The 144,179-nt window shown below is 42.8% G+C and overlaps 1 protein-coding gene and 6 long non-coding RNA genes across 11 annotated transcripts; 4 read left to right on the forward strand and 3 right to left on the reverse strand.

Annotated features, from left to right (window-relative positions):
- Positions 1-9,089: 9,089 nt before the first annotated feature.
- Positions 9,090-10,632, reverse strand: LOC129160438 (SCAN domain-containing protein 3-like). Its single transcript, XM_070552869.1, has 2 exons — positions 9,457-10,632; positions 9,090-9,353 (listed from the first exon to the last, which is right to left on the reverse strand). Exons 1-2 carry the CDS (start codon positions 10,630-10,632, stop codon positions 9,090-9,092), a joined length of 1,440 nt encoding a protein of 479 aa, XP_070408970.1.
- An 11,670-nt stretch (positions 10,633-22,302) lies between these two features.
- Positions 22,303-25,107, forward strand: LOC129162931 (uncharacterized). Of its 2 annotated transcripts, XR_011521115.1 has the most exons (4): positions 22,303-23,023; positions 23,265-23,367; positions 23,544-23,591; positions 23,830-25,107. It is a non-coding gene; the product is annotated as an uncharacterized lncRNA (long non-coding RNA). The 2 variants fall into 2 exon arrangements; XR_011521114.1 differs by lacking the exon at positions 23,830-25,107 and having other exon boundaries at positions 22,307-23,023; positions 23,544-23,794.
- An 11,430-nt stretch (positions 25,108-36,537) lies between these two features.
- Positions 36,538-38,177, forward strand: LOC139070724 (uncharacterized). Of its 2 annotated transcripts, XR_011521183.1 has the most exons (4): positions 36,538-36,564; positions 37,106-37,303; positions 37,406-37,506; positions 37,733-38,177. It is a non-coding gene; the product is annotated as an uncharacterized lncRNA (long non-coding RNA). The 2 variants fall into 2 exon arrangements; XR_011521182.1 differs by lacking the exon at positions 36,538-36,564 and having other exon boundaries at positions 36,585-37,303.
- A 349-nt stretch (positions 38,178-38,526) lies between these two features.
- Positions 38,527-40,677, reverse strand: LOC139070723 (uncharacterized). Its single transcript, XR_011521181.1, has 4 exons — positions 39,823-40,677; positions 39,475-39,581; positions 38,880-38,988; positions 38,527-38,803 (listed from the first exon to the last, which is right to left on the reverse strand). It is a non-coding gene; the product is annotated as an uncharacterized lncRNA (long non-coding RNA).
- A 19,529-nt stretch (positions 40,678-60,206) lies between these two features.
- On the forward strand, positions 60,207-64,046 carry LOC139070725 (uncharacterized). Of its 2 annotated transcripts, XR_011521185.1 has the most exons (4): positions 60,207-60,927; positions 61,169-61,271; positions 61,448-61,495; positions 61,734-64,046. It is a non-coding gene; the product is annotated as an uncharacterized lncRNA (long non-coding RNA). The 2 variants fall into 2 exon arrangements; XR_011521184.1 differs by lacking the exon at positions 61,734-64,046 and having other exon boundaries at positions 61,448-61,698.
- A 10,393-nt stretch (positions 64,047-74,439) lies between these two features.
- LOC139070727 (uncharacterized) lies at positions 74,440-76,079 on the forward strand. 2 transcript variants are annotated; one of them, XR_011521188.1, is made up of 4 exons: positions 74,440-74,466; positions 75,008-75,205; positions 75,308-75,408; positions 75,635-76,079. It is a non-coding gene; the product is annotated as an uncharacterized lncRNA (long non-coding RNA). The 2 variants fall into 2 exon arrangements; XR_011521187.1 differs by lacking the exon at positions 74,440-74,466 and having other exon boundaries at positions 74,486-75,205.
- A 349-nt stretch (positions 76,080-76,428) lies between these two features.
- Positions 76,429-78,580, reverse strand: LOC139070726 (uncharacterized). The gene is made up of 4 exons (XR_011521186.1): positions 77,725-78,580; positions 77,377-77,483; positions 76,782-76,890; positions 76,429-76,705 (listed from the first exon to the last, which is right to left on the reverse strand). It is a non-coding gene; the product is annotated as an uncharacterized lncRNA (long non-coding RNA).
- Between the last annotated feature and the right edge of the window lie 65,599 nt (positions 78,581-144,179).

A 144,179-nucleotide genomic window follows, 5' to 3' on the forward strand; every position in this document is an offset into this window, starting at 1 on the left:
CTTGGCTTCTGAATGTCCTAGAGAGGTCAGGTTTGTTTTAGTGTACTCCAATCAACAGCCCCTACAACCACAAAAAGGAATGGAGTCATTAGCACTCATGGTTTGTAAATGGCACCCAGAATTATGTTGCACGAAGCACAATTTCACATCATTCTGGGTTCATTTGTGTGAAAACAAGGTCCAATCAGGCTGAAACATTACAGGAAGGTAGAATCTATTGAGTTGTAAGTGATCTGAACGTTTCATGATGATAGCACTTTCCTAAGGGGGTCAAACCATGTCCCAAAGGTCACCGGATCTGGTGTCAATTTAAAGAAGTGGTCCAGTTACACATTTGTCGGCTTATAACTTGGCTTCTGAATGTCCTAGAGATATTAGGTTTGTTTTAGTGTACTCCAATCAACAGCCCCTACAACCACAAAAAGGAATGGAGTCATTAGCACTTATGGTTTTTAAATGGCACCCAGAATTATGTTGCACGAAGCACAATTTCACATCATTCTGGGTCCATTTGTGTGAAAACAAGGTCCAATCAGGCTGAAACGTTACAAGAAGGTAGAATCTATTGAGTTGTAAGTGATCTGAACGTTTCATGATGATCGCACATTCCTATAGGGGGTCAAACCATGTCCCAAAGGTTACCGGGCCTGGTGTCACTTTAAAGAAGTAGTGCAGTTACACCTTTGTGGGCTTAAAACTTGGCTTCTGAATGTCCTAGAGAGGTCAGGTTTGTTTTAGTGTACTCCAATCAACAGCCCCTACAACCACAAAAAGGAATGGAGTCATTAGCACTCATGGTTTGTAAATGGCACCCAGAATCATGTTGCACGAAGCACAATTTCAATCCTTTCTAGATCCATTTGTGTGAAAACAAGCTCCAATCAGGCTGAAACGTTACAAGAAGGTAGAATCTATTGAGTTGTAAGTGATCTGAACGTTTCATGATGATCGCACATTCCTATAGGGGGTCAAACCATGTCCCAAAGGTCACCGGGCCTGGTGTCACTTTCAAGAAGTAGTCCAGTTACATATTTGTGGGCTTAAAACTTGGCTTCTGAATGTCCTAGAGAGGTCAGGTTTGTTTCAGAGTACTCCAATTAACAGCCCCCATTACCCCAAAAAGGAATGGAGTCATTAGCACTTATGGTTTTTAAATGGCACCCAGAATTATGTTGCACTAAGCACAATTTCACATCATTCTGGGTCCATTTGTGTGAAAACAAGGTCCAATCAGGCTGAAACGTTACAAGAAGGTAGAATCTATTGAGTTGTAAGTGATCTGAACGTTTCATGATGATCGCACATTCCTATAGGGGGTCAAACCATGTCCCAAAGGTCACCGGATCTGGTGTCAATTTAAAGAAGTAGTCCAGTTACACATTTGTGGGCTTATAACTTGGCTTCTGAATGTCCTAGAGAGATCAGGTTTGTTTTAGTGTACTCCAATCAACAGCCCCTACAACCACAAAAAGGGATGGAGTCATTAGCACTTATGGTTTGTAAATGGCACCCAGAATCATGTTGCACGAAGCACAATTTCACATCATTCTCGGTCCATTTGTGTGAAAACAAGCTCCAATCAGGCTGAAACGTTACAAGAAGGTAGAATCTATTGAGTTGTAAGTGATCTGAACGTTTCATGATGATCGCACATTCCTATAGGGGGTCAAAACATGTCCCAAAGGTCACCGGGCCTGGTGTCACTTTAAAGAAGTAGTCCAGTTACATATTTGTGGGCTTATAACTTGGCTTCTGAATGTCCTAGAGAGGTCAGGTTTGTTTCAGAGTACTCCAATTAACAGCCCCCATTACCCCAAAAAGGAATGGAGTCATTAACACTTATGGTTTTTAAATGGCACCCAGAATTATGTTGCATGAAGCACAATTTCACATCATTCTGGGTTCATTTGTGTGAAAACAAGGTCCAATCAGGCTGAAACGTTACAGGAAGGTAGAATCTATTGAGTTGTAAGTGATCTGAATGTTTCATGATGATCGCACATTCCTATAGGGGGTCAAACCATGTCCCAAAGGTCACCGGGCCTGGTGTCACTTTAAAGAATTAGTCCAGTTACACATTTGTGGGCTTATAACTTGACTTCTGAATATCCTAGAGAGATCAGGTTTGTTTTAGTGTACTCCAATAAACAGCCCCTACAACCACAAAAAGGAATAGAGTCATTAGCACTTATGGTTTTTAAATGGCACCCAGAATTATGTTGCACGAAGCACAATTTCACATCATTCTGGGTCCATTTGTGTGTAAACAAGGTCCAATCAGGCTGAAACGTTACAAGAAGGTAGAATCTATTGAGTTGTAAGTGATCTGAACGTTTCATGATGATCGCACATTCCTATAGGGGGTCAAACCATGTCCCAAAGGTCACCGGATCTGGTGTCAATTTAAAGAAGTAGTCCAGTTACACATTTGTGGGCTTATAACTTGGCTTCTAAATGTCCTAGAGAGATCAGGTTTGTTTTAGTATACTCCAATCAACAGCCCCTACAACCACAAAAAGGGATGGAGTCATTAGCACTTATGTTTGTAAATGGCACCCAGAATCATGTTGCACGAAGCACAATTTCACATCATTCTGGGTTCATTTGTGTGAAAACAAGGTCCAATCAGGCTGAAATGTTACAGGAAGGTAGAATCTATTGAGTTGTAAGTGATCTGAACGTTTCATGATGATCGCACATTCCTATAGGGGGTCAAAACATGTCCCAAAGGTCACCGGATCTGGTGTCAATTTAAAGAAGTAGTCCAGTTACACATTTGTGGGCTTATAACTTGGCTTCTGAATGTCCTAGAGAGATCAGGTTTGTTTTAGTGTACTCCAATCAACAGCCCCTACAACCACAAAAAGGGATGGAGTCATTAGCACTTATGGTTTGTAAATGGCACCCAGAATTATGTTGCATGAAGCACAATTTCACATCATTCTGGGTTCATTTGTGTGAAAACAAGGTCCAATCAGGCTGAAACGTTACAGGAAGGTAGAATCTATTGAGTTGTAAGTGATCTGAATGTTTCATGATGATCGCACATTCCTGTAGGGGGTCAAACCATGTCCCAAAGGTCACCGGGCCTGGTGTCACTTTAAAGAAGTAGTCCAGTTACACATTTGTGGGCTTATAACTTGGCTTCTGAATATCCTAGAGAGATCAGGTTTGTTTTAGTGTACTCCAATAAACAGCCCCTACAACCACAAAAAGGAATAGAGTCATTAGCACTTATGGTTTTTAAATGGCACCCAGAATTATGTTGCACGAAGCACAATTTCACATCATTCTGGGTCCATTTGTGTGTAAACAAGGTCCAATCAGGCTGAAACGTTACAAGAAGGTAGAATCTATTGAGTTGTAAGTGATCTGAACGTTTCATGATGATCGCACATTCCTATAGGGGGTAAAACCATGTCCCAAAGGTCACCGGATCTGGTGTCAATTTAAAGAAGTAGTTCAGTTACACATTTGTGGGCTTATAACTTGGCTTCTAAATGTCCTAGAGAGATCAGGTTTGTTTTAGTATACTCCAATCAACAGCCCCTACAACCACAAAAAGGAATGGAGTCATTAGCACTTATGGTTTGTAAATGGCACCCAGAATCATGTTGCACGAAGCACAATTTCACATCATTCTGGGTTCATTTGTGTGAAAACAAGGTCCAATCAGGCTGAAATGTTACAGGAAGGTAGAATCTATTGAGTTGTAAGTGATCTGAACGTTTCATGATGATCGCACATTCCTATAGGGGGTCAAACCATGTCCCAAAGGTCACCAGGCCTGGTGTCACTTTAAAGAAGTAGTCCAGTTACACATTTGTGGGCTTATAACTTGGCTTCTGAATATCCTAGAGAGATCAGGTTTGTTTTAGTGTACTCCAATAAACAGCCCCTACAACCACAAAAAGGAATAGAGTCATTAGCACTTATGGTTTGTAAATAGCACCCAGAATTATGTTGCACGAAGCACAATTTCACATCATTCTGGGTTCATTTGTGTGAAAACAAGGTCCAATCAGGCTGAAACGTTACAGGAAGGTAGAATCTATTGAGTTGTAAGTGATCTGAATGTTTCATGATGATCGCACATTCCTATAGGGGGTCAAACCATGTCCCAAAGGTCACCGGGCCTGGTGTCACTTTCAAGAAGTAGTCCAGTTACATATTTGTGGGCTTATAACTTGGCTTCTGAATGTCCTAGAGAGGTCAGATTTGTTTCAGAGTACTCCAATTAACAGCCCCCATTACCCCAAAACGAATGGAGTCATTAGCACTTATGGTTTTTAAATGGCACCCAGAATTATGTTGCACGAAGCACAATTTCACATCATTCTGGGTTCATTTGTGTGAAAACAAGGTGCAATCAGGCTGAAACGTTACAGGAAGGTAGAATCTATTGAGTTGTAAGTGATCTGAACGTTTCATGATGATCGCACATTCCTATAGGGGGTCAAACCATGTCCCAAAGGTCACCGGATCTGGTGTCAATTTAAAGAAGTAGTCCAGTTACACATTTGTGGGCTGATAACTTGGCTTCTGAATGTCCTAGAGAGATCAGGTTTGTTTTAGTGTACTCCAATCAACAGCACCTACAACCACAAAAAGGAATAGAGTCATTAGCACTTATGGTTTTTAAATGGCACCCAGAATTATGTTGCACGAAGCACAATTTCACATCATTCTGGGTCCATTTGTGTGAAAACAAGGTCCAATCAGGCTGAAACGTTACAAGAAGGTAGAATCTATTGACTTGTAAGTGATCTGAACGTTTCATGATGATCGCACATTCCTATAGGGGGTCAAACCATGTCCCAAAGGTCACCGGATCTGGTGTCAATTTAAATAAGTAGTCCAGTTACACATTTGTGGGCTTATAACTTGGCTTCTGAATGTCCTAGAGAGATCAGGTTTGTTTTAGTGTACTCCAATCAACAGCCCCTACAACCACAAAAAGGAATGGAGTCATTAGCACTTATGGTTTGTAAATGGCACCCAGAATCATGTTGCACGAAGCACAATTTCAGATCATTCTCGGTCCATTTGTGTGAAAACAAGCTCCAATCCTGCTGAAACGTTACAAGAAGGTAGAATCTACTGAGTTGTAAGTGATCTGAACGTTTCATGATGATCGCACATTCCTATAGGGGGTCAAAACATGTCCCAAAGGTCACCGGGCCTGGTGTCACTTTAAAGAAGTAGTCCAGTTACATATTTGTGGGCTTATAACTTGGCTTCTGAATATCCTAGAGAGGTCAGGTTTGTTTCAGAGTACTCCAATTAACAGCCCCCATTACCCCAAAAAGGAATGGAGTCATTAGCACTTATGGTTTTTAAATGGCACCCAGAATTATGTTGCATGAAGCACAATTTCACATCATTCTGGGTTCATTTGTGTGAAAACAAGGTCCAATCAGGCTGAAACGTTACAGGAAGGTAGAATCTATTGAGTTGTAAGTGATATGAACGTTTCATGATGATCGCACATTCCTATAGGGGGTCAAACCATGTCCCAAAGGTCACCGGGCCTGGTGTCACTTTAAAGAAGTAGTCCAGTTACACATTTGTGGGCTTATAACTTGGCTTCTGAATATCCTAGAGAGATAAGGTTTGTTTTAGTGTACTCCAATAAACAGCCCCTACAACCACAAAAAGGAATAGAGTCATTAGCACTTATGGTTTTTAAATGGCACCCAGAATTATGTTGCACGAAGCACAATTTCACATCATTCTGGGTCCATTTGTGTGTAAACAAGGTCCAATCAGGCTGAGACGTTACAAGAAGGTAGAATCTATTGAGTTGTAAGTGATCTGAACGTTTCATGATGATCGCACATTCCTATAGGGGGTCAAACCATGTCCCAAAGGTCACCGGATCTGGTGTCAATTTAAAGAAGTAGTCCAGTTACACATTTGTGGGCTTATAACTTGGCTTCTAAATGTCCTAGAGAGATCAGGTTTGTTTTAGTATACTCCAATCAACAGCCCCTACAACCACAAAAAGGAATGGAGTCATTAGCACTTATGGTTTGTAAATGGCACCCAGAATCATGTTGCACGAAGCACAATTTCACATCATTCTGGGTTCATTTGTGTGAAAACAAGGTCCAATCAGGCTGAAACGTTACAGGAAGGTAGAATCTAATGAGTTGTAAGTGATCTGAACGTTTCATGATGATAGCACTTTCCTAAGGGGGTCAAACCATGTCCCAAAGGTCACCGGATCTGGTGTCAATTTAAAGAAGTAGTCAAGTTACACATTTGTGGGCTTATAACTTGGCTTCTGAATGTCCTAGAGAGATCAGGTTTGTTTCAGTGTACTCCAACCAACAGCCCCTACAACCACAAAAAGGAATGGAGTCATTAGCACTTATGGTTTGTAAATCGCACCCAGAATTATGTTGCACAAAGCACAATTTCACATCATTCTGGGTCCATTTGTGTGAAAACAAGGTCCAATCAGGCTGAAACATTACAGGAAGGTAGAATCTATTGAGTTGTAAGTAATCTGAACGTTTCATGATGATCGCACATTCCTATAGGGGGTCAAACCATGTCCCAAAGGTCACCGGATCTGGTGTCAATTTAAAGAAGTAGTCCAGTTACACATTTGTGGGCTTATAACTTGGCTTCTGAATGTCCTAGAGAGGTCAGGTTTGTTTTGGTGTACTCCAATCAACAGCCCCTACAACCACAAAATGGAATGGAGTCATTAGCACTCATGGTTTGTAAATGGCACCCAGAATTATGTTGCACGAAGCACAATTTCACATCATTCTGGGTTCATTTGTGTGAAAACAAGGTCCAATCAGGCTGAAACATTACAGGAAGGTAGAATCTATTGAGTTGTAAGTGATCTGAACGTTTCATGATGATCGCACATTCCTATAGGGGGTCAAACCATGTCCCAAAGGTCACCGGGCCTGGTGTCACTTTCAAGAAGTAGTCCAGTTACATATTTGTGGGCTTATAACTTGGCTTCTGAATGTCCTAGAGAGGTCAGGTTTGTTTCAGAGTACTCCAATTAACAGCCCCCATTACCCCAAAAAGGAATGGAGTCATTAGCACTTATGGTTTGTAAATGGCACCCAGAATTATGTTGCATGAAGCACAATTTCACATCATTCTGGGTTCATTTGTGTGAAAACAAGGTCCAATCAGGCTGAAACGTTACAGGAAGGTAGAATCTATTGAGTTGTAAGTGATCTGAACGTTTCATGATGATCGCACATTCCTATAGGGGGTCAAACCATGTCCCAAAGGTAACCGGATCTGGTGTCAATTTAAAGAAGTAGTCCAGTTACACATTTGTGGGCTTATAACTTGGCTTCTGAATGTCCTAGAGAGGTCAGATTTGTTTCAGAGTACTCCAATTAACAGCCCCCATTTCCCCAAAACGAATGGAGTCATTAGCACTTATGGTTTTTAAATGGCACCCAGAATTATGTTGCATGAAGCACAATTTCACATCATTCTGGGTTCATTTGTGTGAAAACAAGGTCCAATCAGGCTGAAACGTTACAGGAAGGTAGAATCTATTGAGTTGTAAGTGATCTGAACGTTTCATGATGATCGCACATTCCTATAGGGGGTCAAACCATGTCCCAAAGGTCACCGGATCTGGTGTCAATTTAAAGAAGTAGTCCAGTTACACATTTGTGGGCTGATAACTTGGCTTCTGAATGTCCTAGAGAGATCAGGTTTGTTTTAGTGTACTCCAATCAACAGCCCCTACAACCACAAAAAGGAATAGAGTCATTAGCACTTATGGTTTTTAAATGGCACCCAGAATTATGTTGCACGAAGCACAATTTCACATCATTCTGGGTCCATTTGTGTGAAAACAAGGTCCAATCAGGCTGAAACGTTACAAGAAGGTAGAATCTATTGAGTTGTAAGTGATCTGAACGTTTCATGATGATCGCACATTCCTATAGGGGGTCAAACCATGTCCCAAAGGTCACCGGATCTGGTGTCAATTTAAATAAGTAGTCCAGTTACACATTTGTGGGCTTACAACTTGGCTTCTGAATGTCCTAGAGAGATCAGGTTTGTTTTAGTGTACTCCAATCAACAGCCCCTACAACCACAAAAAGGAATGGAGTCATTAGCACTTATGGTTTGTAATTGGCACCCAGAATTATGTTGCACGAAGCACAATTTCACATCATTCTGGGTTCATTTGTGTGAAAACAAGGTCCAATCAGGCTGAAACCTTACAGGAAGGTAGAATCTATTGAGTTGTAAGTGATCTGAACATTTCATGATGATCGCACATTCCTATAGGGGGTCAAACCATGTCCCAAAGGTCACTGGGCCTGGTGTCACTTTAAAGAAGTAGTCCAGTTACACATTTGTAGGCTTATAACTTGGCTTCTGAATGTCCTAGAGAGATCAGGTTTGTTTTAGTGTACTCCAATCAACAGCCCCTACAACCACAAAAAGGAATGGAGTCATTAGCACTTATGGTTTGTAAATGGCACCCAGAATCATGTTGCACGAAGCACAATTTCAGATCATTCTCGGTCCATTTGTGTGAAAACAAGCTCCAATCAGGCTGAAACGTTACAAGAAGGTAGAATCTATTGAGTTGTAAGTGATCTGAACGTTTCATGATGATCGCACATTCCTATAGGGGGTCAAAACATGTCCCAAAGGTTAGATTACCCATTGAACAATCCATTAATGTGCAAAACACTGCAAATTTTGAGTAGTCTCTCTTGAACTATTTGAAAAAAAAAATATATATATATATATATATATATATATATATATATATATATATATATATATATATATATATATATATATAACTAGAAATATTAAAAAAAAAAATCAAATACAGGCCAAAGAAATGATTAAGCTAATTATAATTAAAGATTTGTGCACATAAAAAAACATCAACATAAAGTGTCCTCTTTTGGGATCATAGTATATCTGTTCTCTAAAAAAAATCATTAACTTAATTTTAAATAAAAACAATAATTGCTAAAAACACATTTAAATCTCAAAATATATTTTTTAAAATCAAAATAATACTGAAATCTTAACATTACTGCACTGAACGGAGTGTTATTACAGACCTTTTAGTGAGACACTTGGGCTTGTGCTTCACTGATGATCTTTTTCATCCTTGGTGGCAGGGAGGCAACTGCTGTGATCAAGCACTTTTCTAGACACAGTCTGCTTCTCTGCTTTGTCTTGATCAGTGTCATTGCAGAGAAGGAGGCCTCACATAAATAAGTGGAGGCAAAGGGTAGTAGCTGCTCCAAAGCTTTCTGTCCCATGTCATGGTGCTCCTGCTTCACATACACCCAAAACTGTGAAAGAGTGCACATGGAAAATTTCATCTGGAGGCCACGGTCAGATGACACTTCCAAGAGTTTTTCCTGATAGGTGACAGCTAGGGAGCTTTCTTCGGTTCGCTTCAGACAAGAGAAATGGGTTTCTCACCCAATCCAGCTGTGCAGATTTCTCCTCCATGTCAGGAAAATAGGAATGAAAATCCTGAATCAACTTGGTCAAATGTTCCACGATGATCAACTTGACCTGTGCTCTGTCCACATCCTCACTAGAGAGAAAATCATCCAGCTGAGGAAAGCAGGTGAAATCCTCCTGTGCACAGGCCCTCCTCCACAGTTCTGCTTTCTTCAGGAAGCCACCCACCTTGTCATACAGGTTTAAAATGCTGGAGTTCTTGCCCTGCAGAGATGTATTCAGTTCGTTCAGTTTGCTGAATATATCTGCCAGATAACACAGCTTTGCAAGCCAATCTGTGTCCTGGAACAAGGTGGCATGGGGAGATCTGTGCTCAGTCAGAAAGGCGTGCACTTCGGATCTTAATTCCAACAGCCGGTTGAGTATTTTCCCTCGAGAGAGCCAGCGCACTTCTGTGTGCAGCAGCAGTTGTGTGTGTTCAGCTCCCATATTTTCACAGAGGCGGGAAAACAGGCGCGCATTAAGTGGCCTTGACTTAATGAAGTTGATCACTTTGATGCTGCTGTTCAAAACGTCATGTAACACAGGGCTCATTTTCTTGGATGCCAATGCTTCCCTGTGTATGACACAGTGAGTCCACATCACGTCGGGGTTTTCTTTTTTAATGCGCGCTATCAGCCCTTTCGCGCGGCCCGTCATTGATGCTGCCGCGTCTGTACAGATGCTGCTGCAGGACTTCCAGCTCAAACCATATTCACAGAAAGCGCCATTGACAACATTAAATATGTCCTCTCCTGTTGTTTTCCCTTCCAAGCTTTTGCAGAATAGTATGTGCTCATAAATGTCATCAGTATCAACGTACCTCACAAAAGCAACAAGTTGTGCATTTCCACTGACATCTGTGGACTCATCCAGCTGGAGTGAAAAGGAGTCGCTAAGTTTTCCCACAACTTGCTCGACAATGTCTGTCCCCATTTTCTCGATTCTGCGGCAAATAGTGTCGTTTGACAAAGGCACGGTCTTTAATGTCTCTGCTGCGCGTTTGTCCAGCATCGTCTCAGCCAGCACTACAGCCGCGGGAAGGAGGAGGTCTTCAGCGATGGTGAATGGCTTCTTGGCTTTAGCTACGAGCAAAGCCACTGCATAAGACGCCTCCAGGGCTTTGGCTGATGTTGTGGAGGCCTTCCGCATCGTGTCTTGAGATGATCTGAATTCAGACAGTTTCCTCTTAAAAAAATCCGGTGGCTTACCAACATGACATCCATGTTTTGTCGTAAGATGGCGCTGCAGATGTGCTGGCTTAATGCTACTGTTAGCTAATTTCTCCCCACAGAAAAAACACAGTGCCTTGGGTGGGTTGCAACTCGTCGTCGTCGTCGTCGTCGTCTTCCTCCGCTTATCCGGGTCCGGGTCGCGGGGGCAGCATCCCAACTAGGGAGCTCCAGGCCGTCCTCTCCCCGGCCTTGTCCACCAGCTCCTCCGGCAGGACCCCAAGGCGTTCCCGGACCAGATTGGAGATGTAACTTCTCCAACGTGTCCTGGGTCGACCCGGGGGCCTTCTGCCGGCAGGACATGCCCGAAACACCTCCCCGGGGAGGCGTCCAGGAGGCATCCTGACCAGATGCCCAAACCACCTCAACTGGCTCCTTTCGATCCGGAGGAGCAGCGGTTCTACTCCGAGTCCCTCCCGAATGTCCGAGCTCCTCACCCTATCTCTAAGGCTGAGCCCGGCCACCCTACGGAGGAAACTCATTTCGGCCGCTTGTATCCGCGATCTCGTTCTTTCGGTCATTACCCAAAGCTCATGACCATAGGTGAGGATTGGGACGTAGATCGACCGGTAAATCGAGAGCCTGGCTTTCTGGCTCAGCTCCCTCTTCCCCACGACAGATCGGCTCAGCGTCCGCATCACTGCAGACGCCGAACCAATCCGCCTGTCGATCTCCCGATCCCTCCTACCCTCACTCGTGAACAAGACCCCGAGATACTTAAACTCCTCCACTTGAGGTAGGACCTCTCCCCCGACCCGGAGGTGGCAAGCCACCCTTTTCCGGTCGAGAACCATGGTCTCAGATTTGGAGGTGCTGATCCTCATCCCAGCCGCTTCACATTCGGCTGCGAACCTACCCAGCAAGAGCTGAAGGTCAGAGCTGGATGAAGCTAGGAGGACCACATCATCCGCAAAAAGCAGAGACGAGATTCTCCTGCCACCAAACTCGACACACTCCACACCACGGCTGCGTCTAGAAATTCTGTCCATAAAAGTGATGAACAGAACCGGTGACAAAGGGCAGCCCTGGCGGAGTCCAACCCTCACTGGGAACAGGTCCGACTTACTACCGGCTATGCGGACCAAACTCACGCTCCTCTGGTAAAGGGACTGAATGGCCCTTAACAGAAAGCCACCCACCCCATACTCCTGGAGCGTCCCCCACAGGGTGCCCCTGGGGACACGGTCATAAGCCTTCTCCAAATCCACAAAGCACATGTGGATTGGTTGGGCAAACTCCCATGCCCCCTCCATCACCCTTGCAAGGGTATAGAGCTGGTCCACAGTTCCACGGCCAGGACGAAAACCACATTGCTCCTCCTCTATCTGAGATTCAACTATCGATCGGACCCTCCTCTCCAGTACCTTGGCGTAGACCTTTCCAGGGAGGCTGAGGAGTGTGATCCCCCTATAGTTGGAACACACCCTCAGGTCACCCTTCTTAAAGATGGGGACCACCACCCCGGTCTGCCACTCCCTAGGAACTGCCCCCGATGACCACGCAATGTTGTAGAGACGTGTCAACCATGACAGCCCTACAACATCCATAGCCTTGAGATACCCAGGACGAACCTCATCCGCCCCCGGGGCTCCGCCGCTGTGTAGTTGTTTGACTACCTCAGCAACTTCTGCCCCCGAGATCGGACAGTCCATCCCCAGGCCTCCCAGCTCTGGTTCCTCCTCGGAATGCGCATTGGTGGGATTGAGGAGCTCCTCAAAGTATTCCTTCCACCGTCCGACTATAGCCTCAGTTGACGTCAGCAGCTCCCCATCCCCACTGTAAACAGTGTGAGCGAGTTGCTGCCTTCCTCTCCTGAGGCGCCGGACAGTTTGCCAGAACCTCTTTGGAGCCGATCGATAGTCTTTCTCCATGGCCTCACCAAACTCCTCCCACGCCCGAGATTTTGCCTCGGCAACTGCCACTGCTGCACCCCGCTTGGCTATCCGGTACCTGTCTGCTGCCTCCGGAGACCCACAGACCAGCCACGCCCTGTAGGCCTCCTTCTTCAGCCTGACGGCTCCCCGAACCTCTGGTGTCCACCAGCGGGTACGGGGGTTGCCACCACGACTGGCACCGGCCACCTTACGACCACAGCTAGCAACAGCCGCCTCGACAATCGCAGAGTGGAACAAGGCCCACTCGGACTCAATGTCCCCCACTGCTCTCGGGACGTGGTCAAAGCTCTGCCGGAGGTGGGAGTTGAAGACCGTCTTGACAGGTTCTTCTGCCAGGCGTTCCCAGCAGACCCTCACTATGCGTTTGGGTCTGCCAGGTCTACGCGGCATGTTCCCTTGCCATCTGATCCAACTCACCACCAGGTGGTGATCAGTTGACAGCTCCGCCCCTCTCTTCACTCGGGTGTCCAAAACATACGGCCGCAGGTCAGATGATACGACTACAAAATCTATCATCGACCTGTGACCTAGGCTGCCCTGGTACCAAGTGTACCGGTGGGCATCCTTATGTTCGAACATGGTGTTCGTTATGGCCAAACTGCGGCTTGCACAGAAGTCCAATAACAAAACACCGCTCGAGTTCTGATCAGGTGGGCCGTTCCTCCCAATCACACCCCTCCAGGTCAAGCTGTCATTGCCCACGTGAGCATTGAAGTTTTTGGGTTGCAACTCGTGGAAGTAAATCCAAATAAAACATAATCTTCAAGATACAGCCGGAATTTTGCCGGCTCTGGTTTGGCCTTCTTGGCCACTTGTCCCTCCATGTTTTCCAAAGAATTGCTGCTGCGCTTCAGCCACGCGTCCATCGCTGATCCAAGTGAGTGACTGATGATGCCAGGCGTTATATGACAGGTTGGAGTAAACCATCTTAAAATGGGGGGGGGGGGGGGGGACTCTGGGATTTTGGGTAATGAATTTAGCCTATTTCTACTGAATATAAAACACGTTTTATGAACTTTTACTCAATTAATAAACATTTTAGGAAAGTATTTGTTAAATAAATATTTTTTAAAGATTTTCCATGGATACTATTTTTTTAAATGAATGTGCATTTTCTCACGTACCCCCTGGAGTTTCTTTACGTACCCCCAGGGGTACGCGTACCCCGATTTGAGAAAGGCTGCTATAGGGGGTCAAACCATGTCCCAAAGGTCACCGGGCCTGGTGTCACTTTAAAGAAGTAGTCCAGTTACACATTTGTGGGCTTATAACTTGGCTTCTGAATATCCTAGAGAGATCAGGTTTGTTTTAGTGTACTCCAATAAACAGCCCCTACAACCACAAAAAGGAATAGAGTCATTAGCACTTATGGTTTTTAAATGGCACCCAGAATTATGTTGCACGAAGCACAATTTCACATCATTCTGGGTCCATTTGTGTGTAAACAAGGTCCAATCATGCTGAGATGTTACAAGAAGGTAGAATCTATTGAGTTGTAAGTGATCTGAACGTTTCATGATGATCGCACATTCCTATAGGGGGTCAAACCATGTCCCAAAGGTCACCGGATCTGGTGTCAATTTAAAGAAGTAGTCCAGTTACACATTTGTGGGCTTATAACTTGGCTTCTAAATGTCCTAGAGAGATCAGGTTTGTTTTAGTATACTCCAATCAACAGCCCCTACAACCACAAAAAGGAATGGAGTCATTAGCACTTATGGTTTGTAAATGGCACCCAGAATCATGTTGCACGAAGCACAATTTCACATCATTCTGGGTTCATTTGTGTGAAAACAAGGTCCAATCAGGCTGAAACGTTACAGGAAGGTAGAATCTAATGAGTTGTAAGTGATCTGAACGTTTCATGATGATAGCACTTTCCTAAGGGGGTCAAACCATGTCCCAAAGGTCACCGGATCTGGTGTCAATTTAAAGAAGTAGTCAAGTTACACATTTGTGGGCTTATAACTTGGCTTCTGAATGTCCTAGAGAGATCAGGTTTGTTTCAGTGTACTCCAACCAACAGCCCCTACAACCACAAAAAGGAATGGAGTCATTAGCACTTATGGTTTGTAAATCGCACCCAGAATTATGTGGCACAAAGCACAATTTCACATCATTCTGGGTCCATTTGTGTGAAAACAAGGTCCAATCAGGCTGAAACATTACAGGAAGGTAGAATCTATTGAGTTGTAAGTAATCTGAACGTTTCATGATGATCGCACATTCCTATAGGGGGTCAAACCATGTCCCAAAGGTCACCGGATCTGGTGTCAATTTAAAGAAGTAGTCCAGTTACACATTTGTGGGCTTATAACTTGGCTTCTGAATGTCCTAGAGAGGTCAGGTTTGTTTTAGTGTACTCCAATCAACAGCCCCTACAACCACAAAATGGAATGGAGTCATTAGCACTCATGGTTTGTAAATGGCACCCAGAATTATGTTGCACGAAGCACAATTTCACATCATTCTGGGTTCATTTGTGTGAAAACAAGGTCCAATCAGGCTGAAACATTACAGGAAGGTAGAATCTATTGAGTTGTAAGTGATCTGAACGTTTCATGATGATCGCACATTCCTATAGGGGGTCAAACCATGTCCCAAAGGTCACCGGGCCTGGTGTCACTTTCAAGAAGTAGTCCAGTTACATATTTGTGGGCTTATAACTTGGCTTCTGAATGTCCTAGAGAGGTCAGGTTTGTTTCAGAGTACTCCAATTAACAGCCCCCATTACCCCAAAAAGGAATGGAGTCATTAGCACTTATGGTTTGTAAATGGCACCCAGAATTATGTTGCATGAAGCACAATTTCACATCATTCTGGGTTCATTTGTGTGAAAACAAGGTCCAATCAGGCTGAAACGTTACAGGAAGGTAGAATCTATTGAGTTGTAAGTGACCTGAACGTTTCATGATGATCGCACATTCCTATAGGGGGTCAAACCATGTCCCAAAGGTAACCGGATCTGGTGTCAATATAAAGTAGTCCAGTTACACATTTGTGGGCTTATAACTTGGCTTCTGAATGTCCTAGAGAGATCAGGTTTGTTTCAGTGTACTCCAACCAACAGCCCCTACAACCACAAAAAGGAATGGAGTCATTAGCACTTATGGTTTGTAAATCGCACCCAGAATTATGTGGCACAAAGCACAATTTCACATCATTCTGGGTCCATTTGTGTGAAAACAAGGTCCAATCAGGCTGAAACATTACAGGAAGGTAGAATCTATTGAGTTGTAAGTAATCTGAACGTTTCATGATGATCGCACATTCCTATAGGGGGTCAAACCATGTCCCAAAGGTCACCGGATCTGGTGTCAATTTAAAGAAGTAGTCCAGTTACACATTTGTGGGCTTATAACTTGGCTTCTGAATGTCCTAGAGAGGTCAGGTTTGTTTTAGTGTACTCCAATCAACAGCCCCTACAACCACAAAATGGAATGGAGTCATTAGCACTCATGGTTTGTAAATGGCACCCAGAATTATGTTGCACGAAGCACAATTTCACATCATTCTGGGTTCATTTGTGTGAAAACAAGGTCCAATCAGGCTGAAACATTACAGGAAGGTAGAAGCTATTGAGTTGTAAGTGATCTGAACGTTTCATGATGATCGCACATTCCTATAGGGGGTCAAACCATGTCCCAAAGGTCACCGGGCCTGGTGTCACTTTCAAGAAGTAGTCCAGTTACATATTTGTGGGCTTATAACTTGGCTTCTGAATGTCCTAGAGAGGTCAGGTTTGTTTCAGAGTACTCCAATTAACAGCCCCCATTACCCCAAAAAGGAATGGAGTCATTAGCACTTATGGTTTGTAAATGGCACCCAGAATTATGTTGCATGAAGCACAATTTCACATCATTCTGGGTTCATTTGTGTGAAAACAAGGTCCAATCAGGCTGAAACGTTACAGGAAGGTAGAATCTATTGAGTTGTAAGTGACCTGAACGTTTCATGATGATCGCACATTCCTATAGGGGGTCAAACCATGTCCCAAAGGTAACCGGATCTGGTGTCAATATAAAGTAGTCCAGTTACACATTTGTGGGCTTATAACTTGGCTTCTGACTGTCCTAGAGAGATCAGGTTTGTTTTAGTGTACTCCAATCAACAGCCCCTACAACCACAAAAAGGAATGGAGTCATTAGCACTTATGGTTTGTAAATGGCACCCAGAATTATGTTGCACGAAGCACAATTTCACATCATTCTGGGTTCATTTGTGTGAAAACAAGGTCCAATCAGGCTGAAACGTTACAGGAAGGTAGAATCTATTGAGTTGTAAGTGATCTGAACGTTTCATGATGATAGCACTTTCCTAAGGGGGTCATACCATGTCCCAAAGGTCACCGGATCTGGTGTCAATTTAAAGAAGTAGTCCAGTTACACATTTGTGGGCTTATAACTTGGCTTCTGAATGTCCTAGAGAGATCAGGTTTGTTTTAGTGTACTCCAATCAACAGCCCCTACAACCACAAAAAGGAATGGAGTCATTAGCACTTATGGTTTGTAAATGGCAATCAGAATCATGTTGCACGAAGCACAATTTCACATCATTCTAGGTCCATTTGTGTGAAAACAAGCTCCAATCAGGCTGAAACGATACAAGAAGGTAGAATCTATTGAGTTGTAAGTCATCTGAACGTTTCATGATGATCGCATATTCCTATAGGGGGTCAAACCATGTCCCAAAGGTCACCGGGCCTGGTGTCACTTTCAAGAAGTAATCCAGTTACATATTTGTGGGCTTATAACTTGGCTTCTGAATGTCCTAGAGAGGTCAGGTTTGTTTCAGAGTACTCCAATTAACAGCCCCCATTACCCCAAAAAGGAATGGAGTCATTAGCACTTATGGTTTGTAAATGGCACCCAGAATTATGTTGCATGAAGCACAATTTCACATCATTCTGGGTTCATTTGTGTGAAAACAAGGTCCAATCAGGCTGAAACGTTACAGGAAGGTAGAATCTATTGAGTTGTAAGTGATCTGAATGTTTCATGATGATCGCACATTCCTATAGGGGGTCAAACCATATCCCAAAGGTCACCGGGCCTTGTGTCACTTTAAAGAAGTAGTCCAGTTACACATTTGTGGGCTTATAACTTGGCTTCTGAATATCCTAGAGAGATCAGGTTTGTTTTAGTGTACTCCAATAAACAGCCCCTACAACCACAAAAAGGAATAGAGTCATTAGCACTTATGGTTTTTAAATGGTACCCAGAATTATGTTGCACGAAGCACAATTTCACATCATTCTGGGTCCATTTGTGTGTAAACAAGGTCCAATCAGGCTGAAACGTTACAAGAAGGTAGAATCTATTGAGTTGTAAGTGATCTGAACGTTTCATGATGATCGCACATTCCTATAGGGGGTCAAACCATGTCCCAAAGGTCACCGGATCTGGTGTCAATTTAAAGAAGTAGTCCAGTTACACATTTGTGGGCTTATAACTTGGCTTCTAAATGTCCTAGAGAGATCAGGTTTGTTTTAGTATACTCCAATCAACAGCCCCTACAACCACAAAAAGGAATGGAGTCATTAGCACTTATGGTTTGTAAATGGCACCCAGAATCATGTTGCACGAAGCACAATTTCACATCATTCTGGGTTCATTTGTGTGAAAACAAGGTCCAATCAGGCTGAAATGTTACAGGAAGGTAGAATCTATTGAGTTGTAAGTGATCTGAACGTTTCATGATGATCGCACATTCCTATAGGGGGTCAAAACATGTCCCAAAGGTCACCGGGCCTGGTGTCACTTTAAAGAAGTAGTCCAGTTACATATTTGTGGGCTTATAACTTGGCTTCTGAATGTCCTAGAGAGGTCAGGTTTGTATCAGAGTACTCCAATTAACAGCCCCCATTACCCCAAAAAGGAATGTAGTCATTAGCACTTATGGTTTTTAAATGGCACCCAGAATTATGTTGCATGAAGCACAATTTCACATCATTCTGGGTTCATTTGTGTGAAAACAAGGTCCAATCAGGCTGAAACGTTACAGGAAGGTAGAATCTATTGAGTTGTAAGTGATCTGAATGTTTCATGATGATCGCACATTCCTATAGGGGGTCAAACCATGTCCCAAAGGTCACCGGGCCTGGTGTCACTTTAAAGAAGTAGTCCAGTTACACATTTGTGGGCTTATAACTTGGCTTCTGAATATCCTAGAGAGATCAGGTTTGTTTTAGTGTACTCCAATAAACAGCCCCTACAACCACAAAAAGGAATAGAGTCATTAGCACTTATGGTTTGTAAATGGCACCCAGAATTATGTTGCACGAAGCACAATTTCACATCATTCTGGGTTCATTTGTGTGAAAACAAGGTCCAATCAGGCTGAAATGTTACAGGAAGGTAGAATCTAATGAGTTGTAAGTGATCTGAACGTTTCATGATGATCGCACATTCCTATAAGGGGTCAAACCATGTCCCAAAGGTCACCGGGCCTGGTGTCACTTTAAAGAAGAAGTCCAGTTACACATTTGTGGGCTTAAAACTTGGCTTCTGAATGTCCTAGAGAGGTCAGGTTTGTTTTAGTGTACTCCAATCAACAGCCCCTACAACCACAAAAAGGAATGGAGTCATTAGCACTCATGGTTTGTAAATGGCACCAAGAATTATGTTGCACGAAGCACAATTTCACATCATTCTGGGCCCATTTGTGTGAAAACAAGGTCCAATCAGGCTGAAACGTTACAAGAAGGTAGAATCTATTGAGTTGTAAGTGATCTGAACGTTTCATGATGATCGCATATTCCTATAGGGGGTCAAACCATGTCCCAAAGGTCACCGGGCCTGGTGTCACTTTAAAGAAGTAGTGCAGTTACACCTTTGTGGGCTTAAAACTTGGCTTCTGAATGTCCTAGAGAGGTCAGGTTTGTTTTAGTGTACTCCAATCAACAGCCCCTACAACCACAAAAAGGAATGGCGTCATTAGCACTCATGGTTTGTAAATGGCACCCAGAATCATGTTGCACGAAGCACAATTTCACATCATTCTAGGTCCATTTGTGTGAAAACAAGCTCCAATCAGGCTGAAACGTTACAAGAAGGTAGAATCTATTGAGTTGTAAGTGATCTGAACGTTTCATGATGATCGCACATTCCTATAGGGGGTCAAACCATGTCCCAAAGGTCACCGGCCCTGGTGTCACTTTCAAGAAGTAGTCCAGTTACATATTTGTGGGCTTATAACTTGGCTTCTGAATGTCCTAGAGAGGTCAGATTTGTTTCAGAGTACTCCAATTAACAGCCCCCATTACCCCAAAATGAATGGAGTCATTAGCACTTATGGTTTTTAAATGGCACCCAGAATTATGTTGCATGAAGCACAATTTCACATCATTCTGGGTTCATTTGTGTGAAAACAAGGTCCAATCAGGCTGAAACGTTACAGGAAGGTAGAATCTATTGAGTTGTAAGTGATCTGAACGTTTCATGATGATCGCACATTCCTATAGGGGGTCAAACCATGTCCCAAAGGTCACCGGATCTGGTGTCAATTTAAAGAAGTAGTCCAGTTACACATTTGTGGGCTGATAACTTGGCTTCTGAATGTCCTAGAGAGATCAGGTTTGTTTTAGTGTACTCCAATCAACAGCCCCTACAACCACAAAAAGGAATAGCGTCATTAGCACTTATGGTTTTTAAATGGCACCCAGAATTATGTTGCACGAAGCACAATTTCACATCATTCTGGGTTCATTTGTGTGAAAACAAGGTCCAATCAGGCTGAAACCTTACAGGAAGGTAGAATCTATTGAGTTGTAAGTGATCTGAACGTTTCATGATGATCGCACATTCCTATAAGGGGTCAAACCATGTCCCAAAGGTCACCGGGCCTGGTGTCACTTTAAAGAAGTAGTCCAGTTACACATTTGTGGGCTTATAACTTGGCTTCTGAATGTCCTAGAGAGATCAGGTTTGTTTTAGTGTACTCCAATCAACAGCCCCTACAACCACAAAAAGGAATGGAGTCATTAGCACTTATGGTTTGTAAATGGCACCCAGAATCATGTTGCACGAAGCACAATTTCACATCATTCTGGGTTCATTTGTGTGAAAACAAGGTCCAATCAGGCTGAAACGTTACAGGAAGGTAGAATCTATTGAGTTGTAAGTGATCTGAACGTTTCATGATGATCGCACATTCCTATAGGGGGTCAAACCATGTCCCAAAGGTCACCGGATCTGGTGTCAATTTAAAGAAGTAGTCCAGTTACACATTTGTGGGCTGATAACTTGGCTTCTGAATGTCCTAGAGAGATCAGGTTTGTTTTAGTGTACTCCAATCAACAGCCCCTACAACCACAAAAAGGAATAGAGTCATTAGCACTTATGGTTTTTAAATGGCACCCAGAATTATGTTGCACGAAGCACAATTTCACATCATTCTGGGTCCATTTGTGTGAAAACAAGGTCCAATCAGGCTGAAACGTTACAAGAAGGTAGAATCTATTGAGTTGTAAGTGATCTGAACGTTTCATGATGATCGCACATTCCTATAGGGGGTCAAACCATGTCCCAAAGGTCACCGGATCTGGTGTCAATTTAAAGAAGTAGTCCAGTTACACATTTGTGGGCTGATAACTTGGCTTCTGAATGTCCTAGAGAGATCAGGTTTGTTTTAGTGTACTCCAATCAACAGCCCCTACAACCACAAAAAGGAATGGAGTCATTAGCACTTATGGTTTGTAATTGGCACCCAGAATTATGTTGCACGAAGCACAATTTCACATCATTCTGGGTTCATTTGTGTGAAAACAAGGTCCAATCAGGCTGAAACCTTACAGGAAGGTAGAATCTATTGAGTTGTAAGTGATCTGAACGTTTCATGATGATCGCACATTCCTATAAGGGGTCAAACCATGTCCCAAAGGTCACCGGGCCTGGTGTCACTTTAAAGAAGTAGTCCAGTTACACATTTGTGGGCTTATAACTTGGCTTCTGAATGTCCTAGAGAGATCAGGTTTGTTTTAGTGTACTCCAATCAACAGCCCCTACAACCACAAAAAGGAATGGAGTCATTAGCACTTATGGTTTGTAAATGGCACCCAGAATCATGTTGCACGAAGCACAATTTCACATCATTCTCGGTCCATTTGTGTGAAAACAAGCTCCAATCAGGCTGAAACGTTACAAGAAGGTAGAATCTATTGAGTTGTAAGTGATCTGAACGTTTCATGATGATCGCACATTCCTATAGGGGGTCAAAACATGTCCCAAAGGTCACCGGGCCTGGTGTCACTTTAAAGAAGTAGTCCAGTTACATATTTGTGGGCTTATAACTTGGCTTCTGAATGTCCTAGAGAGGTCAGGTTTGTTTCAGAGTACTCCAATTAACAGCCCCCATTACCCCAAAAAGGAATGGAGTCATTAGCACTTATGGTTTTTAAATGGCACCCAGAATTATGTTGCACGAAGCACAATTTCACATCATTCTGGGTTCATTTGTGTGAAAACATGGTCCAATCAGGCTGAAACGTTACAGGAAGGTAGAATCTATTGAGTTGTAAGTGATCTGAACGTTTCATGATGATCGCACATTCCCATAGGGGGTCAAACCATGTCCCAAAGGTCACCGGGCCTGGTGTCACTTTAAAGAAGTAGTCCAGTTACACATTTGTGGGCTTATAACTTGGCTTCTGAATATCCTAGAGAGATCAGGTTTGTTTTAGTGTACTCCAATAAACAGCCCCTACAACCACAAAAAGGAATAGAGTCATTAGCACTTATGGTTTTTAAATGGCACCCAGAATTATGTTGCACGAAGCACAATTTCACATCATTCTGGGTCCAATTGTATGGGATTAGATTTGTGCCAATAGGATCAAGAAAAACACTTTGGAGAGCAAACAAATTTTAAGACACTGAGAGAAAAAACCTTGGTTTCAAAAGAAAAACTTACGATCTGAATCAGATTCTTAAAATGATCAAGAAAATCACTGTGACGGTCAAACAAAAATTAAGAAATTGACAGAACAAAAATATTGACTAAAGGAAAAAAACATGTTTCAAAAGTAAAACTTACTATCTGAATCAACTTCTTAAAATGAGTAACAAAGTATGTTTCCTTTTTCTGTTTGCCTCTATGTGTTTTTGTTATCAATTTCCTTAGTTTTGTTCTCTCTGCTCAGAGCTTTGCTCTCACTTCCAGATTTGCACTTACACTGTCTGGCTTTCTCCTTTGCAATCCCTGAGTTTTTGGTTGCAATTCTGACACAACCCTTTCGGGTGGGCGGGACTTCTGAGAAGTCCTCTACCATAGGACAGTGGTTTCTCTTGAGTGATAGTTCAGTGACCTGGAAGTGATGTAGCCTCCAAGACATTTTTTTTCCCCACCTGGTCAACACCATGAATTTTGAGCCCCAAACAGGTTATTTCTGCTGTCTGTGGTGTCTACTGAGGATCTAAAGTGAGTATTGATAATATATTTTATCTTTTCTTAGTTCATCTGTAAGTTAAGCCACTTTTTAAGTTGGTTTTAACCAGATGCTAGCTCACTAGCTAGCTGCTAAGCAAGCCATTGTGCTAGCCTCAGGACAATGGACTATTGTTCCAGAGAGACGTATTAAAAACTCATCTTAACATATTCATTACTGGTTTCATGGAATTAATTATTGCAGTTTATGTTAATAAGTTTGCTAATTTTTCAGGAACCTGTGGAACATCAGAGACTTTGCAGCTACTGGAGCTAACCTGTGTACTGCTATTGCTAGAGGAAGCAGCAGAAAGCTGAGCTAACAGGCTGTTTTGCAGGTAAATACTCTTTTAGTGGAACTGCAGGATTTTTATGGTATAACTCAGACAGAATCTACATGAGCTATTGTGGGAAGACATTTAAACTACATTTACATACAGATACATGTATTTTATTATTCCATGTTACTTGGACGGGCTAAACAAGTTCATAGTTCTGCCTGCTCCTTTTTCAGTGAAACGAATGGATTTTATGATGTAACTCTGACTGAATAATTATCTAAGTGAGTATGTTTGATAATACATTTCTTTCCAGTATACAGATCTGACATTTGTTTGTCAGAACAAGACAAATCAGATTCAATGTGCTTTCTGTCACGTGCTCTGTATTCTCCATGAAAAGAATGTTATCCAGGACAGATAATCAATAATGAGTTAAATACATGCTTTTAATTAATTTTTACATAAAATCTATATTTTTGTCTAAAAGCTATTTTTTATTTATTTATTCTTTCTTTTCAGATTGAAAACTGCTGCATTGCATTACAATGGAAGTGCTACACAGTGTTGGGGTTATTAGGAGCGAACAATTAGTAAGCTTCAACTTACTTTTGGATTCTTCAATAAATTCTGTAAATATGGGAATATTTACTGATTTATTAATTAATTAAGATATTCTTAGATATACGGGGCACCATTCCCCTTTTTCCGGGGAAAAATTGAATCCAAAACTCTTATCAGTCTTTCTTGAAGTTCGTAGAATCCTTGGAGCAGAGACTTCTCTTCGACACAACAAAGCTACTGGACACAAAAATCTGAATTTTATAACATTTAATTAACAATTTGTCAAATGAATAAACAGTGGAGTAGATGAATAATAACCGTGTGATATGATTGAAGATGGATGTGTTTGCATGTGATGGAGGATGTATGAATGGGGTCCTTTGTTCTCACAAAGGAGTAGTGTGTGTGTGTGTGTGTGTGTGTGTGTGTGTGTGTGTGTGTGTGTGTGCGTGTGTATGGATTCAAAATGGAGTCTTGAATACAAGATGGCTGACCCCTTTGTCTGGCTAAAGTGTGGGTGGCAACTTGCACTTTAACTTCCAAAGCACTTAGAATCAGTAGTAACTTAACCTTAAATCACTCAAAACATTTCAAAAGATCATGAAACAACACAAAAGATTAATCACAAATTAATATCTTTTAGTTTCAGCCTGGCCATGACAGAAACCATTTTAAGATACCAAACAATGATCAATAAGCAGTTTATTCTTCAAAATGACCCGACGGACGTGTTTGGGACGAAAGAGGAAAACACGAAGCTACTTTTTAAGCAATAGACGCGGTTTATTGCTTATTTGAGACTATAGAGGAAACGGGAGAAGGAAAGAATGAGAGAAAGAGATGAGTTTCTGATCACCAGAACAGTGAAGCGTCCCTCACTGTTTTGATTTGACGGTTCTCCGTGTTTCTCCGCAGTTTGGCGTCGTCCGTTGGTTTGATGCTTTCTCCGTTGTTTGGCTCCACGAGTGTTTCTCCACGGCTGGACACAAAGAAAACGAAGTTCCTTTTGGGCTGAGTTTGACAACTTACAGCGTTTCTGAGAGCTGGATGGAGTTGTTGTTTCCCTCCGCGGGTTCTGTGTCCTCAAACATCAGCTGGAGGGGAGCAGAAACGAGCAGATCAGCGGTCCCGTGGGCTCAACTTGGCTCTTAGAGCTTCCGCGTGCTCAAAGAAGTCGGAGCGTTCGACAAGCGTGTCCTCACCGCCAGGTATCCTGGGCAAAAGAACGAGGTTTCTTTGTCTCTGCTGAAGATGTATGGTCTTAGTTTGCGGGAAAAGCTCCACGGCTTCCCGCACATGCGCAGAACGTGTTTCTGGTACTAGGCGGTGACGTCATCACAATGCTTCCGTGTGCAAAGCATCATGGGAAATGAAGTTTCTTGGCGCTGATGTGATTATTTGCTTTTCAGAGCAATTTAAGCACAGTCATTTTGGAGAAAATCACTGCATAGTAATTTCCTCATGAGGTCAGACCCTCAACATTCCCCCTTTTGGTTTCGGGGATCGCGCCCAAAGCTCGATCGTCGGAAGCACAGATGGGTTTGTTCCTCATGAACGTAGGTCGACTTGATTGTCGGAAGCACAGGTGGGTTTGTCCCTTAGGACGTTGGTCTCCTTGGACGCCTTTGTCTTTGGTCTTTGTCTTGGATCCTGGCGCCTTTGGTCTTTGATCCTGGTCAGGCACAAAGAGGATAGGAAACGGGATAGTCCCCAACGCGCATAACGAGAAGAAGCCACTCACGCAGGTGGTACGCAATGATGATGTCGTCCATGCGAGAGGTAGTAGTGTAGAAGGAGGAAGGTCGGTGGGCGGTTAACTCCACGAGGGAACACAAAGGCATCTCACCGCCGGCCATACAGTTCAGTTTTATGGAGCACGCGGTGATGTACGAGGTCCATAGTTCGCAAACGCGCATTGACCTATGTGGTCCCAAGATTCCCCCCTTTTTGGTCCAAAGGGTGGATCAGGACAGTCTTTGGGCTAAAACAAGGACCATAAAACTAAGAGGTACTACAATGTGCTGGTGCGTCAGACAGAGTCATTGACAGACTGAGCTGGGCCGGCACATAACCACTAGTTAATATGTGACCAAGTAAGAAACAAAAATACAGAAAACCCAAAAAAAAAAACATATAACATCCAAGAAAATTCATAGCAACCTTGAGGTCTCATAAAATACATTCTTAGGTCATACATTCAGTGTGTAGCTTATAAAGAATGTGACATAATGCAACACTCAGATAAAAATGTGAGGTAGACTAAAGTGAGAACTACTCTTAGGGTTACAAAATAATAAAGAAAATGTTGCTCATCCCCTTTAGACAGGTGTGGTACATTCACGCTTGGAGTCTCCCCGAACGCGGTCACGAGGCACACCGTAGGTGAGCAAGTGCATCTTATCTTGGAGTTTCTTAACACGCCTGTAGGCGGAATAAGCAATCACGGCCGTGATGAGCCATCCCATCCCCAGGGCGACCAATGTGCAGATTAAAGTCGTATAATCTGTGTCAATGTAGCGTCTTGGGTATCTATTCATGGGCGTCAAAGTAAGTTCACGCGGGGTTTGTGTGAACTTAACAAGTTTGGTTCCTTCAATCAGTAATTGTTGGTCAATTTCTAAATCGATGGTAAAGTTATAACCCTGGAAAGCGTCCATGATCTCAATCTCTGAGTCATGCTGTTCGAGGTTGAGGTGATGGAGTGCCAGGTTTCTAGTTCAAAGTGGAAATGCCTACCGTCCTTTCAAATACCAAAGTTCAGCATCGACTTAAACCTATAGATGTGAGGTGTCACAATTATGGGAACGTTTAACAGGAAAACGAGTTCTAATTTTTTTCCAACGTGAATGGGCATTGCACTACTTAGGCTGTACGCTAGGTGGATTTGTGAAAGGTGCACAGTAGAGGGGTAGCAGCTGTCAAGCTATCTTTGAGCAGGTCCAGTGGTACCAAGTACGGGGAAATACGACTTTCAATCAAGCTGTCCAGCGTGGAACTTACTTCCCTGAGCAGGTCCTGCATCAAATCTCCCACCACTCATGTGTACACAATATCCTGATGTATGGTTTCAGACAAAGTCTTGATTGCACGTAGAGATTCATTAATCAGAGCAGAATGTAGGTTGACAGTTACATGTGTACCCTGTAAGGTTTTAGTGAGTACATCCTGTTAGAGGTCTAGGAGAAGTTTCTCTTGGTTAGTGAAAGTGACGGCGGGGGGGGGGGGGGGGGGGGGGGCTGGTTCTTTGTCGGTTAGTACATGTTAGTGGGTTAAACGTGCACTTTCCCCCCTTTTCCATTTCCATGCATAGAACTATGTAGCGACTACGTCTACCTCCTGCGGGGAGTCTGGTCTCTGTACCCGCGGGGATGGTTTGACGTAGGGTTTGATTTGGTTTGCATGCACCCATTTGTAGACAGGCTCCTGTCTCGCTTTGGTGATGCGTAACCTGTATGCAACTGGAGAGAGTTTTGCCACGATCTCAAATGGTCCTGACCAGCAGGGCAGGAACTTCTTAGCTTTGCGTGCCGGTTGGGCGAACCGAAAGTAGAATACTTTGTCACCCACCTCGTATTCGCGGCTGGTTGTCTTTTGGTCGTAGTAGGCTTTAGCGCCTTCTACGTTGGTCTCCAGTTTCTTCTGAGCGTGCGCGAACGTAGCTCTGAGGTGTGTTTTCAAGTCTGCCACATACTGATGGGCGGTATAGGCAGTGGCAACACTGACATCCTCTGGGTGATACAGGAGGTGCAGTGGTAGAGTCATCAGTCTGCCGGTCATCATCTCAAAGGGCGTAACCCCAGTGGATCGCTGTGGAGTGGACCGTATGGCCATCAGGACCAGAGGGAGCTTGACGTCCCAGTCCTTCCCAGTGGAGCAGACGTACTTTTTGAGCATAGAGACGACCGTGCGGTTCATCCGTTCGACCTGTCCGGATGACTGTGGGTGATAGGGGAGGTGGAATCTCACTTCCACCCCCAGAAGTTCAAACAGGGATGTCATTACACTGGATGTGAAATGAGTTCCCCGGTCAGAGTCAATGCAGAGTGGAAGTCCCCATCGACTAAAAACGTGGTTAATCAGCAGTACAGCGGTTGTGACGGCTGTATCGTTTGGCGCTGGAAGGCACTCCACCCACTTCGTGAAACTGCAAGTTACAGTTAGCATATATTTGTTTCCTCTTGCCGATTTGGGAACCGGTCCAACCCAGTCGATCTGCAGGTGGGACCAAGGGAAGGTTATTCCCCTGCGTTGCAGTGGTGCTCTAGCAAGCGGCTGGGAGGGTTGAAACTGGGCACAGACGAGGCAGCCTTGGACATAGCTGTGTACATCCTTGGACATCGATGGCCAATATGCTACTTCTGTCAGTGACGCGAGGGTAGCTTTTGTTCCGCGGTGACCTCCAACCGGAGTGTCGTGGGCGTAGGCAAGCATCACTCCTCTGTGGTCGAGTGGAACAACCCAGCGCGGCGGGCTGTGATCGTCACGTATGTAAACTAACAAATCGTTTTGTAGTTTCAGATGCGCGAGTTGACGATGCAGGGTTACCAAATCTCGGCTTGCGCCAGTAGGTGGTGATGGTTGTTTAGACATCGGGCCCTTTTGGAGAAGCTCGCGGATGAGCTTCAGGTCAGGATCTTGTTCCTGCATGGTGACTAGGTCCGCGTCATGTGGTTTTCTGCCTAGAAACACGGGTACCTCAACGGTCCGAGGTTCGTCTGCCTGGCTAGCATGGCGACGAGTAATCGCACAGACCTCGTGAACGGCCTTGGGAGGAAGCCACTCGTCTTTGAATTCCCAACAGGTTCCCTGGTCAGCACCGAGCTTAGCAAGGCGGTCTGCTTCGTCATTACCATCTTTCTCCGGACCTAGGGTCCTGGAGTGACCTTTGACCTTTTTCCAGTAGACCATTATGCCTTTCTCAGTGGTGAGCAGATCACACGCTAGGAATAACTCCGAGTGTTTCACGTCTCTGTTCCTGGCGTTTTTCATGTGGTTCTCCTTCCACATGGGGAAGTGAGAGATGAAGCTGTGTCTAGCGTAGTTTGAATCAGAGCAAAGGACGATTTGAGTGATGTCCAAGGCTGCCGCCTGCTGGAGGGTTATCAACACTGCAGCAATTTCGGCGTACTGACTAGACTTTTGGCCCAACCGGTAGTGATTTGGTTGCTTAGTGTCACAGTCCACCCAAACGACTCCAACCCCGGCACGGAGCTGGCCTTCGTGAAGGTAGGCGCATCCGTCAGTGTAAACTTTCGGAAGCCCTTGGCAAACATTCTCATCAAAGTAGCGATGATTGGATGCGGTTGGGTAGACTGCGGCAGGTGTGTCCAGGGGGCCCATGACGGAGTCAGAGTCACAGTGCTGGCAGCCTGCTAGCCCTTGTCCTAGCGCTAGCTTGGTGTTCTGACCATACTTGACCTCAATGTTGTATCCTTGGAGCACCATCATCCACGTCGCAATGCGGCTGTTTGACACTCTTCCTTCGCGCAGACGCTGGCTGTTTAGGAAGGTGACAGGCTGATGACACGTTTCAATGATCACCTTCTGTCCACCGATGTAACTACGAAAGTGTTCGACAGCCCAGACTGTAGAGAGGAGAGCTCTCTCGCAGTCTGAGAACTGGAGTTCCACCTTGCTCAGAGGCTTGCTGGCGTATGCCACAACTCTCATGTCCTGATCGTGTTTCTGCTTCAAAGCAGCGCTCAGGCAGTGAGAGGAGAAAGTAGCCTCTATGTAGAACTCTTTATCCTTGTCTGGGTAAGCCAGACAGGGTGCGGACGCCAACTTCTGTTTTAGGAACTGGAAGGAGAGTTCTTGGGGTCTGTCCCACACGAAAGGTGTGTCGTTCCGAAGCAGCTCAGTGAGGGGCCTCGCTGTTTCAGCGTACTCCTCAATGAACTGTCTGGAGTAGTTGCAGACTCCGAGGAAGCTCCTGAGTTCAGTCAGATTAGCTGGGGCTTTGATGTCCTGAATGGCTCTAATGCGTCCCGCTTGGGGCTCGACTCCATTAGGGCCAACCAGCAGTCCAACATACTCCACTTTGGTTCGACACCACTGTCCCTTGAGAATCGCCAATTTAGCTCCGGCATCAGCGAGCTGTTGCAGCACGTGACGGAGTTCGGCCAGGTGCTCCTCGAAGGTTCGACTCCTCATCAAGATGTCATCGACATATATGAGGTTCCCTCTGGAAGCAGCATCTGACATGGCTTTGTGGAGGAAGATGTTGAACTCGGCAGGTGAGTTAGAGTAGCCAAAGGGGCAGCGGTTCCAAGTATATTGGCGATTTCCAAAGGAGAAAGCCAGTTTATACTGGTCCGCCGGCTCAACCTTCATGGTCCAGAAGCCGTTGGCTACGTCAACCGTAGAGAAGAAACGAGCATCTCTGACTCTGGCTAGCTCCTGATCTAAATGGATCATAGGCCACCTGGAGAGAGGTACCTGTTTGTTCAGTGCACGATAGTCTATGGTGAGACGCCATTTCCCAGTCGGTTTCAGAACCGGCCAGATGGGAGAGTTGTAAGTGGAGTTACACTCTCTGATGATGTTTTTCTCCTTCAGCTGATTGAGGATCTCCTGGATCGACTCATAAGCAGCGAGGGGAATCTTGTACTGACGTACATAAGTAGGAGGGGCATTCGGGTTCGTCGGAATGCGAACCGTGTGCAGGTTTGTGAGTCCACAGTCCAGGGAGTCCCTGGATAAGACGGACTGAAACTCATAGAACAGGCTTCTAAGCGCTGCTCTCTGCTCCTCTGACTCCAGCGCATCCGCTTTGTCAAGCTGCTGGCTGACTTCGGCCTCGAAGCCGTCATAAGGTTCAGAGGAGGAGGGTCTCTGGTGTTCCGGGCTTTCAACCGGTGACTCAGAGGGTTGAGTATTTATTGCAAAAACCGTTAGACACTGACCGCCGTCAGTATCTAAGGTTGCACTGCAAATGGGTTCCTCAGGAAGGGCTTCATGCCGCTTGATGGTAATCATTTGTGAAGGGAAAGTACTGAATGTGTCTGCACCAACCTGTCTGTCGTTCAAGAACAACGGAAGTTGTCCGATCACGGGGACTGAAAGTTCGAAGTCATGGAATGAGCTATCTATCAGCATGCCCAAGGGCTTTCCTGCCGGCAGGTGGATAGGACTCTGGGTCGGATTTTCGACCAACAAGTACGCAGAACGAGTGTTCAGCTCCAAGAGTGGCGTGCCACAGACGGCTAAGTTGAGCTCCAAGAAGTGTGGTGATGGCTGGAAGAAGGCCTGTGTGCCTGGCAGCTTCTGATGCTTCATCAGAGTTAGACGAACAGGCACTCCTTTGACCAGTGGGGGCAGAACCGTGCTGGCCTCAACCACTGCACGGCAGGCCTGTGGAATGGTCTGTCCGGACAGCAAGTGTTCACGGCCTTCTGAGCGAGGCTCAGAGGAAGGTGTGGCCCGGGCCCAAAGGATTTGATTGCAAGTGTCCAGCTGGGCACCTAGTCGAACCAGCAGATCTGCTCCAATGAGTGCAGGTGGATCAAGCTGTGGTATGATGCTGAATGTATGTGTGAGCTGTCTTGCTCCAAGTTGGATAGTCAGAGAGCAGACCTCTGGCGCTTTCAGGAGCCTCTGCGGCCAAGTAGGTGACAAGAGCCGATGGCTACGTGTCACACTGACCAGAAGGGGGTCCTTCTGACGCAGGTGTTCAAACGTCTGCTGGCTGATGGCTGACTTTTCAGACCAAAGAGCAAGGCGAGCATCTGAGATGTGGGTGCAGTTGATGGTAAGACCACCAACTATGTGTGGTGCATATGGCTGCAGGCTGACGTTCTTCAGCGAGCAGAGAAAAGATGAATGTGTGCGGAACGGAGTTCCAGGAGCGGTTTCATGCCTTTGCAGGCGGTCATCGTCTGTGGGAGCCGTAGGGAGGGGCATGACCTTGGAACAAGGGTTTTGCTGCTCACTTATGCTGACTTCAAGAATGGAGGATGGTCGGCTGCTATCCGGGTTCCAGGGCTTAGGTGTGTCCACCTGGGCCCACAGTTGACCCTTCTGGCAGTCGATGAGGGGAGCTAGACGTTCAAGCAGGTCCTGACCAATGAGAAGTGGTTCAGTGTCTAGCTGGCAGACATAAAACGGGTGAACCAGAGTCATGTCTTGGAAGGTGATATCCAGCCACGCCCGGTGAGTGATACACTCCCGGGTCTGGGTGTAGCTGGTGATTTTCAGGTCACAAGGTTCAACCTGGACTGGTTTCCCGAGCGACCGCATGGTGTCAGACACGCGATGGAACAATGTGGAGCACATCAGGGTGATTTCTGAGCCGGTATCCAGCAGAGCATCAACCTGTATGCACCCACCTACGTTGGTGCTACAGTACAAACGGCGAGCATGATCATGGTTTGTTAAGTCACCAAGGAACTTCAGAAATTTAGTATCTGGTTTCTCTGGGGGGTAGATTTCAGGAGACTCCTGTGGTCTACCAGTAGTGTTTCCCCAACTGATCAGGTAAGTCCTGGCCACGCTGGGGGGTTGAGCCACGCCTAGTCATGCGGACGTTGGCTCTGAGTCTGGCTTCTTAGAAGCAGACTTTGGTGCAGGGGTCTCATCTGCAGATCTCAGCTGTTCCTTCTGTTTAGCTAGGAACTGCTGAAACATCTCCTGGAGGTCGGCTTTGGTCAAGTACTCACCTGCGGACTTGTGTTCGGGACCTACCTGTGGGCGGCGCTCCTTAAACCTTCCACTGTTCCGACCTGCCTGCCGTTGGTTTTGGTTGGGCCACTTCCTGTCTGATTGTCCAGACCTAGGTGGCCAATCAGCACCCCCCTTCCCCTGTTGAGGAGATTGGGACTGCTCTCGCGGTTTAGCAGGTCTAGGTTTAGCAGATTTTGGCTTAGTGGGTGGAGCTTCTGTGCCTTCAAGCTCCAAACGCGGCTCGGTGTCGGGAGTTAGGTGCATGACGCGGTGATGTGCGTCAGGCTTTTGGGGCTTTCCGCCGGCTTCCCAAGCCTGTTGAGCATATCTCCTAATCTCCTGAGTTGTCAGTTTTTTCATCCGACAATACATTGAGACTTCGGAGCGAACACACTCGTGCAGGTTGTGAATGAACAGGGATCTGAAGGCAGGGTCTTCCTCGAGCCCAGGGCCGTTTCGACCTTGGAAATAAGCACTTTTGAGTCGGCGATAATATTCTCTGGGGGGTTCGTTCCTCCCGTGTTTGATGGAGAAGGCCCCCATTGTAGCTGACGCAGAGTCTGCATACGTGGCGTATTCATCTCTCAACGCTCGGCAGAGCGAGGAGTACCGATCTCGAATGTCAGATGGTAGAGTTTCCATGAAACCGTGCACCGTTCTAGATGTGGTTTTCCAAATTAGCTTGAGCGTTTCCCTTGAAGAGGGTGCTGGAAGATCAAGCAGACAACGTTCTATCTCCCTGAGATAATCGTCGACGTTGGATTCATTGGTGTTAGGATCAAAGCGTTCTATGTCTTTAGCTAGCGATTCAATTTGACGTACACGGAGCCCTGACTCACGGTACGGCGCGTCATCCTCTGACTCTGACCCACGGTCTGTCTCAGAAGGCGCTGGATATCGCTGGTGTGCTCTGGGCTCCCAATGTTGACTCCTGGGGCCCAAATCGGGGTTCGGCATGCTGTGGCGGGCTGCTGGCACGTCACGTGGGTGTCTTGGGAGGTCCTCCTCCCGGGGCACGTCTGCGTAGTATGCTCTGTCATGCAGCTGGTTGCCGGCATGCCGAATACCGGAATAGCTAGGATGGGTGGATGGTTGAGGTGCAGGATGGGCTTGTGCATAACCCCAGCCGGCACCTTGCACCCTTCGTGGACTGGGGGAGCGGTCTAAATAGAGGTGCCGCTCAGCTGGTCGACTTCTCACAGATTGAGAAGGCCGTGAAGATGAGGGTGGTGGTCCAACCTGGGGTTCGAGGGCGAACTGCCCTCGGCCCCTAGATGGTCCTGAATGCCCTATAGTGTGTGTAGGGAACGGGGCCGAAGGTTGGGACAGATAAGCTTCGTCTCTCCCCTGCGGCATGCGTCCGTCCAGAGAGTCAAGGTGTTTCCCCCCTTCCCACTGTCTGTTGTCATCAGCAGAAGGGGGCGGGGTCTTCTCCCCATCTTCCCCAGAATCGGTGCGGGTGTCGTCGTCCTCCTCATCCTTCAGACTTCCATTTCGCTGTTTTTCAGCTAGAATACTCTGGAGGTTCAAGATCTCTCGATCATGTTGGAGTCCTCTCTGATAGAGGATCAGGGCTAACTTAGCTAAGTGAACCTGGATTGGTTTTGTACCATCCGGGTTTTCTATTTGATCGATTACAGCGTCTAGCTCGTCGCTACGCTGTTCTTCAGTGAAATCCCTAGAAGGGTAGTCGGGTTCTCGAGCAACCGCGACCAGTTTGGACAATATTTGTCCAGAAAGTAGGCCAGGTTCATAGTCGTGGGCCGCAGCGCCACCTGGTTGCTGGGAGTTGGTCAGTTCACTACTCTGTCCCTCCATTTTAACAACCGAACCAAAAATAGCCTAGTAGAGCTTCTGCAGATAGCTCAAGGCTGCACCTTTGGCAGCAACTGCTAGCTTTGTAGCAGAAAAACACTAAATTAACCTTTGTGCGCACAGGTTTTAGCGTTTTAAGATTGCACGGAATGCCGTGACTGACGCTTAAAATACTATTCCTTTCAGTATTTTAGCAAAAGCTGGTGCGTTGCCGTAGCAACGTCTTACAACACTTGGGTGTTAAATATGCTAGTTATTCCTTCAGAATATTAGCAAACAGGGTGTTATCAGTCTTTGAGTGAAGGTTTCAGTTAGTTATAATAGCCACTGTGAGTTAAAGTCGCTAAATTAGCAGTTAATTTTAGCCTAAAAGGGTTAGTCAGAATCACTTACATACTGCACCTTTAATGAGGAACTGAATTTTAACCTAAAATGTTAGCCAGAATTAATTACACGTTGCACCTTTAAGGAAAAACTGAATTTTAACCTAAAAGTCAACCAGAATTAATTAACACGTTGCACCTTTAAAGAAGCACTGAGTTACTGGTGAGAGTTCGATGCAGCTTCCTGCTCAGCGAAATCAGCACCACTCTGTTGCTGGTTCAAGGATGAACAACTGATTATTTTTAATTCAAGCTCTTTGGATTTATTTGTTTGTTTGTGCCGGATAGAAATCTCTGTGTATCCAAGCCTCACACGGGGCACCAATAAAATGTTGGGGTTATTAGGAGCGAACAATTAGTAAGCTTCAACTTACTTTTGGATTCTTCAATAAATTCTGTAAATATGGGAATATTTACTGATTTATTAATTAATTAAGATATTCTTAGATATACGGGGCACCATTCCCCTTTTTCCGGGGAAAAATTGAATCCAAAACTCTTATCAGTCTTTCTTGAAGTTCGTAGAATCCTTGGAGCAGAGACTTCTCTTCGACACAACAAAGCTACTGGACACAAAAATCTGAATTTTATAACATTTAATTAACAATTTGTCAAATGAATAAACAGTGGAGTAGATGAATAATAACCGTGTGATATGATTGAAGATGGATGTGTTTGCATGTGATGGAGGATGTATGAATGGGGTCCTTTGTTCTCACAAAGGAGTAGTGTGTGTGTGTGTGTGTGTGTGTGTGTGTGTGTGTGTGTGTGTGTGCGTGTGTATGGATTCAAAATGGAGTCTTGAATACAAGATGGCTGACCCCTTTGTCTGGCTAAAGTGTGGGTGGCAACTTGCACTTTAACTTCCAAAGCACTTAGAATCAGTAGTAACTTAACCTTAAATCACTCAAAACATTTCAAAAGATCATGAAACAACACAAAAGATTAATCACAAATTAATATCTTTTAGTTTCAGCCTGGCCATGACAGAAACCATTTTAAGATACCAAACAATGATCAATAAGCAGTTTATTCTTCAAAATGACCCGACGGACGTGTTTGGGACGAAAGAGGAAAACACGAAGCTACTTTTTAAGCAATAGACGCGGTTTATTGCTTATTTGAGACTATAGAGGAAACGGGAGAAGGAAAGAATGAGAGAAAGAGATGAGTTTCTGATCACCAGAACAGTGAAGCGTCCCTCACTGTTTTGATTTGACGGTTCTCCGTGTTTCTCCGCAGTTTGGCGTCGTCCGTTGGTTTGATGCTTTCTCCGTTGTTTGGCTCCACGAGTGTTTCTCCACGGCTGGACACAAAGAAAACGAAGTTCCTTTTGGGCTGAGTTTGACAACTTACAGCGTTTCTGAGAGCTGGATGGAGTTGTTGTTTCCCTCCGCGGGTTCTGTGTCCTCAAACATCAGCTGGAGGGGAGCAGAAACGAGCAGATCAGCGGTCCCGTGGGCTCAACTTGGCTCTTAGAGCTTCCGCGTGCTCAAAGAAGTCGGAGCGTTCGACAAGCGTGTCCTCACCGCCAGGTATCCTGGGCAAAAGAACGAGGTTTCTTTGTCTCTGCTGAAGATTTATGGTCTTAGTTTGCGGGAAAAGCTCCACGGCTTCCCGCACATGCACAGAACGTGTTTCTGGTACTAGGCGGTGACGTCATCACAATGCTTCCGTGTGCAAAGCATCATGGGAAATGAAGTTTCTTGGCGCTGATGTGATTATTTGCTTTTCAGAGCAATTTAAGCACAGTCATTTTGGAGAAAATCACTGCATAGTAATTTCCTCATGAGGTCAGACCCTCAACAACAGCCACATGCATCAACTGCAGCTGGTGAGCTAAGACACACCATAGTGTACACAAAGTACACTGCAGACAAGGGATGTAAGAAAATATCAATATGACAATATATCGCGATGTATTTTCCCAGTAATATTGTATCGATATTCTCGAACTCTGTCTCTAAAATATCGATATGGCAATATATCGTGATATTTTTTCCTGAGATATTACATCCATTTTCAAAAGCAGTGTATCTAATTTTTGGAAGAATTTACATGCAAACATTTGTGTATTTTCTTTGTTTTTGGTGCATTTTAAATGTGGCCCGCTAGTTGGCAGCAGTGTGCATTGGGTTTTGTTTCCACCATTGAAATTTAAATCTCGCTATTATGGTTCAGAAACTCATGTTATATATGTTAAGTATCAGTTTGGACTGTTTATTGAATATTCCAACAATAAATTCTGTCAAAAATACACATCCCTACTGCAGACCAATCCCACCTCATGTAGTTCATATGCTGTATAATAAACCCACAGTGATGGTTATGGATAAATATCTGTACTAATGGTAATCTTTTTCCATTGTTTCCAGTTGACAAGCATATGGACCTATTGTTCGAGTCCGTGGTGGTGGATGCTCTATCATATCAGGAGTCGGTGGTGGTGGATGCTCTACCATATCAGGAGTCTGACTAAGTACCTGTGCCTGAACCTCTCTGTGTCTAGTTCAAAAGACCTGAAAGACCTGCTGTAAGCAGGCACAGGATAATATTTTAAAAGAACCTGTAAGGTGAGCAACACAACACAATATAAATCTTTATTATTATTGTACGCTGTACAGTTAGAATAAACTTGCATGCTCAGAAGCCACGTATGATTACATCGCCTACAGGTTGCCTGATGCTGAACTTCGGGCAGCTGCGTGCTCAGTGGAACAACCGCCTGTGGGAGGAGTCGTTGTGTTGCTGTTAGGAGTTTGGGTCGGAGTCCTGGGTTTGTGTTCCCTTTAATCTCTTCATTAGCCTTGCTAGTCACCATTGCAGAGCACCATGGAGAGGCTTACCTGAAAACTCTTCTCATGGGGCAGGCACATCCTCACACACCTGTAACCCCATCCTTGAATAAAAGCTGGTAGCTGGTCACTCATCAGAGTGTTTTAACCCATATCTAGCCCATGACTCTGCCGTTTTTCAAACTTACGTTCTCATGTTCTATGCAGATCTATGGGAATTCTTTCCTTGAAGCTCCTGATCACACAACCATACTGGTAGTCGGCTTACCCACTACCTTCTGCTCACCCGCTTGCTACTCATGCTGTCATTCTCCCAGACTTCTGGTTGTTTCGCCACCATTCTGCTGTCTCCCGTCTGCGCTACAATTTTAGACCGTAAGTACCTAAACTTTTCCTTTTGTAAGTCATTCTTTAGTCATTACTAACACTCAATTTTACCTCAGGGCCTTCTGATCTTTAAACACTAAAACCTGTGGCTCCATCTCTGTGGCGTTTCTCAGACTCTGTAAGCTACCTGCACAGTCTAAGAAAACCCTGACCTGTTGCCTCTTACTAACCTCTGCTCTTCCTCGCAGAAGCTTCTGGTTCCTGATCTCCAGCTGTTACCTCTTCAGTCATCCGTCAAACATTTTAATAAACTGTTTTTAGCTCATTTGTCTCCTGAGTTTCTCTGCATGAAGGTCAGGTTGTTGCAAAAATCATGACATCAGCAATTACTTTGCACCACTCTGTTAAACAGCTGATATTAATTTCAAGTGTATCTTTAAAAATACATTGAATGTCAAAGTGAATGAAAGGCATCCATTCAGCTTTCGGTGTCTAATGCAGGATTTTATGGACAGGCACCAAAACAGGAAATTTATAAATTGAGATTTATTTACTAAATCAGGTAAACCGTAATAAAACACTAATGTTTAAAGTCCGGAGGAGGGAGGAAGGCTTTATAGCAGGGGTATTCAATTCTAGTCCTGGATGGCTGGTATCCAGCATGTTTTAGTTGTTTCCCTGCTCCAACACACTTGAATCAGTGGTTGAATTACCTGTGCAGCAGCTCTGCAGAAGCCTGTTAATTATCTGCTGACTGAAATCAGGTGTATTGAAACAGAGTTAAAACTAAAACGTGCTGGATACCGGCCCTCCAGGCCCAGAAGTAAATACTCCTGCTTTATAGGCACAGAGAACTCCCATCAGGATCCTGGAGACAGCACAAAGAGATGATGACATGAGTGTGCCCTCCCAGATCACACCAACACCACCTGACCACATGGAGAAATGTGTCTGTAAGAAAGAAAAACTGGTGATGTAAGAGATTAAACAAAAACTACGAACAAAATCAATTTTACAGTTGTTTAACCTGCTGAGCATCGTCTCCCCAAAGAGCTGCACAAAGGTGCAACTGGCTCAGAACCAGGGTGCTCCGTTATGCAGGTGGTCACCTCCTCCTGCTGACACCCGAGGATTACCTACAACAAAGGGAAAACTGATATCAATAAGGAAATAATTAAATCAGAGCTAAAAGTTTAATTTTAGTGTGACGTTTGAGATTGTGGGAAATAAATGTGGACATTATGATTTTCTATTGTGGGATCAGTACCTTGGGCGTTTCTCTGTAGCAACATTTTGTCTGGCTGACAATGAAGTAAAAAAGTCACCAGTTGAGGCAGAGTTAGACTACATTACTCCAGCTAAGCTAAATGTAGCTAAAATAGACACTAGTCACCAGACTATGGTTACTATAGATTTACTAGAGAGTTACATCATATAATCCATTCGTTTCACTGAAAAAGGAGCAGGCAGAACTATGAACTTGTTTAGCCCGTCCAAGTAACATGGAATAAAAAATACATGTATCTGTATGTAAATGTAGTTTAAAAGTCTTCCCACAATAGCTCATGTAAATTCTGAGTTATACCATAAAAGTCCTGCAGTTCCACTAAAAGAGTATTTACCTGCAAAACAGCCTGTTAGCTCAGCTTTCTGCTGCTTCCTCTGTAGCAAGTTAGCAGTACACAGGTTAGCTCTAATAGCTGCAAAGTCTCTGATGTTCCACAGGTTCCTGAAAAATTAGCAAACTTATTAACATAAACCGCAATAATTTATTCCATGAAACCAGTAATGAATATGTTAAGATGAGTTTTTAATACGTCTCTCTGGAACAATAGTCCATTGTCCTGAGGCTAGCACAATGGCTTGCTTAGCAGCTAGCTAGTGAGATAGCGTCTGGTTAAAACCAACTTAAAAAGTGGCTTAACTTACAGATGAACTAAGAAAAGATAAAATATATTATCAATACTCACTTTAGATCCTCAGTAGACACCACAGACAGCAGAAATAACCTGTTTGGGGCTCAAAATTCATGTTGTTGACCAGGTGGAAAAAAATGTCTTGGAGGCTACATCACTTCCAGGTCACTGAACTGTCACTCAAGAGAAACCACTGTCCTATGGGAGAGGACTTCTCAGAAGTCCCGCCCACCCGAAAGGGTTGTGTCAGAATTGCAACCAAAAACTCAGGGATTGCAAAGGAGAAAGCCAGACAGTGTAAGTGCAAATCTGGTAGTGAGAGCAAAGCTCTGAGCAGCGAGAACAAAACTAAGGAAATTGATAACAAAAACACATAGAGGCAAACAGAAAAAGGAAACATACTTTGTTACTCATTTTAAGAAGTTGATTCAGATAGTAAGTTTTACTTTTGAAACATGTTTTTTTTCCTTTAGTCAATATTTTTGTTCTGTCAATTTCTTAATTTTTGTTTGACCGTCAAAGTGTTTTTCTTGATCATTTTAAGAATCTGATTCAGATCGTAAGTTTTTCTTTTGAAACCAAGGTTTTTTCTCTCAATGTCTTAAAATTAGTTTGCTCTCCAAAGTGTTTTTCTTGATCCTATTGGCACAAATCTAATCCCATACATTTGTGTGTAAACAAGGTCCAATCAGGCTGAGACGTTACAAGAAGGTAGAATCTATTGAGTTGTAAGTGATCTGAACGTTTCATGATGATCGCACATTCCTATAGGGGGTCAAACCATGTCCCAAAGGTCACCGGATCTGGTGTCAATTTAAAGAAGTAGTCCAGTTACACATTTGTGGGCTTATAAATTGGCTTCTAAATGTCCTAGAGAGATCAGGTTTGTTTTAGTATACTCCAATCAACAGCCCCTACAACCACAAAAAGGAATGGAGTCATTAGCACTTATGGTTTGTAAATGGCACCCAGAATCATGTTGCACGAAGCACAATTTCACATCATTCTGGGTTCATTTGTGTGAAAACAAGGTCCAATCAGGCTGAAACGTTACAAGAAGGTAGAATCTATTGAGTTGTAAGTGATCTGAACGTTTCATGATGATCGCACATTCCTATAGGGGGTCAAACCATGTCCCAAAGGTCACCGGATCTGGTGTCAATTTAAAGAAGTAGTCCAGTTACACATTTGTGGGCTTATAACTTGGCTTCTGAATGTCCTAGAGAGGTCAGGTTTGTTTTAGTGTACTCCAATCAACAGCCCCTACAACCACAAAATGGAATGGAGTCATTAGCACTCATGGTTTGTAAATGGCACCCAGAATTATGTTGCACGAAGCACAATTTCACATCATTCTGGGTTCATTTGTGTGAAAACAAGGTCCAATCAGGCTTAAACATTACAGGAAGGTAGAATCTATTGAGTTGTAAGTGATCTGAATGTTTCATGATGATCGCACATTCCTATAGGGGGTCAAACCATGTCCCAAAGGTCACCGGGCCTGGTGTCAATGTAAAGAAGTAGTCCAGTTACATATTTGTGGGCTTATAACTTGGCTTCTGAATGTCCTAGAGAGGTCAGGTTTGTTTCAGAGTACTCCATTTAACAGCCCCCATTACCCCAAAAAGGAATGGAGTCATTAGCACTTATGGTTTGTAAATGGCACCCAGAATTATGTTGCATGAAGCACAATTTCACATCATTCTGGGTTCATTTGTGTGAAAACAAGGTCCAATCAGGCTGAAACGTTACAGGAAGGTAGAATCTATTGAGTTGTAAGTGACCTGAACGTTTCATGATGATCGCACATTCCTATAGGGGGTCAAACCATGTCCCAAAGGTAACCGGATCTGGTGTCAATATAAAGTAGTCCAGTTACACATTTGTGGGCTTATAACTTGGCTTCTGAATGTCCTAGAGAGGTCAGGTTTGTTTCAGAGTACTCCAATTAACAGCCCCCATTACCCCAAAAAGGAATGGAGTCATTAGCACTTATGGTTTGTAAATGGCACCCAGAATTATGTTGCATGAAGCACAATTTCACATCATTCTGGGTTCATTTGTGTGAAAACAAGGTCCAATCAGGCTGAAACGTTACAGGAAGGTAGAATCTATTGAGTTGTAAGTGATCTGAACATTTCATGATGATCGCACATTCCTATAGGGGGTTAAACCATGTCCCAAAGGTAACCGGATCTGGTGTCAATTTAAAGAAGTAGTCCAGTTACACATTTGTGGGCTTATAACTTGGCTTCTGAATGTCCTAGAGAGATCAGGTTTGTTTTAGTGTACTCCAATCAACAGCCCCTACAACCACAAAAAGGAATGGAGTCATTAGCACTTATGGTTTGTAAATGGCAATCAGAATCATGTTGCACGAAGCACAATTTCACATCATTCTAGGTCCATTTGTGTGAAAACAAGCTCCAATCAGGCTGAAACGTTACAAGAAGGTAGAATCTATTGAGTTGTAAGTCATCTGAACGTTTCATGATGATCGCACATTCCTATAGGGGGTCAAACCATGTCCCAAAGGTCACCGGGCCTGGTGTCACTTTCAAGAAGTAATCCAGTTACATATTTGTGGGCTTATAACTTGGCTTCTGAATGTCCTAGAGAGGTCAGGTTTGTTTCAGAGTACTCCAGTTAACAGCCCCCATTACCCCAAAAAGGAATGGAGTCATTAGCACTTATGGTTTTTAAATGGCACCCAGAATTATGTTGCATGAAGCACATTTTCACATCATTCTGGGTTCATTTGTGTGAAAACAAGGTCCAATCAGGCTGAAACGTTACAGGAAGGTAGAATCTATTGAGTTGTAAGTGATCTGAACGTTTCATGATGATCGCACATTCCTATAGGGGGTCAAACCATGTCCCAAAGGTAACCGGATCTGGTGTCAATTTAAAGAAGTAGTCCAGTTACACATTTGTGGGCTGATAACTTGGCTTCTGAATGTCCTAGAGAGATCAGGTTTGTTTTAGTGTACTCCAATCAACAGCCCCTACAACCACAAAAAGGAATAGAGTCATTAGCACTTATGGTTTTTAAATGGCACCCAGAATTATGTTGCACGAAGCACAATTTCACATCATTCTGGGTCCATTTGTGTGAAAACAAGGTCCAATCAGGCTGAGACGTTACAAGAAGGTAGAATCTATTGAGTTGTAAGTGATCTGAACGTTTCATGATGATCGCACATTCCTATAGGGGGTCAAACCATGTCCCAAAGGTCACCGGATCTGGTGTGAATTTAAAGAAGTAGTCCAGTTACACATTTGTGGGCTTATAACTTGGCTTCTGAATGTCCTAGAGAGATCAGGTTTGTTTTAGTGTACTCCAGTCAACAGCCCCTACAACCACAAAAAGGAATGGAGTCATTAGCACTTATGGTTTGTAAATGGAACCCAGAATTATGTTGCACGAAGCACAATTTCACATCATTCTGGGTTCATTTGTGTGAAAACAAGGTCCAATCAGGCTGAAACCTTACAGGAAGGTAGAATCTATTGAGTTGTAAGTGATCTGAACGTTTCATGATGATCGCACATTCCTATAGGGGGTCAAACCATGTCCCAAAGGTCACCGGATCTGGTGTCAATTTAAAGAAGTAGTCCAGTTACACATTTGTGGGCTTATAACTTGGCTTCTGAATGTCCTAGAGAGATCAGGTTTGTTTTAGTGTACTCCAGTCAACAGCCCCTACAACCACAAAAAGGAATGGAGTCATTAGCACTTATGGTTTGTAAATGGCACCCAGAATCATGTTGCACGAAGCACAATTTCACATCATTCTCGGTCCATTTGTGTGAAAACAAGGTCCAATCAGGCTGAAACGTTACAAGAAGGTAGAATCTATTGAGTTGTAAGTGATCTGAACGTTTCATGATGATCGCACATTCCTATAGGGGGTCAAAACATGTCCCAAAGGTCACCGGGCCTGGTGTCACTTTAAAGAAGTAGTCCAGTTACATATTTGTGGGCTTATAACTTGGCTTCTGAATGTCCTAGAGAGGTCAGGTTTGTTTCAGCATACTCCAATTAACAGCCCCCATTACCCCAAAAAGGAATGGAGTCATTAGCACTTATGGTTTTTAAATGGCACCCAGAATTATGTTGCATGAAGCACAATTTCACATCATTCTGGGTTCATTTGTGTGAAAACAAGGTCCAATCATGCTGAAACGTTACAGGAAGGTAGAATCTATTGAGTTGTAAGTGATCTGAACGTTTCATGATGATCGCACATTCCTATAGGGGTTCAAACCATGTCCCAAAGGTCACCGGGCCTGGTGTCACTTTAAAGAAGTAGTCCAGTTACACATTAGTGGGCTTATAACTTGGCTTCTGAATATCCTAGAGAGATCAGGTTTGTTTTAGTGTACTCCAATAAACAGCCCCTACAACCACAAAAAGGAATAGAGTCATTAGCACTTATGGTTTTTAAATGGCACCCAGAATTATGTTGCATGAAGCACAATTTCACATCATTCTGGGTTCATTTGTGTGAAAACAAGGTCCAATCATGCTGAAACGTTACAGGAAGGTAGAATCTATTGAGTTGTAAGTGATCTGAACGTTTCATGATGATCGCACATTCCTATAGGGGGTCAAACCATGTCCCAAAGGTCACCGGATCTGGTGTCAATTTAAAGAAGTAGTCCAGTTACACATTTGTGGGCTTATAAATTGGCTTCTAAATGTCCTAGAGAGATCAGGTTTGTTTTAGTATACTCCAATCAACAGCCCCTACAACCACAAAAAGGAATGGAGTCATTAGCACTTATGGTTTGTAAATGGCACCCAGAATCATGTTGCACGAAGCACAATTTCACATCATTCTGGGTTCATTTGTGTGAAAACAAGGTCCAATCAGGCTGAAACGTTACAAGAAGGTAGAATCTATTGAGTTGTAAGTGATCTGAACGTTTCATGATGATCGCACATTCCTATAGGGGGTCAAACCATGTCCCAAAGGTCACCGGATCTGGTGTCAATTTAAAGAAGTAGTCCAGTTACACATTTGTGGGCTTATAACTTGGCTTCTGAATGTCCTAGAGAGGTCAGGTTTGTTTTAGTGTACTCCAATCAACAGCCCCTACAACCACAAAATGGAATGGAGTCATTAGCACTCATGGTTTGTAAATGGCACCCAGAATTATGTTGCACGAAGCACAATTTCACATCATTCTGGGTTCATTTGTGTGAAAACAAGGTCCAATCAGGCTTAAACATTACAGGAAGGTAGAATCTATTGAGTTGTAAGTGATCTGAATGTTTCATGATGATCGCACATTCCTATAGGGGGTCAAACCATGTCCCAAAGGTCACCGGGCCTGGTGTCAATGTAAAGAAGTAGTCCAGTTACATATTTGTGGGCTTATAACTTGGCTTCTGAATGTCCTAGAGAGGTCAGGTTTGTTTCAGAGTACTCCATTTAACAGCCCCCATTACCCCAAAAAGGAATGGAGTCATTAGCACTTATGGTTTGTAAATGGCACCCAGAATTATGTTGCATGAAGCACAATTTCACATCATTCTGGGTTCATTTGTGTGAAAACAAGGTCCAATCAGGCTGAAACGTTACAGGAAGGTAGAATCTATTGAGTTGTAAGTGACCTGAACGTTTCATGATGATCGCACATTCCTATAGGGGGTCAAACCATGTCCCAAAGGTAACCGGATCTGGTGTCAATATAAAGTAGTCCAGTTACACATTTGTGGGCTTATAACTTGGCTTCTGAATGTCCTAGAGAGGTCAGGTTTGTTTCAGAGTACTCCAATTAACAGCCCCCATTACCCCAAAAAGGAATGGAGTCATTAGCACTTATGGTTTGTAAATGGCACCCAGAATTATGTTGCATGAAGCACAATTTCACATCATTCTGGGTTCATTTGTGTGAAAACAAGGTCCAATCAGGCTGAAACGTTACAGGAAGGTAGAATCTATTGAGTTGTAAGTGATCTGAACATTTCATGATGATCGCACATTCCTATAGGGGGTTAAACCATGTCCCAAAGGTAACCGGATCTGGTGTCAATTTAAAGAAGTAGTCCAGTTACACATTTGTGGGCTTATAACTTGGCTTCTGAATGTCCTAGAGAGATCAGGTTTGTTTTAGTGTACTCCAATCAACAGCCCCTACAACCACAAAAAGGAATGGAGTCATTAGCACTTATGGTTTGTAAATGGCAATCAGAATCATGTTGCACGAAGCACAATTTCACATCATTCTAGGTCCATTTGTGTGAAAACAAGCTCCAATCAGGCTGAAACGTTACAAGAAGGTAGAATCTATTGAGTTGTAAGTCATCTGAACGTTTCATGATGATCGCACATTCCTATAGGGGGTCAAACCATGTCCCAAAGGTCACCGGGCCTGGTGTCACTTTCAAGAAGTAATCCAGTTACATATTTGTGGGCTTATAACTTGGCTTCTGAATGTCCTAGAGAGGTCAGGTTTGTTTCAGAGTACTCCAGTTAACAGCCCCCATTACCCCAAAAAGGAATGGAGTCATTAGCACTTATGGTTTTTAAATGGCACCCAGAATTATGTTGCATGAAGCACATTTTCACATCATTCTGGGTTCATTTGTGTGAAAACAAGGTCCAATCAGGCTGAAACGTTACAGGAAGGTAGAATCTATTGAGTTGTAAGTGATCTGAACGTTTCATGATGATCGCACATTCCTATAGGGGGTCAAACCATGTCCCAAAGGTAACCGGATCTGGTGTCAATTTAAAGAAGTAGTCCAGTTACACATTTGTGGGCTGATAACTTGGCTTCTGAATGTCCTAGAGAGATCAGGTTTGTTTTAGTGTACTCCAATCAACAGCCCCTACAACCACAAAAAGGAATAGAGTCATTAGCACTTATGGTTTTTAAATGGCACCCAGAATTATGTTGCACGAAGCACAATTTCACATCATTCTGGGTCCATTTGTGTGAAAACAAGGTCCAATCAGGCTGAGACGTTACAAGAAGGTAGAATCTATTGAGTTGTAAGTGATCTGAACGTTTCATGATGATCGCACATTCCTATAGGGGGTCAAACCATGTCCCAAAGGTCACCGGATCTGGTGTGAATTTAAAGAAGTAGTCCAGTTACACATTTGTGGGCTTATAACTTGGCTTCTGAATGTCCTAGAGAGATCAGGTTTGTTTTAGTGTACTCCAGTCAACAGCCCCTACAACCACAAAAAGGAATGGAGTCATTAGCACTTATGGTTTGTAAATGGAAGCCAGAATTATGTTGCACGAAGCACAATTTCACATCATTCTGGGTTCATTTGTGTGAAAACAAGGTCCAATCAGGCTGAAACCTTACAGGAAGGTAGAATCTATTGAGTTGTAAGTGATCTGAACGTTTCATGATGATCGCACATTCCTATAGGGGGTCAAACCATGTCCCAAAGGTCACCGGATCTGGTGTCAATTTAAAGAAGTAGTCCAGTTACACATTTGTGGGCTTATAACTTGGCTTCTGAATGTCCTAGAGAGATCAGGTTTGTTTTAGTGTACTCCAGTCAACAGCCCCTACAACCACAAAAAGGAATGGAGTCATTAGCACTTATGGTTTGTAAATGGCACCCAGAATCATGTTGCACGAAGCACAATTTCACATCATTCTCGGTCCATTTGTGTGAAAACAAGGTCCAATCAGGCTGAAACGTTACAAGAAGGTAGAATCTATTGAGTTGTAAGTGATCTGAACGTTTCATGATGATCGCACATTCCTATAGGGGGTCAAAACATGTCCCAAAGGTCACCGGGCCTGGTGTCACTTTAAAGAAGTAGTCCAGTTACATATTTGTGGGCTTATAACTTGGCTTCTGAATGTCCTAGAGAGGTCAGGTTTGTTTCAGCATACTCCAATTAACAGCCCCCATTACCCCAAAAAGGAATGGAGTCATTAGCACTTATGGTTTTTAAATGGCACCCAGAATTATGTTGCATGAAGCACAATTTCACATCATTCTGGGTTCATTTGTGTGAAAACAAGGTCCAATCATGCTGAAACGTTACAGGAAGGTAGAATCTATTGAGTTGTAAGTGATCTGAACGTTTCATGATGATCGCACATTCCTATAGGGGTTCAAACCATGTCCCAAAGGTCACCGGGCCTGGTGTCACTTTAAAGAAGTAGTCCAGTTACACATTAGTGGGCTTATAACTTGGCTTCTGAATATCCTAGAGAGATCAGGTTTGTTTTAGTGTACTCCAATAAACAGCCCCTACAACCACAAAAAGGAATAGAGTCATTAGCACTTATGGTTTTTAAATGGCACCCAGAATTATGTTGCACGAAGCACAATTTCACATCATTCTGGTACATTTGTGTGTAAACAAGGTCCAATCAGGCTGAAACGTTACAAGAAGGTAGAATCTATTGAGTTGTAAGTGATCTGAACGTTTCATGATGATCGCACATTCCTATAGGGGGTCAAACCATGTCCCAAAGGTCACCGGATCTGGTGTCAATTTAAAGAAGTAGTCCAGTTACACATTTGTGGGCTTATAACTTGGCTTCTAAATGTCCTAGAGAGATCAGGTTTGTTTTAGTGTACTCCAATCAACAGCCCCTACAACCACAAAAAGGAATGGAGTCATTAGCACTCATGGTTTGTAAATGGCACCCAGAATCATGTTGCACGAAGCACAACTTCACATCATTCTGGGTTCATTTGTGTGAAAACAAGGTCCAATCAGGCTGAAACGTTACAGGAAGGTAGAATTTATTGAGTTGTAAGTGATCTGAACGTTTCATGATGATAGCACTTTTCTAAGGGGGTCAAACCATGTCCCAAAGGTCACCGGATCTGGTGTCAATATAAAGAAGTAGTCAAGTTACACATTTGTGGGCTTATAACTTGGCTTCTGAATGTCCTAGAGAGATCAGGTTTGTTTCAGAGTACTCCAATCAACAGCCCCTACAACCACAAAAAGGAATGGAGTCATTAGCACTCATGGTTTGTAAATGGCACCCAGAATTATGTTGCACGAAGCACAATTTCACATCATTCTGGGTTCATTTGTGTGAAATCAAGGTCCAATCGGGCTGAAACGTTACAGGAAGGTAGAATCTATTGAGTTGTAATTGATCTGAACGTTTCATGATGATCGCACATTCCTATAGGGGGTCAAACCATGTCCCAAAGGTCACCAGGCCTGGTGTCACTTTAAAGAAGTAGTCCAGTTACACATTTGTGGGCTTATAACTTGGCTTCTGAATGTCCTAGAGAGGTCAGGTTTGTTTTAGTGTACTCCAATCAACAGCCCCTACAACCACAAAATGGAATGGAGTCATTAGCACTCATGGTTTTTAAATGGCACCCAGAATTACGTTGCACGAAGCACAATTTCACATAATTCTGGGTTCATTTGTGTGAAAACAAGGTCCAATCAGGCTGAAACATTACAGGAAGGTAGAATCTATTGAGTTGTGAGTGATCTGAACGTTTCATGATGATCGCACTTTCCTATAGGGGGTCAAACCATGTCCCAAAGGTCACCGGGCCTGGTGTCACTTTAAAGAAGTAGTCCAGTTACACCTTTGTGGGCTTATAACTTGGCTTCTGAATATCCTAGAGAGATCAGGTTTATTTTAGTGTACTCCAATCAACAGCCCCTACAACCAAAAAAAAGGAATAGAGTCATTAGCACTTATGGTTTTTGAAATGGCACCCAGAATTATGTTGCACGAAGCACAATTTCACATCATTCTGGGTCCATTTGTGTGAAAACAAGGTCCAATCAGGCTGAAACGTTTCAAGAAGGTAGAATCTATTGAGTTGTAAGTGATCTGAACGTTTCATGATGATCGCACATTCCTATAGGGGGTCAAACCATGTCCCAAAGGTCACCGGGCCTGGTTTCACTTTCAAGAAGTAGTCCAGTTACATATTTGTGGGCTTAAAACTTGGCTTCTGAATGTCCTAGAGAGGTCAGATTTGTTTCAGAGTACTCCAATTAACAGCCCCCATTACCCCAAAAAGGAAAGGAGTCATTAGCACTCATGGTTTTTAAATGGCACCCAGAATTATGTTGCATGAAGCACAATTTCACATCATTCTGGGTTCATTTGTGTGAAAACAAGGTCCAATCAGGCTGAAACGTTACAGGAAGGTAGAATCTATTGAGTTGTAAGTGATCTGAACATTTCATGATGATCGCACATTCCTATAGGGGGTCAAACCATGTCCCAAAGGTAACCGGATCTGGTGTCAATTTAAAGAAGTAGTCCAGTTACACATTTGTGGGCTTATAACTTGGCTTCTGAATGTCCTAGAGAGATCAGGTTTGTTTTAGTGTACTCCAATCAACAGCCCCTACAACCACAAAAAGGAATGGAGTCATTAGCACTTATGGTTTGTAAATGGCACCCAGAATTATGTTGCACAAAGCACAATTTCACATCATTCTGGGTTCATTTGTGTGAAAACAAGGTCCAATCAGGCTGAAACGTTACAGGAAGGTAGAATCTATTGAGTTGTAAGTGATCTGAACGTTTCATGATGATCGCACATTCCTATAGGGGGTCAAACTATGTCCCAAAGGTCACCGGGCCTGGTGTCACTTTAATGAAGAAGTCCAGTTACACATTTGTGGGCTTATAACTTGGCTTCTGAATATCCTAGAGAGATCAGGTTTGTTTTAGTGTACTCCAATCAACAGCCCCTACAACCACAAAAAGGAATAGAGTCATTAGCACTTATGGTTTTTAAATGGCACCCAGAATTATGTTGCACGAAGCACAATTTCACATCATACTGGGTCCATTTGTGTGAAAACAAGGTCCAATCAGGCTGAAACGTTACAAGAAGGTAGAATCTATTGAGTTGTAAGTGATCTGAACGTTTCATGATGATCGCACATTCCTATATGGGGTCAAACCATGTCCCAAAGGTCACCGGATCTGGTGTCAATTTAAAGAAGTAGTCCAGTTACACATTTGTGGGCTTATAACTTGGCTTCTGAATGTCCTAGAGAGATCAGGTTTGTTTTAGTGTACTCCAATCAACAGCCCCTACAACCACAAAAAGGAATGGAGTCATTAGCACTTATGGTTTGTAAATGGCACCCAGACTTATGTTGCACGAAGCACAATTTCACATCATTCTGGGTCCATTTGTGTGAAAACAAGGTCCAATCAGGCTGAAACGTTACAAGAAGGTAGAATCTATTGAGTTGTAAGTGATCTGAACGTTTCATGATGATCGCACATTCCTATAGGGGGTCAAACCATGTCCCAAAGGTCACCGGATCTGGTGTCAATTTAAAGAAGTAGTCCAGTTACACATTTGTGGGCTCATAACTTCGCTTCTGAATGTCCTAGAGAGATCAGGTTTGTTTTAGTGTACTCCAATCAACAGCCCCTACAACCACAAAAAGGAATGGAGTCATTAGCACTTATGGTTTGTAAATGGCACCCAGACTTATGTTGCACGAAGCACAATTTCACATCATTCTGGGTTCATTTGTGTGAAAACAAGGTCCAATCAGGCTGAAACGTTACAGGAAGGTAGAATCTATTGAGTTGTAAGTGATCTGAACGTTTCATGATGATTGCACATTCCTATAGGGGGTCAAACCATGTCCCAAAGGTCACCGGGCCTGGTGTCACTTTAAAGAAGTAGTCCAGTTACATATTTGTGGGCTTATAACTTGGCTTCTGAATGTCCTAGAGAGGTCAGGTTTGTTTCAGAGTACTCCAATCAACAGCCCCTACAATCACAAAAAGGAATAGAGTCATTAGCACTTATGGTTTTTAAATGGCACCCAGAATTATGTTGCACGAAGCACAATTTCACATCATTCTGGGTCCATTTGTGTGTAAACAAGGTCCAATCAGGCTGAAACGTTACAAGAAGGTAGAATCTATTGAGTTGTAAGTGATCTGAACGTTTCATGATGATCGCACTTTCCTATAGGGGGTCAAACCATGTCCCAAAGGTCACCGGGCCTGGTGTCACTTTAAAGAAGTAGTCCAGTTACATATTTGTGGGCTTATAACTTGGCTTCTGAATGTCCTAGAGAGGTCAGGTTTGTTTCACAGTACTCCAATCAACAGCCCCCATTACCCCAAAAAGGAATGGAGTCATTAGCACTTATGGTTTTTAAATGGCACCCAGAATTATGTTGCATGAAGCACAATTTCACATCATTCTGGGTTCATTTGTGTGAAAACAAGGTCCAGTCATGCTGAAACGTTACAGGAAGGTAGAATCTATTGAGTTGTAAGTGATCTGAACGTTTCATGATGATCGCACATTCCTATAGGGGTTCAAACCAGGTCCCAAAGGTCACCGGGCCTGGTGTCACTTTAAAGAAGTAGTCCAGTTACACATTTGTGGGCTTATAACTTGGCTTCTGAATATCCTAGAGAGATCAGGTTTGTTTTAGTGTACTCCAATAAACAGCCCCTACAACCACAAAAAGGAATAGAGTCATTAGCACTTATGGTTTTTAAATGGCACCCAGAATTATGTTGCACGAAGCACAATTTCACATCATTCTGGGTCCATTTGTGTGTAAACAAGGTCCAATTAGGCTGAAACGTTACAAGAAGGTAGAATCTATTGAGTTGTAAGTGATCTGAACGTTTCATGATGATCGCACATTCCTATAGGGGGTCAAACAATGTCCCAAAGGTCACCGGATCTGGTGTCAATTTAAAGAAGTAGTCCAGTTACACATTTGTGGGCTTATAACTTGGCTTCTAAATGTCCTAGAGAGATCAGGTTTGTTTTAGTATACTCCAAGCAACAGCCCCTACAACCACAAAAAGGAATGGAGTCATTAGCACTTATGGTTTGTAAATGGCACCCAGAATCATGTTGCACAAAGCACAATTTCACATCATTCTGGGTTCATTTGTGTGAAAACAAGTTCCAATCAGGCTGAAACGTTACAGGAAGGTAGAATCTATTGAGTTGTAAGTGATCTGAACGTTTCATGATGATAGCACTTTCCTAAGGGAGTCAAACCCTGTCCCAAAGGTCACCGGATCTGTGTCAATTTAAAGAAGTAGTCCAGTTACACGTTTGTGGGCTTATAACTTGGCTTCTGAATGTCCTAGAGAGATCAGGTTTGTTTTAGTGTACTCCAATCAACAGCCCCTACAACCACAAAAAGGAATGGAGTCATTAGCACTTATGGTTTGTAAATGGCACCCAGAATTATGTGGCACAAAGCACAATTTCACATCATTCTGGGTTCATTTGTGTGAAAACAAGGTCCAATCAGGCTGAAACATTACAGGAAGGTAGAATCTATTGAGTTGTAAGTGATCTGAACGTTTCATGATGATCGCACATTCCTATAGGGGGTCAAACCATGTCCCAAAGGTCACCGGATCTGGTGTCAATTTAAAGAAGTAGTCCAGTTACACATTTGTGGGCTTATAACTTGGCTTCTGAATGTCCTAGAGAGGTCATGTTTGTTTTAGTGTACTCCAATCAACAGCCCCTACAACCACAAAAAGGAATGGAGTCATTAGCACTTATGGTTTGTAAATGGCACCCAGAATTATGTTGCATGAAGCACAATTTCACATCATTCTGGGTTCATTTGTGTGAAAACAAGGTCCAATCAGGCTGAAACATTACAGGAAGGTAGAATCTATTGAGTTGTAAGTGATCTGAACGTTTCATGATGATCGCACATTCCTATAGGGGGTCAAACCATGTCCCAAAGGTCACCGGGCCTGGTGTCACTTTCAAGAAGTAGTCCAGTTACATATTTGTGGGCTTATAACTTGGCTTCTGAATGTCCTAGAGAGGTCAGGTTTGTTTCAGAGTACTCCAATTAACAGCCCCCATTACCCCAAAAAGGAATGGAGTCATTAGCACTTATGGTTTGTAAATGGCACCCAGAATTATGTTGCATGAAGCACAATTTCACATCATTCTGGGTTCATTTGTGTGAAAACAAGGTCCAATCAGGCTGAAACGTTACAGGAAGGTAGAATCTATTGAGTTGTAAGTGACCTGAACGTTTCATGATGATCGCACATTCCTATAGGGGGTCAAACCATGTCCCAAAGGTAACCGGATCTGGTGTCAATATAAAGTAGTCCAGTTACACATTTGTGGGCTTATAACTTGGCTTCTGAATGTCCTAGAGAGATCAGGTTTGTTTCAGTGTACTCCAACCAACAGCCCCTACAACCACAAAAAGGAATGGAGTCATTAGCACTTATGGTTTGTAAATCGCACCCAGAATTATGTGGCACAAAGCACAATTTCACATCATTCTGGGTCCATTTGTGTGAAAACAAGGTCCAATCAGGCTGAAACATTACAGGAAGGTAGAATCTATTGAGTTGTAAGTAATCTGAACGTTTCATGATGATCGCACATTCCTATAGGGGGTCAAACCATGTCCCAAAGGTCACCGGATCTGGTGTCAATTTAAAGAAGTAGTCCAGTTACACATTTGTGGGCTTATAACTTGGCTTCTGAATGTCCTAGAGAGGTCAGGTTTGTTTTAGTGTACTCCAATCAACAGCCCCTACAACCACAAAATGGAATGGAGTCATTAGCACTCATGGTTTGTAAATGGCACCCAGAATTATGTTGCACGAAGCACAATTTCACATCATTCTGGGTTCATTTGTGTGAAAACAAGGTCCAATCAGGCTGAAACATTACAGGAAGGTAGAAGCTATTGAGTTGTAAGTGATCTGAACGTTTCATGATGATCGCACATTCCTATAGGGGGTCAAACCATGTCCCAAAGGTCACCGGGCCTGGTGTCACTTTCAAGAAGTAGTCCAGTTACATATTTGTGGGCTTATAACTTGGCTTCTGAATGTCCTAGAGAGGTCAGGTTTGTTTCAGAGTACTCCAATTAACAGCCCCCATTACCCCAAAAAGGAATGGAGTCATTAGCACTTATGGTTTGTAAATGGCACCCAGAATTATGTTGCATGAAGCACAATTTCACATCATTCTGGGTTCATTTGTGTGAAAACAAGGTCCAATCAGGCTGAAACGTTACAGGAAGGTAGAATCTATTGAGTTGTAAGTGACCTGAACGTTTCATGATGATCGCACATTCCTATAGGGGGTCAAACCATGTCCCAAAGGTAACCGGATCTGGTGTCAATATAAAGTAGTCCAGTTACACATTTGTGGGCTTATAACTTGGCTTCTGAATGTCCTAGAGAGATCAGGTTTGTTTTAGTGTACTCCAATCAACAGCCCCTACAACCACAAAAAGGAATGGAGTCATTAGCACTTATGGTTTGTAAATGGCACCCAGAATTATGTTGCACGAAGCACAATTTCACATCATTCTGGGTTCATTTGTGTGAAAACAAGGTCCAATCAGGCTGAAACGTTACAGGAAGGTAGAATCTATTGAGTTGTAAGTGATCTGAACGTTTCATGATGATAGCACTTTCCTAAGGGGGTCATACCATGTCCCAAAGGTCACCGGATCTGGTGTCAATTTAAAGAAGTAGTCCAGTTACACATTTGTGGGCTTATAACTTGGCTTCTGAATGTCCTAGAGAGATCAGGTTTGTTTTAGTGTACTCCAATCAACAGCCCCTACAACCACAAAAAGGAATGGAGTCATTAGCACTTATGGTTTGTAAATGGCAATCAGAATCATGTTGCACGAAGCACAATTTCACATCATTCTAGGTCCATTTGTGTGAAAACAAGCTCCAATCAGGCTGAAACGATACAAGAAGGTAGAATCTATTGAGTTGTAAGTCATCTGAACGTTTCATGATGATCGCATATTCCTATAGGGGGTCAAACCATGTCCCAAAGGTCACCGGGCCTGGTGTCACTTTCAAGAAGTAATCCAGTTACATATTTGTGGGCTTATAACTTGGCTTCTGAATGTCCTAGAGAGGTCAGGTTTGTTTCAGAGTACTCCAATTAACAGCCCCCATTACCCCAAAAAGGAATGGAGTCATTAGCACTTATGGTTTGTAAATGGCACCCAGAATTATGTTGCATGAAGCACAATTTCACATCATTCTGGGTTCATTTGTGTGAAAACAAGGTCCAATCAGGCTGAAACGTTACAGGAAGGTAGAATCTATTGAGTTGTAAGTGATCTGAATGTTTCATGATGATCGCACATTCCTATAGGGGGTCAAACCATATCCCAAAGGTCACCGGGCCTTGTGTCACTTTAAAGAAGTAGTCCAGTTACACATTTGTGGGCTTATAACTTGGCTTCTGAATATCCTAGAGAGATCAGGTTTGTTTTAGTGTACTCCAATAAACAGCCCCTACAACCACAAAAAGGAATAGAGTCATTAGCACTTATGGTTTTTAAATGGTACCCAGAATTATGTTGCACGAAGCACAATTTCACATCATTCTGGGTCCATTTGTGTGTAAACAAGGTCCAATCAGGCTGAAACGTTACAAGAAGGTAGAATCTATTGAGTTGTAAGTGATCTGAACGTTTCATGATGATCGCACATTCCTATAGGGGGTCAAACCATGTCCCAAAGGTCACCGGATCTGGTGTCAATTTAAAGAAGTAGTCCAGTTACACATTTGTGGGCTTATAACTTGGCTTCTAAATGTCCTAGAGAGATCAGGTTTGTTTTAGTATACTCCAATCAACAGCCCCTACAACCACAAAAAGGAATGGAGTCATTAGCACTTATGGTTTGTAAATGGCACCCAGAATTATGTTGCACGAAGCACAATTTCACATCATTCTGGGTTCATTTGTGTGAAAACAAGGTCCAATCAGGCTGAAATGTTACAGGAAGGTAGAATCTATTGAGTTGTAAGTGATCTGAACGTTTCATGATGATCGCACATTCCTATAGGGGGTCAAAACATGTCCCAAAGGTCACCGGGCCTGGTGTCACTTTAAAGAAGTAGTCCAGTTACATATTTGTGGGCTTATAACTTGGCTTCTGAATGTCCTAGAGAGGTCAGGTTTGTATCAGAGTACTCCAATTAACAGCCCCCATTACCCCAAAAAGGAATGTAGTCATTAGCACTTATGGTTTTTAAATGGCACCCAGAATTATGTTGCACGAAGCACAATTTCACATCATTCTGGGTTCATTTGTGTGAAAACAAGGTCCAATCAGGCTGAAATGTTACAGGAAGGTAGAATCTAATGAGTTGTAAGTGATCTGAACGTTTCATGATGATCGCACATTCCTATAAGGGGTCAAACCATGTCCCAAAGGTCACCGGGCCTGGTGTCACTTTAAAGAAGAAGTCCAGTTACACATTTGTGGGCTTAAAACTTGGCTTCTGAATGTCCTAGAGAGGTCAGGTTTGTTTTAGTGTACTCCAATCAACAGCCCCTACAACCACAAAAAGGAATGGAGTCATTAGCACTCATGGTTTGTAAATGGCACCAAGAATTATGTTGCACGAAGCACAATTTCACATCATTCTGGGCCCATTTGTGTGAAAACAAGGTCCAATCAGGCTGAAACGTTACAAGAAGGTAGAATCTATTGAGTTGTAAGTGATCTGAACGTTTCATGATGATCGCATATTCCTATAGGGGGTCAAACCATGTCCCAAAGGTCACCGGGCCTGGTGTCACTTTAAAGAAGTAGTGCAGTTACACCTTTGTGGGCTTAAAACTTGGCTTCTGAATGTCCTAGAGAGGTCAGGTTTGTTTTAGTGTACTCCAATCAACAGCCCCTACAACCACAAAAAGGAATGGCGTCATTAGCACTCATGGTTTGTAAATGGCACCCAGAATCATGTTGCACGAAGCACAATTTCACATCATTCTAGGTCCATTTGTGTGAAAACAAGCTCCAATCAGGCTGAAACGTTACAAGAAGGTAGAATCTATTGAGTTGTAAGTGATCTGAACGTTTCATGATGATCGCACATTCCTATAGGGGGTCAAACCATGTCCCAAAGGTCACCGGCCCTGGTGTCACTTTCAAGAAGTAGTCCAGTTACATATTTGTGGGCTTATAACTTGGCTTCTGAATGTCCTAGAGAGGTCAGATTTGTTTCAGAGTACTCCAATTAACAGCCCCCATTACCCCAAAATGAATGGAGTCATTAGCACTTATGGTTTTTAAATGGCACCCAGAATTATGTTGCATGAAGCACAATTTCACATCATTCTGGGTTCATTTGTGTGAAAACAAGGTCCAATCAGGCTGAAACGTTACAGGAAGGTAGAATCTATTGAGTTGTAAGTGATCTGAACGTTTCATGATGATCGCACATTCCTATAGGGGGTCAAACCATGTCCCAAAGGTCACCGGATCTGGTGTCAATTTAAAGAAGTAGTCCAGTTACACATTTGTGGGCTGATAACTTGGCTTCTGAATGTCCTAGAGAGATCAGGTTTGTTTTAGTGTACTCCAATCAACAGCCCCTACAACCACAAAAAGGAATAGCGTCATTAGCACTTATGGTTTTTAAATGGCACCCAGAATTATGTTGCACGAAGCACAATTTCACATCATTCTGGGTTCATTTGTGTGAAAACAAGGTCCAATCAGGCTGAAACCTTACAGGAAGGTAGAATCTATTGAGTTGTAAGTGATCTGAACGTTTCATGATGATCGCACATTCCTATAAGGGGTCAAACCATGTCCCAAAGGTCACCGGGCCTGGTGTCACTTTAAAGAAGTAGTCCAGTTACACATTTGTGGGCTTATAACTTGGCTTCTGAATGTCCTAGAGAGATCAGGTTTGTTTTAGTGTACTCCAATCAACAGCCCCTACAACCACAAAAAGGAATGGAGTCATTAGCACTTATGGTTTGTAAATGGCACCCAGAATCATGTTGCACGAAGCACAATTTCACATCATTCTGGGTTCATTTGTGTGAAAACAAGGTCCAATCAGGCTGAAACGTTACAGGAAGGTAGAATCTATTGAGTTGTAAGTGATCTGAACGTTTCATGATGATCGCACATTCCTATAGGGGGTCAAACCATGTCCCAAAGGTCACCGGATCTGGTGTCAATTTAAAGAAGTAGTCCAGTTACACATTTGTGGGCTGATAACTTGGCTTCTGAATGTCCTAGAGAGATCAGGTTTGTTTTAGTGTACTCCAATCAACAGCCCCTACAACCACAAAAAGGAATAGAGTCATTAGCACTTATGGTTTTTAAATGGCACCCAGAATTATGTTGCACGAAGCACAATTTCACATCATTCTGGGTCCATTTGTGTGAAAACAAGGTCCAATCAGGCTGAAACGTTACAAGAAGGTAGAATCTATTGAGTTGTAAGTGATCTGAACGTTTCATGATGATCGCACATTCCTATAGGGGGTCAAACCATGTCCCAAAGGTCACCGGATCTGGTGTCAATTTAAAGAAGTAGTCCAGTTACACATTTGTGGGCTGATAACTTGGCTTCTGAATGTCCTAGAGAGATCAGGTTTGTTTTAGTGTACTCCAATCAACAGCCCCTACAACCACAAAAAGGAATGGAGTCATTAGCACTTATGGTTTGTAATTGGCACCCAGAATTATGTTGCACGAAGCACAATTTCACATCATTCTGGGTTCATTTGTGTGAAAACAAGGTCCAATCAGGCTGAAACCTTACAGGAAGGTAGAATCTATTGAGTTGTAAGTGATCTGAACGTTTCATGATGATCGCACATTCCTATAAGGGGTCAAACCATGTCCCAAAGGTCACCGGGCCTGGTGTCACTTTAAAGAAGTAGTCCAGTTACACATTTGTGGGCTTATAACTTGGCTTCTGAATGTCCTAGAGAGATCAGGTTTGTTTTAGTGTACTCCAATCAACAGCCCCTACAACCACAAAAAGGAATGGAGTCATTAGCACTTATGGTTTGTAAATGGCACCCAGAATCATGTTGCACGAAGCACAATTTCACATCATTCTCGGTCCATTTGTGTGAAAACAAGCTCCAATCAGGCTGAAACGTTACAAGAAGGTAGAATCTATTGAGTTGTAAGTGATCTGAACGTTTCATGATGATCGCACATTCCTATAGGGGGTCAAAACATGTCCCAAAGGTCACCGGGCCTGGTGTCACTTTAAAGAAGTAGTCCAGTTACATATTTGTGGGCTTATAACTTGGCTTCTGAATGTCCTAGAGAGGTCAGGTTTGTTTCAGAGTACTCCAATTAACAGCCCCCATTACCCCAAAAAGGAATGGAGTCATTAGCACTTATGGTTTTTAAATGGCACCCAGAATTATGTTGCACGAAGCACAATTTCACATCATTCTGGGTTCATTTGTGTGAAAACATGGTCCAATCAGGCTGAAACGTTACAGGAAGGTAGAATCTATTGAGTTGTAAGTGATCTGAACGTTTCATGATGATCGCACATTCCCATAGGGGGTCAAACCATGTCCCAAAGGTCACCGGGCCTGGTGTCACTTTAAAGAAGTAGTCCAGTTACACATTTGTGGGCTTATAACTTGGCTTCTGAATATCCTAGAGAGATCAGGTTTGTTTTAGTGTACTCCAATAAACAGCCCCTACAACCACAAAAAGGAATAGAGTCATTAGCACTTATGGTTTTTAAATGGCACCCAGAATTATGTTGCACGAAGCACAATTTCACATCATTCTGGGTCCAATTGTATGGGATTAGATTTGTGCCAATAGGATCAAGAAAAACACTTTGGAGAGCAAACAAATTTTAAGACACTGAGAGAAAAAACCTTGGTTTCAAAAGAAAAACTTACGATCTGAATCAGATTCTTAAAATGATCAAGAAAATCACTGTGACGGTCAAACAAAAATTAAGAAATTGACAGAACAAAAATATTGACTAAAGGAAAAAAACATGTTTCAAAAGTAAAACTTACTATCTGAATCAACTTCTTAAAATGAGTAACAAAGTATGTTTCCTTTTTCTGTTTGCCTCTATGTGTTTTTGTTATCAATTTCCTTAGTTTTGTTCTCTCTGCTCAGAGCTTTGCTCTCACTTCCAGATTTGCACTTACACTGTCTGGCTTTCTCCTTTGCAATCCCTGAGTTTTTGGTTGCAATTCTGACACAACCCTTTCGGGTGGGCGGGACTTCTGAGAAGTCCTCTACCATAGGACAGTGGTTTCTCTTGAGTGATAGTTCAGTGACCTGGAAGTGATGTAGCCTCCAAGACATTTTTTTTCCCCACCTGGTCAACACCATGAATTTTGAGCCCCAAACAGGTTATTTCTGCTGTCTGTGGTGTCTACTGAGGATCTAAAGTGAGTATTGATAATATATTTTATCTTTTCTTAGTTCATCTGTAAGTTAAGCCACTTTTTAAGTTGGTTTTAACCAGATGCTAGCTCACTAGCTAGCTGCTAAGCAAGCCATTGTGCTAGCCTCAGGACAATGGACTATTGTTCCAGAGAGACGTATTAAAAACTCATCTTAACATATTCATTACTGGTTTCATGGAATTAATTATTGCAGTTTATGTTAATAAGTTTGCTAATTTTTCAGGAACCTGTGGAACATCAGAGACTTTGCAGCTACTGGAGCTAACCTGTGTACTGCTATTGCTAGAGGAAGCAGCAGAAAGCTGAGCTAACAGGCTGTTTTGCAGGTAAATACTCTTTTAGTGGAACTGCAGGATTTTTATGGTATAACTCAGACAGAATCTACATGAGCTATTGTGGGAAGACATTTAAACTACATTTACATACAGATACATGTATTTTATTATTCCATGTTACTTGGACGGGCTAAACAAGTTCATAGTTCTGCCTGCTCCTTTTTCAGTGAAACGAATGGATTTTATGATGTAACTCTGACTGAATAATTATCTAAGTGAGTATGTTTGATAATACATTTCTTTCCAGTATACAGATCTGACATTTGTTTGTCAGAACAAGACAAATCAGATTCAATGTGCTTTCTGTCACGTGCTCTGTATTCTCCATGAAAAGAATGTTATCCAGGACAGATAATCAATAATGAGTTAAATACATGCTTTTAATTAATTTTTACATAAAATCTATATTTTTGTCTAAAAGCTATTTTTTATTTATTTATTCTTTCTTTTCAGATTGAAAACTGCTGCATTGCATTACAATGGAAGTGCTACACAGTGTTGGGGTTATTAGGAGCGAACAATTAGTAAGCTTCAACTTACTTTTGGATTCTTCAATAAATTCTGTAAATATGGGAATATTTACTGATTTATTAATTAATTAAGATATTCTTAGATATACGGGGCACCATTCCCCTTTTTCCGGGGAAAAATTGAATCCAAAACTCTTATCAGTCTTTCTTGAAGTTCGTAGAATCCTTGGAGCAGAGACTTCTCTTCGACACAACAAAGCTACTGGACACAAAAATCTGAATTTTATAACATTTAATTAACAATTTGTCAAATGAATAAACAGTGGAGTAGATGAATAATAACCGTGTGATATGATTGAAGATGGATGTGTTTGCATGTGATGGAGGATGTATGAATGGGGTCCTTTGTTCTCACAAAGGAGTAGTGTGTGTGTGTGTGTGTGTGTGTGTGTGTGTGTGTGTGTGTGTGTGTGTGCGTGTGTATGGATTCAAAATGGAGTCTTGAATACAAGATGGCTGACCCCTTTGTCTGGCTAAAGTGTGGGTGGCAACTTGCACTTTAACTTCCAAAGCACTTAGAATCAGTAGTAACTTAACCTTAAATCACTCAAAACATTTCAAAAGATCATGAAACAACACAAAAGATTAATCACAAATTAATATCTTTTAGTTTCAGCCTGGCCATGACAGAAACCATTTTAAGATACCAAACAATGATCAATAAGCAGTTTATTCTTCAAAATGACCCGACGGACGTGTTTGGGACGAAAGAGGAAAACACGAAGCTACTTTTTAAGCAATAGACGCGGTTTATTGCTTATTTGAGACTATAGAGGAAACGGGAGAAGGAAAGAATGAGAGAAAGAGATGAGTTTCTGATCACCAGAACAGTGAAGCGTCCCTCACTGTTTTGATTTGACGGTTCTCCGTGTTTCTCCGCAGTTTGGCGTCGTCCGTTGGTTTGATGCTTTCTCCGTTGTTTGGCTCCACGAGTGTTTCTCCACGGCTGGACACAAAGAAAACGAAGTTCCTTTTGGGCTGAGTTTGACAACTTACAGCGTTTCTGAGAGCTGGATGGAGTTGTTGTTTCCCTCCGCGGGTTCTGTGTCCTCAAACATCAGCTGGAGGGGAGCAGAAACGAGCAGATCAGCGGTCCCGTGGGCTCAACTTGGCTCTTAGAGCTTCCGCGTGCTCAAAGAAGTCGGAGCGTTCGACAAGCGTGTCCTCACCGCCAGGTATCCTGGGCAAAAGAACGAGGTTTCTTTGTCTCTGCTGAAGATTTATGGTCTTAGTTTGCGGGAAAAGCTCCACGGCTTCCCGCACATGCGCAGAACGTGTTTCTGGTACTAGGCGGTGACGTCATCACAATGCTTCCGTGTGCAAAGCATCATGGGAAATGAAGTTTCTTGGCGCTGATGTGATTATTTGCTTTTCAGAGCAATTTAAGCACAGTCATTTTGGAGAAAATCACTGCATAGTAATTTCCTCATGAGGTCAGACCCTCAACATTCCCCCTTTTGGTTTCGGGGATCGCGCCCAAAGCTCGATCGTCGGAAGCACAGATGGGTTTGTTCCTCATGAACGTAGGTCGACTTGATTGTCGGAAGCACAGGTGGGTTTGTCCCTTAGGACGTTGGTCTCCTTGGACGCCTTTGTCTTTGGTCTTTGTCTTGGATCCTGGCGCCTTTGGTCTTTGATCCTGGTCAGGCACAAAGAGGATAGGAAACGGGATAGTCCCCAACGCGCATAACGAGAAGAAGCCACTCACGCAGGTGGTACGCAATGATGATGTCGTCCATGCGAGAGGTAGTAGTGTAGAAGGAGGAAGGTCGGTGGGCGGTTAACTCCACGAGGGAACACAAAGGCATCTCACCGCCGGCCATACAGTTCAGTTTTATGGAGCACGCGGTGATGTACGAGGTCCATAGTTCGCAAACGCGCATTGACCTATGTGGTCCCAAGATTCCCCCCTTTTTGGTCCAAAGGGTGGATCAGGACAGTCTTTGGGCTAAAACAAGGACCATAAAACTAAGAGGTACTACAATGTGCTGGTGCGTCAGACAGAGTCATTGACAGACTGAGCTGGGCCGGCACATAACCACTAGTTAATATGTGACCAAGTAAGAAACAAAAATACAGAAAACCCAAAAAAAAAAACATATAACATCCAAGAAAATTCATAGCAACCTTGAGGTCTCATAAAATACATTCTTAGGTCATACATTCAGTGTGTAGCTTATAAAGAATGTGACATAATGCAACACTCAGATAAAAATGTGAGGTAGACTAAAGTGAGAACTACTCTTAGGGTTACAAAATAATAAAGAAAATGTTGCTCATCCCCTTTAGACAGGTGTGGTACATTCACGCTTGGAGTCTCCCCGAACGCGGTCACGAGGCACACCGTAGGTGAGCAAGTGCATCTTATCTTGGAGTTTCTTAACACGCCTGTAGGCGGAATAAGCAATCACGGCCGTGATGAGCCATCCCATCCCCAGGGCGACCAATGTGCAGATTAAAGTCGTATAATCTGTGTCAATGTAGCGTCTTGGGTATCTATTCATGGGCGTCAAAGTAAGTTCACGCGGGGTTTGTGTGAACTTAACAAGTTTGGTTCCTTCAATCAGTAATTGTTGGTCAATTTCTAAATCGATGGTAAAGTTATAACCCTGGAAAGCGTCCATGATCTCAATCTCTGAGTCATGCTGTTCGAGGTTGAGGTGATGGAGTGCCAGGTTTCTAGTTCAAAGTGGAAATGCCTACCGTCCTTTCAAATACCAAAGTTCAGCATCGACTTAAACCTATAGATGTGAGGTGTCACAATTATGGGAACGTTTAACAGGAAAACGAGTTCTAATTTTTTTCCAACGTGAATGGGCATTGCACTACTTAGGCTGTACGCTAGGTGGATTTGTGAAAGGTGCACAGTAGAGGGGTAGCAGCTGTCAAGCTATCTTTGAGCAGGTCCAGTGGTACCAAGTACGGGGAAATACGACTTTCAATCAAGCTGTCCAGCGTGGAACTTACTTCCCTGAGCAGGTCCTGCATCAAATCTCCCACCACTCATGTGTACACAATATCCTGATGTATGGTTTCAGACAAAGTCTTGATTGCACGTAGAGATTCATTAATCAGAGCAGAATGTAGGTTGACAGTTACATGTGTACCCTGTAAGGTTTTAGTGAGTACATCCTGTTAGAGGTCTAGGAGAAGTTTCTCTTGGTTAGTGAAAGTGACGGCGGGGGGGGGGGGGGGGGGGGGGGGGGGCTGGTTCTTTGTCGGTTAGTACATGTTAGTGGGTTAAACGTGCACTTTCCCCCCTTTTCCATTTCCATGCATAGAACTATGTAGCGACTACGTCTACCTCCTGCGGGGAGTCTGGTCTCTGTACCCGCGGGGATGGTTTGACGTAGGGTTTGATTTGGTTTGCATGCACCCATTTGTAGACAGGCTGCTGTCTCGCTTTGGTGATGCGTAACCTGTATGCAACTGGAGAGAGTTTTGCCACGATCTCAAATGGTCCTGACCAGCAGGGCAGGAACTTCTTAGCTTTGCGTGCCGGTTGGGCGAACCGAAAGTAGAATACTTTGTCACCCACCTCGTATTCGCGGCTGGTTGTCTTTTGGTCGTAGTAGGCTTTAGCGCCTTCTACGTTGGTCTCCAGTTTCTTCTGAGCGTGCGCGAACGTAGCTCTGAGGTGTGTTTTCAAGTCTGCCACATACTGATGGGCGGTATAGGCAGTGGCAACACTGACATCCTCTGGGTGATACAGGAGGTGCAGTGGTAGAGTCATCAGTCTGCCGGTCATCATCTCAAAGGGCGTAACCCCAGTGGATCGCTGTGGAGTGGACCGTATGGCCATCAGGACCAGAGGGAGCTTGACGTCCCAGTCCTTCCCAGTGGAGCAGACGTACTTTTTGAGCATAGAGACGACCGTGCGGTTCATCCGTTCGACCTGTCCGGATGACTGTGGGTGATAGGGGAGGTGGAATCTCACTTCCACCCCCAGAAGTTCAAACAGGGATGTCATTACACTGGATGTGAAATGAGTTCCCCGGTCAGAGTCAATGCAGAGTGGAAGTCCCCATCGACTAAAAACGTGGTTAATCAGCAGTACAGCGGTTGTGACGGCTGTATCGTTTGGCGCTGGAAGGCACTCCACCCACTTCGTGAAACTGCAAGTTACAGTTAGCATATATTTGTTTCCTCTTGCCGATTTGGGAACCGGTCCAACCCAGTCGATCTGCAGGTGGGACCAAGGGAAGGTTATTCCCCTGCGTTGCAGTGGTGCTCTAGCAAGCGGCTGGGAGGGTTGAAACTGGGCACAGACGAGGCAGCCTTGGACATAGCTGTGTACATCCTTGGACATCGATGGCCAATATGCTACTTCTGTCAGTGACGCGAGGGTAGCTTTTGTTCCGCGGTGACCTCCAACCGGAGTGTCGTGGGCGTAGGCAAGCATCACTCCTCTGTGGTCGAGTGGAACAACCCAGCGCGGCGGGCTGTGATCGTCACGTATGTAAACTAACAAATCGTTTTGTAGTTTCAGATGCGCGAGTTGACGATGCAGGGTTACCAAATCTCGGCTTGCGCCAGTAGGTGGTGATGGTTGTTTAGACATCGGGCCCTTTTGGAGAAGCTCGCGGATGAGCTTCAGGTCAGGATCTTGTTCCTGCATGGTGACTAGGTCCGCGTCATGTGGTTTTCTGCCTAGAAACACGGGTACCTCAACGGTCCGAGGTTCGTCTGCCTGGCTAGCATGGCGACGAGTAATCGCACAGACCTCGTGAACGGCCTTGGGAGGAAGCCACTCGTCTTTGAATTCCCAACAGGTTCCCTGGTCAGCACCGAGCTTAGCAAGGCGGTCTGCTTCGTCATTACCATCTTTCTCCGGACCTAGGGTCCTGGAGTGACCTTTGACCTTTTTCCAGTAGACCATTATGCCTTTCTCAGTGGTGAGCAGATCACACGCTAGGAATAACTCCGAGTGTTTCACGTCTCTGTTCCTGGCGTTTTTCATGTGGTTCTCCTTCCACATGGGGAAGTGAGAGATGAAGCTGTGTCTAGCGTAGTTTGAATCAGAGCAAAGGACGATTTGAGTGATGTCCAAGGCTGCCGCCTGCTGGAGGGTTATCAACACTGCAGCAATTTCGGCGTACTGACTAGACTTTTGGCCCAACCGGTAGTGATTTGGTTGCTTAGTGTCACAGTCCACCCAAACGACTCCAACCCCGGCACGGAGCTGGCCTTCGTGAAGGTAGGCGCATCCGTCAGTGTAAACTTTCGGAAGCCCTTGGCAAACATTCTCATCAAAGTAGCGATGATTGGATGCGGTTGGGTAGACTGCGGCAGGTGTGTCCAGGGGGCCCATGACGGAGTCAGAGTCACAGTGCTGGCAGCCTGCTAGCCCTTGTCCTAGCGCTAGCTTGGTGTTCTGACCATACTTGACCTCAATGTTGTATCCTTGGAGCACCATCATCCACGTCGCAATGCGGCTGTTTGACACTCTTCCTTCGCGCAGACGCTGGCTGTTTAGGAAGGTGACAGGCTGATGACACGTTTCAATGATCACCTTCTGTCCACCGATGTAACTACGAAAGTGTTCGACAGCCCAGACTGTAGAGAGGAGAGCTCTCTCGCAGTCTGAGAACTGGAGTTCCACCTTGCTCAGAGGCTTGCTGGCGTATGCCACAACTCTCATGTCCTGATCGTGTTTCTGCTTCAAAGCAGCGCTCAGGCAGTGAGAGGAGAAAGTAGCCTCTATGTAGAACTCTTTATCCTTGTCTGGGTAAGCCAGACAGGGTGCGGACGCCAACTTCTGTTTTAGGAACTGGAAGGAGAGTTCTTGGGGTCTGTCCCACACGAAAGGTGTGTCGTTCCGAAGCAGCTCAGTGAGGGGCCTCGCTGTTTCAGCGTACTCCTCAATGAACTGTCTGGAGTAGTTGCAGACTCCGAGGAAGCTCCTGAGTTCAGTCAGATTAGCTGGGGCTTTGATGTCCTGAATGGCTCTAATGCGTCCCGCTTGGGGCTCGACTCCATTAGGGCCAACCAGCAGTCCAACATACTCCACTTTGGTTCGACACCACTGTCCCTTGAGAATCGCCAATTTAGCTCCGGCATCAGCGAGCTGTTGCAGCACGTGACGGAGTTCGGCCAGGTGCTCCTCGAAGGTTCGACTCCTCATCAAGATGTCATCGACATATATGAGGTTCCCTCTGGAAGCAGCATCTGACATGGCTTTGTGGAGGAAGATGTTGAACTCGGCAGGTGAGTTAGAGTAGCCAAAGGGGCAGCGGTTCCAAGTATATTGGCGATTTCCAAAGGAGAAAGCCAGTTTATACTGGTCCGCCGGCTCAACCTTCATGGTCCAGAAGCCGTTGGCTACGTCAACCGTAGAGAAGAAACGAGCATCTCTGACTCTGGCTAGCTCCTGATCTAAATGGATCATAGGCCACCTGGAGAGAGGTACCTGTTTGTTCAGTGCACGATAGTCTATGGTGAGACGCCATTTCCCAGTCGGTTTCAGAACCGGCCAGATGGGAGAGTTGTAAGTGGAGTTACACTCTCTGATGATGTTTTTCTCCTTCAGCTGATTGAGGATCTCCTGGATCGACTCATAAGCAGCGAGGGGAATCTTGTACTGACGTACATAAGTAGGAGGGGCATTCGGGTTCGTCGGAATGCGAACCGTGTGCAGGTTTGTGAGTCCACAGTCCAGGGAGTCCCTGGATAAGACGGACTGAAACTCATAGAACAGGCTTCTAAGCGCTGCTCTCTGCTCCTCTGACTCCAGCGCATCCGCTTTGTCAAGCTGCTGGCTGACTTCGGCCTCGAAGCCGTCATAAGGTTCAGAGGAGGAGGGTCTCTGGTGTTCCGGGCTTTCAACCGGTGACTCAGAGGGTTGAGTATTTATTGCAAAAACCGTTAGACACTGACCGCCGTCAGTATCTAAGGTTGCACTGCAAATGGGTTCCTCAGGAAGGGCTTCATGCCGCTTGATGGTAATCATTTGTGAAGGGAAAGTACTGAATGTGTCTGCACCAACCTGTCTGTCGTTCAAGAACAACGGAAGTTGTCCGATCACGGGGACTGAAAGTTCGAAGTCATGGAATGAGCTATCTATCAGCATGCCCAAGGGCTTTCCTGCCGGCAGGTGGATAGGACTCTGGGTCGGATTTTCGACCAACAAGTACGCAGAACGAGTGTTCAGCTCCAAGAGTGGCGTGCCACAGACGGCTAAGTTGAGCTCCAAGAAGTGTGGTGATGGCTGGAAGAAGGCCTGTGTGCCTGGCAGCTTCTGATGCTTCATCAGAGTTAGACGAACAGGCACTCCTTTGACCAGTGGGGGCAGAACCGTGCTGGCCTCAACCACTGCACGGCAGGCCTGTGGAATGGTCTGTCCGGACAGCAAGTGTTCACGGCCTTCTGAGCGAGGCTCAGAGGAAGGTGTGGCCCGGGCCCAAAGGACTTGATTGCAAGTGTCCAGCTGGGCACCTAGTCGAACCAGCAGATCTGCTCCAATGAGTGCAGGTGGATCAAGCTGTGGTATGATGCTGAATGTATGTGTGAGCTGTCTTGCTCCAAGTTGGATAGTCAGAGAGCAGACCTCTGGCGCTTTCAGGAGCCTCTGCGGCCAAGTAGGTGACAAGAGCCGATGGCTACGTGTCACACTGACCAGAAGGGGGTCCTTCTGACGCAGGTGTTCAAACGTCTGCTGGCTGATGGCTGACTTTTCAGACCAAAGAGCAAGGCGAGCATCTGAGATGTGGGTGCAGTTGATGGTAAGACCACCAACTATGTGTGGTGCATATGGCTGCAGGCTGACGTTCTTCAGCGAGCAGAGAAAAGATGAATGTGTGCGGAACGGAGTTCCAGGAGCGGTTTCATGCCTTTGCAGGCGGTCATCGTCTGTGGGAGCCGTAGGGAGGGGCATGACCTTGGAACAAGGGTTTTGCTGCTCACTTATGCTGACTTCAAGAATGGAGGATGGTCGGCTGCTATCCGGGTTCCAGGGCTTAGGTGTGTCCACCTGGGCCCACAGTTGACCCTTCTGGCAGTCGATGAGGGGAGCTAGACGTTCAAGCAGGTCCTGACCAATGAGAAGTGGTTCAGTGTCTAGCTGGCAGACATAAAACGGGTGAACCAGAGTCATGTCTTGGAAGGTGATATCCAGCCACGCCCGGTGAGTGATACACTCCCGGGTCTGGGTGTAGCTGGTGATTTTCAGGTCACAAGGTTCAACCTGGACTGGTTTCCCGAGCGACCGCATGGTGTCAGACACGCGATGGAACAATGTGGAGCACATCAGGGTGATTTCTGAGCCGGTATCCAGCAGAGCATCAACCTGTATGCACCCACCTACGTTGGTGCTACAGTACAAACGGCGAGCATGATCATGGTTTGTTAAGTCACCAAGGAACTTCAGAAATTTAGTATCTGGTTTCTCTGGGGGGTAGATTTCAGGAGACTCCTGTGGTCTACCAGTAGTGTTTCCCCAACTGATCAGGTAAGTCCTGGCCACGCTGGGGGGTTGAGCCACGCCTAGTCATGCGGACGTTGGCTCTGAGTCTGGCTTCTTAGAAGCAGACTTTGGTGCAGGGGTCTCATCTGCAGATCTCAGCTGTTCCTTCTGTTTAGCTAGGAACTGCTGAAACATCTCCTGGAGGTCGGCTTTGGTCAAGTACTCACCTGCGGACTTGTGTTCGGGACCTACCTGTGGGCGGCGCTCCTTAAACCTTCCACTGTTCCGACCTGCCTGCCGTTGGTTTTGGTTGGGCCACTTCCTGTCTGATTGTCCAGACCTAGGTGGCCAATCAGCACCCCCCTTCCCCTGTTGAGGAGATTGGGACTGCTCTCGCGGTTTAGCAGGTCTAGGTTTAGCAGATTTTGGCTTAGTGGGTGGAGCTTCTGTGCCTTCAAGCTCCAAACGCGGCTCGGTGTCGGGAGTTAGGTGCATGACGCGGTGATGTGCGTCAGGCTTTTGGGGCTTTCCGCCGGCTTCCCAAGCCTGTTGAGCATATCTCCTAATCTCCTGAGTTGTCAGTTTTTTCATCCGACAATACATTGAGACTTCGGAGCGAACACACTCGTGCAGGTTGTGAATGAACAGGGATCTGAAGGCAGGGTCTTCCTCGAGCCCAGGGCCGTTTCGACCTTGGAAATAAGCACTTTTGAGTCGGCGATAATATTCTCTGGGGGGTTCGTTCCTCCCGTGTTTGATGGAGAAGGCCCCCATTGTAGCTGACGCAGAGTCTGCATACGTGGCGTATTCATCTCTCAACGCTCGGCAGAGCGAGGAGTACCGATCTCGAATGTCAGATGGTAGAGTTTCCATGAAACCGTGCACCGTTCTAGATGTGGTTTTCCAAATTAGCTTGAGCGTTTCCCTTGAAGAGGGTGCTGGAAGATCAAGCAGACAACGTTCTATCTCCCTGAGATAATCGTCGACGTTGGATTCATTGGTGTTAGGATCAAAGCGTTCTATGTCTTTAGCTAGCGATTCAATTTGACGTACACGGAGCCCTGACTCACGGTACGGCGCGTCATCCTCTGACTCTGACCCACGGTCTGTCTCAGAAGGCGCTGGATATCGCTGGTGTGCTCTGGGCTCCCAATGTTGACTCCTGGGGCCCAAATCGGGGTTCGGCATGCTGTGGCGGGCTGCTGGCACGTCACGTGGGTGTCTTGGGAGGTCCTCCTCCCGGGGCACGTCTGCGTAGTATGCTCTGTCATGCAGCTGGTTGCCGGCATGCCGAATACCGGAATAGCTAGGATGGGTGGATGGTTGAGGTGCAGGATGGGCTTGTGCATAACCCCAGCCGGCACCTTGCACCCTTCGTGGACTGGGGGAGCGGTCTAAATAGAGGTGCCGCTCAGCTGGTCGACTTCTCACAGATTGAGAAGGCCGTGAAGATGAGGGTGGTGGTCCAACCTGGGGTTCGAGGGCGAACTGCCCTCGGCCCCTAGATGGTCCTGAATGCCCTATAGTGTGTGTAGGGAACGGGGCCGAAGGTTGGGACAGATAAGCTTCGTCTCTCCCCTGCGGCATGCGTCCGTCCAGAGAGTCAAGGTGTTTCCCCCCTTCCCACTGTCTGTTGTCATCAGCAGAAGGGGGCGGGGTCTTCTCCCCATCTTCCCCAGAATCGGTGCGGGTGTCGTCGTCCTCCTCATCCTTCAGACTTCCATTTCGCTGTTTTTCAGCTAGAATACTCTGGAGGTTCAAGATCTCTCGATCATGTTGGAGTCCTCTCTGATAGAGGATCAGGGCTAACTTAGCTAAGTGAACCTGGATTGGTTTTGTACCATCCGGGTTTTCTATTTGATCGATTACAGCGTCTAGCTCGTCGCTACGCTGTTCTTCAGTGAAATCCCTAGAAGGGTAGTCGGGTTCTCGAGCAACCGCGACCAGTTTGGACAATATTTGTCCAGAAAGTAGGCCAGGTTCATAGTCGTGGGCCGCAGCGCCACCTGGTTGCTGGGAGTTGGTCAGTTCACTACTCTGTCCCTCCATTTTAACAACCGAACCAAAAATAGCCTAGTAGAGCTTCTGCAGATAGCTCAAGGCTGCACCTTTGGCAGCAACTGCTAGCTTTGTAGCAGAAAAACACTAAATTAACCTTTGTGCGCACAGGTTTTAGCGTTTTAAGATTGCACGGAATGCCGTGACTGACGCTTAAAATACTATTCCTTTCAGTATTTTAGCAAAAGCTGGTGCGTTGCCGTAGCAACGTCTTACAACACTTGGGTGTTAAATATGCTAGTTATTCCTTCAGAATATTAGCAAACAGGGTGTTATCAGTCTTTGAGTGAAGGTTTCAGTTAGTTATAATAGCCACTGTGAGTTAAAGTCGCTAAATTAGCAGTTAATTTTAGCCTAAAAGGGTTAGTCAGAATCACTTACATACTGCACCTTTAATGAGGAACTGAATTTTAACCTAAAATGTTAGCCAGAATTAATTACACGTTGCACCTTTAAGGAAAAACTGAATTTTAACCTAAAAGTCAACCAGAATTAATTAACACGTTGCACCTTTAAAGAAGCACTGAGTTACTGGTGAGAGTTCGATGCAGCTTCCTGCTCAGCGAAATCAGCACCACTCTGTTGCTGGTTCAAGGATGAACAACTGATTATTTTTAATTCAAGCTCTTTGGATTTATTTGTTTGTTTGTGCCGGATAGAAATCTCTGTGTATCCAAGCCTCACACGGGGCACCAATAAAATGTTGGGGTTATTAGGAGCGAACAATTAGTAAGCTTCAACTTACTTTTGGATTCTTCAATAAATTCTGTAAATATGGGAATATTTACTGATTTATTAATTAATTAAGATATTCTTAGATATACGGGGCACCATTCCCCTTTTTCCGGGGAAAAATTGAATCCAAAACTCTTATCAGTCTTTCTTGAAGTTCGTAGAATCCTTGGAGCAGAGACTTCTCTTCGACACAACAAAGCTACTGGACACAAAAATCTGAATTTTATAACATTTAATTAACAATTTGTCAAATGAATAAACAGTGGAGTAGATGAATAATAACCGTGTGATATGATTGAAGATGGATGTGTTTGCATGTGATGGAGGATGTATGAATGGGGTCCTTTGTTCTCACAAAGGAGTAGTGTGTGTGTGTGTGTGTGTGTGTGTGTGTGTGTGTGTGCGTGTGTATGGATTCAAAATGGAGTCTTGAATACAAGATGGCTGACCCCTTTGTCTGGCTAAAGTGTGGGTGGCAACTTGCACTTTAACTTCCAAAGCACTTAGAATCAGTAGTAACTTAACCTTAAATCACTCAAAACATTTCAAAAGATCATGAAACAACACAAAAGATTAATCACAAATTAATATCTTTTAGTTTCAGCCTGGCCATGACAGAAACCATTTTAAGATACCAAACAATGATCAATAAGCAGTTTATTCTTCAAAATGACCCGACGGACGTGTTTGGGACGAAAGAGGAAAACACGAAGCTACTTTTTAAGCAATAGACGCGGTTTATTGCTTATTTGAGACTATAGAGGAAACGGGAGAAGGAAAGAATGAGAGAAAGAGATGAGTTTCTGATCACCAGAACAGTGAAGCGTCCCTCACTGTTTTGATTTGACGGTTCTCCGTGTTTCTCCGCAGTTTGGCGTCGTCCGTTGGTTTGATGCTTTCTCCGTTGTTTGGCTCCACGAGTGTTTCTCCACGGCTGGACACAAAGAAAACGAAGTTCCTTTTGGGCTGAGTTTGACAACTTACAGCGTTTCTGAGAGCTGGATGGAGTTGTTGTTTCCCTCCGCGGGTTCTGTGTCCTCAAACATCAGCTGGAGGGGAGCAGAAACGAGCAGATCAGCGGTCCCGTGGGCTCAACTTGGCTCTTAGAGCTTCCGCGTGCTCAAAGAAGTCGGAGCGTTCGACAAGCGTGTCCTCACCGCCAGGTATCCTGGGCAAAAGAACGAGGTTTCTTTGTCTCTGCTGAAGATTTATGGTCTTAGTTTGCGGGAAAAGCTCCACGGCTTCCCGCACATGCGCAGAACGTGTTTCTGGTACTAGGCGGTGACGTCATCACAATGCTTCCGTGTGCAAAGCATCATGGGAAATGAAGTTTCTTGGCGCTGATGTGATTATTTGCTTTTCAGAGCAATTTAAGCACAGTCATTTTGGAGAAAATCACTGCATAGTAATTTCCTCATGAGGTCAGACCCTCAACAACAGCCACATGCATCAACTGCAGCTGGTGAGCTAAGACACACCATAGTGTACACAAAGTACACTGCAGACAAGGGATGTAAGAAAATATCAATATGACAATATATCGCGATGTATTTTCCCAGTAATATTGTATCGATATTCTCGAACTCTGTCTCTAAAATATCGATATGGCAATATATCGTGATATTTTTTCCTGAGATATTACATCCATTTTCAAAAGCAGTGTATCTAATTTTTGGAAGAATTTACATGCAAACATTTGTGTATTTTCTTTGTTTTTGGTGCATTTTAAATGTGGCCCGCTAGTTGGCAGCAGTGTGCATTGGGTTTTGTTTCCACCATTGAAATTTAAATCTCGCTATTATGGTTCAGAAACTCATGTTATATATGTTAAGTATCAGTTTGGACTGTTTATTGAATATTCCAACAATAAATTCTGTCAAAAATACACATCCCTACTGCAGACCAATCCCACCTCATGTAGTTCATATGCTGTATAATAAACCCACAGTGATGGTTATGGATAAATATCTGTACTAATGGTAATCTTTTTCCATTGTTTCCAGTTGACAAGCATATGGACCTATTGTTCGAGTCCGTGGTGGTGGATGCTCTATCATATCAGGAGTCGGTGGTGGTGGATGCTCTACCATATCAGGAGTCTGACTAAGTACCTGTGCCTGAACCTCTCTGTGTCTAGTTCAAAAGACCTGAAAGACCTGCTGTAAGCAGGCACAGGATAATATTTTAAAAGAACCTGTAAGGTGAGCAACACAACACAATATAAATCTTTATTATTATTGTACGCTGTACAGTTAGAATAAACTTGCATGCTCAGAAGCCACGTATGATTACATCGCCTACAGGTTGCCTGATGCTGAACTTCGGGCAGCTGCGTGCTCAGTGGAACAACCGCCTGTGGGAGGAGTCGTTGTGTTGCTGTTAGGAGTTTGGGTCGGAGTCCTGGGTTTGTGTTCCCTTTAATCTCTTCATTAGCCTTGCTAGTCACCATTGCAGAGCACCATGGAGAGGCTTACCTGAAAACTCTTCTCATGGGGCAGGCACATCCTCACACACCTGTAACCCCATCCTTGAATAAAAGCTGGTAGCTGGTCACTCATCAGAGTGTTTTAACCCATATCTAGCCCATGACTCTGCCGTTTTTCAAACTTACGTTCTCATGTTCTATGCAGATCTATGGGAATTCTTTCCTTGAAGCTCCTGATCACACAACCATACTGGTAGTCGGCTTACCCACTACCTTCTGCTCACCCGCTTGCTACTCATGCTGTCATTCTCCCAGACTTCTGGTTGTTTCGCCACCATTCTGCTGTCTCCCGTCTGCGCTACAATTTTAGACCGTAAGTACCTAAACTTTTCCTTTTGTAAGTCATTCTTTAGTCATTACTAACACTCAATTTTACCTCAGGGCCTTCTGATCTTTAAACACTAAAACCTGTGGCTCCATCTCTGTGGCGTTTCTCAGACTCTGTAAGCTACCTGCACAGTCTAAGAAAACCCTGACCTGTTGCCTCTTACTAACCTCTGCTCTTCCTCGCAGAAGCTTCTGGTTCCTGATCTCCAGCTGTTACCTCTTCAGTCATCCGTCAAACATTTTAATAAACTGTTTTTAGCTCATTTGTCTCCTGAGTTTCTCTGCATGAAGGTCAGGTTGTTGCAAAAATCATGACATCAGCAATTACTTTGCACCACTCTGTTAAACAGCTGATATTAATTTCAAGTGTATCTTTAAAAATACATTGAATGTCAAAGTGAATGAAAGGCATCCATTCAGCTTTCGGTGTCTAATGCAGGATTTTATGGACAGGCACCAAAACAGGAAATTTATAAATTGAGATTTATTTACTAAATCAGGTAAACCGTAATAAAACACTAATGTTTAAAGTCCGGAGGAGGGAGGAAGGCTTTATAGCAGGGGTATTCAATTCTAGTCCTGGATGGCTGGTATCCAGCATGTTTTAGTTGTTTCCCTGCTCCAACACACTTGAATCAGTGGTTGAATTACCTGTGCAGCAGCTCTGCAGAAGCCTGTTAATTATCTGCTGACTGAAATCAGGTGTATTGAAACAGAGTTAAAACTAAAACGTGCTGGATACCGGCCCTCCAGGCCCAGAAGTAAATACTCCTGCTTTATAGGCACAGAGAACTCCCATCAGGATCCTGGAGACAGCACAAAGAGATGATGACATGAGTGTGCCCTCCCAGATCACACCAACACCACCTGACCACATGGAGAAATGTGTCTGTAAGAAAGAAAAACTGGTGATGTAAGAGATTAAACAAAAACTACGAACAAAATCAATTTTACAGTTGTTTAACCTGCTGAGCATCGTCTCCCCAAAGAGCTGCACAAAGGTGCAACTGGCTCAGAACCAGGGTGCTCCGTTATGCAGGTGGTCACCTCCTCCTGCTGACACCCGAGGATTACCTACAACAAAGGGAAAACTGATATCAATAAGGAAATAATTAAATCAGAGCTAAAAGTTTAATTTTAGTGTGACGTTTGAGATTGTGGGAAATAAATGTGGACATTATGATTTTCTATTGTGGGATCAGTACCTTGGGCGTTTCTCTGTAGCAACATTTTGTCTGGCTGACAATGAAGTAAAAAAGTCACCAGTTGAGGCAGAGTTAGACTACATTACTCCAGCTAAGCTAAATGTAGCTAAAATAGACACTAGTCACCAGACTATGGTTACTATAGATTTACTAGAGAGTTACATCATATAATCCATTCGTTTCACTGAAAAAGGAGCAGGCAGAACTATGAACTTGTTTAGCCCGTCCAAGTAACATGGAATAAAAAATACATGTATCTGTATGTAAATGTAGTTTAAAAGTCTTCCCACAATAGCTCATGTAAATTCTGAGTTATACCATAAAAGTCCTGCAGTTCCACTAAAAGAGTATTTACCTGCAAAACAGCCTGTTAGCTCAGCTTTCTGCTGCTTCCTCTGTAGCAAGTTAGCAGTACACAGGTTAGCTCTAATAGCTGCAAAGTCTCTGATGTTCCACAGGTTCCTGAAAAATTAGCAAACTTATTAACATAAACCGCAATAATTTATTCCATGAAACCAGTAATGAATATGTTAAGATGAGTTTTTAATACGTCTCTCTGGAACAATAGTCCATTGTCCTGAGGCTAGCACAATGGCTTGCTTAGCAGCTAGCTAGTGAGATAGCGTCTGGTTAAAACCAACTTAAAAAGTGGCTTAACTTACAGATGAACTAAGAAAAGATAAAATATATTATCAATACTCACTTTAGATCCTCAGTAGACACCACAGACAGCAGAAATAACCTGTTTGGGGCTCAAAATTCATGTTGTTGACCAGGTGGAAAAAAAATGTCTTGGAGGCTACATCACTTCCAGGTCACTGAACTGTCACTCAAGAGAAACCACTGTCCTATGGGAGAGGACTTCTCAGAAGTCCCGCCCACCCGAAAGGGTTGTGTCAGAATTGCAACCAAAAACTCAGGGATTGCAAAGGAGAAAGCCAGACAGTGTAAGTGCAAATCTGGTAGTGAGAGCAAAGCTCTGAGCAGCGAGAACAAAACTAAGGAAATTGATAACAAAAACACATAGAGGCAAACAGAAAAAGGAAACATACTTTGTTACTCATTTTAAGAAGTTGATTCAGATAGTAAGTTTTACTTTTGAAACATGTTTTTTTTCCTTTAGTCAATATTTTTGTTCTGTCAATTTCTTAATTTTTGTTTGACCGTCAAAGTGTTTTTCTTGATCATTTTAAGAATCTGATTCAGATCGTAAGTTTTTCTTTTGAAACCAAGGTTTTTTCTCTCAATGTCTTAAAATTAGTTTGCTCTCCAAAGTGTTTTTCTTGATCCTATTGGCACAAATCTAATCCCATACATTTGTGTGTAAACAAGGTCCAATCAGGCTGAGACGTTACAAGAAGGTAGAATCTATTGAGTTGTAAGTGATCTGAACGTTTCATGATGATCGCACATTCCTATAGGGGGTCAAACCATGTCCCAAAGGTCACCGGATCTGGTGTCAATTTAAAGAAGTAGTCCAGTTACACATTTGTGGGCTTATAAATTGGCTTCTAAATGTCCTAGAGAGATCAGGTTTGTTTTAGTATACTCCAATCAACAGCCCCTACAACCACAAAAAGGAATGGAGTCATTAGCACTTATGGGTTGTAAATGGCACCCAGAATCATGTTGCACGAAGCACAATTTCACATCATTCTGGGTTCATTTGTGTGAAAACAAGGTCCAATCAGGCTGAAACGTTACAAGAAGGTAGAATCTATTGAGTTGTAAGTGATCTGAACGTTTCATGATGATCGCACATTCCTATAGGGGGTCAAACCATGTCCCAAAGGTCACCGGATCTGGTGTCAATTTAAAGAAGTAGTCCAGTTACACATTTGTGGGCTTATAACTTGGCTTCTGAATGTCCTAGAGAGGTCAGGTTTGTTTTAGTGTACTCCAATCAACAGCCCCTACAACCACAAAATGGAATGGAGTCATTAGCACTCATGGTTTGTAAATGGCACCCAGAATTATGTTGCACGAAGCACAATTTCACATCATTCTGGGTTCATTTGTGTGAAAACAAGGTCCAATCAGGCTTAAACATTACAGGAAGGTAGAATCTATTGAGTTGTAAGTGATCTGAACGTTTCATGATGATCGCACATTCCTATAGGGGGTCAAACCATGTCCCAAAGGTCACCGGGCCTGGTGTCAATGTAAAGAAGTAGTCCAGTTACATATTTGTGGGCTTATAACTTGGCTTCTGAATGTCCTAGAGAGGTCAGGTTTGTTTCAGAGTACTCCATTTAACAGCCCCCATTACCCCAAAAAGGAATGGAGTCATTAGCACTTATGGTTTGTAAATGGCACCTAGAATTATGTTGCATGAAGCACAATTTCACATCATTCTGGGTTCATTTGTGTGAAAACAAGGTCCAATCAGGCTGAAACGTTACAGGAAGGTAGAATCTATTGAGTTGTAAGTGACCTGAACGTTTCATGATGATCGCACATTCCTATAGGGGGTCAAACCATGTCCCAAAGGTAACCGGATCTGGTGTCAATATAAAGTAGTCCAGTTACACATTTGTGGGCTTATAACTTGGCTTCTGAATGTCCTAGAGAGGTCAGGTTTGTTTCAGAGTACTCCAATTAACAGCCCCCATTACCCCAAAAAGGAATGGAGTCATTAGCACTTATGGTTTGTAAATGGCACCCAGAATTATGTTGCATGAAGCACAATTTCACATCATTCTGGGTTCATTTGTGTGAAAACAAGGTCCAATCAGGCTGAAACGTTACAGGAAGGTAGAATCTATTGAGTTGTAAGTGATCTGAACATTTCATGATGATCGCACATTCCTATAGGGGGTTAAACCATGTCCCAAAGGTAACCGGATCTGGTGTCAATTTAAAGAAGTAGTCCAGTTACACATTTGTGGGCTTATAACTTGGCTTCTGAATGTCCTAGAGAGATCAGGTTTGTTTTAGTGTACTCCAATCAACAGCCCCTACAACCACAAAAAGGAATGGAGTCATTAGCACTTATGGTTTGTAAATGGCAATCAGAATCATGTTGCACGAAGCACAATTTCACATCATTCTAGGTCCATTTGTGTGAAAACAAGCTCCAATCAGGCTGAAACGTTACAAGAAGGTAGAATCTATTGAGTTGTAAGTCATCTGAACGTTTCATGATGATCGCACATTCCTATAGGGGGTCAAACCATGTCCCAAAGGTCACCGGGCCTGGTGTCACTTTCAAGAAGTAATCCAGTTACATATTTGTGGGCTTATAACTTGGCTTCTGAATGTCCTAGAGAGGTCAGATTTGTTTCAGAGTACTCCAGTTAACAGCCCCCATTACCCCAAAAAGGAATGGAGTCATTAGCACTTATGGTTTTTAAATGGCACCCAGAATTATGTTGCATGAAGCACATTTTCACATCATTCTGGGTTCATTTGTGTGAAAACAAGGTCCAATCAGGCTGAAACGTTACAGGAAGGTAGAATCTATTGAGTTGTAAGTGATCTGAACGTTTCATGATGATCGCACATTCCTATAGGGGGTCAAACCATGTCCCAAAGGTAACCGGATCTGGTGTCAATTTAAAGAAGTAGTCCAGTTACACATTTGTGGGCTGATAACTTGGCTTCTGAATGTCCTAGAGAGATCAGGTTTGTTTTAGTGTACTCCAATCAACAGCCCCTACAACCACAAAAAGGAATAGAGTCATTAGCACTTATGGTTTTTAAATGGCACCCAGAATTATGTTGCACGAAGCACAATTTCACATCATTCTGGGTCCATTTGTGTGAAAACAAGGTCCAATCAGGCTGAGACGTTACAAGAAGGTAGAATCTATTGAGTTGTAAGTGATCTGAACGTTTCATGATGATCGCACATTCCTATAGGGGGTCAAACCATGTCCCAAAGGTCACCGGATCTGGTGTCAATTTAAAGAAGTAGTCCAGTTACACATTTGTGGGCTTATAACTTGGCTTCTGAATGTCCTAGAGAGATCAGGTTTGTTTTAGTGTACTCCAGTCAACAGCCCCTACAACCACAAAAAGGAATGGAGTCATTAGCACTTATGGTTTGTAAATGGAACCCAGAATTATGTTGCACGAAGCACAATTTCACATCATTCTGGGTTCATTTGTGTGAAAACAAGGTCCAATCAGGCTGAAACCTTACAGGAAGGTAGAATCTATTGAGTTGTAAGTGATCTGAACGTTTCATGATGATCGCACATTCCTATAGGGGGTCAAACCATGTCCCAAAGGTCACCGGATCTGGTGTCAATTTAAAGAAGTAGTCCAGTTACACATTTGTGGGCTTATAACTTGGCTTCTGAATGTCCTAGAGAGATCAGGTTTGTTTTAGTGTACTCCAGTCAACAGCCCCTACAACCACAAAAAGGAATGGAGTCATTAGCACTTATGGTTTGTAAATGGCACCCAGAATCATGTTGCACGAAGCACAATTTCACATCATTCTCGGTCCATTTGTGTGAAAACAAGGTCCAATCAGGCTGAAACGTTACAAGAAGGTAGAATCTATTGAGTTGTAAGTGATCTGAACGTTTCATGATGATCGCACATTCCTATAGGGGGTCAAAACATGTCCCAAAGGTCACCGGGCCTGGTGTCACTTTAAAGAAGTAGTCCAGTTACATATTTGTGGGCTTATAACTTGGCTTCTGAATGTCCTAGAGAGGTCAGGTTTGTTTCAGCATACTCCAATTAACAGCCCCCATTACCCCAAAAAGGAATGGAGTCATTAGCACTTATGGTTTTTAAATGGCACCCAGAATTATGTTGCATGAAGCACAATTTCACATCATTCTGGGTTCATTTGTGTGAAAACAAGGTCCAATCATGCTGAAACGTTACAGGAAGGTAGAATCTATTGAGTTGTAAGTGATCTGAACGTTTCATGATGATCGCACATTCCTATAGGGGTTCAAACCATGTCCCAAAGGTCACCGGGCCTGGTGTCACTTTAAAGAAGTAGTCCAGTTACACATTAGTGGGCTTATAACTTGGCTTCTGAATATCCTAGAGAGATCAGGTTTGTTTTAGTGTACTCCAATAAACAGCCCCTACAACCACAAAAAGGAATAGAGTCATTAGCACTTATGGTTTTTAAATGGCACCCAGAATTATGTTGCACGAAGCACAATTTCACATCATTCTGGTACATTTGTGTGTAAACAAGGTCCAATCAGGCTGAAACGTTACAAGAAGGTAGAATCTATTGAGTTGTAAGTGATCTGAACGTTTCATGATGATCGCACATTCCTATAGGGGGTCAAACCATGTCCCAAAGGTCACCGGATCTGGTGTCAATTTAAAGAAGTAGTCCAGTTACACATTTGTGGGCTTATAACTTGGCTTCTAAATGTCCTAGAGAGATCAGGTTTGTTTTAGTGTACTCCAATCAACAGCCCCTACAACCACAAAAAGGAATGGAGTCATTAGCACTCATGGTTTGTAAATGGCACCCAGAATCATGTTGCACGAAGCACAACTTCACATCATTCTGGGTTCATTTGTGTGAAAACAAGGTCCAATCAGGCTGAAACGTTACAGGAAGGTAGAATTTATTGAGTTGTAAGTGATCTGAACGTTTCATGATGATAGCACTTTTCTAAGGGGGTCAAACCATGTCCCAAAGGTCACCGGATCTGGTGTCAATATAAAGAAGTAGTCAAGTTACACATTTGTGGGCTTATAACTTGGCTTCTGAATGTCCTAGAGAGATCAGGTTTGTTTCAGAGTACTCCAATCAACAGCCCCTACAACCACAAAAAGGAATGGAGTCATTAGCACTTATGGTTTGTAAATGGCACCCAGAATTATGTTGCACGAAGCACAATTTCACATCATTCTGGGTTCATTTGTGTGAAATCAAGGTCCAATCGGGCTGAAACGTTACAGGAAGGTAGAATCTATTGAGTTGTAATTGATCTGAACGTTTCATGATGATCGCACATTCCTATAGGGGGTCAAACCATGTCCCAAAGGTCACCAGGCCTGGTGTCACTTTAAAGAAGTAGTCCAGTTACACATTTGTGGGCTTATAACTTGGCTTCTGAATGTCCTAGAGAGGTCAGGTTTGTTTTAGTGTACTCCAATCAACAGCCCCTACAACCACAAAATGGAATGGAGTCATTAGCACTCATGGTTTTTAAATGGCACCCAGAATTACGTTGCACGAAGCACAATTTCACATAATTCTGGGTTCATTTGTGTGAAAACAAGGTCCAATCAGGCTGAAACATTACAGGAAGGTAGAATCTATTGAGTTGTGAGTGATCTGAACGTTTCATGATGATCGCACTTTCCTATAGGGGGTCAAACCATGTCCCAAAGGTCACCGGGCCTGGTGTCACTTTAAAGAAGTAGTCCAGTTACACATTTGTGGGCTTATAACTTGGCTTCTGAATATCCTAGAGAGATCAGGTTTATTTTAGTGTACTCCAATCAACAGCCCCTACAACCAAAAAAAAAGGAATAGAGTCATTAGCACTTATGGTTTTTGAAATGGCACCCAGAATTATGTTGCACGAAGCACAATTTCACATCATTCTGGGTCCATTTGTGTGAAAACAAGGTCCAATCAGGCTGAAACGTTTCAAGAAGGTAGAATCTATTGAGTTGTAAGTGATCTGAACGTTTCATGATGATCGCACATTCCTATAGGGGGTCAAACCATGTCCCAAAGGTCACCGGATCTGGTGTCAATTTAAAGAAGTAGTCCAGTTACACATTTGTGGGCTTATAACTTGGCTTCTGAATGTCCTAGAGAGATCAGGTTTGTTTTAGTGTACTCCAATCAACAGCCCCTACAACCACAAAAAGGAATGGAGTCATTAGCACTTATGGTTTGTAAATGGCACCCAGAATTATGTTGCACAAAGCACAATTTCACATCATTCTGGGTTCATTTGTGTGAAAACAAGGTCCAATCAGGCTGAAACGTTACAGGAAGGTAGAATCTATTGAGTTGTAAGTGATCTGAACGTTTCATGATGATCGCACATTCCTATAGGGGGTCAAACTATGTCCCAAAGGTCACCGGGCCTGGTGTCACTTTAATGAAGAAGTCCAGTTACACATTTGTGGGCTTATAACTTGGCTTCTGAATATCCTAGAGAGATCAGGTTTGTTTTAGTGTACTCCAATCAACAGCCCCTACAACCACAAAAAGGAATAGAGTCATTAGCACTTATGGTTTTTAAATGGCACCCAGAATTATGTTGCACGAAGCACAATTTCACATCATTCTGGGTCCATTTGTGTGAAAACAAGGTCCAATCAGGCTGAAACGTTACAAGAAGGTAGAATCTATTGAGTTGTAAGTGATCTGAACGTTTCATGATGATCGCACATTCCTATATGGGGTCAAACCATGTCCCAAAGGTCACCGGATCTGGTGTCAATTTAAAGAAGTAGTCCAGTTACACATTTGTGGGCTTATAACTTGGCTTCTGAATGTCCTAGAGAGATCAGGTTTGTTTTAGTGTACTCCAATCAACAGCCCCTACAACCACAAAAAGGAATGGAGTCATTAGCACTTATGGTTTGTAAATGGCACCCAGACTTATGTTGCACGAAGCACAATTTCACATCATTCTGGGTCCATTTGTGTGAAAACAAGGTCCAATCAGGCTGAAACGTTACAAGAAGGTAGAATCTATTGAGTTGTAAGTGATCTGAACGTTTCATGATGATCGCACATTCCTATAGGGGGTCAAACCATGTCCCAAAGGTCACCGGATCTGGTGTCAATTTAAAGAAGTAGTCCAGTTACACATTTGTGGGCTCATAACTTGGCTTCTGAATGTCCTAGAGAGATCAGGTTTGTTTTAGTGTACTCCAATCAACAGCCCCTACAACCACAAAAAGGAATGGAGTCATTAGCACTTATGGTTTGTAAATGGCACCCAGACTTATGTTGCACGAAGCACAATTTCACATCATTCTGGGTTCATTTGTGTGAAAACAAGGTCCAATCAGGCTGAAACGTTACAGGAAGGTAGAATCTATTGAGTTGTAAGTGATCTGAACGTTTCATGATGATTGCACATTCCTATAGGGGGTCAAACCATGTCCCAAAGGTCACCGGGCCTGGTGTCACTTTAAAGAAGTAGTCCAGTTACATATTTGTGGGCTTATAACTTGGCTTCTGAATGTCCTAGAGAGGTCAGGTTTGTTTCAGAGTACTCCAATCAACAGCCCCTACAATCACAAAAAGGAATAGAGTCATTAGCACTTATGGTTTTTAAATGGCACCCAGAATTATGTTGCACGAAGCACAATTTCACATCATTCTGGGTCCATTTGTGTGTAAACAAGGTCCAATCAGGCTGAAACGTTACAAGAAGGTAGAATCTATTGAGTTGTAAGTGATCTGAACGTTTCATGATGATCGCACTTTCCTATAGGGGGTCAAACCATGTCCCAAAGGTCACCGGGCCTGGTGTCACTTTAAAGAAGTAGTCCAGTTACATATTTGTGGGCTTATAACTTGGCTTCTGAATGTCCTAGAGAGGTCAGGTTTGTTTCAGAGTACTCCAATCAACAGCCCCCATTACCCCAAAAAGGAATGGAGTCATTAGCACTTATGGTTTTTAAATGGCACCCAGAATTATGTTGCATGAAGCACAATTTCACATCATTCTGGGTTCATTTGTGTGAAAACAAGGTCCAATCATGCTGAAACGTTACAGGAAGGTAGAATCTATTGAGTTGTAAGTGATCTGAACGTTTCATGATGATCGCACATTCCTATAGGGGTTCAAACCATGTCCCAAAGGTCACCGGGCCTGGTGTCACTTTAAAGAAGTAGTCCAGTTACACATTTGTGGGCTTATAACTTGGCTTCTGAATATCCTAGAGAGATCAGGTTTGTTTTAGTGTACTCCAATAAACAGCCCCTACAACCACAAAAAGGAATAGAGTCATTAGCACTTATGGTTTTTAAATGGCACCCAGAATTATGTTGCACGAAGCACAATTTCACATCATTCTGGGTCCATTTGTGTGTAAACAAGGTCCAATTAGGCTGAAACGTTACAAGAAGGTAGAATCTATTGAGTTGTAAGTGATCTGAACGTTTCATGATGATCGCACATTCCTATAGGGGGTCAAACAATGTCCCAAAGGTCACCGGATCTGGTGTCAATTTAAAGAAGTAGTCCAGTTACACATTTGTGGGCTTATAACTTGGCTTCTAAATGTCCTAGAGAGATCAGGTTTGTTTTAGTATACTCCAAGCAACAGCCCCTACAACCACAAAAAGGAATGGAGTCATTAGCACTTATGGTTTGTAAATGGCACCCAGAATCATGTTGCACAAAGCACAATTTCACATCATTCTGGGTTCATTTGTGTGAAAACAAGGTCCAATCAGGCTGAAACGTTACAGGAAGGTAGAATCTATTGAGTTGTAAGTGATCTGAACATTTCATGATGATCGCACATTCCTATAGGGGGTCAAACCATGTCCCAAAGGTCACCGGGCCTGGTGTCACTTTAAAGAAGTAGTCCAGTTACACATTTGTGGGCTTATAACTTGGCTTCTGAATATCCTAGAGAGATCAGGTTTGTTTTAGTGTACTCCAATCAACAGCCCCTACAACCACAAAAAGGAATAGAGTCATTAGCACTTATGGTTTTTAAATGGCACCCAGAATTATGTTGCACGAAGCACAATTTCACATCATTCTGGGTCCATTTGTGTGAAAACAAGGTCCAATCAGGCTGAAACGTTACAAGAAGGTAGAATCTATTGAGTTGTAAGTGATCTGAACGTTTCATGATGATCGCACATTCCTATATGGGGTCAAACCATGTCCCAAAGGTCACCGGATCTGGTGTCAATTTAAAGAAGTAGTCCAGTTACACATTTGTGGGCTTATAACTTGGCTTCTGAATGTCCTAGAGAGATCAGGTTTGTTTTAGTGTACTCCAATCAACAGCCCCTACAACCACAAAAAGGAATGGAGTCATTAGCACTTATGGTTTGTAAATGGCACCCAGACTTATGTTGCACGAAGCACAATTTCACATCATTCTGGGTCCATTTGTGTGAAAACAAGGTCCAATCAGGCTGAAACGTTACAAGAAGGTAGAATCTATTGAGTTGTAAGTGATCTGAACGTTTCATGATGATCGCACATTCCTATAGGGGGTCAAACCATGTCCCAAAGGTCACCGGATCTGGTGTCAATTTAAAGAAGTAGTCCAGTTACACATTTGTGGGCTCATAACTTGGCTTCTGAATGTCCTAGAGAGATCAGGTTTGTTTTAGTGTACTCCAATCAACAGCCCCTACAACCACAAAAAGGAATGGAGTCATTAGCACTTATGGTTTGTAAATGGCACCCAGACTTATGTTGCACGAAGCACAATTTCACATCATTCTGGGTTCATTTGTGTGAAAACAAGGTCCAATCAGGCTGAAACGTTACAGGAAGGTAGAATCTATTGAGTTGTAAGTGATCTGAACGTTTCATGATGATTGCACATTCCTATAGGGGGTCAAACCATGTCCCAAAGGTCACCGGGCCTGGTGTCACTTTAAAGAAGTAGTCCAGTTACATATTTGTGGGCTTATAACTTGGCTTCTGAATGTCCTAGAGAGGTCAGGTTTGTTTCAGAGTACTCCAATCAACAGCCCCTACAATCACAAAAAGGAATAGAGTCATTAGCACTTATGGTTTTTAAATGGCACCCAGAATTATGTTGCACGAAGCACAATTTCACATCATTCTGGGTCCATTTGTGTGTAAACAAGGTCCAATCAGGCTGAAACGTTACAAGAAGGTAGAATCTATTGAGTTGTAAGTGATCTGAACGTTTCATGATGATCGCACTTTCCTATAGGGGGTCAAACCATGTCCCAAAGGTCACCGGGCCTGGTGTCACTTTAAAGAAGTAGTCCAGTTACATATTTGTGGGCTTATAACTTGGCTTCTGAATGTCCTAGAGAGGTCAGGTTTGTTTCAGAGTACTCCAATCAACAGCCCCCATTACCCCAAAAAGGAATGGAGTCATTAGCACTTATGGTTTTTAAATGGCACCCAGAATTATGTTGCATGAAGCACAATTTCACATCATTCTGGGTTCATTTGTGTGAAAACAAGGTCCAATCATGCTGAAACGTTACAGGAAGGTAGAATCTATTGAGTTGTAAGTGATCTGAACGTTTCATGATGATCGCACATTCCTATAGGGGTTCAAACCATGTCCCAAAGGTCACCGGGCCTGGTGTCACTTTAAAGAAGTAGTCCAGTTACACATTTGTGGGCTTATAACTTGGCTTCTGAATATCCTAGAGAGATCAGGTTTGTTTTAGTGTACTCCAATAAACAGCCCCTACAACCACAAAAAGGAATAGAGTCATTAGCACTTATGGTTTTTAAATGGCACCCAGAATTATGTTGCACGAAGCACAATTTCACATCATTCTGGGTCCATTTGTGTGTAAACAAGGTCCAATTAGGCTGAAACGTTACAAGAAGGTAGAATCTATTGAGTTGTAAGTGATCTGAACGTTTCATGATGATCGCACATTCCTATAGGGGGTCAAACAATGTCCCAAAGGTCACCGGATCTGGTGTCAATTTAAAGAAGTAGTCCAGTTACACATTTGTGGGCTTATAACTTGGCTTCTAAATGTCCTAGAGAGATCAGGTTTGTTTTAGTATACTCCAAGCAACAGCCCCTACAACCACAAAAAGGAATGGAGTCATTAGCACTTATGGTTTGTAAATGGCACCCAGAATCATGTTGCACAAAGCACAATTTCACATCATTCTGGGTTCATTTGTGTGAAAACAAGTTCCAATCAGGCTGAAACGTTACAGGAAGGTAGAATCTATTGAGTTGTAAGTGATCTGAACGTTTCATGATGATAGCACTTTCCTAAGGGAGTCAAACCCTGTCCCAAAGGTCACCGGATCTGTGTCAATTTAAAGAAGTAGTCCAGTTACACGTTTGTGGGCTTATAACTTGGCTTCTGAATGTCCTAGAGAGATCAGGTTTGTTTTAGTGTACTCCAATCAACAGCCCCTACAACCACAAAAAGGAATGGAGTCATTAGCACTTATGGTTTGTAAATGGCACCCAGAATTATGTGGCACAAAGCACAATTTCACATCATTCTGGGTTCATTTGTGTGAAAACAAGGTCCAATCAGGCTGAAACATTACAGGAAGGTAGAATCTATTGAGTTGTAAGTGATCTGAACGTTTCATGATGATCGCACATTCCTATAGGGGGTCAAACCATGTCCCAAAGGTCACCGGATCTGGTGTCAATTTAAAGAAGTAGTCCAGTTACACATTTGTGGGCTTATAACTTGGCTTCTGAATGTCCTAGAGAGGTCATGTTTGTTTTAGTGTACTCCAATCAACAGCCCCTACAACCACAAAAAGGAATGGAGTCATTAGCACTTATGGTTTGTAAATGGCACCCAGAATTATGTTGCATGAAGCACAATTTCACATCATTCTGGGTTCATTTGTGTGAAAACAAGGTCCAATCAGGCTGAAACATTACAGGAAGGTAGAATCTATTGAGTTGTAAGTGATCTGAACGTTTCATGATGATACCACTTTCCTAAGGGGGTCAAACCATGTCCCAAAGGTCACCGGATCTGGTGTCACTTTCAAGAAGTATTCCAGTTACATATTTGTGGGCTTAAAACTTGGCTGCTGAATGTCCTAGAGAGGTCAGGTTTGTTTCAGAGTACTCCAATTAACAGCCCCCATTACCCCAAAAAGGAATGGAGTCATTAGCACTTATGGTTTTTAAATGGCACCCAGAATTATGTTGCATGAAGCACAATTTCACATCATTCTGGGTTCATTTGTGTGAAAACAAGGTCCAATCAGGCTGAAACGTTACAGGAAGGTAGAATCTATTGAGTTGTAAGTGATCTGAACGTTTCATGATGATCGCATATTCCTATAGGGGGTCAAACCATGTCCCAAAGGTAACCGGATCTGGTGTCAATTTAAAGAAGTAGTCCAGTTACACATTTGTGGGCTTATAACTTGGCTTCTGAATGTCCTAGAGAGATCAGGTTTGTTTTAGTGTACTCCAATCAACAGCCCCTACAACCACAAAAAGGAATGGAGTCATTAGCACTTATGGTTTGTAAATGGCACCCAGAATTATGTTGCACGAAGCACAATTTCACATCATTCTGGGTTCATTTGTGTGAAAACAAGGTCCAATCAGGCTGAAACGTAACAGGAAGGTAGAATCTATTGAGTTGTAAGTGATCTGAACGTTTCATGATGATCGCACATTCCTATAGGGGGTCAAACTATGTCCCAAAGGTCACCGGGCCTGGTGTCACTTTAATGAAGAAGTCCAGTTACACATTTGTGGGCTTATAACTTGGCTTCTGAATATCCTAGAGAGATCAGGTTTGTTTTAGTGTACTCCAATCAACAGCCCCTACAACCACAAAAAGGAATAGAGTCATTAGCACTTATGGTTTTTAAATGGCACCCAGAATTATGTTGCACGAAGCACAATTTCACATCATTCTGGGTCCATTTGTGTGAAAACAAGGTCCAATCAGGCTGAAACGTTACAAGAAGGTAGAATCTATTGAGTTGTAAGTGATCTGAACGTTTCATGATGATCGCACATTCCTATAGGGGGTCAAACCATGTCCCAAAGGTCACCGGATCTGGTGTCAATTTAAAGAAGTAGTCCAGTTACACATTTGTGGGCTTATAACTTGGCTTCTGAATGTCCTAGAGAGATCAGGTTTGTTTTAGTGTACTCCAATCAACAGCCCCTACAACCACAAAAAGGAATGGAGTCATTAGCACTTATGGTTTGTAAATGGCACCCAGAATTATGTTGCACGAAGCACAATTTCACATCATTCTGGGTCCATTTGTGTGAAAACAAGGTCCAATCAGGCTGAAACGTTACAGGAAGGTAGAATCTATTGAGTTGTAAGTGATCTGAACGTTTCATGATGATCGCACATTCCTATAGGGGGTCAAACTATGTCCCAAAGGTCACCGGGCCTGGTGTCACTTTAATGAAGAAGTCCAGTTACACATTTGTGGGCTTATAACTTGGCTTCTGAATATCCTAGAGAGATCAGGTTTGTTTTAGTGTACTCCAATCAACAGCCCCTACAACCACAAAAAGGAATAGAGTCATTAGCACTTATGGTTTTTAAATGGCACCCAGAATTATGTTGCACGAAGCACAATTTCACATCATTCTGGGTCCATTTGTGCGAAAACAAGGTCCAATCAGGCTGAAACGTTACAAGAAGGTAGAATCTATTGAGTTGTAAGTGATCTGAACGTTTCATGATGATCGCACATTCCTATAGGGGGTCAAACCATGTCCCAAAGGTCACCGGATCTGGTGTCAATTTAAAGAAGTAGTCCAGTTACACATTTGTGGGCTTATAACTTGGCTTCTGAATGTCCTAGAGAGATCAGGTTTGTTTCAGAGTACTCCAATCAACAGCCCCTACAACCACAAAAAGGAATGGAGTCATTAGCACTTATGGTTTGTAAATGGCACCCAGACTTATGTTGCATGAAGCACAATTTCACATCATTCTGGGTTCATTTGTGTGAAAACAAGGTCCAATCAGGCTGAAACGTTACAGGAAGGTAGAATCTATTGAGTTGTAAGTGATCTGAACGTTTCATGATGATCACACATTCCTATAGGGGGTCAAACCATGTCCCAAAGGTCACCGGGCCTGGTGTCACTTTAAAGAAGTAGTCCAGTTACATATTTGTGGGCTTATAACTTGGCTTCTGAATGTCCTAGAGAGGTCAGGTTTGTTTCAGAGTACTCCAATCAACAGCCCCTACAACCACAAAAAGGAATAGAGTCATTAGCACTTATGGTTTTTAAATGGCACCCAGAATTATGTTGCACGAAGCACAATTTCACATCATTCTGGGTCCATTTGTGTGTAAACAAGGTCCAATCAGGCTGAAACGTTACAAGAAGGTAGAATCTATTGAGTTGTAAGTGATCTGAACGTTTCATGATGATCGCACTTTACTATAGTGGGTCAAACCATGTCCCAAAGGTCACCGGATCTGGTGTCAATTTAAAGAAGTAGTCCAGTTACACATTTGTGGGCTTATAACTTGGCTTCTGAATGTCCTAGAGAGATCAGGTTTGTTTTAGTATACTCTAATCAACAGCCCCTACAACCACAAAAAGGAATGGAGTCATTAGCACTTATGGTTTGTAAATGGCACACAGAATTATGTTGCACGAAGCACAATTTCACATCATTCTGGGTTCATTTGTGTGAAAACAAGGTCCAATCCAGTGGCGTGTCCAGGGGGTGGCCTGGGGTAGCACATGCCACCTTTGGAATCTGATTGGCCACCCGACTGAATTTCGTTTAAATAGACTTGTCCACAAAAAGCTTGGAGTAAAAAAGAATGGTGCCACCCATGCACAAAGAAGTGCACTACTTGGGCCACCCCATTTTAAAAGATCTGGCTACGCCACTGGTCCAATCAGGCTGAGACATTACAGGAAGGTAGAATCTATTGAGTTGTAAGTGATCTGAACGTTTCATGATGATACCACTTTCCTAAGGGGGTCAAACCATGTCCCAAAGGTCACCGGATCTGGTGTCACTTTCAAGAAGTATTCCAGTTACATATTTGTGGGCTTAAAACTTGGCTGCTGAATGTTCTAGAGAGGTCAGGTTTGTTTCAGAGTACTCCAATTAACAGCCCCCATTACCCCAAAAAGGAATGGAGTCATTAGCACTTATGGTTTTTAAATGGCACCCAGAATTATGTTGCATGAAGCACAATTTCACATCATTCTGGGTTCATTTGTGTGAAAACAAGGTCCAATCAGGCACAAACGTTACAGGAAGGTAGAATCTATTGAGTTGTAAGTGATCTGAACGTTTCATGATGATCGCATATTCCTATAGGGGGACAAACCATGTCCCAAAGGTAACCGGATCTGGTGTCAATTTAAAGAAGTAGTCCAGTTACACATTTGTGGGCTTATAACTTGGCTTCTGAATGTCCTAGAGAGATCAGGTTTGTTTTAGTGTACTCCAATCAACAGCCCCTACAACCACAAAAAGGAATGGAGTCATTAGCACTTATGGTTTGTAAATGGCACCCAGAATTATGTTGCACGAAGCACAATTTCACATCATTCTGGGTTCATTTGTGTGAAAACAAGGTCCAATTAGGCTGAAACGTTACAGGAAGGTAGAATCTATTGAGTTGTAAGTGATCTGAACGTTTCATGATGATCGCACATTCCTATAGGGGGTCAAACTATGTCCCAAAGGTCACCGGGCCTGGTGTCACTTTAATGAAGAAGTCCAGTTACACATTTGTGGGCTTATAACTTGGCTTCTGAATATCCAAGAGAGATCAGGTTTGTTTTAGTGTACTCCAATCAACAGCCCCTACAACCACAAAAAGGAATAGAGTCATTAGCACTTATGGTTTTTAAATGGCACCCAGAATTATGTTGCACGAAGCACAATTTCACATCATTCTGGGTCCATTTGTGTGAAAACAAGCTCCAATCAGGCTGAAACGTTACAAGAAGGTAGAATCTATTGAGTTGTAAGTGATCTGAACGTTTCATGATGATCGCACATTCCTATAGGGGGTCAAACCATGTCCCAAAGGTCACCGGGCCTGGTGTCACTTTCAAGAAGTAGTCCAGTTACATATTTGTGGGCTTATAACTTGGCTTCTGAATGTCCTAGAGAGGTCAGGTTTGTTTCAGAGTACTCCAATCAACAGCCCCTACAACCACAAAAAGGAATAGAGTCATTAGCACTTATGGTTTTTAAATGGCACCCAGAATTATGTTGCACGAAGCACAATTTCACATCATTCTGGGTCCATTTGTGTGTAAACAAGGTCCAATCAGGCTGAAACGTTACAAGAAGGTAGAATCTATTGAGTTGTAAGTGATCTGAACGTTTCATGATGATCGCACTTTCCTATAGGGGGTCAAACCATGTCCCAAAGGTCACCGGATCTGGTGTCAATTTAAAGAAGTAGTCCAGTTACACATTTGTGGGCTTATAACTTGGCTTCTGAATGTCCTAGAGAGATCAGGTTTGTTTTAGTATACTCTAATCAACAGCCCCTACAACCACAAAAAAGGAATGGAGTCATTAGCACTTATGGTTTGTAAATGGCACACAGAATTATGTTGCACGAAGCACAATTTCACATCATTCTGGGTTCATTTGTGTGAAAACAAGGTCCAATTCAGTGGCGTGTCCAGGGGGTTGCCTGGGGTAGCACATGCCACCTTTGGAATCTGATTGGCCACCCGACTGAATTTCGTTTAAATAGACTTGTCCACAAAAAGCTTGGAGTAAAAAAGAATGGTAATACCCATGCACAAAGAAGTGCACTACTTGGGCCACCCCATTTTAAAAGATATGGCTACGCCACTGGTCCAATCAGGCTGAAACGTTACAGGAAGGTAGAATCTATTGAGTTGTAAGTGATCTGAACGTTTCCTGATGATAGCACTTTCCTAAGGGGGTCAAACCATGTCCCAAAGGTCACCGGATCTGGTGTCAATTTAAAGAAGTAGTCCAGTTACAAATTTGTGGGCTTATAACTTTGCTTCTGAATGTCCTAGAGAGATCAGGGTTTTTTTTGTACTCCAATCAACAGCCCCTACAACCACAAAAAGGAATGGAGTCATTAGCACTTATGGTTTTTAAATGGCACCCAGAATTATGTTGCACGAAGCACAATTTCACATCATTCTGGGTTCATTTGTGTGAAAACAAGGTCCAATCAGGCTGAAACATTACAGGAAGGTAGAAGCTATTGAGTTGTAAGTGATCTGAACGTTTCATTATGATAGCACTTTCCTAAGGGGGTCAAACCATGTCCCAAAGGTCACTGGATCTGGTGTCAATTTAAAGAAGTAGTCCAGTTACACATTTGTGGGCTTATAACTTGGCTTCTAAATGTCCTAGTGAGATCAGGTTTGTTTTAGTATACTCCAATCAACAGCCCCTACAACCACAAAAAGGAATGGAGTCATTAGCACTTATGGTTTGTAAATGGCACCCAGAATTATGTTGCACGAAGCACAATTTCACATTATTCTGGGTTCATTTGTGTGAAAACAAGGTCCAATCAGGCTGAAACGTTACAGGAAGGTAGAATCTATTGAGTTGTAAGTGATCTGAACGTTTCATGATGATAGCACTTTCCTAAGGGGGTCAAACCATGTCCCAAACGTCACCGGATCTGGTGTCAATTTAAAGAAGTAGTCCAGTTACACATTTGTGGGCTTATAACTTGGCTTCTGAATGTCCTAGAGAGATCAGGTTTGTTTTAGTGTACTCCAATCAACAGCCCCTACAACCACAAAAAGGAATGGAGTCATTAGCACTTATGGTTTTTAAATGGCACCCAGAATTATGTTGCACGAAGCACAATTTCACATCATTCTGGGTTCATTTGTGTGAAAACAAGGTCCAATCAGGCTGAAACGTTACAGGAAGGTAGAATCTATTGAGTTGTAAGTGATCTGAACGTTTCATTATGATAGCACTTTCCTAAGGGGGTCAAACCATGTCCCAAAGGTCACCGGATCTGGTGTCAATTTAAAGTAGTAGTCCAGTTAAACATTTGTGGGCTTATAACTTGGCTTCTGAATGTCCTAGAGAGATCAGGTTTGTTTCAGAGTACTCCAATCAACAGCCCCTACAACCACAAAAAGGAATGGAGTCATTAGCACTTATGGTTTGTAAATGGCACCCAGAATTATGTTGCACGAAGCACAATTTCACATCATTCTGGGTTCATTTGTGTGAAATCAAGTTCCAATCAGGCTGAAACGTTACAGGAAGGTAGAATCTATTGAGTTGTAAGTGATCTGAACGTTTCATGATGATAGCACTTTCCTAAGGGGGTCAAACCATGTCCCAAAGGTCACCGGATCGGTGTCAATTTAAAGAAGTAGTCCAGTTACACATTTGTGGGCTTATAACTTGGCTTCTGAATGTCCTAGAGAGATCAGGTTTGTTTTAGTGTACTCCAATCAACAGCCCCTACAACCACAAAAAGGAATGGAGTCATTAGCACTTATGGTTTGTAAATGGCACCCAGAATTATGTGGCACAAAGCACAATTTCACATCATTCTGGGTCCATTTGTGTGAAAATCAGGTCCAATCAGGCTGAAACGTTACAGGAAGGTAGAATCTATTGAGTTGTAAGTGATCTGAACGTTTCATGATGATCGCACATTCCTATAGGGGGTCAAACCATGTCCCAAAGGTCACCGGGCCTGGTGTCACTTTAAAGAAGTAGTCCAGTTACACATTTGTGGGCTTATAACTTGGCTTCTGAATGTCCTAGAGATGTCAGGTTTGTTTTAGTGTACTCCAATCAACAGCCCCTACAACCACAAAATGGAATGGAGTCATTAGCACTCATGGTTTGTAAATGCCACCCAGAATTATGTTGCACGAAGCACAATTTCACATCATTCTGGGTTCATTTGTGTGAAAACAAGGTCCAATCAGGCTGAAACATTACAGGAAGGTAGAATCTATTGAGTTGTAAGTGATCTGAACGTTTCATGATGATCGCACATTCCTATAGGGGGTCAAACCATGTCCCAAAGGTCACCGGGCCTGGTGTCACTTTAAAGAAGTAGTCCAGTTACACATTTGTGGGCTTATAACTTGGCTTCTAAATATCCTAGAGAGATCAGGTTTGTTTTAGTGTACTCCAATCAACAGCCCCTACAACCAAAAAAAGGAATAGAGTCATTAGCACTTATGGTTTTTGAAATGGCACCCAGAATTATGTTGCACGAAGCACAATTTCACATCATTCTGGGTCCATTTGTGTGAAAACAAGGTCCAATCAGGCTGAAACGTTACAAGAAGGTAGAATCTATTGAGTTGTAAGTGATCTGAACGTTTCATGATGATCGCACATTCCTATAGGGGGTCAAACCATGTCCCAAAGGTCACCGGATCTGGTGTCAATTTAAAGAAGTAGTCCAGTTACACATTTGTGGGCTTATAACTTGGCTTCTGAATATCCTAGAGAGATCAGGTTTGTTTTAGTGTACTCCAATCAACAGCCCCTACAACCACAAAAAGGAATGGAGTCATTAGCACTTATGGTTTGTAAATGGCACCCAGAATTATGTTGCACGAAGCACAATTTCACATCATTCTGGGTTCATTTGTGTGAAAACGAGGTCCAATCAGGCTGAAACGTTACAGGAAGGTAGAATCTATTGAGTTGTAAGTGATCTGAACGTTTCATGATGATCGCTCATTCCTATAGGGGGTCAAACCATGTCCCAAAGGTAACCGGATCTGGTGTCAATTTAAAGAAGTAGTCCAGTTACACATTTGTGGGCTTATAACTTGGCTTCTGAATGTCCTAGAGAGATCAGGTTTGTTTTAGTGTACTCCAATCAACAGCCCCTACAACCACAAAAAGGAATGGAGTCATTAGCACTTATGGTTTGTAAATGGCACCCAGAATTATGTTGCACGAAGCACAATTTCACATCATTCTGGGTTCATTTGTGTGAGAACAAGGTCCAATCAGGCTGAAACATTAAAGGAAGGTAGAATCTATTGAGTTGTAAGTGATCTGAACGTTTCATTATGATAGCACTTTCCTAAGGGGGTCAAACCATGTCCCAAAGGTCACCGGATCTTGTGTCAATTTAAAGAAGTAGTCCAGTTACACATTTGTGGGCTTATAACTTGGCTTCTGAATGTCCTAGAGAGATCAGGTTTGTTTCAGAGTACTCCAATCAACAGCCCCTACAACCACAAAAAGGAATGGAGTCATTAGCACTTATGGTTTGTAAATGGCACCCAGAATTATGTTGCACGAAGCACAATTTCACATCATTCTGGGTTCATTTGTGTGAAATCAAGGTCCAATCAGGCTGAAACGTTACAGGAAGGTAGAATCTATTGAGTTGTAAGTGATCTGAACGTTTCATGATGATAGCACTTTCCTAAGGGGGTCAAACCATGTCCCAAAGGTCACCGGATCGGTGTCAATTTAAAGAAGTAGTCCAGTTACACATTTGTGGGCTTATAACTTGGCTTCTGAATGTCCTAGATAGATCAGGTTTGTTTTAGTGTACTCCAGTCAACAGCCCCTACAACCACAAAAAGTAATGGAGTTATTAGCACTTATGGTTTGTAAATGGCACCCAGAATTATGTGGCACAAATCACAATTTCACATCATTCTGGGTCCATTTGTGTGAAAACAAGGTCCAATCAGGCTGAAACGTTACAGGAAGGTAGAATCTATCGAGTTGTAAGTGATCTGAACGTTTCATGATGATAGCACATTCATATAGGGGGTCAAACCATGTCCCAAAGGTCTCCGGGCCTGGTGTCACTTTAAAGAAGTAGTCCAGTTACACATTTGTGGGCTTATAACTTGGCTTCTGAATATCCTAGAGAGATCATGTTTGTTTTAGTGTACTCCAATCAACAGCCCCTACAACCAAAAAAAGGAATAGAGTCATTAGCACTTATGGTTTTTTAAATGGCACCCAGAATTATGTTGCACGAAGCACAATTTCACATCATTCTGTGTCCATTTGTGTGAAAACAAGGTCCAATCAGGCTGAAACGTTACAAGAAGGTAGAATCTATTGAGTTGTAAGTGATCTGAACGTTTCATGATGATCGCACATTCCTATAGGGGGTGAACCATGTCCCAAAGGTCACCGGATCTGGTGTCAATTTAAAGAAGTAGTCCAGTTACACATGTGTGGGCTTATAACTTGGCTTCTGAATGTCCTAGAGAGATCAGGTTTGTTTTAGTGTACTCCAATCAACAGCCCCTACAACCACAAAAAGGAATGGAGTCATTAGCACTTATGGTTTGTAAATGGCACCCAGAATTATGTTGCACAAAGCACAATTTCACATCATTCTGGGTCCATTTGTGTGAAAACAAGGTCCAATCAGGCTGAAACGTTACAGGAAGGTAGAATCTATTGAGTTGTAAGTGATCTGAACGTTTCATGATGATCGCACATTCCTATAGGGGGTCAAACCATGTCCCAAAGGTCACCGGGCCTGGTGTCACTTTAAAGAAGTAGTCCAGTTACACATTTGTGGGCTTATAACTTGGCTTCTGAATGTCCTAGAGATGTCAGGTTTGTTTTAGTGTACTCCAATCAACAGCCCCTACAACCACAAAATGGAATGGAGTCATTAGCACTCATGGTTTGTAAATGCCACCCAGAATTATGTTGCACGAAGCACAATTTCACATCATTCTGGGTTCATTTGTGTGAAAACAAGGTCCAATCAGGCTGAAACATTACAGGAAGGTAGAATCTATTGAGTTGTAAGTGATCTGAACGTTTCATGATGATCGCACATTCCTATAGGGGGTCAAACCATGTCCCAAAGGTCACCGGGCCTGGTGTCACTTTAAAGAAGTAGTCCAGTTACACATTTGTGGGCTTATAACTTGGCTTCTAAATATCCTAGAGAGATCAGGTTTGTTTTAGTGTACTCCAATCAACAGCCCCTACAACCAAAAAAAGGAATAGAGTCATTAGCACTTATGGTTTTTGAAATGGCACCCAGAATTATGTTGCACGAAGCACAATTTCACATCATTCTGGGTCCATTTGTGTGAAAACAAGGTCCAATCAGGCTGAAACGTTACAAGAAGGTAGAATCTATTGAGTTGTAAGTGATCTGAACGTTTCATGATGATCGCACATTCCTATAGGGGGTCAAACCATGTCCCAAAGGTCACCGGATCTGGTGTCAATTTAAAGAAGTAGTCCAGTTACACATTTGTGGGCTTATAACTTGGCTTCTGAATATCCTAGAGAGATCAGGTTTGTTTTAGTGTACTCCAATCAACAGCCCCTACAACCACAAAAAGGAATGGAGTCATTAGCACTTATGGTTTGTAAATGGCACCCAGAATTATGTTGCACGAAGCACAATTTCACATCATTCTGGGTTCATTTGTGTGAAAACGAGGTCCAATCAGGCTGAAACGTTACAGGAAGGTAGAATCTATTGAGTTGTAAGTGATCTGAACGTTTCATGATGATCGCTCATTCCTATAGGGGGTCAAACCATGTCCCAAAGGTAACCGGATCTGGTGTCAATTTAAAGAAGTAGTCCAGTTACACATTTGTGGGCTTATAACTTGGCTTCTGAATGTCCTAGAGAGATCAGGTTTGTTTTAGTGTACTCCAATCAACAGCCCCTACAACCACAAAAAGGAATGGAGTCATTAGCACTTATGGTTTGTAAATGGCACCCAGAATTATGTTGCACGAAGCACAATTTCACATCATTCTGGGTTCATTTGTGTGAGAACAAGGTCCAATCAGGCTGAAACATTAAAGGAAGGTAGAATCTATTGAGTTGTAAGTGATCTGAACGTTTCATTATGATAGCACTTTCCTAAGGGGGTCAAACCATGTCCCAAAGGTCACCGGATCTTGTGTCAATTTAAAGAAGTAGTCCAGTTACACATTTGTGGGCTTATAACTTGGCTTCTGAATGTCCTAGAGAGATCAGGTTTGTTTCAGAGTACTCCAATCAACAGCCCCTACAACCACAAAAAGGAATGGAGTCATTAGCACTTATGGTTTGTAAATGGCACCCAGAATTATGTTGCACGAAGCACAATTTCACATCATTCTGGGTTCATTTGTGTGAAATCAAGGTCCAATCAGGCTGAAACGTTACAGGAAGGTAGAATCTATTGAGTTGTAAGTGATCTGAACGTTTCATGATGATAGCACTTTCCTAAGGGGGTCAAACCATGTCCCAAAGGTCACCGGATCGGTGTCAATTTAAAGAAGTAGTCCAGTTACACATTTGTGGGCTTATAACTTGGCTTCTGAATGTCCTAGATAGATCAGGTTTGTTTTAGTGTACTCCAGTCAACAGCCCCTACAACCACAAAAAGTAATGGAGTTATTAGCACTTATGGTTTGTAAATGGCACCCAGAATTATGTGGCACAAATCACAATTTCACATCATTCTGGGTCCATTTGTGTGAAAACAAGGTCCAATCAGGCTGAAACGTTACAGGAAGGTAGAATCTATCGAGTTGTAAGTGATCTGAACGTTTCATGATGATAGCACATTCATATAGGGGGTCAAACCATGTCCCAAAGGTCTCCGGGCCTGGTGTCACTTTAAAGAAGTAGTCCAGTTACACATTTGTGGGCTTATAACTTGGCTTCTGAATATCCTAGAGAGATCATGTTTGTTTTAGTGTACTCCAATCAACAGCCCCTACAACCAAAAAAAGGAATAGAGTCATTAGCACTTATGGTTTTTTAAATGGCACCCAGAATTATGTTGCACGAAGCACAATTTCACATCATTCTGTGTCCATTTGTGTGAAAACAAGGTCCAATCAGGCTGAAACGTTACAAGAAGGTAGAATCTATTGAGTTGTAAGTGATCTGAACGTTTCATGATGATCGCACATTCCTATAGGGGGTGAACCATGTCCCAAAGGTCACCGGATCTGGTGTCAATTTAAAGAAGTAGTCCAGTTACACATGTGTGGGCTTATAACTTGGCTTCTGAATGTCCTAGAGAGATCAGGTTTGTTTTAGTGTACTCCAATCAACAGCCCCTACAACCACAAAAAGGAATGGAGTCATTAGCACTTATGGTTTGTAAATGGCACCCAGAATTATGTTGCACAAAGCACAATTTCACATCATTCTGGGTCCATTTGTGTGAAAACAAGGTCCAATCAGGCTGAAACGTTACAGGAAGGTAGAATCTATTGAGTTGTAAGTGATCTGAACGTTTCATGATGATCGCACATTCCTATAGGGGGTCAAACCATGTCCCAAAGGTCACCGGGCCTGGTGTCACTTTAAAGAAGTAGTCCAGTTACACATTTGTGGGCTTATAACTTGGCTTCTGAATATCCTAGAGATGTCAGGTTTGTTTTAGTGTACTCCAATCAACAGCCCCTACAACCACAAAATGGAATGGAGTCATTAGCACTCATGGTTTGTAAATGCCACCCAGAATTATGTTGCACGAAGCACAATTTCACATCATTCTGGGTTCATTTGTGTGAAAACAAGGTCCAATCAGGCTGAAACATTACAGGAAGGTAGAATCTATTGAGTTGTAAGTGATCTGAACGTTTCATGATGATCGCACATTCCTATAGGGGGTCAAACCATGTCCCAAAGGTCACCGGGCCTGGTGTCACTTTAAAGAAGTAGTCCAGTTACACATTTGTGGGCTTATAACTTGGCTTCTGAATATCCTAGAGAGATCAGGTTTGTTTTAGTGTACTCCAATCAACAGCCCCTACAACCAAAAAAAGGAATAGAGTCATTAGCACTTATGGTTTTTGAAATGGCACCCAGAATTATGTTGCACGAAGCACAATTTCACATCATTCTGGGTCCATTTGTGTGAAAACAAGGTCCAATCAGGCTGAAACGTTACAAGAAGGTAGAATCTATTGAGTTGTAAGTGATCTGAATGTTTCATGATGATCGCACATTCCTATAGGGGGTCAAACCATGTCCCAAAGGTCACCGGATCGGGTGTCAATTTAAAGAAGTAGTCCAATTACACATTTGTGGGCTTATAACTTGGCTTCTGAATATCCTAGAGAGATCAGGTTTGTTTTAGTGTACTCCAATCAACAGCCCCTACAACCACAAAAAGGAATGGAGTCATTAGCACTTATGGTTTTTAAATGGCACCCAGAATTATGTTGCACGAAGCACAATTTCACATCATTCTGGGTTCATTTGTGTGAAAACAAGGTCCAATCAGGCTGATACATTACAGGAAGGTAGAATCTATTGAGTTGTAAGTGATCTGAACGTTTCATGATGATAGCACTTTCCTAAGGGGGTCAAACCATGTCCCAAAGGTCACCGGATCTGGTGTCAATTTAAAGAAGTAGTCCAGTTACACATTTGTGGGCTTATAACTTGGCTTCTGAATGTCCTAGAGAGATCAGGTTTGTTTCAGAGTACTCCAATCAACAGCCCCTACAACCACAAAAAGGAATGGAGTCATTAGCACTTATGGTTTGTAAATGGCACCCAGAATTATGTTGCACGAAGCACAATTTCACATCATTCTGGGTTCATTTGTGTGAAATCAAGGTCCAATCAGGCTGAAACGTTACAGGAAGGTAGAATCTATTGAGTTGTAAGTGATCTGAACGTTTCATGATGATCGCACATTCCTATAGGGGGTCAAACCATGTCCCAAAGGTCACCGGGCCTGGTGTCACTTTAAAGAAGTAGTCCAGTTACACATTTGTGGGCTTATAACTTGGCTTCTGAATATCCTAGAGAGATCATGTTTGTTTTAGTGTACTCCAATCAACAGCCCCTACAACCAAAAAAAGGAATAGAGTCATTAGCACTAATGGTTTTTTAAATGGCACCCAGAATTATGTTGCACGAAGCACAATTTCACATCATTCTGTGTCCATTTGTGTGAAAACAAGGTCCAATCAGGCTGAAACGTTACAAGAAGGTAGAATCTATTGAGTTGTAAGTGATCTGAACGTTTCATGATGATCGCACATTCCTATAGGGGGTCAAACCATGTCCCAAAGGTCACCGGATCTGGTGTCAATTTAAAGAAGTAGTCCAGTTACACATTTGTGGGCTTATAACTTGGCTTCTGAATGTCCTAGAGAGATCAGGTTTGTTTTAGTGTACTCCAATCAACAGCCCCTACAACCACAAAAAGGAATGGAGTCATTAGCACTTATGGTTTGTAAATGGCACCCAGAATTATGTTGCACAAAGCACAATTTCACATCATTCTGGGTCCATTTGTGTGAAAAAAGGTCCAATCAGGCTGAAACGTTACAGGAAGGTAGAATCTATTGAGTTGTAAGTGATCTGAACGTTTCATGATGATCGCACATTCCTATAGGGGGTCAAACCATGTCCCAAAGGTCACCGGGCCTGGTGTCACTTTAAAGAAGTAGTCCAGTTACACATTTGTGGGCTTATAACTTGGCTTCTGAATGTCCTAGAGATGTCAGGTTTGTTTTAGTGGACTCCAATCAACAGCCCCTACAACCACAAAATGGAATGGAGTCATTAGCACTCATGGTTTGTAAATGCCACCCAGAATTATGTTGCACGAAGCACAATTTCACATCATTCTGGGTTCATTTGTGTGAAAACAAGGTCCAATCAGGCTGAAACATTACAGGAAGGTAGAATCTATTGAGTTGTAAGTGATCTGAACGTTTCATGATGATCGCACATTCCTATAGGGGGTCAAACCATGTCCCAAAGGTCACCGGGCCGGGTGTCACTTTAAAGAAGTAGTCCAGTTACACATTTGTGGGCCTATAACTTGGCTTCTGAATATCCTAGAGAGATCAGGTTTGTTTTAGTGTACTCCAATCAACAGCCCCTACAACCAAAAAAAGGAATAGAGTCATTAGCACTTATGGTTTTTGAAATGGCACCCAGAATTATGTTGCACGAAGCACAATTTCACATCATTCTGGGTCCATTTGTGTGAAAACAAGGTCCAATCAGGCTGAAACGTTACAAGAAGGTAGAATCTATTGAGTTGTAAGTGATCTGAACGTTTCATGATGATCGCACATTTCTATAGGGGGTCAAACCATGTCCCAAAGGTCACCGGATCGGGTGTCAATTTAAAGAAGTAGTCCAGTTACACATTTGTGGGCTTATAACTTGGCTTCTGAATGTCCTAGAGAGATCAGGTTTGTTTTAGTGTACTCCAATCAACAGCCCCTACAACCACAAAAAGGAATGGAGTCATTAGCACTTATGGTTTGTAAATGGCACCCAGAATTATGTTGCACGAAGCACAATTTCACATCATTCTGGGTTAATTTGTGTGAAAACAAGGTCCAATCAGGCCGAAACGTTACAGGAAGGTAGAATCTATTGAGTTGTAAGGGATCTGAACGTTTCATGATGATCGCACATTCCTATAGGGGGTCAAACCATGTCCCAAAGGTAACCGGATCTGGTGTTAATTTAAAGAAGTAGTCCAGTTACACATTTGTGGGCTTATAACTTGGCTTCTGAATGTCCTAGAGAGATCAGGTTTGTTTTAATGTACTCCAATCAACAGCCCCTACAACCACAAAAAGGAATGGAGTCATTAGCACTTATGGTTTTTAAATGGCACCCAGAATTATGTTGCACGAAGCACAATTTCACATCATTCTGGGTTCATTTGTGTGAAAACAAGGTCCAATCAGGCTGATACATTACAGGAAGGTAGAATCTATTGAGTTGTAAGTGATCTGAACGTTTCATGATGATAGCACTTTCCTAAGGGGGTCAAACCATGTCCCAAAGGTCACCGGATCTGGTGTCAATTTAAAGAAGTAGTCCAGTTACACATTTGTGGGCTTATAACTTGGCTTCTGAATGTCCTAGAGAGATCAGGTTTGTTTCAGAGTACTCCAATCAACAGCCCCTACAACCACAAAAAGGAATGGAGTCATTAGCACTTATGGTTTGTAAATGGCACCCAGAATTATGTTGCACGAAGCACAATTTCACATCATTCTGGGTTCATTTGTGTGAAATCAAGGTCCAATCAGGCTGAAACGTTACAGGAAGGTAGAATCTATTGAGTTGTAAGTGATCTGAACGTTTCATGATGATAGCACTTTCCTAAGGGGGTCAAACCATGTCCCAAATGTCACCGGATCGGTGTCAATTTAAAGAAGTAGTCCAGTTACACATTTGTGGGCTTATAACTTGGCTTCTGAATGTCCTAGAGAGATCAGGTTTGTTTTAGTGTACTCCAATCAACAGCCCCTACAACCACAAAAAGTAATGGAGTTATTAGCACTTATGGTTTGTAAATGGCACCCAGAATTATGTGGCATGAAGCACAATTTCACATCATTCTGGGTCCATTTGTTTGAAAACAAGGTCCAATCAGGCTGAAACGTTACAGGAAGGTAGACTCTATTGAGTTGTAAGTGATCTGAACGTTTCATGATGATCGCACATTCCTATAGGGGGTCAAACCATGTCCCAAAGGTCACCGGGCCTGGTGTCACTTTAAAGAAGTAGTCCAGTTACACATTTGTGTGCTTATAACTTGGCTTCTGAATATCCTAGAGAGGTCAGGTTTGTTTTAGTGTACTCCAATCAACAGCCCCTACAACCACAAAATGGAATGGAGTCATTAGCACTCATGGTTTGTAAATGGCACCCAGAATTATGTTGCACGAAGCACAATTTCACATCATTCTGGGTTCATTTGTGTGAAAACAAGGTCCAATCAGGCTGAAACATTACAGGAAGGTAGAATCTATTGTGTTGTAAGTGATCTGAACGTTTCATGATGATCGCACTTTCCTATAGGGGGTCAAACCATGTCCCAAAGGTCACCGGGCCTGGTGTCACTTTAAAGAAGTAGTCCAGTTACACATTTGTGGGCTTATAACTTGGCTTCTGAATATCCTAGAGAGATCAGGTTTGTTTTAGTGTACTCCAATCAACAGTCCCTACAACCAAAAAAAGGAATAGAGTCATTAGCACTTATGGTTTTTTAAATGGCACCCAGAATTATGTTGCACGAAGCACAATTTCACATCATTCTGGGTCCATTTGTGTGAAAACAAGGTCCAATCAGGCTGAAACGTTACAAGAAGGTAGAATCTATTGAGTTGTAAGTGATCTGAACGTTTCATGATGATCGCACATTCCTATAGGGGGTCAAACCATGTCCCAAAGGTCACCGGATCTGGTGTCAATTTAAAGAAGTAGTCCAGTTACACATTTGTGGGCTTATAACTTGGCTTCTGAATGTCCTAGAGAGATCAGGTTTGTTTTAGTGTACTCCAATCAACAGCCCCTACAACCACAAAAAGGAATGGAGTCATTAGCACTTATGGTTTGTAAATGGCACCCAGAATTATGTTGCACGAACAACAATTTCACATCATTCTGGGTTCATTTGTGTGAAAACAAGGTCCAATCAGGCTGAAACGTTACAGGAAGGTAGAATCTATTGAGTTGTAAGTGATCTGAACGTTTCATGATGATAGCACTTTCCTAAGGGGGTCAAACATTGTCCCAAAGGTCACCGGATCTGGTGTCAATTTAAAGAAGTAGTCCAGTTACACATTTGTGGGCTTATAACTTGGCTTCTGAATGTCCTAGAGAGATCAGGTTTGTTTTAATGTACTCCAATCAACAGCCCCTAAAACCACAAAAAGAAATGGAGTCATTAGCACTTATGGTTTTTAAATGGCACCCAGAATTATGTTGCACGAAGCACAATTTCACATCATTCTGGGTTCATTTATGTGAAAACAAGGTCCAATCAGGCTGAAACATTACAGGAAGGTAGAATCTATTGAGTTGTAAGTGATCTGAACGTTTCATGATGATAGCACTTTCCTAAAGGGGTCAAACCATGTCCCAAAGGTCACCGGATCTGGTGTCAATTTAAAGAAGTAGTCAAGTTACACATTTGTGGGCTTATAACTTGGCTTCTGAATGTCCTAGAGAGATCAGGTTTGTTTCAGAGTACTCCATTCAACAGCCCCTACAACCACAAAAAGGAATGGAGTCATTAGCACTTATGGTTTTTAAATGGCACCCAGAATTATGTTGCATGAAACACAATTTCACATCATTCTGGGTTCATTTGTGTGTAAACAAGGTCCAATCAGGCTGAAACGTTACAGGAAGGTAGAATCTATTGAGTTGTAAGTGATCTGAACGTTTCATGATGATCGCACATTCCTATAGGGGGTCAAACCATGTCCCAAAGGTCTCCGGGCCTGGTCTCACTTTAAAGAAGTAGTCCAGTTACACATTTGTGGGCTTATAACTTGGCTTCTGAATATCCTAGAGAGATCAGGTTTGTTTTAGTGTACTCCAATCAACAGCCCCTACAACCACAAAAAGGAATAGAGTCATTAGCACTTATGGTTTTTAAATGGCACCCAGAATTATGTTGCACGAAGCACAGTTTAACATCATTCTGGGTCCATTTGTGTGAAAACAAGGTCCAATCAGGCTGAAACGTTACAGGAAGGTAGAATCTATTGAGTTGTAAGGGATCTGAACGTTTCATGATGATCGCACATTCCTATAGGGGGTCAAACCATGTCCCAAAGGTAACCGGATCTGGTGTCAATTTAAAGAAGTAGTCCAGTTACACATTTGTGGGCTTATAACTTGGCTTCTGAATGTCCTAGAGAGATCAGGTTTGTTTTAGTGTACTCCAATCAACAGCCCCTACAACCACAAAAAGGAATGGAGTCATTAGCACTTATGGTTTTTAAATGGCACCCAGAATTATGTTGCACGAAGCACAATTTCACATCATTCTGGGTTCATTTGTGTGAGAACAAGGTCCAATCAGGCTGAAACATTAAGGAAGGTAGAATCTATTGAGTTGTAAGTGATCTGAACATTTCATTATGATAGCACTTTCCTAAGGGGGTCAAACCATGTCCCAAAGGTCACCGGATCTGGTGTCAATTTAAAGAAGTAGTCCAGTTACACATTTGTGGGCTTATAACTTGGCTTCTAAATGTCCTAGCGAGATCAGGTTTGTTTTAGTATACTCCAATCAACAGCCCCTACAACCACAAAAAGGAATGGAGTCATTAGCACTTATGGTTTGTAAATGGCACCCAGAATTATGTTGCACGAAGCACAATTTCACATCATTCTTGGTTCATTTGTGTGAAAACAAGGTCCAATCAGGCTGAAACGTTACAGGAAGGTAGAATCTATTGAGTTGTAAGTGATCTGAACGTTTCATGATGATAGCACTTTCCTATAGGGGGTCAAACCATGTCCCAAAGGTCACCGGATCTGGTGTCAATTTAAAGAAGTAGTCCAGTTACACATTTGTGGGCTTATAACTTGGCTTCTGAATGTCCTAGAGAGATCAGGTTTGTTTTAGTGTACTCCAATCAACAGCCCCTACAACCACAAAAAGGAATGGAGTCATTAGCACTTATGGTTTTTAAATGGCACCCAGAATTATGTTGCACGAAGCACAATTTCACATCATTCTGGGTTCATTTGTGTGAAAACAAGGTCCAATCAGGCTGAAACATTACAGGAAGGTAGAATCTATTGAGTTGTAAGTGATCTGAACGTTTCATGATGATAGCACTTTCCTAAGGGGGTCAAACCATGTCCCAAAGGTCACCGGATCTGGTGTCAATTTAAAGAAGTAGTCCAGTTACACATTTGTGGGCTTATAACTTGGCTTCTGAATGTCCTAGAGAGATCAGGTTTGTTTTAGTGTACTCCAATCAACAGCCCCTACAACCACAAAAAGGAATGGAGTCATTAGCACTTATGGTTTGTAAATGGCACCCAGAATTATGTTGCACGAAGCACAATTTCACATCATTCTGGGTTCATTTGTGTGAAATCAAGGTCCAATCAGGCTGAAACGTTACAGGAAGGTAGAATCTATTGAGTTGTAAGTGATCTGAACGTTTCATGATGATAGCACTTTCCTAAGGGGGTCAAACCATGTCCCAAAGGTCACCGGATCGGTGTCAATTTAAAGAAGTAGTCCAGTTACACATTTGTGGGCTTATAACTTGGCTTCTGAATGTCCTAGAGAGATCAGGTTTGTTTTAGTGTACTCCAATCAACAGCCCCTACAACCAAAAAAAGGAATAGAGTCATTAGCACTTATGGTTTTTTAAATGGCACCCAGAATTATGTTGCACGAAGCACAATTTCACATCATTCTGGGTCCATTTGTGTGAAAACAAGGTCCAATCAGGCTGAAACGTTACAAGAAGGTAGAATCTATTGAGTTGTAAGTGATTTGAACGTTTCATGATGATCGCACATTCCTATAGGGGGTCAAACCATGTCCCAAAGGTCACCGGATCTGGTGTCAATTTAAAGAAGTAGTCCAGTTACACATTTGTGGGCTTATAACTTGGCTTCTGAATATCCTAGAGAGATCAGGTTTGTTTTAGTGTACTCCAATCAACAGCCCCTACAACCACAAAAAGGAATGGAGTCATTAGCACTTATGGTTTGTAAATGGCACCCAGAATTATGTTGCACAAACAACAATTTCACATCATTCTGGGTTCATTTGTGTGAAAACAAGGTCCAATCAGGCTGAAACGTTACAGGAAGGTAGAATCTATTGAGTTGTAAGTGATCTGAATGTTTCATGATGATAGCACTTTCCTAAGGGGGTCAAACCATGTCCCAAAGGTCACCGGATCTGGTGTCAATTTAAAGAAGTAGTCCAGTTACACATTTGTGGGCTTATAACTTGGCTTCTGAATGTCCTAGAGAGATCAGGTTTGTTTTAGTGTACTCCAATCAACAGCCCCTAAAACCACAAAAAGAAATGGAGTCATTAGCACTTATGGTTTTTAAATGGCACCCAGAATTATGTTGCACGAAGCACAATTTCACATCATTCTGGGTTCATTTGTGTGAAAACAAGGTCCAATCAGGCTGAAACGTTACAGGAAGGTAGAATCTATTGAGTTGTAAGTGATCTGAACGTTTCATGATGATAGCACTTTCCTAAAGGGGTCAAACCATGTCCCAAAGGTCACCGGATCTGGTGTCAATTTAAAGAAGTAGTCCAGTTACACATTTGTGGGCTTATAACTTGGCTTCTGAATGTCCTAGAGAGATCAGGTTTTTTTAGTGTACTCCAATCAACAGCCCCTAAAACCACAAAAAGGAATGGAGTCATTAGCACTTATGGTTTTTAAATGGCACCCAGAATTATGTTGCATGAAGCACAATTTCACATCATTCTGGGTTCATTTGTGTGTAAACAAGGTCCAATCAGGCTGAAACGTTACAGGAAGGTAGAATCTATTGAGTTGTAAGTGATCTGAACGTTTCATGATGATCGCACATTCCTATAGGGGGTCAAACCATGTCCCAAAGGTCACCGGGCCTGGTCTCACTTTAAAGAAGTAGTCCAGTTACACATTTGTGGGCTTATAACTTGGCTTCTGAATATCCTAGAGAGATCAGGTTTGTTTTAGTGTACTCCAATCAACAGCCCCTACAACCACAAAAAGGAATAGAGTAATTAGCACTTATGGTTTTTAAATGGCACCCAGAATTATGTTGCACGAAGCACAGTTTAACATCATTCTGGGTCCATTTGTGTGAAAACAAGGTCCAATCAGGCTGAAACGTTACAAGAAGGTAGAATCTATTGAGTTGTAAGTGATCTGAACGTTTCATGATGATCGCACATTCCTATAGGGGGTCAAACCATGTCCCAAAGGTCACCGAATCTGGTGTCAATTTAAAGAAGTAGTCCAGTTACACATTTGTGGGCTTATAACTTGGCTTCTGAATGTCCTAGAGAGATCAGGTTTGTTTTAGTGTACTCCAATCAACAGCCCCTCCAACCACAAAAAGGAATGGAGTCATTAGCACTTATGGTTTGTAAATGGCACCCAGAATTATGTTGCACGAAGCACAATTTCACATCATTATGGGTTCATTTGTGTGAAATCAAGGTCCAATCAGGCTGAAACGTTACAGGAAGGTAGAATCTATTGAGTTGTAAGTGATCTGAACGTTTCATGATGATAGCACTTTCCTAAGGGGGTCAAACCATGTCCCAAAGGTCACCGGATCGGTGTCAATTTAAAGAAGTAGTCCAGTTACACATTTGTGGGCTTATAACTTGGCTTCTGAATGTCCTAGAGAGATCAGGTTTGTTTTAGTGTACTCCAATCAACAGCCCCTACAACCAAAAAAAGGAATAGAGTCATTAGCACTTATGGTTTTTTAAATGGCACCCAGAATTATGTTGCACGAAGCACAATTTCACATCATTCTGGGTCCATTTGTGTGAAAACAAGGTCCAATCAGGCTGAAACGTTACAAGAAGGTAGAATCTATTGAGTTGTAAGTGATCTGAACGTTTCATGATGATCGCACATTCCTATAGGGGGTCAAACCATGTCCCAAAGGTCACCGGATCTGGTGTCAATTTAAAGAAGTAGTCCAGTTACACATTTGTGGGCTTATAACTTGGCTTCTGAATGCCCTAGAGAGATCAGGTTTGTTTTAGTGTACTCCAATCAACAGCCCCTACAACCACAAAAAGGAATGGAGTCATTAGCACTTATGGTTTGTAAATGGCACCCAGAATTATGTTGCACGAACAACAATTTCACATCATTCTGGGTTCATTTGTGTGAAAACAAGGTCCAATCAGGCTGAAACGTTACAGGAAGGTAGAATCTATTGAGTTGTAAGTGATCTGAACGTTTCATGATGATAGCACTTTCCTAAGGGGGTCAAACCATGTCCCAAAGGTCACCGGATCTGGTGTCAATTTAAAGAAGTAGTCCAGTTACACATTTGTGGGCTTATAACTTGGCTTCTGAATGTCCTAGAGAGATCAGGTTTGTTTTAGTGTACTCCAATCAACAGCCCCTAAAACCACAAAAAGAAATGGAGTCATTAGCACTTATGGTTTTTAAATGGCACCCAGAATTATGTTGCACGAAGCACAATTTCACATCATTCTGGGTTCATTTGTGTGAAAACAAGGTCCAATCAGGCTGAAACGTTACAGGAAGGTAGAATCTATTGAGTTGTAAGTGATCTGAACGTTTCATGATGATAGCACTTTCCTAAAGGGGTCAAACCATGTCCCAAAGGTCACCGGATCTGGTGTCAATTTAAAGAAGTAGTCCAGTTACACATTTGTGGGCTTATAACTTGGCTTCTGAATGTCCTAGAGAGATCAGGTTTTTTTAGTGTACTCCAATCAACAGCCCCTAAAACCACAAAAAGGAATGGAGTCATTAGCACTTATGGTTTTTAAATGGCACCCAGAATTATGTTGCATGAAGCACAATTTCACATCATTCTGGGTTCATTTGTGTGTAAACAAGGTCCAATCAGGCTGAAATGTTACAGGAAGGTAGAATCTATTGAGTTGTAAGTGATCTGAACGTTTCATGATGATCGCACATTCCTATAGGGGGTCAAACCATGTCCCAAAGGTCACCGGGCCTGGTCTCACTTTAAAGAAGTAGTCCAGTTACACATTTGTGGGCTTATAACTTGGCTTCTGAATATCCTAGAGAGATCAGGTTTGTTTTAGTGTACTCCAATCAACAGCCCCTACAACCACAAAAAGGAATAGAGTCATTAGCACTTATGGTTTTTAAATGGCACCCAGAATTATGTTGCACGAAGCACAGTTTAACATCATTCTGGGTCCATTTGTGTGAAAACAAGGTCCAATCAGGCTGAAACGTTACAAGAAGGTAGAATCTATTGAGTTGTAAGTGATCTGAACGTTTCATGATGATCGCACATTCCTATAGGGGGTCAAACCATGTCCCAAAGGTCACCGAATCTGGTGTCAATTTAAAGAAGTAGTCCAGTTACACATTTGTGGGCTTATAACTTGGCTTCTGAATGTCCTAGAGAGATCAGGTTTGTTTTAGTGCACTCCAATCAACAGCCCCTACAACCACAAAAAGGAATGGAGTCATTAGCACTTATGGTTTGTAAATGGCACCCAGAATTATGTTGCATGAAGCACAATTTCACATCATTCTGGGTTAATTTGTGTAAAAACAAGGTCCAATCAGGCTGAAACGTTACAGGAAGGTAGAATCTATTGAGTTGTAAGTGATCTGAACGTTTCATGATGATAGTACTTTCCTAAGGGGGTCAAACCATGTCCCAAAGGTCACCGGATCTGGTGTCAATTTAAAGAAGTAGTCCAGTTACACATTTGTGGGCTTATAACTTGGCTTCTGAATGTCCTAGAGAGATCAGGTTTGTTTCAGAGTACTCCAATCAACAGCCCCTACAACCACAAAAAGGAATGGAGTCATTAGCACTTATGGTTTTTAAATGGCACCCAGAATTATGTTGCACGAAGCACAATTTCACATCATTCTGGGTTCATTTGTGTGAAAACAAGGTCCATTCAGGCTGAAACATTAAAGGAAGGTAGAATCTATTGAGTTGTAAGTGATCTGTACTGTTCATGATGATAGCACTTTCCTAAGGGGGTCAAACCATGTCCTAAAGGTCACCGGATCTGGTGTCACTTTAAAGAAGTAGTCCAGTTACACATTTGTGCGCTTATAACTTGGCTTCTGAATATCCTAGAGAGGTCAGGTTTGTTTTAGAGTACTCCAATTAACAGCCCCTATTACCTCAAAAAGGAATGGAGTCATTAGCACTTATGGTTTTTAAATGGCACCCAGAATTATGTTGCACGAAGCACAATTTCACATCATTCTGGGTCCATTTGTGTGAAAACAAGGTCCAATCAGGCTGTAACGTTACAAGAAGGTAGAATCTATTGAGTTGTAAGTGATCTGAATGTTTCATGATGATTGCACATTCCTAAGTGGGTCAAACCATGTCCCAAAGGTCACCGGATCTGGTGTCACTTTAAAGAAGTAGTCCAGTTACACATTTGTGGGCTTATAACTTGGCTTCCCAATGTCCTAGAGAGATCAGGTTTGTTTTAGTGTACTCCAATCAACAGCCCTTATAACCACAAAAAGGAATGGAGTCATTAGCACTTATGGTTTGTAAATGGCACCCAGAATTATGTTGCACGCAGCACAATTTCACATCATTCTGGGTCGATTTGTGTGAAAACAAGGTCCAATCAGGCTGAAACGTTACAAGAAGGTAGAATCTATTGAGTTGTAAGTGATCTGAACGTTTCATGATGATCGCACATTCCTAAGTGGGTCAAACCATGTCCCAAAGGTCACCGGATCTGGTGTCACTTTAAAGTAGTCCAGTTACACCTTTGTGGGCTTATAACTTGGCTTCTGAATGTCCTAGAGATATCAGGTTTGTTTTAGTGCACTCCAATCAACAGCCCCTACAACCACAAAAAGGAATGGAGTCATTAGCACTTATGGTTTGTAAATGGCAGCCAGAATTATGTTGCACGAAGCACAATTTCACATCATTCTGGGTCCATTTGTGTGAAAAAAAGGTCCAATCAGGCTGAAACGTTACAAGAAGGTAGAATCTATTGAGTTGTAAGTGATCTGAACGTTTCATGATGATCGCAGATTCCTATAGGGGGTCAAACCATGTCCCAAAGGTCACCGGGCCTGGTGTCACTTTAAAGAAGTAGTCCAGTTACACCTTTGTGGGCTTAAAACTTGGCTTCTGAATATCCTAGAGAGGTCAGGTTTAATTTTGAGTACTCCAATTAACAGCCCCCATTACCCCAAAAAGGAATGGAGTCATTAGCACTTATGGTTTTTAAATGGCACCCAGAATTATGTTGCACAAAGCACAATTTCACATCATTCTGGGTTCATTTGTGTGAAAACAAGGTCCAATCAGGCTTAAACGTTACAGGAAGGTAGAATCTATTGAGTTGTAAGTTATCTGAACGTTTCATGATGATAGCACTTTCCTAAGGGGGTAAAACCATGTCCCAAAGGTCACCGGATCGGTGTCAATTTAAAGAAGTAGTCCAGTTACACCTTTGTGGGCTTATAACTTGGCTTCTGAATGTCCTAGAGAGGTCAGGTTTGTTTTAGTGTACTCCAATCAACAGCCCCTACAACCACAAAAAGGAATGGAGTCATTAGCACTTATGGTTTGTAAATGGCACCCAGAATTATGTTGCACGAAGCACAATTTCACATCATTCTGGGTCCATTTGTGTGAAAACAAGGTCCAATCAGGCTGAAACGTTACAAGAAGGTAGAATCTATTGAAATGTAAGTGATCTGAACGTTTCATGACGATAGCACTTTCCTAAGGGGGTCAAACCATGTCCCAAAGGTCACCGGATCTGGTGTCAATTTAAAGAAGTAGTCCAGTTACACATTTGTGGGCGTATAACTTGGCTTCTGAATGTCCTAGAAAGATCAGGCTTGTTTTAGTGTACTCCAATCAACAGCCCCTACAACCACAACAAGGAATGGAGTCATTAGCACTTATGGTTTGTAAATGGCACCCAGAATTATGTTGCACAAAGCACAATTTCACATCATTCTGGGTCCATTTGTGTGAAAACAAGGTCCAATCAGGCTGAAACGTTACAAGAAGGTAGAATCAATTGAGTTGTAAGTGATCTGAACGTTTCATGATGATAGCACTTTCCTAAGGGGGTCAAACCATGTCCCAAAGGTCACCGGATCTGGTGTCAATTTAAATAAGTAGTCCAGTTACATATTTGTGTGCTTATAACTTGGCTTCTCAATGTCCTAGAGAGGTCAGATTTGTTTTAGTGTACTCCAATCAACAGCCCCTACAACCACAAAAAGGAATGGAGTCATTAGCACTTATGGTTTGTAAATGGCACCCAGAATTATGTTGCACGAAGCACAATTTCACATCATTCTGGGTCCATTTGTGTGAAAACAAGGTCCAATCAGGCTGAAACATTACAAGAAGGTAGAATCTATTGAGTTGTAAGTGATCTGAACGTTTCATGATGATTGCACATTCCTAAGTGGGTCAAACCATGTCCCAAAGGTCACTGGATCTGGTGTCACTTTAAAGAAGTAGTCCAGTTACACATTTGTGGGCTTATAACTTGGCTTCCCAATGTCCTAGAGAGATCAGGTTTGTTTTAGTGTACTCCAATCAACAGCCCTTACAACCACAAAAAGGAATGGAGTCATTAGCACTTATGGTTTGTAAATGGCACCCAGAATTATGTTGCACGCAGCACAATTTCACATCATTCTGGGTCGATTTGTGTGAAAACAAGGTCCAATCAGGCTGAAACGTTACAAGAAGGTAGAATCTATTGAGTTGTAAGTGATCTGAACGTTTCATAATGATCGCACATTCCTAAGTGGGTCAAACCATGTCCCAAAGGTCACCGGATCTGGTGTCACTTTAAAGAATTAGTCCAGTTACACCTTTGTGGGCTTATAACTTGGCTTCTGAATGTCCTAGAGATATCAGGTTTGTTTTAGTGCACTCCAATCAACAGCCCCTACAACCACAAAAAGGAATGGAGTCATTAGCACTTATGGTTTGTAAATGGCAGCCAGAATTATGTTGCACGAAGCACAATTTCACATCATTCTGGGTCCATTTGTGTGAAAAAAAGGTCCAATCAGGCTGAAACGTTACAAGAAGGTAGAATCTATTGAGTTGTAAGTGATCTGAACGTTTCATGTTGATCGCACATTCCTAAGGGGGTCAAACCATGTCCCAAAGGTCACCGGGCCTGGTGTCACTTTAAAGAAGTAGTCCAGTTACACCTTTGTGGGCTTAAAACTTGGCTTCTGAATATCCTAGAGAGGTCAGGTTTAATTTAGAGTACTCCAATTAACAGCCCCCATTACTCCAAAAAGGAATGGAGTCATTAGCACTTATGGTTTGTAAATGGCACCCAGAATTATGTTGCACGAAGCACAATTTCACATCATTCTGGGTTCATTTGTGTGAAAACAAGGTCCAATCAGGCTGAAACGTTACAGGAAGGTAGAATCTATTGAGGTGTAAGTGATCTGAACGTTTCATGATGATCGCACATTCCTAAGGGGGTCAAACCATGTCCCAAAGGTCACCGGGCCTGGTGTCACTTTAAAGAAGTAGTCCAGTTACACCTTTGTGGGCTTATAACTTGGCTTCTGAATGTCCTAGAGAGGTCAGGTTTGTTTTAGTGTACTCCAATCGTCAGCCCCTACAACCACAAAAAGGAGTGGAGTCATTAGCACTTATGGTTTGTAAATGGCACCCAGAATTATGTTGCACGAAGCACAATTTCACATCATTCTGGGTCCATTTGTGTGAAAACAAGGTCCATTCAGGCTGAAACGTTACAAGAAGGTAGAATCTATTGAGTTGTAAGTGATCTGAACGTTTCATGATGATCGCAGATTCCTATAGGGGGTCAAACCATGTCCCAAAGGTCACCGGGCCTGGTGTCACTTTAAAGAAGTAGTCCAGTTACACCTTTGTGGGCTTAAAACTTGGCTTCTGAATATCCTAGAGAGGTCAGGTTTAATTTTGAGTACTCCAATTAACAGCCCCCATTACCCCAAAAAGGAATGGAGTCATTAGCACTTATGGTTTTTAAATGGCACCCAGAATTATGTTGCACAAAGCACAATTTCACATCATTCTGGGTTCATTTGTGTGAAAACAAGGTCATATCAGGCTTAAACGTTACAGGAAGGTAGAATCTATTGAGTTGTAAGTTATCTGAACGTTTCATGATGATAGCACTTTCCTAAGGGGGTAAAACCATGTCCCAAAGGTCACCGGATCGGTGTCAATTTAAAGAAGTAGTCCAGTTACACCTTTGTGGGCTTATAACTTGGCTTCTGAATGTCCTAGAGAGGTCAGGTTTGTTTTAGTGTACTCCAATCAACAGCCCCTACAACCACAAAAAGGAATGGAGTCATTAGCACTTATGGTTTGTAAATGGCACCCAGAATTATGTTGCACGAAGCACAATTTCACATCATTCTGGGTCCATTTGTGTGAAAACAAGGTCCAATCAGGCTGAAACGTTACAAGAAGGTAGAATCTATTGAAATGTAAGTGATCTGAACGTTTCATGACGATAGCACTTTCCTAAGGGGGTCAAACCATGTCCCAAAGGTCACCGGATCTGGTGTCAATTTAAAGAAGTAGTCCAGTTACACATTTGTGGGCGTATAACTTGGCTTCTGAATGTCCTAGAAAGATCAGGCTTGTTTTAGTGTACTCCAATCAACAGCCCCTACAACCACAACAAGGAATGGAGTCATTAGCACTTATGGTTTGTAAATGGCACCCAGAATTATGTTGCACAAAGCACAATTTCACATCATTCTGGGTCCATTTGTGTGAAAACAAGGTCCAATCAGGCTGAAACGTTACAAGAAGGTAGAATCAATTGAGTTGTAAGTGATCTGAACGTTTCATGATGATAGCACTTTCCTAAGGGGGTCAAACCATGTCCCAAAGGTCACCGGATCTGGTGTCAATTTAAATAAGTAGTCCAGTTACATATTTGTGTGCTTATAACTTGGCTTCTCAATGTCCTAGAGAGGTCAGATTTGTTTTAGTGTACTCCAATCAACAGCCCCTACAACCACAAAAAGGAATGGAGTCATTAGCACTTATGGTTTGTAAATGGCACCCAGAATTATGTTGCACGAAGCACAATTTCACATCATTCTGGGTCCATTTGTGTGAAAACAAGGTCCAATCAGGCTGAAACATTACAAGAAGGTAGAATCTATTGAGTTGTAAGTGATCTGAACGTTTCATGATGATTGCACATTCCTAAGTGGGTCAAACCATGTCCCAAAGGTCACTGGATCTGGTGTCACTTTAAAGAAGTAGTCCAGTTACACATTTGTGGGCTTATAACTTGGCTTCCCAATGTCCTAGAGAGATCAGGTTTGTTTTAGTGTACTCCAATCAACAGCCCTTACAACCACAAAAAGGAATGGAGTCATTAGCACTTATGGTTTGTAAATGGCACCCAGAATTATGTTGCACGCAGCACAATTTCACATCATTCTGGGTCGATTTGTGTGAAAACAAGGTCCAATCAGGCTGAAACGTTACAAGAAGGTAGAATCTATTGAGTTGTAAGTGATCTGAACGTTTCATAATGATCGCACATTCCTAAGTGGGTCAAACCATGTCCCAAAGGTCACCGGATCTGGTGTCACTTTAAAGAATTAGTCCAGTTACACCTTTGTGGGCTTATAACTTGGCTTCTGAATGTCCTAGAGATATCAGGTTTGTTTTAGTGCACTCCAATCAACAGCCCCTACAACCACAAAAAGGAATGGAGTCATTAGCACTTATGGTTTGTAAATGGCAGCCAGAATTATGTTGCACGAAGCACAATTTCACATCATTCTGGGTCCATTTGTGTGAAAAAAAGGTCCAATCAGGCTGAAACGTTACAAGAAGGTAGAATCTATTGAGTTGTAAGTGATCTGAACGTTTCATGTTGATCGCACATTCCTAAGGGGGTCAAACCATGTCCCAAAGGTCACCGGGCCTGGTGTCACTTTAAAGAAGTAGTCCAGTTACACCTTTGTGGGCTTAAAACTTGGCTTCTGAATATCCTAGAGAGGTCAGGTTTAATTTAGAGTACTCCAATTAACAGCCCCCATTACTCCAAAAAGGAATGGAGTCATTAGCACTTATGGTTTGTAAATGGCACCCAGAATTATGTTGCACGAAGCACAATTTCACATCATTCTGGGTCCATTTGTGTGAAAACAAGGTCCATTCAGGCTGAAACGTTACAAGAAGGTAGAATCTATCGAGTTGTAAGTGATCTGAACATTTCATGATGATCGCAGATTCCTATAGGGGGTCAAACCATGTCCCAAAGGTCACCGGGCCTGGTGTCACTTTATAGAAGTAGTCCAGTTACACCTTTGTGGGCTTAAAACTTGGCTTCTGAATATCCTAGAGAGGTCAGGTTTAATTTAGATACTCCAATTAACAGCCCCCATTACCCCAAAAAGGAATGGAGTCATTAGCACTTATGGTTTTTAAATGGCACCCAGAATTATGTTGCACAAAGCACAATTTCACATCATTCTGGGTTCATTTGTGTGAAAACAAGGTCCAATCAGGCTTAAACGTTACAGGAAGGTAGAATCTATTGAGTTGTAAGTGATCTGAACGTTTCATGATGATTGCAATTTCCTAAGGGGGTAAAACCATGTCCCAAAGGTCACCGGATCGGTGTCAATTTAAAGAAGTAGTCCAGTTACACCTTTGTGGGCTTATAACTTGGCTTCTGAATGTCCTAGAGAGGTCAGGTTTGTTTTAGTGTACTCCAATCAACAGCCCCTACAACCACAAAAAGGAATGGAGTCATTAGCACTTATGGTTTGTAAATGGCACCCAGAATTATGTTGCACGAAGCACAATTTCACATCATTCTGGGTCCATTTGTGTGAAAACAAGGTCCAATCAGGCTGAAACGTTACAAGAAGGTAGAATCTATTGAAATGTAAGTGATCTGAACGTTTCATGATGATAGCACTTTCCTAAGGGGGTCAAACCATGTCCCAAAGGTCACCGGATCTGGTGTCAATTTAAAGAAGTAGTCCAGTTACACATTTGTGGGCGTATAACTTGGCTTCTGAATGTCCTAGAGAGATCAGGCTTGTTTTAGTGTACTCCAATCAACAGCCCCTACAACCACAACAAGGAATGGAGTCATTAGCACTTATGGTTTGTAAATGGCACCCAGAATTATGTTGCACAAAGCACAATTTCACATCATTCTGGGTCCATTTGTGTGAAAACAAGGTCCAATCAGGCTGAAACGTTACAAGAAGGTAGAATCAATTGAGTTGTAAGTGATCTGAACGTTTCATGATGATAGCAATTTCCTAAGGGGGTCAAACCATGTCCCAAAGGTCACCGGATCTGGTGTCAATTTAAAGAAGTAGTCCAGTTACATATTTGTGTGCTTATAACTTGGCTTCTCAATGTCCTAGAGAGGTCAGATTTGTTTTAGTGTACTCCAATCAACAGCCCCTACAACCACAAAAAGGAATGGAGTCATTAGCACTTATGGTTTGTAAATGGCACCCAGAATTATGTTGCACGAAGCACAATTTCACATCATTCTGGGTCCATTTGTGTGAAAACAAGGTCCAATCAGGCTGAAACGTTACAAGAAGGTAGAATCTATTGAGTTGTAAGTGATCTGAACGTTTCATGATGATCGCACATTCCTATAGGGGGTCAAACCATGTCCCAAAGGTCACCGGGCCTGGTGTCACTTTAAAGAAGTAGTCCAGTTACACCTTTGTGGGCTTATAACTTGGCTTCTGAATATCCTAGAGAGGTCAGGTTTGTTTTAGAGTACCCCCATTAACAGCCCCTATTACCTCAAAAAGGAATGGAGTCATTAGCACTTATGGTTTTTAAATGGCACCCAGATTTATGTTGCACGAAGCACAATTTCACATCATTCTGGGTCCATTTGTGTGAAAAAAAGGTCCAATCAGGCTGAAACGTTACAAGAAGGTAGAATCTATTGAGTTGTAAGTGATCTGAACGTTTCATGATGATCGCACATTCCTAAGGGGGTCAAACCATGTCCCAAAGGTCACCAGATCTGGTGTCACTTTAAAGAAGTAGTCCAGTTACACATTTGTGGGCTTATAACTTGGCTTCTGAATGTCCTAGAGAGGTCAGGTTTGTTTTAGTGTACTCCAATCATCAGCCCCTACAACCACAAAAAGGAGTGGAGTAATTAGCACTTATGGTTTGTAAATGGCACCTAGAATTATGTTGCACGAAGCACAATTTCACATCATTCTGGGTCCATTTGTGTGAAAACAAGGTCCATTCAGGCTGAAACGTTACAAGAAGGTAGAATCTATTGAGTTGTAAGTGATCTGAACGTTTCATGATGATCGCAGATTCCTATAGGGGGTCAAACCATGTCCCAAAGGTCACCGGGCCTGGTGTCACTTTAAAGAAGTAGTCCAATTACACCTTTGTGGGCTTAAAACTTGGCTTCTGAATATCCTAGAGAGGTCAGGTTTAATTTAGAGTACTCCAATTAACAGCCCCCATTACCCCAAAAAGGAATGGAGTCATTAGCACTTATGGTTTTTAAATGACACCCAGAATTATGTTGCACAAAGCACAATTTCACATCATTCTGGGTTCATTTGTGTGAAAACAAGGTCCAATCAGGCTTAAACGTTACAGGAAGGTAGAATCTATTGAAATGTAAGTGATCTGAACGTTTCATGATGATAGCACTTTCCTAAGGGGGTAAAACCATGTCCCAAAGGTCACCGGATTGGTGTCAATTTAAAGAAGTAGTCCAGTTACACCTTTGTGGGCTTATAACTTGGCTTCTGAATGTCCTAGAGAGGTCAGGTTTGTTTTAGTGTACTCCAATCAACAGCCCCTACAACCACAAAAAGGAATGGAGTCATTAGCACTTATGGTTTGTAAATGGCACCCAGAATTATGTTGCACGAAGCACAATTTCACATCATTCTGGGTCCATTTGTGTGAAAACAAGGTCCAATCAGGCTGAAACGTTACAAGAAGGTAGAATCTATTGAAATGTAAGTGATCTGAACGTTTCATGATGATAGCACTTTCCTAAGGGGGTCAAACCATGTCCCAAAGGTCACCGGATCTGGTGTCAATTTAAAGAAGTAGTCCAGTTACACATTTGTGGGCGTATAACTTGGCTTCTGAATGTCCTAGAGAGATCAGGCTTGTTTTAGTGTACTCCAATCAACAGCCCCTACAACCACAAAAAGGAATGGAGTCATTAGCACTTATGGTTTGTAAATGGCACCCATAATTATGTTGCACAAAGCACAATTTCACATCATTCTGGGTTCATTTGTGTCAAAACAAGGTCCAATCAGGCTGAAACGTTACAAGAAGGTAGAATCAATTGAGTTGTAAGTGATCTGAACGTTTCATGATGATAGCACTTTCCTAAGGGGGTCAAACCATGTCCCAAAGGTCACCGGATCTGGTGTCAATTTAAAGAAGTAGTCCAGTTACATATTTGTGGGCTTATAACTTGGCTTCTCAATGTCCTAGAGAGGTCAGATTTGTTTTAGTGTACTCCAATCAACAGCCCCTACAACCACAAAAAGGAATGGAGTCATTAGCACTTATGGTTTGTAAATGGCACCCAGAATTATGTTGCACGAAGCACAATTTCACATCATTCTGGGTCCATTTGTGTGAAAACAAGGTCCAATCAGGCTGAAACGTTACAGGAAGGTAGAATCTATTGAGTTGTAAGTTATCTGAACGTTTTATGATGATAGCACTTTCCTAAGGGGGTCAAACCATGTCCTAAAGGTCACCGGATCTGGTGTCACTTTAAAGAAGTAGTCCAGTTACACCTTTGTGGGCTTATAACTTGGCTACTGAATATCCTAGAGAGGTCAGGTTTGTTTTAGAGTACTCCAATTAACAGCCCCTATTACCTCAAAAAGGAATGGAGTCATTAACACTTATGGTTTTTAAATGGCACCCAGAATTATGTTGCACGAAGCACAATTTCACATCATTCTGGGTCCATTTGTGTGAAAACAAGGTCCAATCAGGCTGTAACGTTACAAGAAGGTAGAATCTATTGAGTTGTAAGTGATCTGAACGTTTCATGATGATAGCACTTTCCTAAGGGGGTCAAACCATGTCCCAAAGGTCACCGGATCTGGTGTCAATTTAAAGAAGTAGTCCAGTTACATATTTGTGGGCTTATAACTTGGCTTCTCAATGTCCTAGAGAGGTCAGATTTGATTTAGTGTACTCCAATCAACAGCCCCTACAACCACAAAAAGGAATGGAGTCATTAGCACTTATGGTTTGTAAATTGCACCCAGAATTATGTTGCACGAAGCACAATTTCACATCATTCTGGGTCCATTTGTGTGAAAACAAGGTCCATTCAGGCTGAAACATTACAAGAAGGTAGAATCTATTGAGTTGTAAGTGATCTGAACGTTTCATGATGATCGCACATTCCTATAGGGGGTCATACGATGTCCCAAAGGTCACCGGGCCTGGGGTCACTTTAAAGAAGTAGTCCAGTTACACCTTTGTGGGCTTATAACTTGGCTTCTGAATATCCTAGAGAGGTCAGGTTTGTTTTAGAGTACTCCCATTAACAGCCCCTATTACCTCAAAAAGGAATGGAGTCATTAGCACTTGTGGTTTTTAAATGGCACCCAGATTTATGTTGCACGAAGCACAATTTCACATCATTCTGGGTCCATTTGTGTGAAAAAAAGGTTCAATCAGGCTGAAACGTTACAAGAAGGTAGAATCTATTGAGTTGTAAGTGATCTGAACGTTTCATGATGATCGCACATTCCTAAGGGGGTCAAACCATGTCCCAAAGGTCACCGGGCCTGGGGTCACTTTAAAGAAGTAGTCCAGTTACACATTTGTGGGCTTATAACTTGGCTTCTGAATATCCTAGAGAGGTCAGGTTTGTTTTAGAGTACTCCCATTAACAGCCCCTATTACCTCAAAAAGGAATGGAGTCATTAGCACTTGTGGTTTTTAAATGGCACCCAGATTTATGTTGCACGAAGCACAATTTCACGTCATTCTGGGTCCATTTGTGTGAAAAAAAGGTTCAATCAGGCTGAAACGTTACAAGAAGGTAGAATCTATTGAGTTGTAAGTGATCTGAACGTTTCATGATGATCGCACATTCCTAAGGGGGTCAAACCATGTCCCAAAGGTCACCAGATCTGGTGTCACTTTAAAGAAGTAGTCCAGTCACACATTTGTGGGCTTATAACTTGGCATCTGATTGTCCTAGAGAGGTCAGGTTTGTTTTAGTGTACTCCAATCAACAGCCCCTACAACCACAAAAAGGAATGGAGTCATTAGCACTTATGGTTTGTAAATGGCACCCAGAATTATGTTGCACGAAGCACAATTTCACATCATTCTGGGTCGATTTGTGTGAAAACAAGGTCCAATCAGGCTGAAACGTTACAAGAAGGTAGAATCTATTGAGTTGTAAGTGATATGAACGTTTCATGATGATCGCACATTCCTATAGGGGGTCAAACCATGTCCCAAAGGTGACCGGGCCTGGTGTCACTTTAAAGAAGTAGTCCAGTAACACCTTTGTGGGCGTATAACTTGGCTTCTGAATGTCCTAGAGAGATCAGGTTTGTTTTAGTGTACTCCAATCAACAGCCCCTATTACCTCAAAAAGGAATGGAGTCATTAGCACTTGTGGTTTTTAAATGGCACCCAGATTTATGTTGCACGAAGCACAATTTCACGTCATTCTGGGTCCATTTGTGTGAAAAAAAGGTTCAATCAGGCTGAAACGTTACAAGAAGGTAGAATCTATTGAGTTGTAAGTGATCTGAACGTTTCATGATGATCGCACATTCCTAAGTGTGTCAAACCATGTCCCAAAGGTCACCGGATCTGGTGTCACTTTAAAGAAGTAGTCCAGTTACACATTTGTGGGCTTATAACTTGGCTTCTGAATGTCCTAGAGAGATCAGGTTTGTTTTAGTGTACTCCAATCAACAGCCCCTACAACCACAAAAAGGAATGGAGTCATTAGCACTTATGGTTTGTAAATGGCACCCAGAATTATGTTGCACGAAGCACAATTTCACATCATTCTGGGTCCATTTGTGTGAAAACAAGGTCCATTCAGGCTGAAACGTTACAAGAAGGTAGAATCTATTGAGTTGTAAGTGATCTGAACGTTTCATGATGATCGCACATTCCTATAGGGGGTCAAACCATGTCCCAAAGGTCACCGGGCCTGGTGCCACTTTAAAGAAGTAGTCCAGTTACACCTTTGTGGGCTTATAACTTGGCTTCTGAATTTCCTAGAGAGGTCAGGCTTGTTTTAGTGTACTCCAATCAACAGCCCCTACAGCCACAAAAAGGAATGGAGTCATTAGCACTTATGGTTTGTAAATGGCACCCAGAATTATGTTGCACAAAGCACAATTTCACATCATTCTTGGTTCATTTGTGTGAAAACAAGGTCCAATCAGGCTGAAATGTTACAGGAAGGTAGAATCTATTGAGTTGTAAGTGATCTGAACGTTTCATGATGATAGCACTTTCCTAAGGGGGTCAAACCATGCCCCAAAGGTCACCGGATCTGGTGTCAATTTAAAGAAGTAGTCCAGTTACACATTTGTGGGCTTATAACTTGGCTTCTGAATGTCCTAGAGTGATCAGGTTTGTTTCAGAGTACTTCAATCAACAGCCCCTATTACCTCAAAAAGGAATGGAGTCATTAGCACTTATGGTTTTTAAATGGCACCCAGAATTATGTTGCACGAAGCACAATTTCACATCATTCTGGGTCCATTTGTGTGAAAACAAGGTCCAATCAGGCTGTAACGTTACAAGAAGGTAGAATCTATTGAGTTGTAAGTGATCTGAACGTTTCATGATGATTGCACATTCCTAAGTGAGTCAAACCATGTCCCGAAGGTCACCGGATCTGGTGTCACTTTAAAGAAGTAGTCCAGTTACACATTTGTGGGCTTATAACTTGGCTTCTGAATGTCCTAGAGAGATCAGGTTTGTTTTAGTGTACTCCAATCAACAGCCCCTACAACCACAAAAAGGAATGGAGTCATTAGCACTTATGGTTTGTAAATGGCACCCAGAATTATGTTGCACGAAGCACAATTTCACATCATTCTGGGTCGATTTGTGTGAAAACAAGGTCCAATCAGGCTGAAACGTTACAAGAAGGTAGAATCTATCGAGTTGTAATTGATATGAACGTTTCATGATGATCGCACATTCCTATAGGGGGTCAAACCATGTCCCAAAGGTGACCGGGCCTGGTGTCACTTTAAAGAAGTAGTCCAGTAACACCTTTGTGGGCTTATAACTTGGCTTCTGAATGTCCTAGAGAGATCAGGTTTGTTTTAGTGTACTCCAATCAACAGCCCCTACAGCCACAAAAAGGAATGGAGTCATTAGCACTTATGGTTTGTAAATGGCACCCAGAATTATGTTGCACAAAGCACAATTTCACATCATTCTTGGTTCATTTGTGTGAAAACAAGGTCCAATCAGGCTGAAATGTTACAGGAAGGTAGAATCTATTGAGTTGTAAGTGATCTGAACGTTTCATGATGATAGCACTTTCCTAAGGGGGTCAAACCATGCCCCAAAGGTCACCGGATCTGGTGTCAATTTAAAGAAGTAGTCCAGTTACACATTTGTGGGCTTATAACTTGGCTTCTGAATGTCCTAGAGTGATCAGGTTTGTTTCAGAGTACTTCAATCAACAGCCCCTATTACCTCAAAAAGGAATGGAGTCATTAGCACTTATGGTTTTTAAATGGCACCCAGAATTATGTTGCACGAAGCACAATTTCACATCATTCTGGGTCCATTTGTGTGAAAACAAGGTCCAATCAGGCTGTAACGTTACAAGAAGGTAGAATCTATTGAGTTGTAAGTGATCTGAACGTTTCATGATGATTGCACATTCCTAAGTGAGTCAAACCATGTCCCGAAGGTCACCGGATCTGGTGTCACTTTAAAGAAGTAGTCCAGTTACACATTTGTGGGCTTATAACTTGGCTTCTGAATGTCCTAGAGAGATCAGGTTTGTTTTAGTGTACTCCAATCAACAGCCCCTACAACCACAAAAAGGAATGGAGTCATTAGCACTTATGGTTTGTAAATGGCACCCAGAATTATGTTGCACGAAGCACAATTTCACATCATTCTGGGTCGATTTGTGTGAAAACAAGGTCCAATCAGGCTGAAACGTTCCAAGAAGGTAGAATCTATCGAGTTGTAATTGATATGAACGTTTCATGATGATCGCACATTCCTATAGGGGGTCAAACCATGTCCCAAAGGTGACCGGGCCTGGTGTCACTTTAAAGAAGTAGTCCAGTAACACCTTTGTGGGCTTATAACTTGGCTTCTGAATGTCCTAGAGAGATCAGGTTTGTTTTAGTGTACTCCAATCAACAGCCCCTACAACCACAAAAAGGAATGGAGTCATTAGCCCTTATGGTTTGTAAATTGCACCCAGAATTATGTTGCACGAAGCACAATTTCACATCATTCTGGGTCGATTTGTGTGAAAACAAGGTCCAATCAGGCTGAAACAATACAAGAAGGTAGAATCTATTGAGTTGTAAGTGATCTGAACGTTTCATGATGATCGCACATTCCTAAGTGTGTCAAACCATGTCCCAAAGGTCACCGGATCTGGTGTCACTTTAAAGAAGTAGTCCAGTTACACATTTGTGGGCTTATAACTTGGCTTCTGAATGTCCTAGAGAGATCAGGTTTGTTTTAGTGTACTCCAATCAACAGCCCCTACAACCACAAAAAGGAATGGAGTCATTAGCACTTATGATTTGTAAATGGCACCCAGAATTATGTGGCACGAAGCACAATTTCACATCATTCTGGGTCCATTTGTGTGAAAACAAGGTCCATTCAGGCTGAAACGTTACAGGAAGGTAGAATCTATTGAGTTGTAAGTGATCTGAACGTTTCATGATGATAGCACTTTCCTAAGGGGGTCAAACCATGTCCCAAAGGTCACTGGATCTGGTGTCAATTTAAAGAAGTAGTCCAGTTACACATTTGTGGGCTTATAACTTGGCTTCTGAATGTCCTAGAGTGATCAGGTTTGTTTCAGAGTACTCCAATCAACAGCCCCTACAACCACAAAAAGGAATGGAGTCATTAGCACTTATGGTTTGTAAATGGCACCCAGAATTATGTTGCACGAAGCACAATTTCACATCATTCTGGGTCCATTTGTGTGAAAACAAGGTCCATTCAGGCTGAAACGTTACAAGAAGGTAGAATCTATTGAGTTGTAAGTGATCTGAACGTTTCATGATGATCGCACATTCCTATAGGGGGTCAAACCATGTCCCAAAGTTGACCGGGCCTGGGGTCACTTTAAAGAAGTAGTCCAGTTACACCTTTGTGGGCTTATAACTTGGCTTCTGAATATCCTAGAGAGGTCAGGTTTGTTTTAGAGTACTCCAATTAACAGCCCCTATTACCTCAAAAAGGAATGGAGTCATTAGCACTTGTGGTTTTTAAATGGCACCCAGATTTATGTTGCACGAAGCACAATTTCACATCATTCTGGGTCCATTTGTGTGAAAAAAAGGTTCGATCAGGCTGAAACGTTACAAGAAGGTAGAATCTATTGAGTTGTAAGTGATCTGAACGTTTCATGATGATCGCACATTCCTAAGGGGGTCAAACCATGTCCCAAAGGTCACCAGATCTGGTGTCACTTTAAAGAAGTAGTCCAGTTACACATTTGTGGGCTTATAACTTGGCATCTGATTGTCCTAGAGAGGTCAGGTTTCTTTTAGTGTACTCCAATCAACAGCCCCTACAACCACAAAAAGGAATGGAGTCATTAGCACTTATGGTTTGTAAATGGCACCCAGAATTATGTTGCACGAAGCACAATTTCACATCATTCTGGGTCCATTTGTGTGAAAACAAGGTCCAATCAGGCTGAAACGTTACAGGAAGGCAGAATCTATTGAGTTGTAAGTGATCTGAACGTTTTATGATGATAGCACTTTCCTAAGGGGGTCAAACCATGTCCTAAAGGTCACCGGATCCGGTGTCACTTTAAAGAAGTAGTCCAGTTACACATTTGTGGGCTTATAACTTGGCTTCTGAATGTCCTAGAGAGATCAGGTTTGTTTTAGTGTACTCCAATAAACAGCCCCTACAACCACAAAAAGGAATGGAGTCATTAGCACTTATGGTTTGTAAATGGCACCCAGAATTATGTTGCACGAAGCACAATTTCACATCATTCTGGGTCGATTTGTGTGAAAACAAGGTCCAATCAGGCTGAAACGTTACAAGAAGGTAGAATCTATTGAGTTGTAAGTGATATGAACGTTTCATGATGATCGCACATTCCTATAGGGGGTCAAACCATGTCCCAAAGGTGACCGGGCCTGGTGTCACTTTAAAGAAGTAGTCCAGTAACACCTTTGTGGGCGTATAACTTGGCTTCTGAATGTCCTAGAGAGATCAGGTTTGTTTTAGTGTACTCCAATCAACAGCCCCTAAAACCACAAAAAGGAATGGAGTCATTAGCACTTATGGTTTTTAAATGGCACCCAGAATTATGTTGCACGAAGCACAATTTCACATCATTCTGGGTCCATTTGTGTGAAAACAAGGTCCAATCAAGCTGAAACGATACAAGAAGGTAGAATCTATTGAGTTGTAAGTGATCTGAACGTTTCATGATGATCGCACATTCCTAAGTGTGTCAAACCATGTCCCAAAGGTCACCGGATCTGGTGTCACTTTAAAGAAGTAGTCCAGTTACACATTTGTGGGCTTATAACTTGGCTTCTGAATGTCCTAGAGAGATCAGGTTTGTTTTAGTGTACTCCAATCAACAGCCCCTACAACCACAAAAAGGAATGGAGTCATTAGCACTTATGGTTTGTAAATGGCACCCAGAATTATGTGGCACGAAGCACAATTTCACATCATTCTGGGTCCATTTGTGTGAAAACAAGGTCCATTCAGGCTGAAACGTTACAGGAAGGTAGAATCTATTGAGTTGTAAGTGATCTGAACGTTTCATGATGATCGCACATTCCTATAGGGGGTCAAACCATGTCCCAAAGGTCACTGGATCTGGTGTCAATTTAAAGAAGTAGTCCAGTTACACATTTGTGGGCTTATAACTTGGCTTCTGAATGTCCTAGAGTGATCAGGTTTGTTTTAGTGTACTCCAATCAACAGCCCCTACAACCACAAAAAGGAATGGAGTCATTAGCACTTATGGTTTGTAAATGGCACCCAGAATTATGTTGCACGAAGCAGAATTTCACATCATTCTGGGTCCATTTGTGTGAAAACAAGGTCCATTCAGGCTGAAACGTTACAAGAAGGTAGAATCTATTGAGTTGTAAGTGATCTGAACGTTTCATGATGATCGCACATTCCTATAGGGGGTCAAACCATGTCCCAAAGTTGACCGGGCCTGGTGCCACTTTAAAGAAGTAGTCCAGTTACACCTTTGTGGGCTTATAACTTGGCTTCTGAATGTCCTAGAGAGGTCAGGCTTGTTTTAGTGTACTCCAATCAACAGCCCCTACAGCCACAAAAAGGAATGGAGTCATTAGCACTTATGGTTTGTAAATGGCACCCAGAATTATGTTGCACAAAGCACAATTTCACATCATTCTTGGTTCATTTGTGTGAAAACAAGGTCCAATCAGGCTGAAATGTTACAGGAAGGTAGAATCTATTGAGTTGTAAGTGATCTGAACGTTTCATGATGATAGCACTTTCCTAAGGGGGTCAAACCATGCCCCAAAGGTCACCGGATCTGGTGTCAATTTAAAGAAGTAGTCCAGTTACACATTTGTGGGCTTATAACTTGGCTTCTGAATGTCCTAGAGTGATCAGGTTTGTTTCAGAGTACTCCAATCAACAGCCCCCATTACCTCAAAAAGGAATGGAGTCATTAGCACTCATGGTTTTTAAATGGCACCCAGAATTATGTTGCACGAAGCACAATTTCACATCATTCTGGGTCCATTTGTGTGAAAACAAGGTCCAATCAGGCTGTAACGTTACAAGAAGGTAGAATCTATTGAGTTGTAAGTGATCTGAACGTTTCTTGATGATTGCACATTCCTAAGTGAGTCAAACCATGTCCCAAAGGTCACCGGATCTGGTGTCACTTTAAAGAAGTAGTCCAGTTACACATTTGTGGGCTTATAACTTGGCTTCTGAATGTCCTAGAGAGATCAGGTTTTTTTTAGTGTACTCCAATCAACAGCCCCTACAACCACAAAAAGGAATGGAGTCATTAGCACTTATGGTTTGTAAATGGCACCCAGAATTATGTTGCACGAAGCACAATTTCACATCATTCTGGGTCGATTTGTGTGAAAACAAGGTCCAATCAGGCTGAAACGTTACAAGAAGGTAGAATCTATTGAGTTGTAAGTGATATGAACGTTTCATGATGATCGCACATTCCTATAGGGGGTCAAACCATGCCCCAAAGGTGGCCGGGCCTGGTGTCACTTTAAAGAAGTAGTCCAGTAACACCTTTGTGGGCTTATAACTTGGCTTCTGAATGTCCTAGAGAGATCAGGTTTGTTTTAGTGTACTCCAATCAACAGCCCCTACAACCACAAAAAGGAATGGAGTCATTAGCCCTTATGGTTTGTAAATTGCACCCAGAATTATGTTGCACGAAGCACAATTTCACATCATTCTGGGTCGATTTGTGTGAAAACAAGGTCCAATCAGGCTGAAACGATACAAGAAGGTAGAATCTATTGAGTTGTAAGTGATCTGAACGTTTCATGATGATCGCACATTCCTAAGTGTGTCAAACCATGTCCCAAAGGTCACTGGATCTGGTGTCAATTTAAAGAAGTAGTCCAGTTACACATTTGTGGGCTTATAACTTGGCTTCTGAATGTCCTAGAGTGATCAGGTTTGTTTCAGAGTACTCCAATCAACAGCCCCTACAACCACAAAAAGGAATGGAGTCATTAGCACTTATGGTTTGTAAATGGCACCCAGAATTATGTTGCACAAAGCACAATTTCACATCATTCTTGGTTCATTTGTGTGAAAACAAGGTCCAATCAGGCTGAAATGTTACAGGAAGGTAGAATCTATTGAGTTGTAAGTGATCTGAACGTTTCATGATGATAGCACTTTCCTAAGGGGGTCAAACCATGCCCCAAAGGTCACCGGATCTGGTGTCAATTTAAAGAAGTAGTCCAGTTACACATTTGTGGGCTTATAACTTGGCTTCTGAATGTCCTAGAGTGATCAGGTTTGTTTCAGAGTACTCCAATCAACAGCCCCTACAACCACAAAAAGGAATAGAGTCATTAGCACTTATGGTTTGTAAATGGCACCCAGAATTATGTTGCACGAAGCACAATTTCACATCATTCTGGGTCCATTTGTGTGAAAACAAGGTCCATTCAGCCTGAAACGTTACAAGAAGGTAGAATCTATTGAGTTGTAAGTGATCTGAACGTTTCATGATGATTGCACATTCCTATAGGGGGTCAAACCATGTCCCAAAGGTCACCGGGCCTGGTGCCACTTTAAAGAAGTAGTCCAGTTACACCTTTGTGGACTTATAACTTGGCTTCTGAATGTCCTAGAGAGGTCAGGCTTGTTTTAGTGTACTCCAATCAACAGCCCCTACAGCCACAAAAAGGAATGGAGTCATTAGCACTTATGGTTTGTAAATGGCACCCAGAATTATGTTGCACGAAGCACAATTTCACATCATTCTGGGTTCATTTGTGTGAAAACAAGGTCCAATCAGGCTGAAACGTTACAAGAAGGTAGAATCTATTGAGTTGTAAGTGATCTGAACGTTTCATGATGATCGCACATTCCTGAGGGGGTCAAACCATGTCCCAAAGGTCACCGGATCTGGTGTCAATTTAAAGAAGTAGTCCAGTTACACATTTGTGGGCTTATAACTTGGCTTCTGAATGTCCTAGAGTGATCAGGTTTGTTTCAGAGTACTCCAATCAACAGCCCCTACAACCACAAAAAGGAATAGAGTCATTAGCACTTATGGTTTGTAAATGGCACCCAGAATTATGTTGCACGAAGCACAATTTCACATAATTCTGGGTCCATTTGTGTGAAAACAAGGTCCATTCAGCCTGAAACGTTACAAGAAGGTAGAATCTATTGAGTTGTAAGTGATCTGAACGTTTCATGATGATTGCACATTCCTATAGGGGGTCAAACCATGTCCCAAAGGTCACCGGGCCTGGTGCCACTTTAAAGAAGTAGTCCAGTTACACCTTTGTGGACTTATAACTTGGCTTCTGAATGTCCTAGAGAGGTCAGGCTTGTTTTAGTGTACTCCAATCAACAGCCCCTACAGCCACAAAAAGGAATGGAGTCATTAGCACTTATGGTTTGTAAATGGCACCCAGAATTATGTTGCACGAAGCACAATTTCACATCATTCTGGGTCCATTTGTGTGAAAACAAGGTCCATTCAGGCTGAAACGTTACAAGAAGGTAGAATCTATTGAGTTGTAAGTGATCTGAACGTTTCATGATGATCGCACATTCCTATAGGGGGTCAAACCATGTCCCAAAGGTCACCGGGCCTGGTGCCACTTTAAAGAAGTAGTCCAGTTACACCTTTGTGGACTTATAACTTGGCTTCTGAATGTCCTAGAGAGGTCAGGCTTGTTTTAGTGTACTCCAATCAACAGCCCCTACAGCCACAAAAAGGAATGGAGTCATTAGCACTTATGGTTTGTAAATGGCACCCAGAATTATGTTGCACGAAGCACAATTTCACATCATTCTGGGTTCATTTGTGTGAAAACAAGGTCCAATCAGGCTGAAACGTTACAAGAAGGTAGAATCTATTGAGTTGTAAGTGATCTGAACGTTTCATGTTGATCGCACATTCCTGAGGGGGTCAAACCATGTCCCAAAGGTCACCGGATCTGGTGTCAATTTAAAGAAGTAGTCCAGTTACACATTTGTGGGCTTATAACTTGGCTTCTGAATGTCCTAGAGAGGTCAGGTTTAATTTAGAGTACTCCAATTAACAGCCCCCATTACCCCAAAAAGGAATGGAGTCATTAGCACTTATGGTTTTTAAATGGCACCCAGAATTATGTTGCACGAAGCACAATTTCACATCATTCTGGGTTCATTTGTGTGAAAACAAGGTCCAATCAGGCTGAAACATTACAGGAAGGTAGAATCTATTTAGTTGTAAGTGATCTGAACGTTTCATGATGATAGCACTTTCCTAAGGGGGTAAAACCATGTTCCAAAGGTCACCGGATCGGTGTCAATTTAAAGAAGTAGTCCAGTTACACATTTGTGGGCTTTTAACTTGGCTTCTGAATGTCCTAGAGAGATCAGGTTTGTTTTAGTGTACTCCAATCAACAGCCCCTACAACCACAAAAAGGAATGGAGTCATTAGCACTTATGGTTTGTAAATGGCACCCAGAATTATGTTGCACGAAGCACAATTTCACATCATTCTGGGTTCATTTGTGTGAAAACAAGGTCCAATCAGGCTGAAACGTTACAGGAAGGTAGAATCTATTGAGTTATAAGTGATCTGAACGTTTCATGATGATCGCACATTCCTAAGGGGGTCAAACCATGTCCCAAAGGTCACCAGATCTGGTGTCACTTTAAAGAAGTAGTCCAGTTACACATTTGTGGGCTTATAACTTGGCTTCTGAATGTCCTAGAGAGGTCAGGTTTGTTTTAGTGTACTCCAATCAACAGCCCCTACAACCACAAAAAGGAATGGAGTCATTAGCACTTATGGTTTGTAAATGGCACCCAGAATTATGTTGCACGAAGCACAATTTCACATCATTCTGGGTCCATTTGTGTGAAAACAAGGTCCAATCAGGCTGAAACGTTACAAGAAGGTAGAATCTATTGAGTTGTAAGTGATCTGAATGTTTCATGATCATCGCACATTCCTATAGGGGGTCAAACCATGTCCCAAAGGTCACCGGGCCTGGTGTCACTTTAAAGAAGTAGTCCAGTTACACCTTTGTGGGCTTGTAACTTGGCTTCTGAATATCCTAAAGAGGTCAGGTTTGTTTTAGAGTACTCCAATTAACAGCCCCCATTCCCCAAAAAGGAATGGAGTCATTAGCACTTATGGTTTTTAAATGGCACCCAGAATTATGTTGCACAAAGCACAATTTCACATCATTCTGGGTTCATTTGTGTGAAAACAAGGTCCAATCAGGCTGAAACGTTACAGGAAGGTAGAATCTATTGAGTTGTAAGTGATCTGAACGTTTCATGATGATCGCACATTGCTATAGGGGGTCAAACAATGTCCCAAAGGTCACCGGGCCCGGTGTCACTTTAAAGAAGTAGTCCAGTTACACCTTTGTGGGCTTATAACTTGGCTTCTGAATGTCCTAGATAGATCAGGTTTGTTTTAGTGTACTCCAATCAACAGCCCCTACAACCACAAAAAGGAATGGAGTCATTAGCACTTATGGTTTGTAAATGGCACCCAGAATTATGTTGCACGAAGCACAATTTCACATCATTCTGGGTCCATTTGTGTGAAAACAAGGTCCAATCAGGCTGAAACGTAACAAGAAGGTAGAATCTATTGAGTTCTAAGTGATCTGAACGTTTCATGATGATCGCACATTCCTAAGGGGGTCAAACCATGTCCCAAATGTCACCGGATCTGGTGTCAATTTAAAGAAGTAGTCCAGTTACACATTTGTGGGCTTATAACTTGGCTTCTGAATGTCCTAGAGAGATCAGGTTTGTTTTAGTGTACTCCAATCAACAGCCCCTACAACCACAAACAGGAATGGAGTCATTAGCACTTATGGTTTGTAAATGGCACCCAGAATTATGTTGCACGAAGCACAATTTCACATCATTCTGGGTCCATTTGTGTGAAAAAAAGGTCCAATCAGGCTGAAACGTTACAAGAAGGTAGAATCTATTGAGTTGTAAGTGATCTGAATGTTTCATGATCATCGCACATTCCTATAGGGGGTCAAACCATGTCCCAAAGGTCACCGGGCCTGGTGTCACTTTAAAGAAGTAGTCCAGTTACACCTTTGTGGGCTTGTAACTTGGCTTCTGAATATCCTAAAGAGGTCAGGTTTGTTTTAGAGTACTCCAATTAACAGCCCCCATTCCCCAAAAAGGAATGGAGTCATTAGCACTTATGGTTTTTAAATGGCACCCAGAATTATGTTGCACAAAGCACAATTTCACATCATTCTGGGTTCATTTGTGTGAAAACAAGGTCCAATCAGGCTGAAACGTTACAGGAAGGTAGAATCTATTGAGTTGTAAGTGATCTGAACGTTTCATGATGATCGCACATTGCTATAGGGGGTCAAACAATGTCCCAAAGGTCACCGGGCCTGGTGTCACTTTAAAGAAGTAGTCCAGTTACACCTTTGTGGGCTTATAACTTGGCTTCTGAATGTCCTAGAGAGATCAGGTTTGTTTTAGTGTACTCCAATCAACAGCCCCTACAACCACAAAAAGGAATGGAGTCATTAGCACTTATGGTTTGTAAATGGCACCCAGAATTATGTTGCACGAAGCACAATTTCACATCATTCTGGGTCCATTTGTGTGAAAACAAGGTCCAATCAGGCTGAAACGTAACAAGAAGGTAGAATCTATTGAGTTGTAAGTGATCTGAACGTTTCATGATGATCGCACATTCCTAAGGGGGTCAAACCATGTCCCAAATGTCACCGGGCCTGGTGTCACTTTAAAGAAGTAGTCCAGTTACACCTTTGTGGGCTTATAACTTGGCTTCTGAATGTCCTAGAGAGATCAGGTTTGTTTTAGTGTACTCCAATCAACAACCCCTACAACCACAAAAAGGAATGGAGTCATTAGCACTTATGGTTTGTAAATGGCACCCAGAATTATGTTGCACGAAGCACAATTTCACATCATTCTGGGTCCATTTGTGTGAAAAGTATGTCCATTCAGGCTGAAACGTTTCTAAGAAGGTAGAATCTATTGAGTTGTAAGTGATCTGAACGTTTCATGATGATCGCACATTCCTATAGGGGGTCAAACCATGTCCCAAAGGTCACCGGGCCTGGTGTCACTTTAAAGAAGTAGTCCAGTTACACCTTTGTGGGCTTATAACTTGGCTTCTGAATGTCCTAGAGAGGTCAGGCTTGTTTTAGTGTACTCCAATCAACAGCCCCTACAGCCACAAAAAGGAATGGAGTCATTAGCACTTATGGTTTGTAAATGGCACCCAGAATAATGTTGCACGAAGCACAATTTCACATCATTCTGGGTCCATTTGTGTGAAAACAAGGTCCAATCAGGCTGAAACGTTACAAGAAGGTAGAATCAATTGAGTTTTAAGTGATATGAACGTTTCATGATGATCGCACATTCCTATAGGGGGTCAAACCATGTCCCAAAGGTCACCGGGCCTGGTGTCACTTTAAAGAAGTAGTCCAGTTACACCTTTGTGGGCTTATAACTTGGCTTCTGAATGTCCTAGAGAGATCAGGTTTGTTTTAGTGTACTCCAATCAACAGCTCCTACAACCACAAAAGGAATGGAGTCATTACGGTTTGTAAATGGCACCCAGAATTATGTTGCATGAAGCACAATTTCACATCATTCTGGGTCCATTTGTGTGAAAACAAGGTCCAATCAGGCTGAAACGTTACAAGAAGGTAGAATCTATTGAGGTGTAAGTGATCTGAACGTTTCATGATGATCGCACATTCCTAAGGGGGTCAAACCATGTCCCAAAGGTCACCGGGCCTGGTGTCACTTTAAAGAAGTAGTCCAGTTACACCTTTGTGGGCTTATAACTTGGCTTCTGAATATCCTAGAGAGGTCAGGTTTAATTTAGAGTACTCCAATTAACAGCCCCCATTACCCCAAAAAGGAATGGAGTCATTAGAACTTATGGTTTTTAAATGGCACCCAGAATTATGTTGCACGAAGCACAATTTCACATCATTCTGGGTTCATTTGTGTGAAAACAAGGTCCAATCAGGCTGAAACGTTACAGGAAGGTAGAATCTATTGAGTTGTAAGTGATCTGAACGTTTCCTGATGATAGCACTTTCCTATAGGGGGTCAAACCATGTCCCAAAGGTCACTGGATCTGGTGTCACTTTAAAGAAGTAGTCCAGTTACACATTTGTGGGCTTATAACTTGGCTTCTGAATATCCCAGAGAGGTCAGGTTTGTTTTAGAGTACTCAAATTAACAGCCCCTATTACCTCAAAAAGGAATGGAGTCATTAGCACTTATGGTTTTTAAATGGCACCCAGAATTATGTTGCACGAAGCACAATTTCACATCATTCTGGGTCCATTTGGGTGAAAACAAGGTCCAATCAGGTTGAAACGTTACAAGAAGGTAGAATCTATTGAGTTGTAAGTGATCTGAACGTTTCATGATGATCGCACATTCCTATAGGGGGTCAAACCATGTCCCAAAGGTCACCGGGCCTGGTGCCACTTCAAAGAAGTAGTCCAGTTACACCTTTGTGGGCTTATAACTTGGCTTCTGAATGTCCTAGAGAGGTCAGGCTTGTTTTAGTGTACTCCAATCAACAGCCCCTACAGCCACAAAAAGGAATGGAGTCATTAGCACTTATGGTTTGTAAATGGCACCCAGAATTATGTTGCACAAAGCACAATTTCACATCATTCTGGGTTCATTTGTGTGAAAACAAGGTCCAATCAGGCTGAAATGTTACAGGAAGGTAGAATCTGTTGAGTTGTAAGTGATCTGAACGTTTCATGATGATAGCACATTCCTAAGGGGGTCAAACCATGTCCCAAAGGTCACCGGGCCTGGTGCCACTTTAAAGAAGTAGTCCAGTTACACCTTTGTAGGCTTATAACTTGGCTTCTGAATATCCTAAAGAGGTCAGGTTTGTTTTAGAGTACTCCAATTAACAGCCCCCATTACCCCAAAAAGGAATGGAGTCATTAGCACTTATGGTTTTTAAATGGCACCCAGAATTATGTTGCACGAAGCACAATTTCACATCATTCTGGGTCCATTTGTGTGAAAACAAGGTCCAATCAGGCTGAAACGTTACAAGAAGGTAGAATCTATTGAGTTGTAAGTGATCTGAACGTTTCATGATGATCGCACATTCCTAAGGGGGTCAAACCATTTCCCAAAGGTCACCGGGCCTGGTGTCACTTTAAAGAAGTAGTCCAGTTACACCTTTGTGGGCTTATAACTTGGCTTCTGAATGTCCTAGAGGAGTCAGGTTTAATTTAGAGTACTCCAATTAACAGCCCCCATTACCCCAAAAAGGAATGGAGTCATTAGCACTTATGGGTTGTAAATGGCACCCAGAATTATGTGGCACGAAGCAAAATTTCACATCATTCTGGGTTCATTTGTGTGAAAACAAGGTCCAATCAGGCTGAAACGTTACAGGAAGGTAGAATCTATTGAGTTGTAAGTGATCTGAACGTTTCATGATGATAGCACTTTCCTAAGGAGGTAAAACCATGTCCCAAAGGTCACCGGATCGGTGTCAATTTAAAAAAGTAGTCCAGTTACACATTTGTGGGCTTATAACTTGGCTTCTGAATGTCCTAGAGAGATCAGGTTTGTTTTAGTGTACTCCAATCAACAGCCCCTACAACCACAAAAAGGAATGGAGTCATTAGCACTTATGGTTTGTAAATGGCACCCAGAATTATGTTGCACGAAGCACAATTTCACATCATTCTGGGTCCATTTGTGTGAAAACAAGGTCCAATCAGGCTGAAACGTTACAAGAAGGTAGAATCTATTGAGTTGTAAGTGATCTGAATGTTTCATGATCATCGCACATTCCTATAGGGGGTCAAACCATGTCCCAAAGGTCACCGGGCCTGGTGACACTTTAAAGAAGTAGTCCAGTTACACCTTTGTGGGCTTGTAACTTGGCTTCTGAATATCCTAAAGAGGTCAGGTTTGTTTTAGAGTACTCCAATTAACAGCCCCCATTCCCCAAAAAGGAATGGAGTCATTAGCACTTATGGTTTTTAAATGGCACCCAGAATTATGTTGCACAAAGCACAATTTCACATCATTCTGGGTTCATTTGTGTGAAAACAAGGTCCAATCAGGCTGAAACGTTACAGGAAGGTAGAATCGATTGAGTTGTAAGTGATCTGAACGTTTCATGATGATCGCACATTGCTATAGGGGGTCAAACAATGTCCCAAAGGTCACCGGGCCTGGTGTCACTTTAAAGAAGTAGTCCAGTTACACCTTTGTGGGCTTATAACTTGGCTTCTGAATGTCCTAGAGAGATCAGGTTTGTTTTAGTGTACTCCAATCAACAGCCCCTACAACCACAAAAAGGAATGGAGTCATTAGCACTTATGGTTTGTAAATGGCACCCAGAATTATGTTGCACGAAGCACAATTTCACATCATTCTGGGTCCATTTGTGTGAAAACAAGGTCCAATCAGGCTGAAATGTTACAGGAAGGTAGAATCTGTTGAGTTGTAAGTGATCTGAACGTTTCATGATGATAGCACATTCCTAAGGGGGTCAAACCATGTCCCAAAGGTCACCGGGCCTGGTGCCACTTCAAAGAAGTAGTCCAGTTACACCTTTGTGGGCTTATAACTTGGCTTCTGAATATCCTAAAGAGGTCAGGTTTGTTTTAGAGTACTCCAATTAACAGCCCCCATTACCCCAAAAAGGAATGGAGTCATTGGCACTTATGGTTTTTAAATGGCACCCAGAATTATGTTGCACGAAGCACAATTTCACATCATTCTGGGTCCATTTGTGTGAAAACAAGGTCCAATCAGGCTGAAACGTTACAGGAAGGTAGAATCTATTGAGTTGTAAGTGATCTGAACGTTTCATGATGATAGCACTTTCCTAAGGAGGTAAAACCATGTCCCAAAGGTCACCGGATCGGTGTCAATTTAAAAAAGTAGTCCAGTTACACATTTGTGGGCTTATAACTTGGCTTCTGAATGTCCTAGAGAGATCAGGTTTGTTTTAGTGTGCTCCAATCAACAGCCCCTACAACCACAAAAAGGAATGGAGTCATTAGCACTTATGGTTTTTAAATGGCACCCAGAATTAATTTGCACGAAGCACAATTTCACATCATTCTGGGTTCATTTGTGTGAAAACAAGGTCCAATCAGGCTGAAACGTTACAGGAAGGTAGAATCTATTGAGTTGTAAGTGATCTGAACGTTTCATGATGATAGCACATTCCTAAGGGGGTCAAACCATGTCCCAAAGGTCACCGGGCCTGGTGCCACTTTAAAGAAGTAGTCCAGTTACACCTTTGTGGGCTTATAACTTGGCTTCTTAATGTCCTAGAGAGGTCAGGCTTGTTTTAGTGTACTTCAATAAACAGCCCCTACAACAGACCTGGGCATTTTACGGCCCGCGGGCCACATCCGGCCCTTTGGTTGACTTTGACCGGCCCGCGTAAGGTTAATTGGAAATTACAAAATAAATGTATTTTCTCATTTTACCTCATGCATGGGCTAAGGCTGCATTGCTTTTATTTTGAAGTTGTTTTTTACGTGCACAATGACGCAATACGTATAGCAACAAGTGCCCGCGGTTGACATGGTGATTGTAGCCTGAGAAATGTCCGCTCATGCAAAAAAAAAAAAAAAAAAAAAAAAAAGAAAGATGCCGAATGCAGGATTTTCAACAAAAATTGGACTGCTAAGTATTTTTTTTACTGAAGTCGGAGGTAAAGCCGTGTGTTTGGTTTGCGGGGAGGAGATTGCCGTGTTTAAGGACTACAATTTGAGTCGGCATTACGACAAGAAACACTCGGAAAAATACAAGAACTTGTCTGATGCTGAGAGCTGAGAGGGCACGGACATCCGAAGCTTTGCTTGCAAAGTTGCAAAAGCAGCAAGGCTGTTTTACTAAGCTTCACACATCCAGGGATGCAGCAGCCAGGACCAGCTTTGTGATATCCCACAAAATAGCTAAAAACAGCAAGCCGTTTTCGGAGGGAGAGTTTGTCAAAGAGTGCATGGTGGACTCTGCCGCACTAATATTCCCTGAAAAAAAAGGTGCATTTGAGCAAATCCTGCTGTCCAGGCGAACCGTGACCAGGAGGATCGAGGACATTGCGGGGAACCTGGAGCTTCAGCTGCAACGTGAAGTGGCAAGTTTTGACTTTTTCTCATTAGACGGGAGCTGTGATGTCCGCGACACAGCCCAGCTGCTCGTATTTGTCCGGGGATAACGGACTTCAAGCTCACAGAGGAGCGGGCAGCAATGCGGTGGATGAAAGGGACAACGACAGGGAGTGATGTTTCTACAGAGGTAAATGCGTGCATGGACACTCTGGGATTGAAATGGGAGAGACTGTCAGGTGTCACAACAGACGGTTGTCCAAATCTTAAGCCGGGCGTACACTGTGCGACTTTTTCACTTTTTTGAGCCGATTTTCCAGTCGTGCGAGAAGCCACGACATCGGGGCGAGTTTTGCGCCGAGCGGTCGTGTAGTGTACAGGGGGTTACGAGAGGCGATTAACACCACGTGACCAGCCGCCGATCAGCAGTCGTGAGGTCGCAGGGACTTCTGGTGTGTTTAATATTTCGCTCGTCCCTCGTGAGGGTATCGCACTGTTGAAGCGGCGCTGCGAGCAGCTGCGACCCAAAAAGTATCAGAACCGCTCACGGCGCATGCGCACGCAATCCTGCATCAACGCCGGTCGCTCGCTATTTCCCTAATAACACACGCTGTTCGTTTTTGTTTCTACACGTTTTTTTTACTCACAAAGATTGTCAAGAAAGCGTGTTTGTCGTGTTCATGTCAAATTAAACTGATCACAAAACACAGATTTACTTTCTTTATTTCGTTTTCCTCATCCAACCCCTATAAATCCCTGTGTGTCCTCCTGCAGCACTCCCGAAGGACAACAGGCAAGACAAGACAAAAAACTCTGACGTGTTGAGTAAAAACTGCTATTTTTAGCATATTTTTAGGGCCGACGTGTTGCTACCAGACGTACAGTGTGAGCAGTCAGGTCGCATCCGAGAACTGGGTCGTACAGTGTGAGCACACGACTCGTGAGATCTGCTCTGCGAGGAAGTCGTACAGTTTGAGCTGAAGCTGAGTGCTGCGAGTGAAAAAGTTGCACAGTGTACGTCCGGCTTTACATGGAAAAATGTCGG

Source organism: Nothobranchius furzeri, chromosome 7 (assembly GCF_043380555.1).
Source record: "Nothobranchius furzeri strain GRZ-AD chromosome 7, NfurGRZ-RIMD1, whole genome shotgun sequence".
NCBI lineage: Eukaryota > Metazoa > Chordata > Actinopteri > Cyprinodontiformes > Nothobranchiidae > Nothobranchius > Nothobranchius furzeri.

Coding starts and splice junctions, on each gene's coding strand:
- LOC129160438 (XM_070552869.1), bottom strand. CDS start 10,632: ATGCGGAAGGCCTCCACAACATCAGCCAAAGCCCTGGAGGCGTCTTAT. Junction 9,354..9,456: donor AATCTGCACAGCTGGATTGG/GTGAGAAACCCA, acceptor CGTGGCCTCCAG/ATGAAATTTTCCATGTGCAC.